Genomic DNA, 138366 nt, shown 5'->3' on the forward strand with positions numbered 1-138366 from the left:
ATATTATAACAGTAAAATCAGATTATACATGTACTCTCAATGTATACTCATAATAGAAATACAATTCTCAAGAGCTTTTTTTTTTCTTTTTACCTTTTTATGCTTCTCTTGAGTTCTACATTTGGAGGTCAAATTTTTTATTTAGCTCTGATTTTTTTCATTAGGAATAAGTGGAATTCACCTGTTTCATTGAATATTCATCTTCTTCCCTGAAAGAAAGTGCTCAGTTTAGCAGGGCAATTTATTTTTTGTTGCATTCTAAGTTCCTTTGCCTTTCAGAATATCAGATTCCAGGCCCTTTGATCCTTTAAAGTGGAAGCTGCTAGGTCCTGAGTAATCCTTATTGTGGCTCCTTGGTATGTTAACTGTTTTTTCTGGCTGCTTATAATATTTTTTTCCTTGGTCCAGTGGTTCTCAAATTTAGCCACAATATTCCTTGGGGTTTTAATTTTGGGGTCTCTTTTAGGGGGCATTTGATAAATTCTTTCCATGGTCATTTTGTCTTCTAATTCTATGATATCCAGGCAGTACTCTTTGATGATTTCCTGAAAGATTGTGTCTAGGCTCTTTTTTTCATCATATATTTCAGGAAGTCCAAATAATCCTTAGATTGTCTCTCCTAGATCTATTTTCCAGGTTGGTTGTTTTCCCAATAGGCATTTTACAGTCTTTCTATTTTTTCATTTTTTTGGTTTTGCTTGACTGATTCTTGTTGTCTCATTGAATCATTTATTTCCATTTATTCAATTCTGAATTTTAGTGAATTATTTTCTTCATTTACTTTTTTTTTACTTCTTTTTGTATTTGTCCAATTGAATTTTTAAATGAGTTGTTTTGTTCTATGGAATTTTTTTTCCATTTCACAAATTCTGTTTTTTAAGGAGTTATTTTCTTTTTTTGTTTCACAAATTGTTTTTCTGGGAGTTGCTTTCTTTTTCCATTTTATGAAATCTATTTTTAATGAGTTATATGCTTTTTCCATTTCACTAAGTCTATTTTGTAATGAATTTTCTTCAGATAGTTTCTGTGTTGCCTCTTCCAAACTCTCTTGCAAATTTTTAATTTCCTTTCCCCTTTTTTCTTCTAGCTGTCTTTTAAGATCCTTTTTAATTTCTTCTAGGAGAGTTTTGTGTGATGGGGATAAGGTTATTTTGCCCTTTGGGCCTTCAACTAGAGACAATCTGCCTTTACTCTCCTTCGGGTTTGAAATCTGTTCTTCTCTTTCCCATAGAAGCTTTCTATTGTCAGAGTTCTCTTTACTTTTTTACTCATAAAAAAAAAAGTTAAGGTCTGCCTTTAGGGCGAGGGAGGTTTGTGTTTTATAACTTCTTTGCTGCTCTAATGCCTTGCAACCAGGGCAGAGTGGCCAACACTGCTGTAGATTCCTGTATATCCCTCCCCCTAGATTCTCTGCCACATGGAGTCTGCACCACCATGGAGTCTGCACTGCCAGCGGAGTCTGCATTGCCCTGGGACTATCTGCGCTGGTGTTTGTATTTAGCTGTTTGTACTTCATGGCTTCCCTCCCTCCCATTTCCAATCAAAACAGACCTTTTCTGGTCTGTTTCCTCTTTGTAGAATCTCTGCCACATGGAGACTGCACTATTCCATGACTCTGCACTGTCTGCCCTGGCATTTGTACTCAGCTGCTTGTGCTGACTGCCTCCCTTCTGTTTCCAATTGAAACAGACTCGAAATTATCTTCTGCTGATAATTTGTTGCACTCCCAATATTTGTGCATTCTGTCAGTCCAGAGCTAATTCAGAGGCTGGATAATTAGTGTGAAGGTTGTAGAGGTCAGAGAGAAACATGTGTCATCTCCACTATCTTGACTCTACTCCCCCTAGCTCTTTTTTGTTATTTTTTATTACTTTTATTTTTATTTTCCCAGTAACATGTAAAAACATTTTATTATACATTTATGTTCATTTTTTTATATATTTCCATATGTATCATGTTGGGAGAGAAAAATCAGAACAAAAGGGAGAAATCACAAGGAAAAAAAAGTGAAAATAGTGTATGTTAATCTACATTTAGTCTCCATAGATTTCTCTCTGGATACATACAGTGTTTTCTGTTCAAAGTTTATCAGGATTGCCTTGGATCATTGAATTGCTGAGAAGAATCAAGTTTATCATAGTTAATCATCACACAATACTGCTGTTGCTGTGTACAATATTTTCCTAATTCTGCTTGCTTTACTCAGCATCAATTCATGTAAATCTTTCCAGGCCTTTCTAAAATCAATCTGTTCATTATTTTTATAGAACAATAATATTTCATTAATTTCATATACTATAACTTATTCTGCATGGCTATTATTTTTTACTTAGTTCTCTACATCTTTGATAAATGTAGCCTTCATCAGAGAAACTTTCTTCATTTTTTTATCACAATTACTATTGTTAACTATTTTCCCCCTCATTACTCCACTTCTCCTTTCACCCTATCCTTCCTCTAAAATACTTTGCTTCTGACTACCTCCTCCTCCAATCTGTCCTTCCATTTACTACCACCACCCCTTATCACCTTTCTGTAGGGAAGGTAGACTGCTGTACTCGGTTGAGTTTTGTTATTACCTCTTTGAGTCAATTCTGATGAGTGAGGTTTGCTTATTCTTCCTTCCCTCTGCCCTTGCACTTTTCACTGTAAAATCTCTTTCTTGCTTCTATTATGTGTGATAATATACCTCATTTTCCCAGTACATTCCTCTCTCACTCCTTGATTTAATCTTTTTTAGATATTATCCTTTCATACTCAACTAATACTTGTGCCTGTCTATATTAGCTCCTTAAATGCTCTAATATAGGAGAAAGTTCATATGAGTTACAAATATCTTTTTCCTGTGTAGGAATGCAAATGCTTCAAGTTCATTAAGTGGCTTATGATTTCCCTTTCCTATTTACCTTGCTGTTCTTGTATTTGAAAGTCAAATTTTCTGTTTAGCTCTGCTCTTTTCATCAAGAATGCTAGAAAGTACTTTATTACACTGAATAAACATTTTCCCCCCTGATGGATTATATTCAGTTTATCTGCGTAGATGATTCTTGGTTGTAATCTTAACTCCTTTGCCCTCTGGAATATCATATTCCAAGTCCTTTGGTCTTTTAATTTAAAAGTTGCTAAATTTTGTGTTATTCTGACTGTGGCTCCACAAAACTTAAATTGTTTCTTTCTGGTTGCTTGCAGTATTTTCTCCTTGACCTAGGAGTTCTGGAATTTGGTTGCAATATTCCTGGGAGTTTTCATTTGGGGATCTCTTTCAGGAGATTCTTTCAATTTCTATTTTTACTCTCTGATACTAGAGTATCAGGTCAGTTTTCCATGACAATTTCTTGAAAGATGATATCTATTTTATGTGTATACTCAACACACACAATACATACATATATATATATATATATATATATATATATATATAAAACTCTCAAAAAAAGTAATATATATATATATATATATATATATATATGTATTCACACTCACACACACACATATATAATTTTCCAGTTAAATGTGAAATAATTTTTTTACATTTGTTTTTAAAACTTTGAGTTCCAAGTTCTCTCCCTTCATCCCTCCCCACAATCTCCACATTGAGAAGGCACAGGTAAAATTATGCAAAATATCTACATAAAAATCATGCTGCAAAAGAAAGTATAGATCTTCTCCCAAAAATGCCTTAAGAAAAATAAAATGTTAAGCAGCATTTACCTAAAAACATCAACAAGCATTATTTGTAATGGACAGAAGATGGACACATTCCCAATAAGATCAGGGGTGAAACAAGGATGCCCATTATCACCACTATTATTCAGTACTGTACTAGAAATGTTGACTTTAACAATAAGAAAAGAAAAGGAAATTAGAATAGACAATGAGATAAAATTATCATTCTTGATAGATGATATGATGATATACTTTTAGAGTCCTAGAAAATCATCCAAAAACCACCGAGAAACAATTAACAGCTTTAGCAAAGTTGCATGATATATAATAAACCCATACAAATCATCAGCATTTCTATATATTACTGACAAAGCTCATCAGCACGAGATAGAAAGAGAAATTTCTTAAATAACTGTAGACAAAATAAAATATTTGGGGATCTACCTGCCAAGATAAACCCAAGAACTATATGAACATTATAATAAAACACTGCTCACACAAATAAAGTCAAATTTAAACAACTGGAAAAATATCAATTGCTCATGGTTAGGCAGAGCTAATATAATAAAAATGACAATTCTACCTAAATTGGCCTACTTGTTTAGTTCCATACCAACCAAACTGCCAAAAATCATTTTATAGAACTAGAAAAAATAATAACAAAATTCATCTGGAAGATCAAAAGATCAAGAATATTAAGGTAATTAGTGAAAAAAAAATAAAGGATGGTGACCTAGCAGTACTAGACCTAAAATTATATTATAATGTAGTAGTCTTCAAAACCATCTAGTACTGGCTAAGAAATAGGGTGGTGGATCAGTGGAATAGATATACCTAACAGAATAATCAAGGCCTATAATAATCTAGTATTTGATAAACACCCAAACTCCACATTCAGGGATAAAAACTCACTATTTGGCAAAATTTTCTGGGGAAACTGGAAAATAATGTCAGAAATTTGGCATACTCCTACATCTTACATCTCATATCAAAATGAGGTCAAAACGGATATATACTTTAGACATAAAGGGTAATACCATAAGTAAATTAGGAGAACAAGGGATAATTTACCTATCAGATCTTTGGAGAAGGGAGGAATTTATGGCCAAAGAAGAATAAGAGAACATTATGAAATACAAAATGGACAACTTTGATTACATTAAATTAAAAAGGATTTGCACAAACAAAACCAATAGAAAGAAGATTGAAATGGAAGTACAAAGCTGGGAAAAATCTTTACAGCCAGTATTTCTGATAAAGGTCTCATTTCTAAAATATAAAAAGAACTTTGTCAAATTTGTAAGAATGTAATTCATTCCTCAATTGATAAATGGTCAAAGGATATGAACAGACAATTTTCAGATGATGAAATTAAAGCCATCTATAGTCATAGGAAAAAAATGTTCTAAATCACTATTGATTAGAGAAATGCAAATTAAAACAATTGAGATAGCACCTCACACCTCTCAGATTGGCTAAAATGACAGGAAAAAATGATAAATGCTGGAGAGGTTGTGGGAAAACTGAAACACTAATGCATTGTTAGTGGAGTTGTGAATTGATCCAACCATTTTGGAGCTATGTCCAAAGGGCTATAAAACTGTGGATACCCTTTGACCCAGACCCTTTACCATTACTGGGTCTGTATCCCAAGGAAATCATAAAAGAGGGGAAAGCACTCACATGTGCAAAAAATATTTGTAGCAGCTCTTTTTGTGATAGCAAAGAATTGGAGAATGAGTAGATGACCATCAGTTGAGGAATAGCTTAATAACTTGTGGCATATGATTGTAATGGAATATTCTTGTTCTATAAAAAATGATGAGCAAGCTTAATTTAGAAAGTCCTGGAAAGATTTGCATGAACTGATGCTGAGCAAAACAAGCTCACATTAACAGCAAGATTGTGCTATGATCATCTGTGAAACACTTGGTTCTTCTCAGTGGTTCAGTGATCCTAGGCAATTGCAATAAACTTTGGATAGAAAACACTATCTGCATCCAGAAAGATAACTGGTGATTGACTGTAAATTAACACGTGCTATATTTGCTTCTTTTTTCTGTTTTTTCCTGTTGCCTGTGGTTTTTCCTTTTATTTCTGATTTTCTGTCCCAACACAATTCATAAAAAATGTATTTTAAAAGTTAATATACATAAAAAAAGAAACAAAAAAATTAATAAAGAAAAAAAGAAAAATAAAGTTTTTTAAAAGTATGCTTCAATCTGTATTCAGACACAAACAGTTTTTTCTCTGGGTATGGATAGCATTTTTCATCATAAGTCCTACAGAATAGCAAAGTCATTCATCGCTGATTATCTCACAACATTGTTAGTACATATAGTACATATAGTACATATCATTTTGCATGAGCTCATGGAGAACTTTCTAGGTTTTTTTCTGAAAGTATTCTGCTCATCATTTCTTATAGAATTATAGTATTCCATCATAATCACATACAACAATTTATTCAACCATTCCTCAATTGATGGGAATCCCCTCAATTTCCAATTATTTGTCCTGAGAAAAGAGTGGCTATAATTTTACACACACACACACACACACATCCTTTTCCTTTTTTAAATCTCTTTTTGAATTCATGCCAAGTAGCAATATTATTAGGTGGAAGGGTATGCATAATGCATAATTTTCTAGTCTTTTGGACATAGATCATAACTTCTGATCATTTGTCATTTGGGGAATGGCTCTATTTTTTTTTATAAATTTGACTCAGTTCCTTATTCATTTGAGAAAAGAGGCCTTCATCAGAGAAACTTGCTTCAAAATTCTTTCTACAATTACTAATGCTAACTGAATTCCCCCTTCCCTATTTATTAGAAATATTCTCTCTCTTCTTTCACCTGTCCCTTCTCAAAAGTGTTTTGCTTTTGACCACTTCTTGTCCAAATTTGGCCTTCCTCCTATTACCCTATCCCCTTCCCATATCCCATTCCCTTTCTACTTTTTTTTAGGGTAAAATAGATTTCTATACTCATATTGAATGTGTATATTATTTTCTTTTTGAACCCGTTCTGATGAGAGTAAAATTCACTCACTCACCTCCTCTCCTCTTCTTCCCTTCCATTGTAAAAGTTTTCTCTTGTCTCTTTTATGCAAATAATTTACACCAATCCACCCCTCCTTTTTCTGTTTTCCAAGTACATTCCTCCCTTACCCCTTAATTTTACTTTTAAGATATTATCCCTTCATATTCAACTCACAACTGGGCCCTTCTAATTGCCATAATAATGAGAAATTTCTTATGAGTTACAAGTTTTCCATGTAGGAATGTAAACAGATAAACCTTATTAAATGCCTTATGATTTCCCTTTTCTGGTTACTTCCTTATGCTTCTCCTCAATCCTGTATTTGCAAGTCAGATTTTCTTTTCACTTCTGGTCTTTTTATCAGAAATCATTGAAATTCCTCTATTTAATGAATGTACACCTTTTCCCCTGAAGGATTATACTCCATTTTGCTGAATAAGTGATTCTTGGTTGCAATCCTAGTTCCATCGCTCTTCTGACTATCATATTCTAAGCTCTCCAGTCTTTTAAAGTAGAAATTGCTAAATCTTGTATTATCCTGATTGTGGCTCCACTGTACTTGATTTGTTTCTTTCTGGATGCTTGCAATGTTTTTTCCTTGACCTAGGAGTTTCGGAAGTTGGTAATAATATTCCTGGAAGTTGGCATTTTCAGACAGATTCTGTCTATTTCTATTTTACCCTCTGTTTCTAGAATGTCAGGAAAATTTTCCTTAATAATTTCTTGAAAGATGATGTCTAAGGCTCTTTTTTTGATTATGGCTTTCAGGTAGTCCAATAATTATAAAAGTATTTCTCCTGGATTTATTTTCCAGATCAATTGTTTTTCCTATGAGATATTTCACATTGTTTTCTATTTTTCCATTCTCTAGGTTTTACATTATTTTCTCTTGATTTCTCATAAAGACATTAGCTTTCGGTCAGGTATACTTATTGTATATCTAATTTATATTTTAATATATTTAACATCTACTGGTCATCCTGCCATCTAGGGGAGGGGGTGGGGGGGTAAGAGGTGAAAAATTGGAACAAGAGGTTTGGCAATTGTTAATGCTGTAAAGTTACCCATGTATATATCCTGTAAATAAAAGGCTATTAAAAAAAAAAAGACATTAGCTTTCATTTGCTTGATTCTGATTTTTAAGGAATAATTTTTTTCAGTGAGCCTTTGCATCTTCTTTTCCTTTTCTCTAATTCTACTTTTGTGTTGTTGTTGAGGCAAGTGAGATTAAGTGACTTGCCCAGGGTCACATGGTTAGGAAGTGTTAAGTGTTTGAGGCCAGATTTGAACTCAGGTACTCCTGACTTCAGGGCTGGTGCTCTATCCACTGTGCCACCTAGCTGCCCCTCTAATTCTACTTTTATTTATTTATTTTATTCATGACCAAACCGTTATTTTGCTATACAAATAGAATCAGACTCTGAAATATTGTACAATTAGCTTGTGAAGGAAATCAAAATTGCAGGTGGGCAAAAATTTAGGGATTGGGAATTCAATGTAATGGTTTTTAGTCATCTCCCAGAGTTCTTTCCCTGGGTGTAGCTGGTTCAGTTCATTCCTGCTCCATTGGAAAGGATTTGGTTGATCTCATTGCTGAGGATGGCCTGGTCCATCAGAACTGGTCATCATATAGTATTGTTGTTGAAGTATATAATGATCTCCTGGTCCTGCTCATTTCACTCAGCATCAGTTCGTGTAAGTCTCTCCAGGCCCCTTTGAAATCATCCTGCTGGTCATTTCCAACAGAACAACAATATTCATATACCACAGTTTATTCAGCCATTCTCCAACTGATGGGCATCCACTCAGTTTCCAGTCTCTAGCCACTACAAAAAGGGCTGCCACAAACATTCGTGCACATACAGGTCCCCTTCCCTTCTTTATGATCTCTTTGGGATATAAGCCCAGCAGTAACACCGCTGGATCAAAGGGCATGCACAGTTTGATAACTTTTTGAGCACAGTTCCAAATTGCTCTCCAGAATGGTTGGATGTATTCACAGTTCCACCAACAATGTATCAGTGTCCCTGTTTTCCCACATCCCCTCCAGCATTCTGCATCATCTTTCCCTGTCATTCTAGCCAATCTGACAGGTGTGCAGTGGCATCTCAGAGCTGTCTTAATCTAATTCTACTTTTAAAGGAGATTTTCCCCCCATAATTTCTTCTTTTTAAGGTATTCTTTCTCATTCTCATTTTGTACTTGTTTTTACCATTTGGCCTAGTCTGTTTTTAAGGTCTTATTTTCTACAGGGTTTTGTGTGTGTGTGTGTGTGTGTGTGTGTGTGTGTCTTCTTTACCAAGCTGTTGAGTTATTTTTCATGATTTTCTTTTATCACTTTCATTTCTGTTCCCGATTTTTCCTCAACTTCTCTTACTTGATTTTCAAAATCTTTTTTGAGCTCTTTCATGTTCTGAGACCATTTCATATTTTTCTTGGATCCTTTAGATGTAGGGGCTTTGACTTTGTCATCTTCTTCTGAATGTGTGTTTTGATCTTCCTTTTCACCATAGTAAGTTTTTAAGGTCAGAATCTTTTTCTGTTGTCTTCTCATTTTCACAGACTATTACTTGGTTTTTACCTCTTTGGTAAAGTAGAATCTCCAAGTCCCTACTTCTGAGGTGGAGGACGTATTGTCCCAAACTTCATGAGTTTTGTGCACCTGTTTTCAGAGATGCTTCTAGGGATCCTATAAATTTTCAATTCTTCCAAAGTGGTATGATCTAAGGACCAGTGTGTTTATAATTTTCCTGGTCTGTTTTCTGCTCTGTGACCAATCACAAGCACCTTTTTTTCTATCCTGGATCTGTAAGAAAGGTCTTTGTTCTATTGCATCTTCAAGCTCTAGTGTGCAAGTACTCTTCATCCTTGGCAATCCAGATTCGAACATGAGAAAAGCAACAGAGTCCAGCCTCAGAGCTAGCAAAAGATCCTTATGATCTCCTTTTGGCCAATTGTTTTATCATTTGTGGGCTGAGAGACTGCTCAAGGCCTGCTCCTGATTTGCTGGGACTGGAGCTATGCTGGTGTTACTTTTGTTGGATTGTACTCTATCTCATCTTATGTGACAGATCTTTCCTCCTGACTTTCTAAATTGTCTTGGGCTGGAAAATTATTTTACTCTGTCTTTTTGTGAGTTCTGCTACTCTAGAAGAGTCATTATTTGAAGGTATTTGGAGGAGTTTGGAGGACAGCTCAGTTGAGTTTCTGCCCATATTTCCTCCATTTTGGCCTTACCACCACCACCACCATATACCCACCATTCTTTATTTCTTTAAGGACAAGTTTGTAATTGAATAAATAGAGTAATGTTGTGATCTTTGACTGACTGATTCCCATATGTTGTAGGCATAATGGTTGAGGGGTGTTAGCTTTAAGCCATGTCTTTTTTAGTTCTTCTAGCTCCTATTTATATTATCTCTTCTCCTCATTAGAAAGCAAACTCATTTAAGTTAGGAACTCTCTTGCTTTTTGTAGCAATTTATAAATGTGATGTGTGTATGCCTTTGTCTTTCTCTATTTCCTCCGTCTTTTTGTCTATCTCTGTCTCTGTCTATCTGTCTATTTCTCTCCTCACATGGACTCTTTTATCCAGTAAAACTGCCTTCCTTGATGCCCTTGTACTAGATGCTCCATCTCCCAAATCTAGTCATTTTCATTTGCTATCCCTTATGCCTGGAACTTTGTCCCTCCTCATCTCTACTTCCTAGCTTTCCTGGCTTCCTTCAAGTCCCAATCAAAATCCCATCTTCTACAAGGAAGTATTCCTGTTTCATCTACCCTTTTCTATTGCCCTTTACCCTCTGAATTATCTCTGTTATATCTTGTTTGTGTATACTTTCTTTTTTTGTTAATTCTCTCTGAAATTAGATTGTAAGGTATTTGAGAGCAGGTAGCTTTCTTTGCATCTCAACCACTTAATCTGTGCTTAGCAAATAGTTGGTGGGTAATGAATGCTTGTTGATTGTCTTTCTGTCTAATGTTCCTCATTCTCTCTCAGCCTCAATGTGTCATGTAATTGGTTGTCCAGTGTTCTTTTCACTCTGGACTACCATGCTTCCTTCAGCTCTTCATGCTGAACTCCTATCTTGGAAGTATCCTCCTCTTTCATTCTGCTTTTCAAAGCAATTCTGCTTTGAATGGATTCTCCCAGAACCTACATTGAAGGAGGGATTCAGACTAGCCATGGACCATTCTTCTGCAGACTTCCTCTCCTATAACAACCTATTCCTGCCTCTCTCTCTTACCTCTATAACTTTTCAACTACATTTTATGTGCTGTCATCTCCCTTAGAAGGGACGGGTTTTTTTTTCTACTTGCATTTATAATCCCATGATTAGCACACTTCTAACAGAATAGGAAGTTCTTAATAAGGGCTTATCAACTGACAGACTCATAAAACCTCATTTTTTTCACCTGGGCAATTGCAATAGACTTCCAGCTAGTCTTCCTGCCTAAGGGAGGGATCTGTAATCCACGCACTACCCTCAGCTCTACAAAGCATTTTCATGTCTGCTCATATCAATCTCAAGTCAATAAATTCCAGCCCACTTGCCCCTTGCCCTCCCCTTTGAACTTTTGGAATCAAATACAAACTCCTCTTTTTTGTTATTGAATGCCATTCATAGTCTGGCTATAAATCTACCTTTCTAGTTGTATCATGTATGATTTACCTTCAGGGAGTCTATGGCCTAAAACATATCTTCTTGTTGATACTTTATTTTTCATTTTGATGTCTTTCCAAAGATTGTTCCCTATGCATGGAACAAATCACCTCCTCAGTTCTTTAGCTTAGAACCCTTATTTTTCTTCAAAGCTTAATAATCATATCACCTCTTCTTATACTTGAGCCCTTTCCACCTTCCTTCCTGATTGTTGGAAATACTTCTTCAATACCTTGTTTTTTGTTGATATTCAAAAGTAAATTGTCTTTGAGGAAAATGACATCATCTTTCATTAATATCTAGTGTCCATTATGGATAATGCAGGTTACTGAAAATTTTGATACCTTCTTTTGGTCCATTCAGTGATTACTGTTTTATTTGACCTCTGTGTCCAAATGCTTTTATTTCATTCTGACCTTCCCAAACACTGTTTGTATTGTGCTTTAGCACACATGAGAACTCACCTAAAGGAAATCTTCCATTTATAAAGTGAAGCAATTAATGAATCCAATAGCATAAATAGGAATTCAGACTAAACCATCACTATTGAAATTGTCTCTTACACTCTTAATACTAACAGTGGAGATATGATACAGGCTAAAACTTCAGATCAGTGGAGAGAGCACAAGAGTGTACCTATCTCTGGATGAAGTAATAATGTCTGTTCATGAAAACAAAACTTGGAGGAAAAAATATGAAAAAAATTTTGATATCAACTTGGAAGACACTTTGTATAATAAACATCATAATATAAGTGAAATAGTGGCATACTAAAGCTTTTCACATAAAATGTCCCAGGCTTCCAAGACCTAATTACTAAGTTTTCAGGAATTTCTGAGTTCTGGTTACTCAGCATAGCCAGTGTACAATTCAATCAGTTCTTCCATAGATGTTATTTGTTGTTGTGAAAGAACTGGAATCAATTGCAGCTCTTTCTGCCAATACAGACCTTCAGCAGAAGGTCTTTTTAATTTTGTCTCTGTATCCCCAACACCAGATCAATTCCTGATCCTAGGTGCATAAGAAAAGTTTATTGAAGAATTGTCTTTGAGGAAACGAATATGGCCTTTATTGACATCTGGTGTTCAAAGAAGATATTGCAGATTATTGAACATTTAAACTTAATTTTGTCTTCTTGTGGCCAACATAGATTTCAGCATATGGGATGACTTATTCATTGATAATTAAGGGAGACAGAAGAAAGTAATGAATTGCTTCAATATAAACAGAAATTTAGGCTAAAGCATCATGAAAAGTTTCTTACACTCAATCTAGGAGATTATGATTATATACTAGTGGAGACAGCAAAGATCAAGCTTCACCTTACAGTGTGCCTAGTTCTAGGTAAAGTATTAATATTGCTCATTTCACAAAAGCAAAACAATATGAGGGAGATAAATGCAAGGAAACAGCTGATCTCAACTTTAAAGGATATCTTTGAAATAAATTCAAACTCTGAGGAAGTAATGAACAGGCTTTAACCTTCTCATACAGGCTTATTTGGACTTTCAAGAGCAAGTAATGAATTTTTTTAATTAAAAAAACAAAATAAGAAAACAGAAAAACAGAAAAGAAATACAAAACAAACAAAAAAAAAGAACATTGTCATGTGCCCAGCAGAACATCAGGGAGGATTCAAAATCTATAATAACAAATTACTACTTCAAGAAAGTATATATATATATATATATATATATGTATATATATATATACTATATATATTATTAGAAGAAATTATATTCATGAGTGTCCATCTTTTCTTTACTTCCTTATAAATTGTTCTTTTGTTCTCTGCTATGCAGTTTCTTTTACTTTATTTTTTCCCCTTTTCATCTCCTGCCACCCCTAAGTAGGCTACAGTTAAGAAAAGGTATATTTATGTATACATATGTAGATATATACATACATATAGATACACCCACATACCCCCCCCCACCTATACACACACATGTCTTTCCTATCCCTGCTAACTCTTTGCTTTAATTTTACTCCTTAACTTTCTTTGCTAGGTAATGAAGTTTTCAGGAATTTTGTAAACTGGTTGTGAAGTCAGTCAGTTAATCTGTATATATTAATTGCCTACTATGTGCCAGGCACTATGCTAAACACCGTGAAAGCAAAGAAAATCAAAAGAAAGTCGCTTCCCTTGAGGAACTTCACAATCTAATGTTTAGCATAGTCAGTGTCCAGTTCAATTAATTCTTCCACCTTACCTTCTTCCATTATATGTTTCTTTACAAGAACTGGTTCTAATCATAGAAGATTACTTTTTCTGTACATTGTTAATTGACTTTGAGTGATTGTGGCTTTATTAATGAATATCTGAAGGGGAACTTTATTGCATTTCATTCTGATGGTGCTGGTCCCTCATGCTGGGAAGAATGTCTGGAATAGTCACAAAGTTGTAAGAAGATATTCCTAAAATCACTAACTGGCAATTTTAAAATTATTTACTGCAATTATTACTTGATTTGCTATCTCAAATAAAATAAGTTAATTTTAAAATATTTCTGAATTTTTTCCATTGGTATTCCATTTATCATCAATCTAACAAAAATTCAACTGAGTTAGAAACTGTTGCTAAAGAACTAGAAATGTAAATTATCTTACTTGGTCTGATCCAGGGATAGAGCAGGGCAACATGCCATTTAGGAGCTGCAACTGATATATAGCATATTTATTGTGGATTGCATTTTGTCAATTCTCCCAATGCTGCTTTGACAAAGTGATTACATAACATTAATTTCTTGAAAGATCTTGCTTTAATGATTGGCATTCTTAAAGAATTCTCATTAGTTTCTATTTCCTAGTAGTCAATATCAACTAATAATTAGAAAGCACAAAAATTAATCAAATGACTCTTAAGTGTTTTGGAAAATGTAAGGATCAGTACTGGAAAGCATGAATTGAGATTCATTAATAATAAATTAATGATTGGCTCAAATCAGATAAATTTAAAGATAATCCATTTAATTAAAATAATAAACATAATGTTCTTTCAGAGAATATATTAGCAGAAAATATAATGGAACACATGAATTTATGATGTTTATTGATCAGAAGCAATAATGAAAGCATTTTTATTTATTCTGATTTATAAGAACTGTGTATTTTGCATTATGAAGAATTAAATTCATCCTAGATAAATGGTGGGAAAATATTGTGTCATTCAAATTAAATGTTCAAATATGAAATTAATTGAAATGCTTTTCTGGAATTTATAGATAATAATATAAAATTACACACTATTCCAATCCTTTGCAATTCCTAGAAAAGAGAAAAAAGAGAGTAATTTTGTCAAGCTGAAGGAAAAAAGTTTTCTGTTTAAGGAATAAAATTTGTTAGACTGGGATACAGGTAAGAAGGGGAGAGGCTTTATAAGGAAAGATAATGAGTTTAATTTTGCACTTAAGTTTAAAAATGCCAGCTGAATTTTAAAAGCTCTATGGGGTAGAGAAAGGATATTTATTAAATAGCTACTGTGTTTCAAGCACTTGGGGAAGTATCATACTAAGGATCAAATCATTTGATCTTCATAATGCCTCTGTTTTAGGTTTGGCAGAGCTAGGCCACCTTTATTGGCAATTTCTTTTGGTTGATTCCCTTGAAGTTCTTGACTTTTTGTTCTTCCAGATAAACTTTGTACCCATTACAGAAGCAGAAGAAGCATTTGATAAAATCTAACGCCCATTTCTATTAAAAACCTTAGAGGGCATAGGAATAAATGGACTTTTCCTTAAAATGATCAGTAGCATTTATCTAAAACCATCAGCAAGTTCTTATGTAATGGGGACAAACTGGAACCATTTCCAAAAAGAGCAGGGGTGAAACAAGTTTGCCCACTATCCCTTTACTATATTGTATTAGAAATGCAAAATAAAGTCAGATCAAATCAATTGGAAAAATAACAAAGTTCATTTGGAAGAACAAAAGGTCAAGAACTTCAAAAGAATCAACAACAAAAAAAATGCCAATGAAGGTGGCTTAGCTGTGCCAGACCTAAAACTATATTATAAGGCAATAGTCATGGCTAAGAAAGAGAATAGTCAATCAGTGGAATAGGTTAGGTTCACAGGACAAAATAGTCAATGACTATAGTAATCTAGTGTTTGACAAACGCAAAGACCCCAGTTTGGGGGATAAGAACTCACTATTTGATGACAACTACTGGGAAAATTGGAAACTAGTATGGCAGAAACAAAACATGGATCCATACCTAACACCATATACCAAGATAATGTCAAAATGGGTTAACCAACTAGGAAGAGAGGTACAGAGTCTTAAAGATGAAAATAATTCTTTGAAAATTAGAATTGGACAAGGGAAAGCCAGTAAAGCTGTGAGGCAAAGAAATAATAGAATATAGAGAAAATAGAACAAAATGTGACATATCTTATAAGAAAAATGACAGATCTGGAGAATAAATCAAGAAGAGAAAATACAAAAATAATTGAACTGCCAGAAAGTTGTAACCCAAAAGATAACCTTGACTCAGTAATATTAGCAGGAAATAATCCAAGAAAATTGCCTTGGAGTGATAGAACATGAAGGATAAATGCAAATAGAAAAAAAAAAAAAAAAAAAACCACTGATCACTATGTCAAAGAGATCCTTTGTGGAAAACACAGGGATACTACTGCCAAATTTTGAAACCCCCAGATTAAAGATAAATGTTTTCAAGGAACAAGAAAAAAAAACAAATTAAATATGCTGGAGCTCCAATTAGAATTGTTCAAGACTTATCAGCAGCCACAATAAAAGACCGCAGGTCCTGGAATCACATCTATCGACAATCAAAAGAACTAGGGAATATCATATCCAACAAAGTCATCTATAATTTTGAATGAGAAAAAAATGGACATTCAACAAACTTGTAGATTTTCAGGACTTTCTATCAACCAAACCTGAAATTAACAGAAAATTTATAATATGAGGTAATATCAAAGAGCAATTTTAAGGAACTCAACATGGACAAACTGTTTAAACACTGACAAATTCTCAGTTTTTTTTTTACATGGGAAATATACTAGATTGCTATAGTCATTGCCTATTTTGTTCTGTGAACCTAACCTATTCCACTGATCAACTAATCTATTTCTTAGCCTGTACCAAATAGTTTTGATGACTACTGCTTTGTAATATAGTTTTAGATAGTTTAGATAGGGGTATAGTTAGGCCCCCTTCCATTTGCATTCTTTTTCATTAATTCCCTTGAAATTCTTGACCTTTTGTTCTTCACAGATGAATTTTGTTGTTATTTTTTTTCTAGGTCACTAAGATAGTTTCTTGGAAGTCTGATTGGCATAGCACTAAATAAATAGATTAGTTTAGGTATATTGTCATCTTTATCATATTCACTTGATTTATCCAAGAGCACTTGGTATTTTTCCAGTTGTTTATATCTGACTTTATTTATGTGGAAAGTGTTTTGTAGTTTTGCTCATATAGTTCCTGACTTTCTTTTGGCAGACAGATTCCCAAATATTTTAAACTATCAGCAGTTATTTTAAATGGAATTTCTCTTTGTATCTCTTGCTGTTGGATTTTGTTAGTGATATATAAAAATACTGATGATTTATGTGGACTTATTTTGTATCCTATAACTTTGTTAAAGTTGTAGATTATTTCTAATAGTTTTTAGTTGATTGTCTAGGGTTCACTAAGTATACCATCATATCATCTGCAAAGAGTGATAATTTGGTTTCCTCATTACCCACTCTAATTCCTTTAATTTCTTTCTCAGCTCTTATTGCCAAAGCTAGCATTTCTAATACAATATTGAATAGTAATGGTGATAGTGGGCAACCTTGTTTCACCTCTGATCTTATTGGGAATGTTCCAGTTTATCCCCATTACATATGATGCTTGTTGATGGTTTGAAATAGATGCTACTATTTTAAGGAAAAATCCATTTATTCCTATACTCTCTAGTGTTTTTAATAGTATCAAATGCTTTTTCTGCATCTATTGAAATGATCATGTGCTTTTTGTTATTTTGGTTATTGATATAGTCAATTATGCTAATAGTTTTCCTAATATTGAACCAGCCCTGCATTCCTGGTATAAATCCTACTTGGTCATGGTGTAGTATCCATGGTGTATTGTCTGTTCAAATTTTTTAATCATCTATCAATTGGGGACTGACTTTTTAAAAAATGTGTATTATTAAAGCTTTTTATTTACAAAGCATATGCATGGGTAATTTTTCCAACATTGACCCTTGCATAATCTTTTGGTCCATATTTTTCCTTCCTTCCCCCCACCATCTCCCCTAGCTGGCAGGTAGTCCAATACATGTTAAATATGTTGAAATATGTGTTAGATCCAATATATGTATATATGTTTATAGAGTTATCTTGTTGCACAAGGAAAATCAGATCAAGAAGGAAGAAAAAGAAAAACTAAGAAAGAAAACAAAATGCAAGTAAATAACAGAGAGAATGAGAATGCTATATTATGTTCCACACTCTGTCCCATTATTTTCTCTTTGGGTGTAGATGACTGTCTTCATCACTGCAACAAGTAGAACTAGTTGGAATCATCTCAATGTTGAAGAAAGCCACGTCCATCAGAATTGATCGTTTTGTTGTTGCCGTGTATAATGATCTGGTTCGGCTCATTTCACTTAACATCAGTTCATGTAGGTCACTCCAAGTCTCTCTGAAATCATCCTGCTCATAGTTTCTTATAGAACAATAATATTCCATAACATTCATATACCATAATTTACTCAGTCATTCTCCAACTGTGTTAGAATCTTTACAGACTGTTAAGCCATTAGAGTTGATAGAAACAATAATTTTCTAATTTAGCATGGTTCAATATGATTGATTTGCTCTTAGAAGGAGATATTTTGGGCCAGAACTTGAAACAAGGTACTAAGTACAACTGATGGAAACAATGCTTGTGTTCACACCTTTAGAGAGCTCATAGAAACAAGAAATATTTAAGTACTCATTTGAGTTCACATGTTTGGGAGTTTTCAGGGCTTAGAAAGAAATATCTGAATTCACACCTCCCATTGAAGCTTTTAGGGCCAGAGAGCATGCTGGGAGATATCCCACAATCTCACTCTCGGAGAAGTAGCATAAATACAGCTCCAGTGAGCCACTTGAGAGAGTTACTTGGGAACATTCCCTGGGGTTGGAGAGGAGCACTCTGGGAGGAAGCCCACAAGCCCTATCTTTGAGGCAAGAGAGATTCTTTGCATCTTCCAACTTGGTGCTGGCTGGAGGCTGAAGAAAGCAGAGGCAGAAACCAAGGACCAAGCTGCAAGATCTCTTGGAACCAAGCAGAGAGATAGGCCTCTGAGCTAACCGGGCTATATTGAAGGACACAATAAAAGATCTGAACTTTTAGCACTTGGCTGTGTTTTGGAAAAGAAACACCAACACAACTGATTGGCATCCACTCAGTTTCCAGTTTCTTACAAAGAGGGCTGCCGCAAACATTTTTTCACATGTGGGTCCCTTTCCTTCCTTTAAGATCTCTTTGTGATATAAGTGCAGTAGAAATACTGCTGGATTAAAGAGTATATACAGTTTGAAAACTTTTTGAGCATAGTTCCAAACTGTTCTCCAGAATGGTTGGATCCATTCACATTTCCACCAACAATACATTAGTGTCCCACTCTTCCTACAACCCCTTCAACATTCGTCATTATCTTTTCCTGTCATCTTAGCCAATCTGAGAGGTGTGTAGTGGTACCTCAGAGTTGTCTTAATTTGCATTTCTCTGATCAATAGTGATTTGGCGCACCTTTTCATGTGGCTACAAATAGTTTCACTTTCTTCATCTGAAAATTGTCTGTTCATATCCTTTGATCATTTATCAATTGGAGAATGGTTTGAACTATTATAAATTTGAATCAATTCTCTCTATATATTAGAAATGAGGCCTTCATCAGATCCTTTAGATGTAAAATTGTTTTCCCAGTTTATTGCTTCCCTTCTAATCTTCTCTACATTAGTTTTGTTTGTACAAAGGCTTTTGAACTTAATATAATCAAAATTATCTACTTTACGATCAGTAATGGTCTCTGGTTCTTCTTTGATCACAAATTCCTTCCTCCTCCACAGATCTGAGAGGTAAACTCTCCTATGTTCTTCTAATTTGTTTATAATATCATTCTTTATGTCTATATCATGAACCCATTTCGACCTTATATTGGCATATGGTGTTAGGTGTGGGTCTGTGCCTACTTTAAGCCATCCTAGTTTCCAATTTTCCCAGAAGTTTTTGTCAAATAGTGAATTCTTATCCCAAAAGTTGGGGCCTTCAGGTTTGTCAAATACTAGATTGTTACAGTCATTGGTTATTTAGTTTTGTGAACCTAACCTATTCCACTGATCACCTGCTCTGTTTCTTAGCCAGTACCAAATGGTTTTGATGACCGATGCTTTATAATACAGTTTTGGATCTGGTACAGCTAGGCCACCTTCATTTCCCTCTCTCTTCTTTAATTCATTTTAAATTGTTGCCCTATTGTTCTTCCAGATGAATTTTGTTGTTATTTTTTTCCTAGTTCAGAAAAGAAATAGTTTCTTGGGAGTTTGATTGGTATAGCAGTAAATAAAAAGATTAGTTTAAGGGAATATTGTCATCTTTATTATATTCACTTAAGCACTTGATATTTTTCCAATTGCTTAGATCTGACTTTATTTATGGGGAAAGTGTTTTGTAGTTTTGTTCATATCATTCCTGACTTTCCCTTGGCAGATAGTTTCCCAAATATTTTATACTATTGGCAGTTACTTTAAATGGAATTTCTCTTTGTATCTCTTGCTGTTGGATTTTGTTAGAGATGTATAAAAATGCTGATGATTTATGTGGATTTATTTTGTATCCTGCAACTTTGCTAAATTTGTGGATTATTTCTATTAGCTTTTTAGTTGATTCTCTGGAGTTCTCTAAGTATACCATCATATCATCTGCAAAGAGTGATAATTTGGTTTCCTCATGACCTACTCTAATTCCTTTAATCTCTTTTTCTTCTTTTATTGCCAAAGCTAGCATTTCTAATATGATATTGAATAGTAATGGATATAGTGGGCAACCTTGTTTCACTCCTGATCTTATTGGGAATGATTCCAGTTTATCCCCATTACATATGATGCTTGCTGATGGTTTGAAATAGATGCTACTGACTATTTTAAGGAAAAATTCATTTATTCCTATACTCTCTAGTGTTTTTAATAGGAATGGATGTTGGATTTTATAAAATGCTTTTTCTGCCTCTATTGAGATAATCAGATTTTTTTTTAAATTTGGTTATTTATATAATCAATTATGCTAATAATTTTCCTAATATTGAACCAGCCCTGAATTCCTGGTATAAATCTTACTTGGTCATGGTGTATAATCCTGGGGATGAATTTGTGCAATCTCTTTGCTAATATTTTATTTAAGATTTTTGCATCAATATTCATTGGGGAGATTGGTCTATAATTATCTTTCTCTGTTTTTTTCCTACCTGGTTTGGTATCAGTACTATATCTGTGTCTTAAAAGGAATTTGACAGGAGTCCTTCATTCCCTATTTTTTCAAATAGTTTATATAGTATTGGAGTTAATTGTTCTTTAAATGTTTGGAAGAATTCACATGTAAATCCATCTGGACCTGGGGATTTTTTCTTAGGGAGTTGATTAATAGCTTGTTCTATTTCTTTTTCTAAAATGGGACTATTTAAGTAATTTATGTCCTCTTCTGTTAATCTGGGCAATCTATATTTTTGTATTTCACTTAGGTGAATTTTTGGGAATTTGAGGGTTTTATTGGGATAAAGTTGGGCAAAGTAGCTACTAATTATTGGTATAATTTCATCTTCATTGGTGGAAAGTTCTCCCTTTTCATTTTTGAGACTAACAATTAGATTTTCCTCTTTCCTTTTCTAATCAAATTTACTAAAGGTTTAACTATTTTGTTCGTTTTTTCATAAAACCAGCTCTTAGTTTTATTTATTAATTCAATAGTTTTTATTTTACTTTTGATTCTATTAATCTCTCCTTTTATTTTTAGAATTTCAAGTTTGGCATTTGATTGGGGGGTTTTAATTTGCTTTTTTTCTAGCTTTTTTTAGTTTCAAGCCAAATTAATTGATATTCTCTTTCTCTATTTTATGCAAGTAACCATCTAGAGATATAAAATTTCTTTTTATTACTGCTTTTGTTGTATCACACAAATTTGGCATATTGTCTCATTATTGTCATTCTCTTGGATGTAATTATTAATCGTGTGTATTAGCTGTTTTACCCATTCATTCCTTAGGATATGATTATATAGTTTCCAATTTCTTTTTGTCTATTTTCCCCTGGCTTTTCACTGAATGTAATTGTTATTGCATTGTAGTTTGAAAAAATCTATTTACTATTTCTACCTTTCTGCATTTGATTTTGAGGTCTTTATGTCCTAATATATGGTCAATTTTTGTATAAGTTCCATGAACTGCTGAAAAGAAAGTGTAGTCCTTTCTATCTTCATTCAAATTTCTCCAAAGAGATAGCATACCTAAATTTTCTGGTATTTTTTATCTCTTTAATTTCTTTCTTATTTATTTTGTGGTTTGATTTATCTAGTTCTGAGAGAGCAAGGTGGAGATCTTCTACTATTATAGTTTTACTGTGTATTTCTTCTTGCAGCTCTCAACTTCTGCTTTAGGAATTTAGATGCTACACAACTTGGTGCATATATGTTTAGTATTGATATCACTTCATTATCTATGTTACCCTTTAGCAAGATATAGTTTCCTTCCTTATGTCTTTTAATTAGATCAATTTTTGCTTTTGCCTAAGATCAGGATGGCTACCCCTGCTTTTTTTTTAACTGCACCTGAAGGATAATAGATTCTGCTCCAGCCTTTTAACTTTATTCTGTATGTATCACTCTGCTTTAAATGTATTTCTTGTAAGCAACATACTATAGGATTCTGGCTTTTAATCCTGTTTGCTGTACATTTCTGCTTTATGTGAGAGTCCACCCCTTTTACATTTATGGTTAAAACTACTAACCATTCTGTGTTTCCTGCCATCCTATTAACCCCAAATTATACTTTCTCTTTCCTTTTCCCCTTTTCCTCCTCCCCCATATTATACTTATGAGCACTACTTGCCTCAAGCAACTCTCAGTCTTTAGAGTCCCTTCCCCTTTTTTATACCATTTCCCTATTATTTCTGTTTTTCCTTCTATTTAGCCTACCCCTTCCCTTTTCACATTTTCCATCCCACTTTTTTATAAGGTGAGAGAAGTTTCTCTGTGAAATCAAATATGTCTGTTATTCTCTCTTTGAGCCAAATCTGATGAGAGTAAGAGTCACCCAATGTTCATCCCCCTTTCTTCTTTCCCTCAATTATAATAGGTTTCCTTTGCCTCTTCCTGAGATGTAATTTCTCTCATTTTACCTCCACTTTCCCCTTTTTCCAGTACAATCCTCTTTCCAATTCTAGTTTCTTTTTTATATTATGACAGTAAAATCAAATTATATGTGCTCTCTCTATGTATACCCATAACAGAAATACAATTCTCAAGATCTCTTTTCTTTTTACCTTTTTACACTTTTCTTGGGTCCTATATTTGGAGGTCAGATTTTTTTGTTTAGCTCTGGTCTTTTCATTAGAAATGAATGGAATTCACCTATTTCACTGAATCTCCATCTTCTTCCCTGTAAAAAAAATGCTCAGTTTAGGGAGGTAGTTTATTCTTGCCTGCATGCCAAGTTCCTTTGCCTTTTAAAATATCAGATTCCAGGCCCTTGATCCTTTTAGGTGGAAGTTTCTAGATCCTGGGTAATCCTTATTGTGGCTCCTAAGTATCTGAATTGATTTTTTTTCAAGCTGTTTGTAATATGTTTTCCGTGGTGCCATAGTCCTGAAATTTAGACATGATATTCCTTGGAGTTTTAATTTTGGGGTCTCTTTCAGTAGGCGTTCAGTGAATTCTTTCAATGCCTATTTCCTCTTATGATTTTTATGACATCTGGGCAGTTCTCTTTGATGATTTCCTGGAATATAGTGTCTAGACTCTTTTTTTTTCATCCTGGTTTTCCAGCAGTCCAATAATCCTTAGATTGTCTCTCCTATATCTATTTTCCAGGTCAGTTCTAATTGAGTCTATCATAATTGAGGGAAAGAAAGGAGGGTGATAACATTGTGAGAATCTTACTCTCATCAGATTTGGCTCAAAAAGAGAATATTCAACATATCTGGTTTCACGGAGAAACTTGTCTCACCTTATAGGGAAGTGGCAGAGGAAAGGGGAGAGGAAAAGGGGAGGGTAATAGAAGGTAAAACAGAAGTAGCTATGGAAAGATATAAGAAAGGGAGAGGGGCTGTAAAGAGGGAAGGCTGTATGAGGGATGTTGTAGTCAAAAGCAAAATACTGGGAGGAGTGAAAGTGGGAAAGGAAAGAGTAAAGCATAGCTTGGGGTAAATGAGATGGCAGAAAATACAGAATTAGTCATTTTAACTGTGATTGTACATGGGATGAACTCTCCCATGTAACTAAAGCCAGAACTATGCAATATGATGTTTACAAGGAACACATTTAAAGCAGAGTGATACATACATAGTGAACGTAAAAGGCTGGAGCAGAATCTATTATGTTCAGGTGAAGTAAAAAAAGCAGTGGTAGTGATCCTGATCTCAGATAAAAGAAAAGCAAAAATAGATTTGATTAAAAGAAGATAAGAAAGAAAACAACATTTTGCTAAAGGGTACCAAAGAAAATGAAGTAATAATATGCACCAACTGGTAGAACATTCAAAATCTTAGAGCAGAAGTTAAGAGAGGTATAAGAAGAAATAAACAGCAAATTATTCTGGTGGGGGATCTCAAACTTGCTCTCTCATAACTAGATAAATCACAACAAAATAAATAAGAGAGAAGTTAAAGAGGTAAATAGAATAGTAGAAAAGTTAGGTATGATAGATCTTTGGAGAAAATTGAATGGAGACAGAAAGGTGTACACTTTTTTCTTGAAGCTTCATGAAACCTATACAAAAATTGACCATATATTACGGCATAAGGACCTCAAAATCAAATGCAGAATGGCAGAAATAGTAAATACATTTTTTTCAGATCATGATGCAATAAAAATTACTTACAATAAAAGGCCAGGGGAAACTAAACCAAAAAAAAATTGGAAACTGAATAATCTTATTCTAAAGAATGAATGGGTGAAACAACAAACCATAGACATAATCTATAATTTCATCCAAAAGAATGACAATAATAAGACAACAACCAAATTTTGTGGGATATAGCCAAAGTAGTTATTAGGGGAAATTTTATAGCTCTACATGCTTACTTGCATAAAATAGAGGGGAAAAAGATCAAAGAACTGGGTTTGCAACTAAAAAAGATAGAAAAAGAAAAAAATTAAAAACACCTAATTAAATGCCAAATTTGAAATTCTGAAAACAAAAGATAAGATTAATAAAACTGAAAGTAAGAAAACTATTGACTTAATAAATAAAACTAGGAGTTGGTTTTATGAAAAAAACAACAAAATAGATAAACCTTTGGTAATTTAAAAAGAAAAGAAGAAAATCAAATTGTTAGTCTCAAAAATGAAAAGGAAGATCTTTCAACCAATGAAGAGGAAATTAGAACAATAATATAGGAGTTATTTTGCCCAAATATATGTCAACAAATTTGATACGTTAAGTGGAATGGAGGAATACAAAGTATAGATTGCCCTGATTAAAAGAAGAGGGAATAAATTATTTCAATAGTCTCATTTTAGAAAAAAAAATAGAACAAGCTATTAATCAACTCCCTAAGATAATATCTTCAGGACCAGATGGATTTGCATGTGAATTCTACCAAACATTTAAAGAACAATTAATTCCAATAGTATACAAACTATTTGAAAAAATAGGGAAAAAAGATCTTACCAAATTCCTTTTATGACATAGATATGTTGCTGATACCTAAACCAGGTAGAGTGAAAACAGAGAAAGAAAATCATAGACCAATTTCCCTAATGACCATTGATGCAAAAATCTTAAATAAAATATTAGCAAAGAAATGACAGAAAGTTATCCCCAGGATAAAACATTATGATCAAGTAGGCTTTATACCATGGAGGCAGGCACTGGTTTAATATTAGGAAAACCATTAGCATAATTGAGTACATTAATAAACAAACTAATAAGAATCATATGATTATCTCAATAGATGCAGAAAAAGCATTTGATAAAATCCAACACCCATTTCTATTGGAAACCCTAGAGAGCATAGGAATAAATGAACTTTTCCTTAAAATGATCAGTAACATTTATCTAAAGCATCAGCAAGCATCATATGCAATGGGGACAAACTAGAACCATTCCTAAAAACAGCAGAGGTGAAACAAAGTTGCCCTCTATCATCTTTACTATTCAATATTGTATTAGAAATATTAGCATTGGCAATAAGAGAAGAAAAAGAGATTAAAGGAATTAATGTAGCTAATGAGGAAACCAAAGTATCCTTTTTTTACAGATGATCTGATGGTATACTTAGAGAATCCACTAAAAAAACTACCAGAAACAATCCACAACTTTAGCAAAGTTTCAGGATGCAATATAAATGCACAGAAATCATCAGCATTTTTATATATTACCAACAAAGTCCAGCAGCAAGAAATACAAAGAGAAATTCCATTTAAAATAACTGTAGATAGTATAAAAATTTGGAAGTCTATCTGCCAAGGGAAAGTCAGGAACTATATGAACACAACTACAAAACACTTTCCATACAAATAAAGATCTAATCAACTGGAAAATTAAATGCTCATGTGTAAGCTGAGTAAATATAATAAAAATGACAATTAAAATACCTAAACTAATCTACTTATTCAGTGCCATACCAATCAAACTCCCAACAAATTATTTTACAGATCTAGGAAAAATAATAACAAAATTCATCTGGAAGAATGAAAGGTCAAGAATTTCAAGGGAATTAATGAAACAAAATGCCAATAAAGGTGACTTAGCTCTGCCAAACCTAAAACTATATTATAAAGCAGCAGTCATCAAAACCATTTGGTACTGGCTAAGAAACAGAGTAGTTGTTCAGTGGAATAGGTTAGTATCACAGGGCAAAATAGCAATCTAGTGTTTGACAAACCCAAAGACCCCAAATTTGGGGATAAGAATTCATTATTTGACAAAAACTGCTGGGAAAAATGGAAATGAATATGAGTGAAACTATGCATTGACCCACACCTGACACCATATACGTAGATAAGGTCAAAATAAGTTCGTGATTTAGACATAAAGAGTGAAATTATAAGCAAATCAGAAGAATATACAATAGTTTACCTTTCAGTTCTGTAGAGAGGGAAGGATTTATTGTTGAATACCAAATAAATAATTTTGATTATATCAAGTTAAAATTTTTTGCACAAACAAAACTAATGCAGACAAGATTAGAAGGGAAGCAGTAAATTGGGGAAACAGTTTTACATGCAAGGGTTCTGATAAAGGCCTCCTTTGTAAAATATGTAGAGAATTGACTCAAATTTATAAGAATTCAAGCCATTCTCCAGTTGATAAGTGGTCTAGGGTTTTGAACAGATAATTTTCAGATGAAGAAATTGAAACTACCTCTAGTCATATGAAAAGGTGCTCTGAATCACTAATGATTAGAGAAATGCAAATTAAGAGTACTCTGAGATACCACTACACACCTCTCAGATTGACTAAGATGACAAGAAAAGATAATGAGGAATGATGGAGGGGATGTGGGAAAACTGGGACACTAATACATTGTTGGTGGAATTGTGAATGCATCCAACCATTCTGGAGAGCAGTTTGGAACTATGCTCAAAAAGTTATCAAACTGTGCATACCCTTTAATCCAGCAGTGTTTCTACTGCGCTTATATCCCAAAGAGATCTTAAAGGAAGAAAAGGGACCCACATGTGCAAAAATGTTTGTGGCAGCCCTTTTTGTAATGGCAAGAAACTGGAAACTGAGTGGGTGCCCATCAGTTGGAGAATGGCTGACTAAGTTCTGGTATATGAATGTAATGGAATATTATTTTTCTATAATAAACGATCAGTAGGATGATTTCAGAGAAGCCTGGACTTACAGAAACTGAAGCTAATTGAAATGAGCAGAACCAGGAGATCATTGTACAAGGCAACAGCAAGATTTTACAGTGATCAATTCTGATGGACGTGGCTCTTCTCAACAATGAGATTATTCAGGCCAATTCCAATGATCTTGTGATGATGAGAGCCATCTACACCCAGAGAAAGAACTGTGGAAACTGAGTGTGGATTACAATAGCATTTTTACTTCTTTTCTTGTTGTTTGCTTGAATTTTATTTTCTTTCTCATTTTTCCTCCTTTTTGATCAGGTTTTTCTTGTGCAACAAGATAATTGTATAAATATGTATGCCTATATTCAATTTACATATATTTTACCATATTTAACATATATTGGATTACTTACTATCTAGGGGAGCGGAGGGGAGGAAGGGGGAGAAAAATTGGAATACAAGGTTTCACAAGACTCAGTGTTAAAAAATTATCCTTGCATATGTTTTGAAAATAAAAAGCTTCAATAAAAAATATAAAAAAAACATTGGGGGAGGATTCTACAAAGAGTAGGTTGCTAAATTTTAAGCTCTCCCGATTCCCCCCCCCCAAAAAAAATAGAACAAATTTGCCCCTCAGGGCAAACACGGACTGGTGAAAAATCAAGAAGACTTGGGGCAGAACAGGCATCCTCCTGATGTAACCTAAGAAGCTTTGAAGAACCCCAGGCTAGGGATTTACCTTTCTGAATTTCCAATACCTCAATAATAGCTCTACAGAAACTTCAAATGGGGATCCCTAAACTAGATGTATGTGGCTGGAGCCTCAGCAGAAGTCACAGATGCTTTCATCTCCAGGACTGTTTGTGGAATCAGGGTCTAAGTCCAGGAGTACTGAATGAACCTTGGCTGACTGAGAACATCAGACTGACTGCACTGTTGAGACATGGACCTGGGCAAGAAGGAACAAGCACTGGGTGAGTGCAGAAGCAGCAAGGTAAAAATGCTACTGGCTTCAAGCACTTGCAGGAGGATGGAGCTCTTGGTTTGTGCCTACTGGTCAGAATAGAGAGCTGAAAGGGAAGCTTGAGGCACTATCCAGCCACTCCATGATTGCAGGTACTTACACTAATGCCTCTTATTTTTAAAAATGAATTGAAAAAGAAGATTCCCATTATTGAAACATATTAGGAGAACAGGGAAGACTGGGGTTCATCTTCAGAGGAGGATACTCTACCCCAAAGAGTAACTTGAAATGGTTCCCTGACCAAAGAAAACTTATAAAATGCAAAAAAGAATTTAGAAATCAAATGAGAGACATTGAGGGAAAACTAAATAAAAACCATCCAAGAAAAATAAGATTATGAAGAAAAAAATTTAACCCACTAGAAAGAGAGGTACAGAGTTTCAAAAGATGAAAATAATTCTTTGAAAATTAGAATCAGACAAGGGAAAGTCCATGAAGTTGTGAAAGATCAAAAAATAATAAAACATAGAAGAATAGAAAAAATAGAACAAAATGTGAAACATCTTTTAAGAAAAATGACAGATCTAGAAATCTATTGATCAAGAAGAGAAAATATAAGAATGACTAAACCTTCATGACCTAGGCATAAAGAATGAAATTATTAATAAATTAGAGGAACACAGGATAGTTTACCTCTCAGACCTGTGGAAGGGGAAGGTCTTTATGACCAAAGCAGAACTAGAGATCATTACTGATCACAAAATAGAAAATTTCGATTATACCAAACTGAAAAGTTTTTGTACAAACAAAACTAATGCAGACAAGATTAGAAGGGAAGCAATAAACTGGGAAAATATTTTTACAGTCAAAGGTTCTGATAAAGGCCTCATTTCCAAAATATATACATAATTTATAAAAAATCAAGCCATTCTCCAATTGAAAAATGGTCAAAGGATATGAACAGACAATTCTCAGATGAAGAAATTGAAACTATTTCTAGTCATATGAAAAAGATGCTCCAAGTCATTATTAATCAGAGAAATGCAAATTAAGACAACTCTAAGATACCACTACACACCTGTCAGATTGGCTAAGATGACAGGAAAAAATAATGATGATTGTTGGAGGGGATGTGGGAAAACTGGGACATTGATGCATTGTTGGTGGAGTTGTGAACGAATCCAACCATTTTGGAGAGTAGTTTGGAACTATGCTCAAAAAGTTATCAAACTGTGCATACCCTTTGATCCAGCAGTGTTACTACTGGGATTATATCCCAAAGAGATTATAAAGAAGGGAAAGGGACCTGTATGTGCACGAATGTTTGTGGCAGCCCTTTTTGTAGTGGCTAGAAACTGGAAACTGAATGGATGTCCATCAGTTGGAGAATGGCTGAATAAATTGTGGTATATGAATATTATGGAATATTACTGTTCTGTAAAATGACCAACAGGATGATTTCAGAAAGGCCTGGAGAGACTTACATGAACTGATGCTGAGTGAAATGAGCAGGACCAGGAGATCATTATATACTTCAACAACAATACTAGATGATGACCAGTTCTGATGGACCAGGCCATCCTCAGCAACGAGATCAACCAAATCATTTCCAATGGAGCAGTAATGAACTGAACCAGCTATGCCCAGAAAAAGAACTCTGGGAGATGACTAAAAACCATTACATTGAATTCCCAATCCCTATATTTATGCATACCTGCATTTTTTATTTCCTTCACAAGCTAATGTACAATATTTCAGAGTCTGATTCTTTTTGTACAGCAAAATAACGTTTTGGTCATGCATACTTATTGTGTATCTAATTTATATTTTAATATATTTAACATCTACTGGTCATCCTGCCATCTAGGGGAGGGGGTGGGGGGGTAAGAGGTGAAAAATTGGAACAAGAGGTTTGGCAATTGTTAATGCTGTAAAGTTACCCATGCATATATCCTGTAAATAAAAGGCTATTAAAAAAAAAAAGAATGACTAAACCTCCAGAAAGTTGTGACCCAAAAGATACCCTTGACTGAGTAATATTGGCAACAAATAATCCAAAAAAAAATTGTCCTGGAGTGATAATACATGAGGGGGAAATACAAATAGAAAAAATTCACTGATTGCTACCTCAAAGAGATCCTTTGTGGAAAACACACAGGAATATTATGGCCAAATTTTGAAAACCCCAGATCAAAGAGAAAATTTTTTAAGGAACAAGAAAAAAAATCAAATATGCTGGAGCTACAATTAGAATTGTACAAGACTTATCAGCAGTCACAATAAAAGACCACAGGTCCTGGAATCACAGCTACCGACAATCAAAATAACTAGGCAATATCATATCCAGCAAAATCATCTATAATTTTAAATGAGAAAAAAATGGACACTCAATGAACTTGTAGATTTTCAGGACTTTCTATCAACCAAACCTGAAATGAATAGAAAATTTATAATATAAGAGGTAACATCAAAGAGCAATTTTAAGGAACTCAACATGGACAAACTGTTTAAACACAGACAAATTCTCAGTTTGTTTTTTTACATGGGAAATATATATTATATATTGAAGGTTCACATCAACAATAGGGTAGCTCAAAAGAAAGAGGTAAAATTAGTAATCATGTTATAAAAATAAAGTGCAGAGGTAAAAATAGACACAGAGGAGTTAGAGGGGGAGGAGGGCTCATGGGTCAGAAAACCTACTCACATCAAGAATGGGTTTAATAGGCAACATTACATACATACCATGAAAGGTATAGCACCCTCCAAAATCTATAAAGAAGTAAGGGGGTGGGGGAGATGGATACATGGGGAAGCAAAGGGTGAAGGAAGAAGACAAGGGAGGGATCTTTGGGTGGGGGGAAGCTAAGTAATAGCCCGGCAGAATTTAATAAAAGAGACAGCAAAAATAGGAAAAATATATATGTGTATGTGGGGAGTATGTGTGCATATGAGTGTGTAAGTATGTATATATCTACATATATATATATAATTGTATTTTTTCTTAACTGCAGCTTGCTTGGGGGGGGGGTTGGTGGGTTGAAAGGGTTAAAAAAGAATAAAGAAGAGAACCAAAGAACAATTTACAAGGAAGTAAAGAAAAAATGGACATTTATGAATAGGATTTCTTCTACATATGTATATATGTATATATTTTTTCTTGATCTGTAATTTGTAGTTATACATTTTAAATCCTCCTTGATATTTTCTGTTGGGCACATGACAATGTTCTCTTTTGTTTTGCATTCCTTTTCTATTTTTCTTTTTTTTCTTACTTTAAAAAAAATAAATTAGAAAAATGCTCTAAATCATTATTGATTAAATAAATGCAAATTAAAACAACACTTCTCAGATTGGCTAAGATGACAGGAAAAATAATGATAAATGTGGGAGGAGATGTGGGGAAACTGGGACACTAATACATTGTTGGTGGAGTTGTGCACTATGCCCAAAAGGCTATCAAACTGTACATACTCTTTGATTCAGCAATGTTACTACTAGGTCTGTATCCCAAAGACATAGCACTTAGCAATACTGTGATTTAAAGCACAGAAATATGTTCTTTCCAATCTTGTCATATGAAGCATTTTGTAATAAAATAAAGACTCTGGATTCCCTGCTCAGTAAAGAGTTAACAATTCTGTATTTAACCTGATTTCAAGTCACTGTGTAGAAGTATTTACAGTTCCCAGTGTTTTGCCCCAGGCAGATTGATAGATGTTCCAGGCCTTTCACCTTTTCTCTGAGGTTTCCTCTTTCCTTTCCTGAGATTTAATTAACATCATTAACTCCATCTTAACAATTTTTTTCCTGAAATAGTCTCCTTTCATACTCTAATTATATATGATTATTATTTTTAAAATGATACTATCTCTGCTTGTAAAATGGAATAATTAATAGAAAAATAAATCCACATTCAGGAAGAGACTAATTTGTGACCCTGAGACATTCCCTGGAGCTTTATTAACTTCACTGTCCTCTCCTCTATAATGAGTGGTGATATTGGCAACTAGCTGACTATTTTCTGATGAGGATAACACAAGCTACTATTGGCAAGAACTTTTCCATCCTCTTCTGTGATGTTAGAGGTTACTTTTACTTTCCTTCTTGTAAGGGCTCTTAACTCTCTGATAACCCTCCATTAAGGTGTCTTCCCAGCTCTGATATTCTCTTCTCTTTGGCAACTCCTAGCCTAGACATTCTTTGTGTGTTCTCTGTTCTCTACCAGCCTTGAAGCTCTATGTTCTAAGGCTTCATCCTCTTGCGACTTGTAAGGTTTTAGTGTCTTCTGAGTAGATCTATTTTCTTGAAAAATACATGCTTATCAAAATAATTTCTGGTAGACTACCCTCTTCATGATGCTCCCAGGGTTTGGTATTTATTCTGCAATTTATCATGTGGAACATCAGAATCCTTTAACATGAACCCCCAGACCCTCCATAAGATTCAGAGAAATAGATTTCCTCATTGTCATGGTTCTTCAAAACTGGCAGATCCTTGATGCCCTCACTCTCACGTGCCTATATCAGTGAGGAATGTTGTTTCTCTATAAATCAGTCTGGCACAATTCATGATGAGAGCTATTTCCTCTAGGAGGTCAACTTCTTTGATTCCTTGGGACAATGATATGGTGACATCTTTAATTGACTCTGAAGGACTAGGCTCTTTCCTCCATTCTCTCTCCTCTATTCTTTTTGGTCTCTTTGCTGTCCTCATTATTATAAAATTAGCCAATGCTTATAGCCAAGTGCCTCTTTGTGCTTGCTTTGAACTATTAACAAAATCATATTTCAGCAAATTTTGACCCCTTGGTATTTGGGTGGTCTTTGGACCACCTTGACAAAAGGAGGGAATGTAGAAATAGAATAAATTATTAGTTTCTTAATCACCTTGATTTACTTGAGTTCCCTTATTAGCTTAGAAAAGCTGAAATAAACTGTGAATCAGACTCAGCTAATGAGAAGATGAAATAAGTTTTGCCTGGATTAGATATACCATTGATCCTTTGTTATGTCTACTGGGTGAACTCCAGGTGAACCACAGTGCTGAATCAAACTGATTCATACTAGCCCCAAATGGACTGAGCTTGCACAAATATCCTCTCTGACCTCTCAATCTTTAGAACAGAAATTTAGGTTCTGCTCTTTTCCACACAATTATACTATACTCACCAATAAATGTTACTGGGTTTTGCACTTGAAGTGCATCCCCATTGCCTATGTTCAGGTCAATGCCATACCCTAATTAACTAAATTACCAATTAATCATAAGAGAGTCAGGCCTTGGATTTAAAAATTAGGTCCCTCTTTCTTTATTAATGAATAGTGAGCACTAATTTAGCTTAAACTTTAAAGTTATTTCCCCTAGAAAACAATATTTAAGGGAGCATGTAAGATTTAATTCTTATTACAGTACCCCCTTCTCTCTAAAGAGATAAAAAATGCAAAATTCTGGCCTCAATATACTGCTTCCTCTCCTGGCAAGAACAAAAGTTTCCTTTGATGAAGGTTAGGAGGGGCAGGTACTAGAGCAGTGTATGTTTTGCTTCCCTGCAAGACATAGTGAGAAAGTTGCTGAAAAAGTCCAAATTAATATTACCCTCAGTTTCTTCTGTATTGATTCTACAATGTAATTGATTTTCTGCTAAATTAATTTTGTACTTGAATCTGAATCTGCCTAAGTCATTTTCCTATGTCCTTGAGTGGAGCTCAGGAATTTGGCTTTCCTTCTGATTTTGCTTAAAGGTTTAACATAAAGAAGAGTCGTTATTTCTCAAAATGGAAGCCTCTGGGATACATGGTTCCATTCCTAAAAGATACAACATCTGTCTTCTGCCCTTGTACAATTAGAGACGTTATCTCTTTTGAGATGACATTAAATCTGGTGGTTTTGATCCCATAGCAAAGATTACAAGAAGCAGGTGGGTCCCCTGAAACAATTAACATGACTTATCAGAGAAGGATGTGATTATTCTCACTTGAATTAGCCAATTACAGCATTCCACAACTACCAAGACACCCTTCTTGCATGTCAATAAAGAAGGTCTCCTCTTCTCATTGGCATTACTGAGGTGGCCAGTTATATGTTTTGCTGTTAATAAAACTGATTTTGGTTGGAATATGTTTAAAAAAAAGAATAATACATGCTTATATGTCTTTGCAAGTGCAGTGGTTTACAAAGCAAAATGTTGGCCCTTTCAAATCCTCTCCAATTAATTTTTACTGTTTTAAATAAATAACAGGGATAGGGTCTCTGCTCTGGGGGTACCTGAGGTTGAAGTTGCTGTTGGAATTGGGGAGGGGGTGCTTGAAGCTGCAGAGAAGACTTACCAGGAGTCTGGGTCTCTTGGGGAGCCTATAGCTGCTGTTGTGTTTGTTGTTTGCATAAGCAGCAGAGGAGGTGGTGAAGAATGGCTCATTTGGAGAAGTCATGGTTGTGGATGTGGCTATTGAGGCAACTGTGTATCTGTGTTTGGGGATGCCAAGGAGGCTATACCTTGAGTGTGCATGTGGCTGCTGGGCTCAGCCAACAAGTCGCTTAGGGTAAGTTCAGACCCCTGGGATGGAAGCAGAGCAAGTCTAGGGAAGGTGCATGGGGTTAACCACAATACAATTTAGGTAGAGCTGTGCTGTTCTCACTCCCTCTTGGTTAACCTACCTTGAGTTTTTTGTTCATCCTTATCGCCTGAACACAGGGATTCTTTCGTGTCTTGGGTCCATGGAAGGTCAAAATGGGTCCCCCTCCTTGGGCAAGGGCAGCTTGGTGACCAGCTTAGGGAGGTGTTTGGCCAAACTGTTGGTCAGCGAGCACCAGTTATGGCACCTCCTTCACTGGGAGGATGTTCTCCCAAGGCTCTCCCCAGCAGTGTTGCCAGGTTTGGTGGAATGCCTGGTAGAGACATGCCTTTTATGAAATAATGAAACAAAGAGCTCCGCCCAACAGCCCAGGGCCCCCAAGCAGCCTGGGAGAAAGGGCAGAGAAGATTTGGCCCCAATTCATGACATGAACTTGGACATACTTCCAGAGGTGGTAGAAGAGATGTGGCTTTTATGTAGGTTGTATGTAGGTAAGGAACAGAGTGAAGCTAACCCTTAAAATCTTTGTGTTTTTTATACTATAAAGTGTAAACTTTATATTGCACTATAAAGTGCAATCACTTCATAATTTCTAAAAAAGGCAATTTTATATGTACATATAAAATACACATACATATACATTTTTCTCCATACAGGTAACATAATTGAGTAGAGTTAAATATTTTCCAGTTATCAAAATTAAGTAAAATGATAAAATGTATTATATAATAACATATAGTACTGCTCAATAATTTCTAATGCTTTGTTTTGGGATCCATTATGTTGAAATTGTAACCTGAGATTGCATCTCAGGTCACATGGTATCTTTGGGGTTAATTTATTTTTGATGAATATTTTGTTTATCAGATCCTTTCCATCTGTATATCTTGCTTTTGCTCAAAAGGCATTAGAAAGCTGCTGAGTTCTATCTGCCAAATAGGGTCTTTTTGGCATAAGGCAACTGAGTGACAGAAGGTATAATGTTATATACCTAGGACACTTATTTTGAATGGCTACTACACTATAAAAAAATTTGCTTTTTTCCTTGTTTTAATGTAAAGAAACTACGTTAAAAAATTTTTCTTCCAGTTATGTAACTGAAACTCAATTTCAATGTCTGTTTACAAAAGTCTGGAGAACGTTTTGGGGAAACATCAGTATTTTGGATTAAAATCTTTTTTTGTAAAAGCAACAAGTTATTCAAACAAGTTTAACAAAGGAGTACAAAGAAGAGAAGGAAGAGGAGGAGGAAAAAAATAGCAGCGTTGCCCAACTGGACCTAGCCAGTTGTGTCCACTGAGGGGTAGCTTCTATTACTCACAGATTCAGAGAGAGTTGTTTGTCCTATATTCTCAAGGAAACCAATGACATCAGAAGGGGGATATTTTGCCAAGCAAGTGAATTTAATTTAAGTGAGGCACAACTACACAAAATCATTTTCCTCATTCTCTCTTCCAGAGTCTTGGGAGTCCACTGGCAAGACATAAATAAGGACCACTAGGGAAGGCCTCCAGAAAGGCTATAGTATACTTATCCTTAGCCCATTTTCCAATTCTAATTCAGACAGTGGAGAAATGAAGTGACTTTGGAGATGTCAACTGTCTCTTTGCGGGGGGGAGCCTATGAAACAAGCTTAATCTTCATATTTTTATTAACATATCCACAATACTTCCTTAAGTCTGGTCAATGAACAGAACAATAAAGGTAACTGAAAATTTTTGCATTTCCTCTGAATACTTAGTTGGCAGAGAACTATGTAAGGATCTCAGGGGAAAGGTCCTCAACTTTGGCTGCTATCTTCCCAGAAAAGCCGTCAATGTGATGGCTAAATGATCTGCCTGCAGAGGAGGAGCAGCATGGCTGTACGGGGCTGGCTAAATGTGGTGGATTAGGTGAATGAATTTGTGCTTACTCACCCAGGAGGCTGGGCAGGGAGAAGGGTTCTAACAGGGTAAGGATGAAGTCTTTGAAGGTATTTTCTGTGGTGTTTAGGGGAGTGAGTGCTGAGATGGGGGAAGTGAAGCATTTGTTAGCTGGGTGACTTAACCCCACCCCAAAGGCCATCCCCATAGCAACTCCCTTTCCAGGCAGGTCATTTCCCTTCTCTGGGCCTCTTTTTCTCCATCTCACAAAGAGCATCACAAGACTTGCACTCTCCATTGTGGAATTCGAGTGAGAGCTCTTACAGGAGTCTTGTGAAGATCAAAAGGGGCATGGGAAAGGTTCTTTGTAACTCTTGAAGCCCATGTGATCTACAGAGTATTCCTTAATATTCAGAGATTCTCTTGGGAAATTCAAGATTTCAGGCATATATTTGGTCTCGGGACAGACTTCTGGGCACCTGGCTAGGAGGTGATCCTTGAGCCCTAGAAGGAAATAATGGATTCCATGTTTGTTCCTTCTCCTCCCTCAGTTCTGGTAGCCACACCTAGTCTGCATAGCCTCTTCTATTAGCCCTCCCCTCTCTGTAAAACACACATGCGCATGTGTGTGTGTGTGTGTGTGTGTGTGCGTGCACACAAGTGCATATATAGATATATATGTATATGTATGTACGTATGCAATCTAAGACTTAAGATCTATTTGTTAGTTCCTATTAGGCTGTAGTACCCAGGGATTTAGGGCTGTGCCCTGTTGGCTTTCAGAGTAAAGTGGGAAAGAAAGCCCCCTTCTCTTGGCTGAGGGATCATGATAATACCAGCCTAATAAGGAGCTATTATCAGAGCCCACAACTCAGGATATCAGATTTCCTTGGTAACAGACAAGTCGCTATGGCAACCAGAGATGGGGCCCAGCTGATGCAGCTTTCAACAACACAATTGTTCCTCAGCAGGGCCTCCCAGCCCGAAGGGAGGGGCTGCAGCCCAGAGCCCATTTTGGGTTTCTAACCTCCTCCAAAGACTTTGCTAGCATTCCTCGGTCCCCCCCATTCCCACATGACAAAGAAAAAAAATTAGGACGTGGTAAAATCAGAATGAATTGACACAGGAAGAGCGCATTAATCTTTAAATCACTCAGGCTAAAAGATTGCTTCACCCCAAATTTTTTCTAGCTCTGCCACACTAAGACCTGTCTTGGGGTGCCATTTTATGGTTGCCTGGAGTTACAGCTATTAACTGCTTATTGTGCCATCTTGATTCTGATATAGAGTTTTGGAAATTTCCATCCCTAAAATCCATTACAGCAATGGATACCATTGATCTAAGCCAGGAAGCTAAAATGGCAAACTGAAGATGGCTCAGTGCAGCCCATCCCTAATTTCAGGCAGAGTCCAGGGCTTCCTCTTGAACTGCAAGATTCCTATATTCATGTCCACATATTGGTAGCAAAATTTTGAGAAACCAAATAAATGCCTTGATCCTGGAGGGGTCCTGATTTAGGAAACAGTGAAGCTGGTCCACAAGGTTGACTGTTGATATTGGCACAATAGGTATCTGCCAGGGAAGTGTGACTTAAAGGGAACCGAAATTTTACTAACCCCCATTACAACCTGAAAATTCCATTTGTTTACTAGGAAAGAGTTCTGCTTTTGGATTTTAATCAGGCTTTAAACATCTATTAAGCACTACTATGCTTCAGACATTGTCCTAAGCATTGAAATTGGGAGGTAATAAACATAGCCTCCTCCTCAATTCTTCCCTTAGTCTTGCTTTCCTTCTGTCTTGCCTGAATCTCCTATAGTTTATGTTTATTGTAAACTCAGACAAGTGAGAAGCTAGGGTGTAACCTAAGTGTTCTGCGCAATTCTAGGTATCCTTAACCTAGGGCTGGTTCCACACAGAAGATAGCATTTTTTCAATGCTTCATTTCTTCCTTCTGAAGTGATTGCGCAGAAGTTATGTCTACTGTTAATTAAAGGGAGATGTGACAAAGTCTCTCCAGCAACAGGAAAACCAACATAGGTCTCGGTCAGGAAGCCACAGGTCAGATGGTACATCCCTCCCTCCTGGGAATGTGGAGGTTGGCAGGACAAGATTACTGAGGGAGTGCTTTTCTTCCCCTATATCAATTCATTCCAATTTGATCATATATGAATTTGCTTTTTTTTTTTTATCAAAATGGGAGAGAGGGGATGCTGGCAACATTTTTATGAAAGATTTTAAGTCCCTGCTGAGGAAATATTAAGTGTCCATGAAAGTAACATTAGCTGGAGCTCATCACTGGTTGCCATGGTGACTGGTCTGTTACCAAGGAAATCTGTTATCTTGAGTTGCTGGCCCTCATGCTAGCTTTTCATTAGGCCTATGTTATGATGATCTCTCAAAAAAGGTGAGAAAGGGGCTTCCTTACCACTTTGCTCTGAGTAGCCAAGTGGTCAGAGACTAAAACCCCTTAAGTTTTACTACAAAGTAAGAGGAGATAATGAACATATCCAAAAACTTAAACATATATACAGAGAGACAGACAAAAGAGAGACAGAGAGAAAGAAAAACAGACTGAGAGCAAAGAGACAGAGATATTGAGAGAGAGAAACTAGTTGAGCCAGACAGTCATATAGAGGCTAGCTGTAGAACAATATGTATAAGAAGATATATAAACAAGGTGTGGCTATAAGAATTGAGTCAGGAGGAAGAAGAATGCCATCCATCTTTCTATTCTAGGACTCAGTGATCACCTCCTAACCCAGGTACTCATAAGTCCTCAAATTTTGTCTTAAATCTTGGATTTTCCAAGAGAATATCTAAATGTTAAGGAATGTTCTGCCATCAAAAGTGCTTTCGGGATTACAATTCACCTGACACATCAATCTTCACAAGTCTGGGAGGATTCTCACCCTAATTCCCAGGGAGATAGTGCAAGTATTATGATGTTCTCAGGTGAAGGAATAGAGGCTCAGAGAAGGAAAATGTCCTGCCTGGAAAGTATGTTGGTTTCAGGGTGGTCATGTTTTAAGATAAGGTCATATAACTAGTACATCAGGTCAAGGGAAAAGTCCTACAAGTGCCTAGACAGAAATAATTCAATTATCAGAAAGTCACTATCAGAATTACACAGGACTTGGAAAATACAACATAAAGGATTTGAGCTCATGGGATGATATTTCAGAAGGCAAAGGAACTACAACCAAAGATCACCTATTCCACAAAATTAAGCATAATACATCAGGATAAAAACAGTCATTCAATGAAATAGAAGGATTTCATGCTTTTATAAGGAGACGACCAGAACTAAACCAAAAATGTCAGACCCAAAAGAAGCATCAATAGGTTTAAAAAGAAAAGAAAAAAATAAAACAAAGGGATTCAATAATTAAACTGTTTATATCTCTACATGGGAAGATGGTATTTGTAATTCTTAAAAATTGCATCACTAATAACATAGCTAGAAATAATATACATAGATAGAGAGTATGGACATAAGAGTAATTTGAGAGCATAACAAAAAAAATTAAGGGATGAGAAAGAGGAGTACACTGGATCCAAAAGGAAGGAAGCGGTAGAATGGTATAAATTATTTCACATGAAGACATGCAAAAGACAGATCTAAGTGGTAAAGAAAATGAAAGAGTAGGTACTATGAGCATTACATGAACCTTACTTTCATCAGTATTGGCTCAAATAGGGAATAATATAGAAAATCAGTTGAATATAGACATCTTTCTTACCTAAAAAGGAAGTAGGAAGAGAGGAGATTAAGTAAAGAGGGGACATTCACAGAAGGAGGGATAGCTCAGGAGAGTTGGTAGACAGAAGAAAAACACTAGCGATGAGTGAAAGAGGAGAAAGGAGAAACAGGAGAGAATATAGTATGGAGGGGAAAACAGGTAATAATCATAACCAAGAATGTGAATGGGATGAACTTTCCCATAGAATGGAAGTAGAAACACAAAATGGCTCAAGTGCATCAAGTGCTATAGTATCCAAATTCTTATAGGATAAATTAAGTGAGTTACAGGAAGAAATAGATAAGAAAATGATACTAATGGGGGGGCTTCAACTGTCTCCTTTCAAAACTTGATAAATCCAATCAAAAAACAAAAAATAAATTCTAAGGTGGTAAGTAGAATATTAGAAAAGTTAGATATGACAGACCTTTGAAGAAAGCTGAATGGGAACAAAAACAAATAGACCTTTTTCTCATAGCACCTGCATGAAAATAGATCATGTCATAGAACATAAAAACGTGAAAATCATATGTAAAAAGACAAAAATATTAAATGCATTTTTCAGATTATAGTGCAATGAAAATTGTATTCAACAAAGAGCAGTGGAAAGATGGATTAAAATGAATTGGACTGTAAATAATCTAATTTTAAAGAAGTGGGTCAAAGAACAAATCATAGGGCCAATAAATAATTTCATTAAAAAAGAAGACAACAGTGTGACAACATATCAAAATTTAAGGGATGCAATAAAAGCAAAAGTTAGGGAAAAACTTATTTTTTTAAAAATTCTTACAGCAACAAAATGGAAAGAGAAAATGAATTGGGCATGCAACTAAAAAAAAAACTTGAAAAAAAATAAATTAAAAACCCTCAATTGAGCAACAAGTTGGAAATCCTGAAAATCAAAGGTGAAATTAATAAAATGGAAAGCAAAAGGCAGAAACAAAACAAAAAAAAACTATTGAGCCAAAAAAAGTAAATTTAGGAGTTGGTTTTATTGGGAGGGGAAGGGAAACAGGATAATGTTTTAAGCCATTGGTTAATTTAATTGTGAAAAAAAGAAAGAGCATCCAGTATCAAATATCCAGTATCAAAAATGAAAAGGATGAAATCACCACTAATGAAGAAGAAATTAAATTAATCATTAGGAAATATTTATATGACAATAATGAAATTGATGAATTTATTATTATTATTATAGTATTTTATTAACAAAGCATATGCATGGGTAATTTTTCAACTTGTGACCCTTGCAAATACTTCTGTTCCAACTTCCCTTCCTTGCCTCCACCCCCACCCATAGATGGCAGGCAGTCCCATACATGTTAAACATGTTAAAGTATGTGTGAAGTACAATATATGTATATATATTTATACAGTTATCTTGTTGCACAAGAAAAATCAGATTTAGAAAGAAGGTAAAAATAACCTGGGAAGAAAAATAAAAATGCAAAGAACAACAGAAAGAGTGCAAATGCTATGTTGTGGTCCACACTCATTTCCCACTTTTGCTGGGTGTAGCTGATTCTGTTCATCACTGATCAGAAATTGATGAATTTTTACAAAAACATAAATTATCTAGCTCAAGGGATCAGAAAATAGGAACCCTAAATGACTCCATCTTAGAAAAGAAATTGAACAAGCCATTAATGAACTCCCTAGGGAAAAAAATCCACAGGGCTAGATGAATTCACAAGTGAATTCTACCAGACATTTAAGAACAATTAATTTCAGTACTATATAATCTATTTGGAAAAAGTGGTGAAGAGGGAGCCATATCAAACTCTATTTAAAACTCACATATGATGCTGATATCTAAATCAGAAAGAGCTAAAACAAAGAAAGAAAAATGTAGACCAATTTCCCTAATGAATATCGATCCAAAAATTTTGAACAAAATACTAGCAAGGTAATTACAGCAATATATCACAAGGATTATACACTATGACCAGGCAGGGTTTATACTAGGAATGCAGGATTGGTTCAATATTAGCAAAACTGTCAACATAATTGACCATATCAATAATAAAACTAACAGAAATCATAGATTATCTCAATAGATGCTGAAAAATCTTTTGACAAAATACAGCACCCATTCCTATTAAAAGCACAAAAGAGGAGGATTCTGGGAAGAGGGAGCAGGTCAGTAAATGTCAAGCTCTCCAGATTTCCCCGACAAATAGAACAAATTTTTGCCTCAGGGTGAACACAAACTGGTAAAACACAAAGAAGACTTGGGGCAGAATGGGGGTACTCCTAGTGTAACACAAGAAGGTCTGAAGAAAGACCCAGGATAGGGATTAACTAGTATAAAGTGCAAATACCTCCAGGCTAGAAACAGCAAGTGGGGACTCCTTGGGTTAGTTGGGTTTCGCTGGAGCCTCAATAGGAACCACATAAGCTTTCACATCCCAGACAGCATGGGAAGGGAGGGATCTGAGTGGGAAAGACTGAGGTAATCTCGGCTGATTAGGAATGCCAAATCCAGCTGTGCTTCAGAGATGTGGCCCTGGCCAAGAAGGAACCAGCATGCCTGGTGAGTGCTGAAGCACTGAGGCAGGGATGCTACTGGCTTCAGGCACTTGCAGGAGGGTAGAGCTTTTGGTTTGGGGTCCCAGGTAGAGGGGAGATCTGAAATAAAATAGAGGCTTCCCAATGCCACAAATAGAAGTGCTTATACTAATAGTTCTCATTTTTTAAAAATGAACCAGCAAAGAAAAAAGAACCCAACCATAAAAGTTTACTGTGGGAATAGGGAAGACCAGGGTTCATTTTTAGAGGACAGTGACATAAATAAAGCTTCTGCTACCCCAAAGAGTAATGTTAAATGGCTACCTGCACAAAAAAGAATTTATATAAGAACTCAAAAAAAGACTTTTAAAAATGAAATGAGAGATTGAAGAATTCAAAAAAATCCAAGAAAAACAAGAAGATTATGAAAAAATATTAAACAATTAGAAAAGGAGATACAGAGTCTTAAAGACCAAAATAACTGAAAATTAGAATTAGGCAAGGGGAAGTCAGTAAAGCTACAAGAGACCAAGGAATAACAAAACAGTTTTAATATAAAGAATGAAAAATAGAACAGAATGTGAAACATTTTGTAAGAAGAATAGCAGATTTGGAGAATAGATTAAGAAGAGAAATAAAAGAATAATTGGAGTAAGTACCTCAAAATAAAATTGTGACCAAAAAAAGAATCTTGACACAGTAATACAAGAAATAATAAAAGAAAATTGTGTGATAGAATGTGTGATAGAGTGATAGAACATGAAGGGAAAGTAGCAATAGAAAAAAATCCACCGATCACCACCTCAAAGAGAGCCTTTGTGTAAAACACATAGGAATAATTATTGCCAGATTTCAAAAACCCCAGGTTAAAAAGAAAATTTTTCAAAAAGCAAGAAAAAAATTCAAATATGCAGAAGGTACAATTAGAATTGTACAGAACTTATCAGCAGCCACAATAAAAGACTACAGGTTCTGGAAATCAGCCATCAGAAGAACTAGACCTGTAGCTAAAAATATAATATGCAGGAAAATTATCCATAATACTGAATGGAAAAAAATGGACATTCAACAAACTTGCAGATTTTCTGAACTTTCTCTCAGCCAAATCCAAATTTAATAGGAAATGTCACATATGAGAGCCAATATCCAAGATTAATTTCAAGGAATTTAACATGGACAAATTGTTTATTTTTTACATGCTAATATATTCCATATGTTTAAGATTTACATTAGTAATTGGACAGCTTAAAAGAATGATCGGGACAGAGTTCAGTATGATCTGACTCTAAAAAAGCAAAACTATCTAAAAAAATAAAAAGAGTAATTATGTTAGACACTGAGGTGAAAAGGAAGAATAGGCATTAGAGCAGAGGAGGAGGACTTGTAGTTCTGAAAACCTATTCACATTGGGAATGGATTAAATAGACAATATTACATATATACCATGAAGAGTATAACACCCTCCAAAATGTATAAAGAAATGGGGGGGGGGGGATGAAGAAAGGGAGAAGTAAAGGGTGGAAGAAGAAAATGAAGGGATCTATGGGTGGGGGAAGGTTAAGTAATTGCAAGGCAAATCAGGGAACAGAATTAAAGCAGAAGAGTTAGCAGGAATAGGAAAGAAGAGATATGCACAAACACTAAAGCAATGATCAGGAATAGAATTTTTTAGAAAAAAAAGTAGCGCTAATAATCATTGATCTTACTTAAAGTTAAACTTAAAGATTCATTCAAGAGAGAAATCTACATTAGTAAGTCATACTAATATTGTTTTAGGTGAATGTTTACATATGGGTAAATATGTGTGTGTGTGTGTTTATCTGAGTATATGTAGGTATGTATGCATGTAACTATGTATTGTGTATATAAATATAAGGATGTCTATGTCTATATGTGGGTCTGTGGATGGATGTGAATGTATATGTATGTGTGTATATATATATATATATATACACACACAAATATATCTGTGATTAACTGTAGTCTGCTTGAGATAGGTGAGGGTGATGAAAAAGGAAAAATAGAATAAAATTTTTAAACTGCACAGCAGAGAACAAAAGAACAACTTACAAGAAAGCAAAGAAAAAATGAACACTCATAAATATAATTTTTCTATTGTTATATATGCTTTCGTGAAATACAAATTTATTGTTATATATTTTGAATCCTCCCTGATATTCTGCTAGGCATATAACAACATTCTGTTTTGCTTTGTTTTGTTTTGTTTATTTTTCTTTTCTGTCATTTTTTTCTATTGTGTTTTTCCTTATTTTGTATTTAGTGCAATAAATAATTTTTTTAAATTAAAAAAATACTTGAGAGCATAAGAATAAATGCAGCATTCATTAAAATGATTAGCATTATCTATCTAAAGCCATCAACAAGCATGATCTGTAGTGGGGATAAGCTGGAAGCCTTCTGAATAATATAAGGAATAAAACAAGGATGCCCATTATCACCAATAATTTTTTTAATAATTATAACTTTTTATTGACAGAACATATGCATGGGTAATTTTTTATATTATCCCTTCCACTCACTTCTCTTCTGATTTTTCCCTTTCTTCCCTCCACCCTCTCTCCTAGATGGCAGGCAGTCTTATACATGTTAAATATGTTATAGTATATCCTAGGTACGATATATGTGTGCAGAACTGAACAGTTCTCTTGTTGCACAGGGAGAATTGGATTCAGAAGATAAAAATAACCTGGGAAGGAAAACAAAAATGCAAACAGTTTACATTTATTTCCCAGTGTTCCTTCTCTGGGTGTAGCTGATTCTTTCCATCATTGATCAATTGGAACTGAATTAGATCTTCTCTTTATTGAAGAAATCCACTTCCATCAGAATACATCCTCATACAGTATCGTTGTTGAGGTATATAATGATCTCCTGGTTCTGCTCATTTCACATAGCATCAGTTCATGTAAGTCTCTCCAAGCCTCTCTGTATTCATCCTGCTGGTCATTTCTTACAGAACAATAATATTCCATAACATACATATACCACAATTTACCCAACCATTCTCCAATTGATGGGCATCCATTCATTTTCCAGTTTCTAGCCACTTCAAAAAGGGCCGCCACAAACACTTTGGCACATACAGGTCCCTTTCCCTTTTTTTAGTATTTCTTGGGGATATAAGACCAGTAGTATCACTACTGGATCAAAGGGTATGCACAATTTGATAACTTTTTGGGCATAATTCCAGATTGCTCTTCAGAATTGTTGGATTCGTTCACAACTCCACCAACAATGCATCAATATCCCAATTTTCCCGCATCTCCTCCAACATTCATCATTGTTTTTCCCTGTCATTTTGACAGGTGTGTAGTGGTACCTCAGGGTTGTGTTAATTTGCATTTCTCTGCTCAATAGTGATTTGGAGCACTTTCATATGAGTGGAAATAGTTTCAATTTCATCATCTGAAAATTATCTGTTCATATCCTTTGACCATTTATCAATTGGAGAATGGCTTGATTTCTTATAAATTTCAGTCAATTCTCTCTATATTTTGGAAATGAGACCTTTATCAGAACCTTTAACTGTAAAAATGTTTTCCCAGTTTGTTGCTTCCCTTCTAATCTTGTTTGCATTAATTTTGTTTGTACAAAGGCTTTTTTAATTTGATGTAATCAAAATTTTCTATTTTGTGATCAATAATGATCTCTAGTTCTTCTTTGGTCACAAATTCCTTCCTCCTCCACAAGTCTGAGAGGTAAACTATCCTATGTTACTCTATTTTATTTATGATTTCGTTCTTTATGACAAAATCATGGACCCATTTTGATCTTATCTTGGTATATGATGTTAAATGTATCACCAATATTTTAATATAGTGCTAGAAATGCTAGCTATAGTAATGAGAAGAAAAAGAAATTTAAAAAATTAAAATAGGGAATGAGGGAACAAATCTATCACTCTTTACAGATGATATGACATATACTAGAACCATAGAGCATCAATTTTAAAATTACTTGAAATAAAAGCAAAGTAATAGGGTATAAAATAAATCCATACAAATCATCAGCACTTTTTAATATGACCAACAAAAACCAGCAGCAAGAGATTGAAAGAGAAATTCCATTTAAAATAATGGTAAATAACATAAAATAGTTGGGAGTCTACCTGCCAAGATAAACCCAGAAACTATATGAATACAATTACAAAACACTTTATTTCTTTTCTTTTCTATTTTAGTTGACTCTAGAGTTCCCTAAAATATTACATCAACTGAATCAATTGTAAAAAGTGATAATTTAGTTTCTCCTTTACCTATGGTCATTCCTACTTTTTTTTAAACATCTTGTCTAATTGATATACCTAGCATTTTTGTTACTCTATTAAATAAGTGTTACCAATAAATATCCTTACTTTATCTTTTAGTCTTATTGGAAAGGTCTCTTTTCCTTCTTCATGATAGATAAAGCTTTTGATAAAATACAAAATTCTTTTCCGTAAAAAAATTAGGAATAAAGGAAAAATCCCCTCTATTAATAATCAACAGTAATTATCTAGAGATAGAGCCAAGATGGTGAAGAAAAAGCAGGAAGGCATCTGAACTATTCCCAGATTTTCTTGAGAGAAATTTAAATCAAGGTTCAAAATGAATTGTGAAGTGATATAACCCACAAAAGGATGGACTGAAAGAATTTTCCACCTGAAAATAACTTAAAAGGACTGCACAAAAAGTCAGTCTAACTTGGATAAAAGGGGAGTAGAGCCCAGTTCAGGAAATGTCCAAGCAAGCTAGTGGAAAGACTAGCCCTGGCACAGATCAGCAATCTAAGCTTCTTGGTATGCTTCAGCAGACCAGAGCATAATGCACCAGCTATGAAGTCTCCATTTCCAGTGCAGGAAGAAACATACCAGCCCCAAAAGGAAAGCCACCAGCCCTGGATTCTCTCCCCTGCCCCAACCCCAACTTGTTGCCAGTCACAGGTGAGTTGCTAGCCTCAAAGGCCTCTGCAAAACTAAGATTGCCAAGTATCTGGACCCTAGCCCCTGGTGCAAGAATATAGGGATGATACCTTCTATACTCAGTGAGCAGAGCTTAATTTTAAAAGGTACAAAATGTACTAGAAAATGAGATTTAAAAAAAAAAACAGCCTTGACCACAGAAAGTTACTATGGTGACAGAAAAGATCAAAACACAAACTCAAAAGAGGAAAACAATGTCAAAACACCTACATTAGAAACCTTGGAGAAATATAAATTGATCTCCAGCTCAAAAAGGCCTCCTGGAAGAGCTGAAAAAAATATTTTAAAAATAGAATAAGAAAGATAGAAGAAAAAAAGGTCCTCCTGACTCCAGGACTGGGTCTATCCACTGCACCCTCTAATTGCCCCCCAAAAGAAAAAAAAACAAAAGAAATGAGAGTTATGCAAGAGAATCATGAAAAACAGAATGCCTTGGTAAAGAAAGCACAAAAAATCCTCACTGAATAAAACAACTTAAAAAATTTTTTCCTTTCTTTTTTTATTTACAAAACATATGCATGGATAATTTTTCAACATTGATTCTTGCAAAGCCTTGTGTTCCAGATTTTCCCCACTTTCCCATGCCCCCTCCCCTAGATGGCAAGCAATCCAATATATGTTAAACATGTTAAAATATATATATATTAAATTCAATATATGTATACATATTTATACAATTATTTTGCTGCACAAGAAAAATCAGATCAAAAAGGGGAAAATGAGAAAGAAAACAAAATGCAAGCAAACAACAACAAAAAGAGTGAAAATGCTATGTTGTGACCCACACTCAGTTCCCACAGTCCTCTCTCTGAGTGTAGATAGCTGTCTTTATCACAAGATCATTGGAACTGGCCTCAATCACTTCATTGTAAAACAACTTCCTAAAAAGTAAAACTGACTAAATGGAAAAAAAAGAGGTGCAAAAGCTAACTGAAGAAAATAAGTACTTAAAAATTAAAATTGGGCAATTGGGAAGTTAATGACTTTATGAGATCAAAAATCAATGAAACAAAATCAAAAGAATGAAAAACAAATAGTACAGAATAGAAAATACCTCACTGGGGGAGGGGGGGAAAGCTGGCCTTGAAAATAGATCTAAAAGAGGTAATTTACAATTATTGGGTTACCTGAACACTATGATTAAAAAAAAAAAGCTGGGATAGCACTTTCAAGGGCTTATCAAGGAAAATTACTATTATTACTATTACACTAGAACCAGAAGGTAAAATAGAAATTGAAAGAATCCTCTGATCACCTCCTGAAAGAGATTCCAAAATCAAAACTCCTAAGCATATTATAGGCAAATTCCAGAACATTCAGGTCAAGGAGAAAATATTGCAAGCAGCCAGAATGATACAATTCAAATACCAAGGAGTCACAGTCAAGATATCACAGGATTTAGCAGTTTCTATATTAAGAGTTGGAGGGCTTGGAATATGATATTCTAGAAGGCAAGGATTACATCCAAGAATCAAATACCCAGCAAAACTGAGCATAATTTTTTAGAGAGGGAAATAAACATTCAGTGAAATAAGAGACTTTCAGACATTCCTGATGAAAACATCCGAGTTGAACAGAAAATTTGATTTTCTGATTCAAGACTTGAGAGAAACAGAAAAAGGTAAACAGGAAAGTAAAAAAAAAATCATGTTATTCAATAATGTTAAACTGTTTATATCCCTACATTGGAAAATGATACTTGTAACTCTTAAGAACTGTATCTCTAATATGGCAGTTAGAAGGAGTATACATAGACTGAAAGTGTAATTATAAGTGGACTTTGATGGGATGGTAGGGAAAAAAAAACCTAAGGGGTGAGAAAGGGGATTGCAGTGGGAGAAGAGTAAAGGGAGAGGCAAAATGGGGTAAATTACATCATATGAAGTGGCACAGAAGACATACTACAGTGTGGGGAGTGAAAGGGAGAAGGGTAAGCATCGTTGGAACCTTACAGAATTGGCTCAAAGAGGGAATAATATTCAAAATCAGTTGGATATAGAAATCTATCTTACTGCATAAGGAAGGGGGAGAAGAGGGGAACAAAAAAATTTGTGTGGAAGAGATGATAGAAGTGGGGAAGACTGATGGAGTCTATGGTCAGAAGGGTAAGAAGGGATGGGGGAAAGGACAAAGAAAAATATAATTGGGGAGAAATAGAATGAAGGGAAATACATAGTTAGTATTCATAACTATGAATGTGAATGAGATGAACTCTCATAAAAGAGAAACAGATTAGAGGATGTATTAAAAAACAAATTCTTAAATATGTTGTTTACAAGAAACACATTTGAAGCTGAAAGATACACAGCGAGTAAAGGTAAAAGGCTGTGACAGAATATATTATGCTTCAGCTGAAGTTTTGAAAAAAAGTAGGGATAGCAATCATAATCTCAGAGAAAAGGAAAAACTAAAATAGAACTAATTAAAAGAGAAAAAAAGGGAACTACATCTTGCTAAAAAGTACCATCGACAATAAAGTAATACTAAACATTTATGCACCAAAGTGGTTTAGCATTCAAATTCTTAAAGAAGTTAAGTCAATTATAGGAAGAAATAGACAGCAAAGCTGTACTAGTAGGAAACCTTCACTTTTCCTCTCTCAGAACTAGATAAATCTAATCAGAAAATAAACATGATAAAAGTTAAGAAGATGAATAGAATTTTAGAAAAGTTAAATATGATAGACCTCTAGAGAAAATTGACTCAGTAGTACATGGTACCCCCACAAAAATTGATCATTAATCAAAATTCAAAAAGGCAGGCATATTAAATGCACCCTTTTCAAATAATGATGCAATAAAAATTTCATTCAATAAAAGATCATGGAAAGATAAGTTAAAATTAATTGGAGATTAAGTAATCTAATTTTAAAGAATGAGTGGATCAAAGAACAAATGAGAGAAACAATAATTTCATCAAAGAGAATGATAATAACAAGACAACATACCAAAACTTATAGCTCTATTTATATCTCTAAATGTTTACAATAATAAAAAAAGAGAAAGAGCAGATCAGTAAATTGGGTGCACAATTAAAAAGTCTACAAAAAGAACATATTAGAATTCCCCAATTAAACACTGAATTGGCAATTCTGAAAATCAAAGGAGAGATTTATAAAATTAAAAGTCATAAAACCATTGAAATAATAAAACTAAGAGTTGATTTCATGGGGAAAAAACAGAAAAATAAATAAACCTTTAGTTAATCCAGTTTTTAAAAATAAAAAAGAGAACCAAATTACCAGTATCAAAAATGAAAAGGGCAAATTCACCACCAATGAAGAAGAAATTAAAGCAATAATTAAAAGTTATTTTACCAAACTGTATGCCAATAAATTTAACAAGCTAGATGAAATGGACAAATATTTACAAGAATATAAATTTTCCAAATTAACAGAAGAGGACATAAAATACTTTTAAGTATGAAGAACAAGCTATCAATGAACTCTCTAAGGAAAAAATCTTCAGAGTCAGATGGATTCACAAGTGAATTCTAACAAATTTTTAAAGAACAATTAATTCCAATACTATATTAGCTATTTGGTAAAAATAGGCAAAGGAGTCCTACCAAATTCCTTTTATGACACTACTATGATGCTAATACATACTCAAACTAGGATGATCCAAAACAGAGAAATAAAAATTAAAGACAAGTTTTTCTAATGAAAATGCAAAAAATTTAAATAAGATACTAGCAAGCAGACTAAAGCAAAATCTCATCAGGATCATAACCTAGGACCAGGTTGGATTTATATAAGGAATGCAGAACTTGATTAGTATTAAGAAAACTATCCCCAATAGTTGAACATATCAATAACAAAATCCACAGGAAAAAAATATTATCTTGGTAGATGCAGAAAAAGCTTTTGACAAAATACAGCCCCCATTCCTATTAAAAACACTAGGGAGCATAGAAATAAATGGAGCATTCTTTAATATGATAAGCAGTATTTATCTAAAACCATCATAGGCATTATTTGTAAGGGGGATAAGCTAGAAGTCTTCCCAATAAGACCAGGGGTGAAGCAAGGATGATCATCACTACCATTATTCAGTATTATACCTAGAAATATTAGCTATAGAAATAAGAGAAGAAAAAGAAATTGAAGGAATTTGAATTAGAATAGGCAGATTTCAGGAAAACCTGGAAAGACTTAACATGAACTGAAGCAAAGTGAAGTGAGCAGAACCAGGAGAATATTGTACAATATAACAATAATACTGTGCAATGTTCGACTGTGATTCAACAGTGATTCAAAACAATTCCAAAATTGATGGAAAGTTCTATCCACCTTCAGAGAAAGAATTGAATGAATCTGAATGAAGATTGAAGCATATTGTTTTATAACTTAATTTTTTTCTTGGTGTTTTTTCTTTTGGTCTTTCTTTCTTTTCAACATGACTAATATGGAAATATATTTTACATGATTGCATGTATATAATGTATATAAAATATAGTTTACTGTCTTAGGGAGGGAGGAGCTGAGAAGGTTGGAGATGAAGGGAGGGGCAAAATTTAGAACTTATAATTTTATAAAAACAGTGACTGGTAAAATTGTCTTTACATGTGATTTTAAAAATAAAATACTATTAAAAACAATCTTTATCTAAAATCAAGATATTATCTATTGCATTATAATTCTGTATTTTTCTTGTTTTGTTATTATAACACGTAATTTTTCTTGATATTGAACCAGACCAACACTCAGTATAAGAGTTTTGTCACAGCAAAATCTTTGTAATATGTTCTGGTAGCTTCTTTGCTAATAATATATCCAATATTTTTGTATTGATATTCATCAGAGAAAATATTCTTTCTTTGACTTTTTTGTCCTAGTATGGAAAATCATATTTTCCTCACAGAAGTTCCCCTATTTTAGGAGTCAATTTATTTAAAAATGAAGTTAGTTTTTCTCTAAAGATTTGCTATTATTCATTTGCAAAGCCTTTGCTTTTTGGGTTCCTTCTCTCCCTCCCCAACCTTTGCAAGTTCTTTTATGGTTTGTTCTATTTGTTTTAATTCCGCTAATCTTACTCAGTACACTATAATTTTGTAAATATTCATCCATTTATCAATTTTGTTCGCATAAAGTTGGGCAAAAGAGATCCTACTGATACTTTTCTTTATTTCATCTGCCTTGGATCTCTCCCCACTCCAATCTATTTTCCAGTTAAGCCACCAAAGAAAGTTATTATCCTAAAGCACAAGTCTGACTAGCCCAGCCCTTCCTCTCCCCCATCCCTTACCTCCCAAATACACACACTCATAAACTCCACTGTTTCCCTATTGCCTTCAGGATCAAAAATAAAATCTTCTGTTTGACATTCAAAATCCTACCTGACCTAGCCCCCTCCTACCTTCCTAGTCTTCATACACCTAGCTGCCTTCCAGATACTTTTCAATCCAGTGACGCTGACTTCCAAGGCCGTTTCTCTTCATCTCTGCTCCTAAGCTTCCCTAGCTATCTTTAAATCCCAACTAAAAAATGTCATCTTTTACAGGAACCTTTTCCCAACCCTTCTGAATTCTAAAGCCTTCCCTCAGTTCTTTATTCCTTTTTATCTCTTAGGCTGCTCATTTGCACATTTTTTATTTGCTAATTGCTTAGATACTGAACTCCTTGAGGGAAGGGACTGTCCTTTGCCTCTCTTTCTATCTAGTGTTTAGCAAAGTACTTGGCACTTAGTAGGTATAGATTAAATATTAATTGGTTGGCTGATCTTCACCCCTTTTCCCATTAAAACAATTCTGGCAATCAGGTTGCTTTTTTTTTTTCTTAAAGAAGCAATCAATTAGTGATTTGTGTTGCCCAAATGTTATCCTTTTTTTGTTTGTTTGTTTGTTTGTTTTCAAAATTTTTCTTTATGTGCAGTTTTTTTTTTCTATTTGTTTCTTTTCCAGAGGGTTTTTTTTTTTGGACCTTTTAGTTTTGTTTTTCCTTTAATTCATGGATGTATTTCGATTGATAAATTGTACAGAAGCATTGCTTTCCCTAAATCCTGAAAGTCTAGATCCGTTGGGTCTATCGTATTTTGATGGCTTTTTATTTTAGAGATGATTTCTTTGTTTGTTTCTGATTTTTCCTGTGTCTTTTTAAATTTTCCAGTACTTGCCCAGTACCTGACGCGTAGTAGGAGCTCACCAAATATTGATTGTCTGACTGATGTGGTCTGCGGGGGCTGCACTCCAGCCCCTGTCCTGAGCTGCATTCGATTGGCCGAATCAAGCCCCGTCTCCCAAGATGACGTCACACTTCTCCTCCTTTCTGCGGTTTTCACCTAGGCTGGGGTGTCTTGCATTCTTTTAAAGGGGCTGCCAGAAGCTCAGGCTCCATCAGCTGCCCTCCCTCCGATCCCCGGCCTCCTGGTTCCACCTTGGAAGTCGCCTGTGTGTGGAAGGTAAGTAAGGTCCCGCGGAGGGGGGGATATCTTTCACTCCCTCCCTTCCCTCCCCAGAACCCCTAGAGGTGTGTTAGTGCGCGCGCCTTCCACCTCACTCGTGCATCCCGATCTCTGTCCAAGGCCTCTTGGATCTCATCCATGGATGCATCCGCAGCTGGATGTGCAGAGGTGTCTGTCTGTCCTGAAGGATCAAGTTCCTCCGGCAACGCCTCCCGTGATCAGTCCCCACCACCTCCCCTCCTTCTGCCCCACTCCCCATCGCCACTCTAACGTGCCCACCCTCCCAACTCCTTCTCCCTCCCGACCCCTCCCCCCCACTCTCCCAGCTACTCCGTGGACCGCGATCCGATCGGGAAGGTGGGACTGCTGGGTGGTGGTGGGCAAAGAGAAACCGATTTCTGAAACGTCTCTCGTTCTTATACCTTATCATTTTCTTCATTTATTCATTCTAACCTTTCTTATTATTAGAGACTCCCCAAACAAACATTTCCACGTACATCATATACCAGGAAAAAGGGCTTGTCTGTTCACCTGTTGATCTGCCATCTATAGCTTAGTTTTGTTTTTTCTTTTTTCGTAATAGAGAATAACTTAAGTCTGTGTTTTTTCAAAGCTGTCAATATTTCTTTCTAGCCTTCTGTTCTTGTCGGTGCGTGGTTTTTTTTTTTTTTTTAAGATGCCTTAGTGACCATCCTTTTTCTCCCTTTCCCCCATCTCTGTCTTCTCTACCTCCCACACCCCACCTCATTTAAAAAAAAAAAAAAAAGGAAAGGCTAGCCTTTGTATTAAATATGCATAGTCAAGCAAAACACAAACCTCTACTTTGTCTGTGTCTGAAAATGTGTCTTATTGAACATCCATTGTGCATCCTTCACATGTCAAGATATGGGCCCCATGCTTCTTCACCATTCTTTTAGGATCTTAATTGCCTATTGCCTTGTGAAAGGCAAAACCCACTTCTTTCAGACTCCATGAACTGGTTGCAGAGCTATATTAGCTTTATGAGAACAGCCAGCTATGTACAACTCCCCATCTTAAATACTTTTAAAAAGGACACATTAAAAGCTAGAGAGAAAGGGGGGAAAATCCCTTTTCACATACAGATAATGGAAGAAGTTGTGAACAAAAAAACTATACAGATGATCACAGAAAATAAAATGAACAATTTGGATTGCTTAAAAGTGAAAAGGATTTTCTACAAACAAATCTAATGTAATTAAAATGAAAAGGGAAAGAGGTTAATGGGGGAAATTGTATTTAAAGTAGCTAACCGATTTAATTGGATTGGGAAGAGTAATTCTTTTATTTGTTTAAATTTAATTTTACCAATGTTTATTGTCACTTCTTTCTTGTAGCACCCCTCCCACCCCCAGAACAACAGGGCCTGACAAAACCTTCACCATAAAAAATATTCTAGCAAAACCAATTGCCATCTTGACGATGTCCAAATAGACAAGTGTCATTCTGTAATTTCATTTCATTATCTCTGACAGGAGGTGGGTAGCATGATTCATCTACAGTCCTTTGGACTCCGTCAATCAGGGTTCTAAAAGCATTTAAACTTTTTTTCTCTCTCTCTATGATGTTGTTGTCATTGTGTAAGTTGCTCTAGTTATGCTCACTTCAGTCTATCTGTATCAAATCTTCCTAATTTCCTCTGAAACTGTTCCCTTCTTATGGCACAGTAAAATATTATCCTGCTATTAGATTCATAGACCACAGTTTATTTAGTTATTTCACCATAGGTGGACACTCCCTTACTTTCCAGTTTGGGGCTACTTCAAAAAGCACTCACAAATACTTTTTGTATGTATGGTTCCTTTTCCTTTTTTTCCCCTTTGCTCCTTAAGAGCTATAAGCCCATCAGTGGTACACTTGGGCCACTTTTTAGTAACTTTTGGGGACAATTATAAATTGCTTCCCAATATGTCCGGACCAATTTATCTATCGTATCGAAAGCAATACTTTCTGTGTGCCTATTCTGCAGCTTCTACAACATTTCTCATTTTGTTCTTTAATAGTCAATAGAAATTTATTAAGCACCTACTATGTGCCATCCACTGAGCTAAGCCCTGAGGATATAACGACCAAAAAGAAAGACTGTTTCTATATGTCTCAAGGAATTTATAATCTAATAGAAGAAGAGAATACAAAAGAAAGCTGGAAAGTGTGTGTGTGTGTGTGTGTGTGTGTGTGACAGAGAGAGAAGAGAGACAGAGACATGGAGAGAAAGTGGGGGGGAAGGGATTTTTCTTTTTTCATTATTGCTACCCAGGCTGATGGTTGGGAAGTAAAATTTCAAAGTTGCTTTAATTTGCATTTTTTAAAATTTGAGAGCATTTCATCATCTGATTGTTGATAACTTGGATTTCTTCCTTTGAACCCTATTTCTTCATAGATTTTGACCATTTATATATTGGTGAATGGCTCTTAGTCTTATAAAATTGAATCAATTCCATATATGTATCTATACATACATACATATGTATTATGTATATATATATATTTAAAATAATATATATTATTTTAAACTTTTAATAGAGAAATTTGCTATAAATTTTCCCCATTAATCTCTTTCCATTTTAATTTTAATTGCATTAGATTTGTTTGTGGGAAAGCCTTTTCACTTTTATACGATCAAAATTATTCATTTTATTTTCTGTGATTATCTGTATAGTTTGTTCACAACTTCTTCTGTTATCTGTATATGTGAAAAGTGATTTTTTTCCTTGCTCCATAACCTATAAAGTGTTCTCTTGGTCACCCTGGATTCTGTTTTTAAAATGATACACAGTGTGAGCATGTTGCCACATGGACAGGGCTTTATTTTGATGGGACAAGATGCACATCTTCATTGATCACCAATAAAAAGAAGGTACTCCCCTGTTGGAATCCTTACAAAGTCTTAAGTCATTAGAATTGATAGAGACAATAATTATCTAATTTAGCCTGGTTCAGTATGATTGATGTGATCTTACGAGGAGATGTTATGGGCCAGAAGAAACAAGGTACTAAGTACAACTGATAGAAACAATGCTGATAGAAACAAGGGCTTTTATGAATCTCCCATACTTGTGAACTCCAATGAGTACTTAAATACTTCTTGCTTATATGAGCTCTCTAAAGGTGTGAACACAAGCATTGTTTCTATCAGTTGCACTTAGTACCTTGTTTCTTCTGTCCCATAACATCTCCTCGTAAGATCTCATCAATCATACTGAACCAGGCTAAATTAGATAATTATTGTCTCTATCAATTCTAATGACTTAACACTTTGTAAGGATTCCAACACCTCCCCAACCAGTTCCAGGATTAAAACCTCAGAATTTCTGTAATGACAGAAGAGAACACTCACCTTGACCTCGGTGTCTCTAGGGGGCTCCATAACATAAATTTATCCCATCATTAGTATCAGATTTATCCTTAGGGTATAAGGTGAATCTAGCACCCTGGTAGAAATTAGATGAGGTTAATTTCTCTGTTGTATCTTGTGTCTCTTTTGGTTTTAAGAATGATGTGGTCCCCCAAAGTGCCCTCAGCCTCTTGCATAGAACAGTTAAAAAAGAATGGTAAAAGATCGTTGTTATCTTGTTTCCCATTCTGATTCCTTCTATTTCTTTTTCTTCTCTCATTCCTATTTCTAGGATTTCCCATTGGAAACATTGAATAATACTGGTGACAGTGGACACCCTTGTTTCACACAATTAAATTGATTAATTATCCAAAATCCCTTGTCCATTTTTAAGTATTTAAGATTGGGAGTTTATCTCCATTAGCTAACCAAATAATATTGGCTGATGTTTTTAGATAAATGCTTTTTATTAGTTTAAGGAAAAAAATCAATTGATGTCAATGCTTTTAAGTGTTTTTCAATAAAAATGAGTGTTGAACTTTATCAAAAGCTTTTTCTGCTTCTATTGATATAAATATATTATTTTTAAAATATTTATTATTGATGTAATCAATTTTGTTCATATTTTTCCTTATGTGAAAGCATACCTGAATTCATCATATAAATCTCACTTGATCATAATATATAATCTTTACAATTTATTGTTGTAATTTTTGAGCTAGCATTTTATTCGGGATGTTTGCATCAGTATTTAGTAATAAAATGGTCTATATTTTTCTTTTTCTCTGTTTTGTTTTAGGAATCATTATCATATTTGTGTTATAAAAGGAATTTGATAGGCTCTCTACCTATTATTCCAAATAATTTATTTAACATTGGAATTAGGTGATCTTTAAGTATTTGATAGAATTTTGTAAATCCATCTGGTTCTGGTACTTTTCTCTCAGGAAGCTCATTTTTTATGGTCTGTTCATTTTCTCTTTCTAAAATAGGTACATTTAGATATTCTATTTCATCTACTCCTAATCTAAGCAATTTATATTTTTGTAAATATTCTTCTAGTTTTTATTGACAGTTTATCAAATAAACATCTCATATCTAAAAGAACTTTGTCAAATCGATATGCATACAAGTCATTCCCCAAATGATAAATGATTAAAAGATAGGAACAGACAGTTTTCCAAAAAAGAAATCAAAATAATGTATAATAATATGGGAAAATGTTCTAAATCATTATTGATTATAGAAATTTAAATTAAGACAACTTTTACATACCATTTTATACCTACCAGATTGTCTAACATAATTGAAGGGGAAAGTGACAAATGTTGGAGGGGGTGTTGAAAAATTGAAACAGTAATTCAATGTTGGTGCAATTGTGAACTGATCCAACCATTTTGGAGAGCAATCTGGAATTTATACCCAAGAATTATTATTAAATTACCCATACTCTTTGGCCAACCAGTAATAGTACTTGGTCTGTTTCTGAAGAAAATTAGGGGAAAAGGAAAAGAACCTGAATGTTCTAAATTGTTTATAGCAGCTCTGCAGCAAAGAACTGGAGATTGCAGGTAATCAATTAGGGAATGGCAGAATATTTTGTGGTATATGATTGTGTTTGAATACTACTGTGCTATAAAAAATGATGAGCTTTAGTGATTTTGGAAAAACATGGAAAGATTTACATGAAGTGATGAGGAGAGAAATGAGCATATCCAAGAGAAGGCTATATACAATAACAGCAATATTGGTTAAATACTTAATAAAAGTACAACTTAAATACACAATATCAAAAGGAAAAAAAACAAACATTGCCATGTGCACAGCAGAAAGTAAGAAGGATTTAAAAATACACAGCAATAAATTTCCATTTCAAGAAAGCCTAATAATAAATATTACACCTTGTGTACAGAGCTGTCCATCTTTGTATCCTTGTAGGTTTACTTTTGCTCTCTGCTATGCACTTTTTATTTTGTTCTTTTTTCACCCTTCCTCCACCTTCCCAAGAAAGTTACAGTTAAATTGGGACATACACATACACATATATACAAACATATATACGTATACATGCATATCTATAATCACATATCTACACACACATCCATTCATATGCATCTATATAAGGCTGTACTATGTTTATGTGTCTTCTGTTTCTCTGAAAGTGGATAATACCTTCTTCGTAAGTCCAAGTCTTTCCATATTTTTACAAATCTACCAACTCATCATTTCCTACATGACAGCACTATTCCATCTTTATGCTGTCTAATTATTTTAAATAGTCTAAAACAATGTTGATTAATATTGCTGACTATACACTATAGTGTAGTTTTCCTAATTTTCTCTTTTGATTAAATATATTTTAGCTTTAACTTTGAGAAAAGTGATTACAACCCATGATTTTATTTTTCTAAAAAATTCTACTCCTGATCATTATTTTTATGTATCTCTTATTCCCCATCCTTGTGACTCCTCTGCTTTATTTTAACCTCCTACCTTGTCTTCCTATTAATCTACTCTCCCAAGGATTTCTCCCTTATCTTCTCCCCCTACCTTCTCCCTTTGCCCTCTTGTTTCCATCTAAATTTAGAAGACTTTTATAACCTCCCAAATATATATGTTGTTTCTTCTTTATCCCATTCCTATTAATCTACAAATCCTTCTATACTCTCCCATCCTATTCCCCCACCCTCTTCATAAACTTAGAAGACTTTTAACCCCTTCTAAATGTATATGTTCTCTCTTTAAACTAGATTTGATTTGAGTAGGGTTCCCGCTGAAAATCCCTCCCTTATCTTCTCCCCACTCCATATACCCTTATCAACTTATTTGTCTCTGAATTTAGAAGAGTTTCATAATCTTCTAGATATATATGTATCATTCTTTCTTTTAACCTATTCTTGATGGAAATAGGGTTCCAGAACTAGGAGCCATCTTCCCCCATCTAATTCCTTTGTATCATTTCTTCCTGTTATACCTCATTTGTATAATTGCTGTTTTTACTTTTTCCTACATGGTTTTACTTTTTAGAATTACATCATACTCGGCTCTATTCCAATCTTTCTTTTGAACCACCCAATTATTAATGACAGTCTTAAACACACTTTACATTTCCACATATGAAAAAATACATAGTTTTTCCTTATTGAGTCCCTCATAATTAGTCTTCAATGTTTACTTTATATTTCTCTTGGCTTTTTATGTCAGATTTTCTATTAAATTCAAGCCTTTTTGAAAAAAAAACCTGAAAGTCTTGTCAATTCATTGAATATGCATTTTTTTTCATTCAGAATTATGCTTAACTTTGTTGGGTATGATATTTTCAGCCGTAATTTGATTTGTTTTTTCTTGTTGCTTATAATATTTTCCCTTTAACCTGGGGCTTTTGGAATTTGGCTATGATATTCTTGTAGGTTTTCCTAATGGAATCTCTTTGAGGTGGTGATCAGGGGATTTTTTTGATTTCTACTTTCCCCTCAATTCAGAAAATTTTCTTAATTATTTCTTGTATTATTGTATCAAGATTCTTTTTTAGGTCATAGCTTTCAGGTAGTCTGATTATTCTTATTTTTTTCTTATTCATCTGTTCTCCAGATCAGTGGTTTTTCTTCTGAGATGTTTTGCATTTTCTTCTATTTGTTCATTCTTTATATTTTATTATTTCTTGGTCTCATAACTTTGCTGACTTCTCTGTGCCCAGTTCTGTTTTCAAGGAGTCATTTTCTTTCTTAAGATTCTGAATCTCCCTTTTCAGTTGAATGATTTTCTTTTCATAGTCATTTTTTCTTGGATTATTCTTTAAAAAAAAAAACCCTCAATCTCTATCATTTGATTTTTAAAGTCTTTTTTGAGTTCTTCTGTGAATTATTTAGGGGCAGGTGACCATTTGACATTATTCTTTGGGGTAAAAGTGGCTTTTATGGCTTCAGTACCCTTCACTAAAGGATACTGAAATCACACTAAAATGAATCTTGTTTGTCTCTGTTCTAGTCGTAACTTTCTATAGTTGAGTTCTTTCTCCTTTGCCTGCTCATTTTGTAACAGATTGTTGGTGTAATCACCTCTAGTCCGAAGGTAAGGGAGGGGGTACTTCTGGCCTCAAAATCTCCTTTAGTTTTCCCTCCCACCCTAGAATTCAAAACCAAGAACTCCACCCTCTTATAAGTGTGGCAGCCAGCAACATTTTTGCCCCACTGCTTCTGTACTCACCAGGCATGTGCTAGTTCTTTCTTGTCCAGGGCCTCATTTCAGGAACACAGTTGGACCTGGTATCCCTTATCAGCAGAGGTCTCCTCAAACTTCCCAGACTCAAGACATCCAACTCCCTATACTGTCTGGGAGGTGAAAATCCCTGTGATTGGGACCTAGGGTTCACCTATTGCAGTTTCAGTGGACCTAGTTTACACTTCACTTAGCTTAAATCTCTGTGCTTGTCTTTTTCTTTGGGCCTTTTCCAGAGCAACAGTTCTAGGAGGACTACTGTTCTCTTATTGATGCTGCCTACCACTCTATGTTCACTCTGAGACACTGTTTTGCCTTCTTTGTGGGGAAATCTGAAGAGCTTGGAATTTTCTGACTTATTCCACCATTCACAGAATCTTCTCCCCAGCAATATTGTTTTCAGAATGACTTTGAACGAATAAGTTATTTCAACTATCAAATACACCCAAATTAACTATAAAGAACATATGAAGAAAGATCCAGAGAAAAAACTGATAAATCAATTTATGCACAGAATAATTTCACACATACATCTATTTGTATCTAATGGTGGCCATCTCTGTTGGGGGAGAGGGATGGAGAAGAAATTTATATGATAATTTTATTGTATATTTGGAAAGATTTGAAAATTGTGTGTGGTAGATTTACAATTTCATATGCAATCAGGCATGTGAACAAAAGAACAATGCTTGTTCTATTCCATAAATTAAAAAAAATAAAATATAGTTGTCACTCCCTCAAAGAGCCAACCCACTTTACAGATTATTGGTAATATATAGAAATGCTAAATATTTGCCTGGGTTTATTTTATATTGTCCTGCATTGCTAAAATTGCTCATTGTTTTGATTAGATTTTTAAAGTTTATTTCTTAAAGAAACCATCATATCATCCACATAAAGTGATAGTTTGTTTTTCTCTTTGTCAGTGTTTATTTTTTCAAAATATTTTTATTGTCTTATTTCTATGCTTTGAATTTATAGTAAAATAGCGAATAGCAGTGGTAATACTGTTTCTTTGTTTCACCCCTGATCATATTGGAGAAGTATTTTAGCTAATCCTTATCAGAGATATTGCTTATTCTTGATTTTAGATATGCTTCTTATCATTTTAAGGAAATCTCAACTTATTCCTATGCATCTCAGGTTTTTTTTTTTTTAACAGCAAGTGGTATTGTGTTTTATCAGAACCTTTTTCTATATCTATTGAAATAATCATGATTTTGTGCATTTTGTTATTAATATGGTCAATTATGTTTATAATTTCCTTATATTGAACTAGACCAACATTTCTGGCATAAATGCAGCAAATATAGCATATTTGCTAATATTTTATTGAAAGTTTTCTTATCATTTACCTTATCAAAATTGTTTTTTAACTTTTTCTCTTTTTGACTCACTGTATTTGGTTACCATGACCATACTTGTGTCATAGAAGGGATTTAGTAGGATCCCATCTCTACCTCTTTTTTTCCAAACACTTTATACAGTATTGGAATTAATTTTTGTTTAAATATTTGGGAGAATCAGAACTTTTTGTTGAGTTTTTTAAAAATTAACATCCTTTTTAAAATTTTGAGTTCCAAATGCTCTCTCTCTCCATTCCCTCCCGTACTCAGTGAAAAGGCAAGTGATATTAAACATTACATATTTCCATATTAGCTATGTTGCAAAATAAAATGCAAGAAAAAAATTGTAAATAAAAAAAATGCTTCAATTTGCACTCAGAGTTGACCCGTTCTCTCCCTGAAAATAATCCAGTGATTTAGAATATATTTTTTTCATTTGTCTAATGTTAACTTTGATTTCTTCTTCTGAATACTATTTGTTCATATGAATGGGGAATGGTTTGTATTTTTATTGGCTCAATTTCCTTACTCATGGATTTGACAGGTAAATTTTTACATACTCTTCTAATCTGTCTAAATCATTTGCCTATTTTGATCTTATCTTGGTATATAGATGGATGTTAGTGTCTGCCTGGTTTCTGCCAAACTACAGGTTTCCCAGGAAATTTTTTGTCAGATATTGTGTTTTTACCCCCAAAGCTTAGCTATTTGGGTTCTCAAACACTATATTACTATAGTGATTTAATACTATGTATTGTGTACTTAATCAATTTCACTGATATATCACTCTTTTTCTTAGTCATTACTAGATAATTTTGATGATTTGTAATGCAGTTTGAAATCTGGCATTGCTAGAAAATCTTCCTTCACATTTTTTTCGTCGTTTTCCTTGATAGTTTTGATTTCTTGTTCTTCCAGATGAATTTTGTTAATGTTTTTTCTAACTCTTTAAAATAATTCTTTAATACTTTAATTGGTACAATCATGAATAAGTAAATTAATTTAGGTAGAATTGTCATTTTTATTATATTGGATTAGTCTTTCCAAGATCAATTAATATTTCTCCCATTGTTTAGATCTGTTTTTATTTATGTGAAAAAGGTTTTGTAGTTAAATTCATGGTTTGGTAGACAGACTCTCAAGTATTTTATATTAATCAGTTATTTTAACTGAAAGTTTTCTTTCTAGCCCCTTTTGCTGATTATTTTGGAGGGCAAAATATAGAAATGCTAATGATTTATTGGAGATTTATTTTGTATTCTAAAATCTTTGAAAAGTTTTTCTTTGTTTCAACTAGTTTTTGAGGTTCTCTAGGGTTCTCTAAGTATATGATCATATTTTTCACAAAAACTGATAGTTTTGTTTTTCTCATTACCTACGCCTATTCAATTTCCTTTGTTTTTTTTTTTTTCTTTCTTTTTTGGTCTTATTGCTATTCTAGGGCAACACTAAATAATAGTGGCAATAATGGATGTCCTTCCTCCATGTCTGATCTTGCTGTACTTTTTCCCTATTAGAGATAATGTTTGTTCTAAGTTTTAGATAAATAATTCATTTGAAGAAAGACTGCAAAAGATACGGACAGCTTTTCTTTTCCTTTTTATGGACTTTTAAATTAAAAAATTTTTTTTTTGATAATAGCTTTTTATCTTCAAAATACATGCAAAGATATTTTTCAACATTCACCCTTGCAAACCTTGTGTTCCAGTTTTTCTCCCTCCCATCCCCACCCCATCCTCTAGACAAGTAATCAAATATAGGTTAAGAATTTGCATTTCTTCTATATATACTTCCACATTTATCATGCTACACAAAAAATATTAGATCAAAGGGAAAAAATGAGAAAAAACATGAAAACAACAACAAAAAGGTGAAAATTATATATACTAGTTTGCCTACTCAAACAACAACAACAACAAAGTGAAAATACTATGTTGTGATCCACACTATGTTATGTCTCCATAGTCATCTTTCTGGATGCAGATGGTTCTCTCCATCACAAGTCTATTGGAATTGGCCTGAATCAGCTCGTTGTTGAAAAGAGTCACGTCCATCACAGTCAATCATCACATAATCTCGTTGTTGCTGTGTGCAAAGTTCTCTTGATTCTACTCATTTCACTTAGCATCAGTTCATGCAAGTCTTTACAAACCTTTCTGAAATCATCCTGCTGATCATTTCTTATAGATATTCTAATATTATATTCATATACAATAACTTATTCAGCCATTCCCCAACTGATGGGCATCCACTCAGTTTCTAGTTCCTTGCCATTACAAAAGGGCTGCTACAAACATTTTTGCACATGTGGGTCCTTTCCCCTTTTTTATAATCTCTTTGAGATAGAAACCCAGTAGAAACACTGCTAGATCAAAAAGTATGCCCAGTTTGTTAGCCCTTTGTACATAGTTCCAAATTACAGGCAGGTTTTCAATGAAGAAATAAAAACAATTTATAGTCCTATAAAAATGCTCTGAATCATTACTGATTAGACAAATTCTGATTAAAGCAACCTTGAAATATCATTTTCTACCTACCAGATTGGCTAAAATGGTAGAAGGGTAAAGTGACAAATGTTGGAGAGGTTGTGGAAAGATTGTGTTGCTAATTAATTATTAATGGAATTTTTTGGCAACCATTTTGGAGAGCAATTTGGAATTATTTCCAAAGAGTTATTAAACCATCTTTACCCTTTGACCCAGCAATACCACTAATTGGTCTATTTCCAAAGATGATTAAGAAAAAAAGGAAAAGAAACTATGTTCTAGAATCTTTATAGCAGCTCTTTTTGTGGTGTCAAACAACAGGAAACTATAGGAATGCTCATCCATTAGGGAATGGCTGAACAAGTTGTGATGGAATACTACTGTGCTATAAGAAATGATGAACTCAGCACTTTTAGAAAAACATAGAAAGACTTGCAAGAAATAATGAAGGGTGAAATGAATAGAACCAATTACTGTATACTTTAATAACAATATTGTTTTAAAAACAACTTTGAGTGAATTGGGTATTTTGTCTATTCTAAATATGCAAATTAACTATTAAGAGCATAAGAAGAAAAATGCTCTCTGCATCCAGAGAGAACTGATTTAAAGCATTTTAATGCTTTAACTGATAAAAAGCATTTGTAGAATAATTTACATGTATTATATTACTATCTTAAATGCATCAAATGGGAGCCATCTCTAGGGGTGGGAGGTAGTATGGAAAAGGGAAGAAAAAAAGAGAAATTTACATGATAATTTTGTTTTATTCTTTCCATATGGAACTATAGTTCCATAGTTTTAGATGGAATAGCAAATTTTGCGTAGTAGATTTTCAGTTTCATGTACAATAATCTTTTTTATTGTACTATGTTATCCATAAATTAAAAAAAGAAAAGCTGCACTTATTTCTATACTTTCAAGTGTTTTTAATAAAAATTGATGTTGTATTTTGTCAAAAGTTTTTTCTGTATTTATTGAGGCAATCATAGAATCCTCGTTGCTTTTGTTATTGATATGGTCAGTTGTGCTTATAATTTTCACAATATTGAATTCACCCTACAATCTTGGTATAAATAACCCCTGGTGTAAGTGTATGATCTTTGTGATATATTGCTGTAATTTCTTTGCTAATATTTTATTTTAAATCTTTTTCATCAACAGTCATTATGGAAATTAGTCTGTTTTTTTTCTCTGACTTTACCCTCCCCTTTTTGGATTATAATACTAATTTTGTGTCACAGAAGGAATTTCATAGAACTTTATCTATTTTACAAATAGATAAATGTTTGGTAGAATTCACTTGTAAATTCATGTGGTCCTTGAGATCTTTGTTATAGAACTAATTTCTTGCTCATTCTATTTCTTTTTCCTAAGATAGGGTTATTCAATTATTCTATTGACTCTTCTGTTAATCTGGGAAACTTCCATTTTTTATCATTTTTTATCAATTTCATTTGCATTGTCTGTTTTATTAGACAAAATAGTTACTAATAATTTCTTCAATTTCATCTTCATTGGTGGTATTTTTCATTTTTGGTACTGACAATTAGGTTTCTTCTTTTATTTTTAATCAAATTAACCAATGATTTATCTTATGGGGTTTTTCCCCATAAAACCAGGTTCTAGCTTTATTAGTTCAATTTTTACTGTCAATTTCATTAATCACCTGTGATTTTTAGGATTTTTATTTTTGTGTTCAACTGGAGACTGTTCATATTTTTGTTTTTGTTTTGTTTTGTTTAAAGTTGCATGCCTAGTTCATTGATCTGTTATTTTTCTTATTTATTGATGTGTTTAGAGAGATAAAATTTTCCCTAAGCACTGCTTTGCCTACATCTTACAAATTTTGGTGTGTTGCCTTTTTGCTGTCATTATCTTCTTTTCTCCCCTCTCTCCCCCATTTGCAATTTATTTATTGGGCCAGAGAAAGCATTTTGTAATCTGCAAAACTTTATCCTTTATACAATTTATCTACCAATCTCTTATCTCTTTCTTCAAACTGATTCGTTTGATGTAAAATAAAGGGAAAGAAAAAGAAGAAAATAATGAGCACAAAAGGAAGAAAATAATGAGCACAACAATGCTTTGAAACCTTGAAAAAAGTTTGAAAATGTGTCCAATATGCAACACCTCTGGTTCTCCCACCTCTGCTAAAGGTTGGATTATGAGCATGCTCTAATACTTCTTCCTTCAACATATTTCTTCTTTGTAATACATACATATGTGTATTGTGTAATTTTTTCATATCTGATTGCCCTTTCTATTTACATTGTTGAAATCTTTATGTATATTGCTTTCTTGGCTCTCATTAATTGACTCTGCATCTGTTCAAATAGATTTTCCCACAAATCTCTGTATTTATGCCCATCATTTCTTATAGTACAGAAATATTCCATTACATTAACGCACCACAATTTGTTTAGCTATTACCCAACTTGTGGAAATGTAGATTTGTTTCTATTTTTTATTTTTTTGTATTTTTGAATATATTTCAATAATATATTTCAATATATTGAATTCAATATTGAATAATTGAATATTGAAATATATTTCAATAATATAAAAATACTTATATTCAATAAGTACTATTATTTATTTTTTGGTGCTATAAATACTTTTTTCCTATATGGTCTTTTTTTTCTTACCAATGATAATTCCTTGAGGAATAAGCCCAGAAATGGACTTTCTGGGTCAAAGGTTATGATCATTTTAGTCACTATTTTTGCATAATTCCATTTTTGAAACAAAATGATTGTACCATTTCATAGCTCTACTAGCAATTCATCAGATCTCCCCACAATCCCTCTAGCACCGATTATTTACATTCTTTGCCATTTTGCCAGTTTCCAGGGTATGAGATGTAACTCCAGGATTGTTTTGATTTGCATCTCTCTTAGTAGTAATTTGGAGCATTTTTATGTGGGTGTAAATGCTTTCCAATTGTTCATTTAAGAATTGTTCATATTTTACAACTTATTTAAGAATGAATTTCTATTTTACTTTTATGTTTCTGTTAATTGTTTATATCACTAATACCTTGTAAGAGCAATATGATACAATTTTTTTTTTTCCATTTGACCACTTCCTTGCTTAACTGAGGTCCATTCATTTTGTCTATGCAAAAATTTTTCTGTTTTATGTAATTTAAGGTGTTTATTTTCTCTTTTGCAATTTCCTCTTTTCTTTGTTTGGTAAAGAAAACATTTCTTAACCAAAACTGTGAAAGTGTATTATCTGCTTCTCTTCTAATATTTTTATTGTATGGTATTTGATATAAGGCCATGTATCCATTTACAATGAATTCTGGAATATTGTGAAATTTTAGTCCACTTTCTACAAGACTGCTTTTTAGTTTGCCAGTAGTTTTTTAAATCAAATTAGGAGTTCTTTCCTAAAAGTAACATGTTTGAACAATGCTCCATCCGTCTCCCTTCCTTCCTTCCTTCCTTCCTTCCTTCCTTCCTTCCTTCCTTCCTTCCTTCCTTCCTTCCTTCCTTCCTCCCTCTCTCTCTCCCTCCCTCTTCTCCTTCTGTATACATGGAGAATCATACTCTTACATGTGGGTGTTCTGCTCAAAGGAATATAAATTTTGATCATTTAAACCTCTTGAGGTTTGAGGGCTGTGAGAAATAATTATTGGACTCCATATGTTTGTAACCTTTAAGTTACAGTTTCATTTCTCTAACTGTATGGAAACTAAATCCTCATCCAATTCACACAGGGGCTAGATTTTTTTTCTCTTCTCTACCTATTTATTTTTTTCACTAAAAAAACTAGGACAATAAACTATTTTGTCCCATCTTGTGGAAGAAAGTGCAGTGGGGTCTTCACTAGCCCAAATAGTGGAGAAAGAAGGTAAATCAGGTATGTTACTGATGGGTCTCTCTCTCTCCGTGTCTCTGTCTCTTTTCCTTCCTCCTTCCCTCCCTTTTCTTCTTCTTCTTCTTCTTCTTCTTCTTCTTCTTCTTCTTCTCCTCCCCCTCCTTCTTTCTTCCTTCTTTTTCTTCTTTCTCTCTCTCCTCTTTCTCTTTCTGTCTGTCTGTCCCTATGTCTCTCTGTCTCTGTCTCTCTCTCTCCTAGTATCTCATTCCAAATAACTAGAAAAGGCTTAAAATATTTCTGGATCACTCTACAAATACACATAAAACACAGAGATTCAATTATAAAGTGTCCTTTCAGGAAATAAAGCATAATTTAAGGCTAGATAAGAAATGAGAATAGGTATATACTAGTTTGCCTGCTCAAAAAAAAAAAAAAAAAAACTGGGTTTTTTGTCAGAACAGAGTTTCTATGTACATTCACTGGAAGCCATGAAAACTCATACAATGATCAAGTGATTCAGCCAGAACCTATTTTTGTCCCTTGTTTTTAAAACCACCTTTTTTTAAACTTTAAGATTCATAATATAGATACTATCTGAATGACTTTGGGCAAATTTTCATTTTAATTTTAAAGTATAGTTCATAATTTTTAGAAATTATCCGATATACAATTTAGGAAGTGTTGGAGTCCAGTTCCAATGAATACCGAGACTGTGAATGAATATCCAAGGTTAGGCAGAAGATATGCTTTGCGATGTCCATTTATTAATCTGAGTGCCAGCATTTATTTTTTAGGCTAGTGTTATTACTCTAGGTGACATCATATACCTTTCAGGGTTAATGTACAATCCATACTTTGACATTTCTGTATCCTTCTTAACTACCAATACCAAGGTACTTGTCAACACAGAATTGTAAATAGCATAGTTGTGATTTTATCAATACCAAAGTACTTATTGAAACAGAGTAGTAAATAGCAGAAATTATCATACTAATATATTTACCTCAAGTATGTTTTTAATTCATTGTTAAGGGGTAAATGGTATAGTTAAAACACCTTGTTCCTGTCACATGCATTCTCCATCAAGATTATCCTAAATTTGTCAACTCATTGTTAGGGAGATGGTGAGTCAATAGTTTGAATGCCTTGCCCTAACAGGGAGTGGGTCTCAAGTATTACCTGGACTGAACTTGTGCTGTTCATAGACTTATTCAATACTGGCCCTCTACAAAAAAGCAACATATTTCATCTAATTAGGAGATACAAACAGGTGACCTCTTTAGGTAAGTTACCAGAAAACGTTGTTTTCATAATCATTTTTAAATTTAAAATGAAATCAGATACAGATTTACTAGTAGCAATGCTGATGTAAATTGTTTCCCCTTTAACCTTTTTGGGGGGGCCCTGATATAAACTGTGTCCCTTTGTGGGGGAAGGGTGTTCCTGAATCTCAAACCTGGGAGGGGCACACCTTTCCCAGACTACTCCCAGATAATCTCATTCAATTGGAAATCTCAACCTGGGATATAGTCTACATCCTCTATTGAGTGGCTCAAACTGCTCCCCAGATCCAGGCCAAGACTGACCCGGACATAATCAAGGGTTTGTTAACCCATCTTTGCTAAATCTTAATCAGGAAGGCTTGCCCTTCTGGACTTAGCCCACTGATGGAGATATTTTCTTCTCGGTGTAAACCCATCTTTGCAATAGGGCTAACAGGACCTTGCCCACTAAGAAAGCTGTCTTCTTAGCCTACTGTTTTCTTAGTGTAAATAAACCCATTCTTTGCCACAAACCTCGTGCCTGTATTTATTGGGGTTTGTGAATTTTTTCAAAAACCTGCACAACAGGCCAAGGGGATCCCATTGCTGTTAGGGGATCTCTTAACCTCAATTCTCACACCCAATCAATACTACAATATTAATGTACACATAATTCTAAAATCTTATTCCCAAATTCATCAATTGAAAGTAATTCTATCACATACTATTTAAATGTAAACACACAGTAATTTTAGGTCACATTTTTAGGAGAAAACTACTGTTCTCAAAAATTATACTCATATGTGAGAAAATCCTCGAAATAATAAAGAGGTGATTGAAAGAACAGAAGCATCCAGAGTCTATGCATCTAGATAGAGATACAAAGAGAAACTTCAAGAGAAATCTACAATGCTCTTTTTTATACAGAGAGAAGAATAGTAACTTCTATAGTTATTTAAAAATATCTCAGACATAGTTCATTTGTTTCTCACAAGTTTTTTCAATAAAGTTATTTTTCAGAATTTGTTTCAATACATATATTTTTTCAAAACTATCATCTATTTATTTCATTACTAGTTAATTTATTATGACTAGGGGCATTGATAACAAGCATAAAACTGCAGAACAATCCATTCCAATTTTGTTCCAGTATGTGCATCTGTTCTTGGCAAGAGGTAGGGAGGGATTATGGAAGAGTACTTCCTAAAACCTCTTTTTTAGGTTGTTGGTGGTGTTTTTTCACACCACCCCCCCACACACACTTGATGCTTATATTTGCAATTTATTGTTTCCATTATTATCTTTGCCGATTCCCTAGGATGTTCCAATTATACTCTCATAATCATCAACAAAAAAATAATTTGATGTCCTTTTTACTTATCTATACCTCCCCCCCATCTTATTGTTGTTTGTAGCATTTCCAGACATCTGTATCAAATAATATCTGAGAAAGTAAACATCCTTGGTTTGCTCCTATCATTACTGGAAAGCATTATGTAGGATATCTTTATTGTATATACCCAGCTTTTTAAACTGTGGTTCATATATGCCCAAAGGGCTATCAAACTGTGCATACCCTTTGACCCAGCAGTGTTTCTACTGGGCTTATATCCCAAAGAGATCTTAAAGAAGGGAAAAGGACCCACATGTGCAAAAATATTTGTGGCAGCCCTCTTTGGAGTGGCAAGGAACTAGAAACTGAGTGGATGCCCATCAGTTGGGGAATAAGTTATGGTATATGAATGTTATGGAAAATTATTGTACTATAAGAAATGATCAACAGGATGATTTCAAAAAGGCCTAGAAAGACTTGCATGAAGTAATATTGAGTGAAGTAAGTAGAATCAAGAGAACACTGTAATTTAATTATTTTAGATTTCTATTTGGTCTTCTGATAGGGGAGCATTAAATATTTTCGAAAGTATTCCTCTATGTCTTTTTTCCTTCTGTTTTGTTAGCATGTAACTGTGCACAATAGACTTTGAATAGGGTTTTTTTCTGATTTTTTTTGGTGATTTTCCCTGATTCTTTCCTAATTTTTTGATTTGATTTTATGCCTACTTAATTGATAAATTTAAAGTTTTATTAATTTTTTATTAAATTTGTTTAATTTTATTAATTTTTTCAGATACCCAGTTTTAAAATTTCATTTATCATTTCTAAAGTTCTTTTTGGTTTCCAGTTTATTTCTCCTTTTATTTTTAATATCTCTTCATTTTTGTTTCTTTTAGGTTTATTTGTTGACTTAAAATTTTTTAAATACATATTCAATTTATTATTCTTTTTTTCTATTTTCTGCAGGGATACTTTTTTCCTACCAAGACAGCTTTAGATGCATACTGGAAATATTCATGTAATTTTAACCATTATCATTTTTCTTTCACAGATTTGTTTCTGTGTTTTATCAACCCACTCATATTTTAAGATTTCATGATTAAGTTCCCATTTGGCTGTGTGCTTTTGTTTTTGCTTCTTCAAGCAATGATTTTTTTTTTTTGCATATGGTCTGTAAAGGATATATTAACTATTTCTGCATTTTTTCACTTGTTTGCAAGATCTCTGTTCCCTAACACCTAATCAGTTTTTATAAAAATTTCATATGGCCCTGAGAAATTTTCATTTCTTTTGGAGTCCCACTTAGAACATGCTTATAAGTCTTTCAGCTCTGGTGTCTCTAACAATTTATTCAGTTCCTTATTTTATCTTTTTTCTATGGAAAACTGGAATACTCAAGAATTATGTCACTATTGTGTCACTTTTTTGGTGGCTCATAGCACTTTCCCTTATGAATTTGGATGCTAAAGCATCTAAGCATATAACTTTAGCATTTATTTTAGTTTGTTGCTGATGGTTCCTAGCAACTTAGAATTACTCCAGACTCCCAGCGAAGAAAGAATAGGTAGGTCCCAGCCTTGAGCCTCACTTGATCATTGTTTGGTTTTTGATGACTCAAAATTAATGTAAATAGCAGTTATTTCTCTTCTGGATAGAAATCTTGAGAGTCTTCTTCCTTCCCAGTTTTTTTTTTTCTTTTTGAGTAGGTCATCTTTAGCTTCATTTCCTATTTAGCATTAAATCACTAAATGGGGTTTACTTCAGACAAACTGAGACCTGGGAAAGAACTTAGCTTAAAAAGGCCAAGATCCCCCATTACATCAATCTCCAGTCTTACTGATCTATATCTTGCCACTTGACTCAGATAACTGGGAGGAACTGAGGAGAGAGTGAAGCTGATGACCTGGTAGAGCTCTTCCTCACTTAAATCCAATTCACTTGCAAGTCAAGATATGACCATCCTGATGCCATTAGTCCTTTTCAAGAACAAAGGACAAAAAATTTTCGGAAAATAGATACAGGTATTATTAGATGTTTATGGTATTTTGCAACTTATTATACTGTTTGGCATTCAGACAAATGGGGAAAATGCATGGATCTGAAATTTTGCTAACTGAGTGACCTCACAACTTACCTCACATCTGTTTACCTCAGTTTACTAATCTGAAACAATAGCATCCACCACCCAGAATAGTTGTGAGAATCACATGATTGTAAAGCATTTAACTTGATATCTGGCATGGGGCAGTACTATATGAATACTGTTATTTTTTTTTCATTTGATATAATTGCTTCATGAATTTAAACAGGTTTTATGTTTCATCATATAAACTCTAGTGATGATCAAAATTATTTCCTAGGTAAGGTGATACATTCACCTGAACTGAAGTTACTTATTGTTAATAAGTTTGTTTCAAATCTCAAATACACACTATTGTTTATGCCGTTGCTATGTTTCTAAATTTTCTTAAATTGGAAAATTGGTAAATTGTTGTATCAGTTATGCTGTTAGAAAAAGAACTTTTCATAATTTGTATATTATTAGAAGATGAACTGAGCATCTAACAGAAAGTAGAAAAATATTTGAAAACTTATTTTTATAGCCCTGCTTAACCCTGTGTTATAATGTTTTGTTACTACAATTTAAAAAACTGGAAATTTCCATCTTTTCCTATAGTTAAAAGTAAGGTACACCTAAAACCACTTGGCTATCGCTTATGAAAATTGTAAGATTGCCAAGTTATTTTGGGATATTTATTGTCATAATGTTAGCTCTATCAAGTATTTATATAGATATGTCAGAAGAGAAAATTGGTCATGATTATTGTGTGAGCAAAGGTACAAAGAAAATACTTTGTTGACTCCCCTTATTTTTGTGAACTTGCTTGATTTCTGGAAACCATATGGATAAGCCCTGGGAAAAGAGCTTGTTATGGGATGTGGCATTCCTAAATGATGAAACTGACTTACTGAAAATTCATAAGTTTGTATATAATATAGAACTGATTGTTAATGATTGATCCTCACACCAAGATTAGTACAAGTTCAAAGAAAAGAAAAACAAGTGAATAATATTAAGTGAAATTTCTCTTATTTGTGTGAGTCGTGGGAATAAAAATAACTATATCTAGCCCTAAACTGTGATGAATGAAACTTGCCATTTGAGGTAAAAGCTCTTGGGACTGTAACTGAGATTATTTTAAGTTTTGAATTCAGGTATAATTGTCTGATGAATCATTAAGTCAACAATCTACCATTTGAGAGACATGTTACAAGCTACTCAGAGGGAATGGGATCCTGAACTCTTACAAATGGAGGTCTGTATCTGGGGAAAAGCCAAGAAGACAATTTTGGTCTAAGGTAGGATTATTCTGGCTCACTTTCCTGTTCAAAAGGAAGTAATATAATGGGAATGTTTCCCACTTGACTATTCCTGAATCTGGCTATGAGGTGGAATTGTTGCTGCTGGTTGTCGATTCTGACTCACCTGAAGTCAAATAGAGCCAAGGATGGTTTATCCTTTCAGCTATTTGTTCAGTCAGTAAGAACCAGTTTTGATGCTGTTAGAATCATGTCCCTGGTTTTTCCTTTTATAGCAAATTTCTATAATCAAAACCAAGTGACCAGTTGAAGATAGGAGCACATTCTTATGTTTTCAGTCTAAAGGTGTAGTTATTTCATGTCTCACACAACTAAGTACTTGGGCTTTTCATCTGTCCACTAATACTTACATTGTCTCCATAAGATTAACTTTCTGGAATAGTTCATTCTTTCCAAATGCTATGGGAGTAATTAGACAAAGGTAAAAAAAGAAGCTTGTGAAGCAAAGATATAAATACAATGTTAAATCATTATCCCATACACTAAGGCTGGGATACATGTGTTAGATATGAGCTATTTAGCCTAGAGTTATAATCCTTTCTATGTCCTTGACAACTTAGTAAATGAGTATTTGGCCTAATCATTTGCCTGTTACCACACACACACACACACACACACACACACACACACCTGTATAAAATAAAGTCCTTAAATTGATTTTTTAAAAAATAATGTTAATTTAATTAATAAAATAAATTTAATTATTTTAATTAACAAAATAAATTTTTGAAATGATGTAATTGGAGGTTGATATGGAACCAAGATGTTAGTCTATTATTAATGAAAACAAAATTAGAAATGTCTTCAATTGGTTTGAAGAAATAAATTTGAGTGTAATTAAATCTTTTAGAGGAGAGTATAATCTGTCACATCAATTGAAAAGTCAGTTTCATTTAAGATTCTTATTTAATGTGGAAATGCTGTGTCCTGTGGCACAGACATCTTTTATTATTTGAAATGCGCTGTTTTGAAATTGATAACTTTAGTGTATCTTCACATCCCATCCCAAGTCTTTTGCTACAATTAATGTTAACTTGGTTACATTTACATAAATTTATTTGTGTATCATAGATATCTTTGTAGAAGTTTTCTGTAATATATGTTTTTATGTGAGGATTAAATCCTTATCTGTATCTCTTCCTCCTAAGGAGGAGGAATTGAATAATTGAATTGAATTGGAATTAAATTAAGTGGTATTTAAAAATTGGAGTTATAAAATAATTGAGTTAAAATAAAAATTTTGAAGTAAAGTACTTGAGTAAAAATTTTGAGAAAAAACAAAGTCAAATAAATATATTTTTATCTTGGAAGATTTTTAAGAGTTCTCCCATTAATATTTAAAATATTTAGTTTGTATTTGAGTATCTTACAAATATTAATATAACTAACCTTTTCACTTGTTGTTAACAATGTTCAGGTCAGGTACAGAGGTTAAATAAACATATATTCTTATTAGATGAAACATTTTTATTTTATTTTATTAGATAAATATTGTTATTAGATTATTATTATGTATTTTATTAGATAAAAATAGAAATTTATAACCTAATTTTCTGAAGTTTTAGGCTTCTAATTTTGATGTTCTCCTTGGAGCTCTGTTATTGATTAGATTCAGAAGTAAGAGCGTTCAGAGTTCTACCACACATACTAATTGTTAGAGAAGTAAACTGGTAAACTTTTACCAGTTTTAAAATCTTGTACTGAGATCTGTATTGTAGAAGATTTTAACCGAAACATCTAAGCAGTCTTTACAAGTAACTTGAAAGCAGAAAGGAAATTCACTGAATTGGCGGCCCTAAGCCCACAATATTTTCAAGATTTCCCCAAGAAGAGATGTGCCAGAGAATGGATGACTACATGGGATGTCTGAAATTCAAGATTTGAAATGTGATGATTGTATGAACATTGGGAAAGATTACTAAATTGCAGGGTGACTTAATGTTTGTTAATATCAATGTCCATTATTGTACTTCTTTGGCTTTTACTTTCTGTATCTGAATACCAAGTTGTCTTGGTATTCTTGATGTCGCATAATCTCCTCTCTGGATTAATCCCTAATTTTGAACATTTTTACTATGACTTGTACTGAGATTTTTTTACGGTTCTGGTTCTGATCTTACTTTGTAATTAGAACTATCCCGTGTCAGCCTTCAGACATGATGTGTCCAAGGTCTTTTGTTAGCTTTCTGTTTGTTGACCTTTATCCTTGTGAAAGTTTCTTTCTCTTGTCTAAAGATATCCTTCCTGGTAATATCCACAAGAATGTTTTACTAAAGGTGTAGTTATTTCATGTCTCATACAACTAAGTACTAGGGCTTTTCATCTGTCTACTAATACTTACATATATACGGAGTGGTCATTGTGAAACCAGTGGTTACTTTTGACCAATGTGGGGAGAGACAGTTGTTAAGGGGTCTGCTGAACTTGTCTTTTTGAGTTGCCATATTTTGCAGAAACACTGGACCTGGAGTATGCAAGAAGCCCTGAATGTGTCAAGGATGAAGCCCCCTCCCCCAACCTTGCTGACAAAATTTGTTGTTTAAACCCCAAGCTGTACTCCCTGTGTGTCCTTGGGAGTCAAGACAGACACTAGTCCATCTCCACTGGACTGAGAAACTGTTTCTACAGATAGGACCTTTATAGATGATAATGGTCTAGAAATTTCCAAGGGGAAAAATGATGATTTTGTCATTTTACTTATCCGTGCTTTCTCCTCCCATTTGGGAAAGGATTGGTCCTTTCTCCATCTCCATGACTTCCCCTTTCCCCTGTAACTTAAATACCAAGGCTTTCTCTAAACTGCTAGCCTCCTTTGTGTGGGGAATTCCAGTATCTTGTAATTGTGAATTTATTTTTGGATAAGACTGTATAGAATATGCTGAATTTTTTTCTTCAGGTTCTGTTATTTCACTTTGCTCATTTGCTATTTTATTGATTTGATCTTCTTCCCTCTTTCTAATTAGATTAGATAAAGGTTTATCTATTTCACTGTTTCTTTGTAGTATTTTTGGTTTCAATTTATCTGTTTCTCCTGATATCTCTGTGCTCAGTTCACTATTCCTCTTATTTTCTATGTGTGTAATGTATGTTAATGTATGTTTGTAAGAATTTGTGTAGAGGTTTTTTTTTTTTTTTTTTTTTTTTCCCTCCTGAGATCTGCTTTGTCTCCATTGTGGAAATTGTTAGATGTTGTCTCTTCTACATCATCATCATTTCTTCAAATAATTCCTTGTTTTTTTAAATATTCTTTAAATTTGTCATTATTTAGCATTTCATTGTTAAGTTGTCATATGGTTCTCTGTCTTATGTTTGAGCTGTCTGAACCAATGACTATTTTTATTTAGTTATGGACTGGATGGAGAAATGGGGGTAGGTAACTGACAGCACCCTTTCATTTCTCCTCTCTGCTTCTTAGTTTCCCCTTCCAGAACCCAGCAAACAATCGTCACAGCCCCTGATCTTCGACTCACAAGTCCCTCTCCTGCTCTGATGGCCACTGGCAGCCTTGCCCACAGCCCGCTGTACCGGGTCCTGGTACGGGTGTCTGAGAGCTACTCTGGAATAGAAAGGAAGCTGCAAAAGTATTTCCAGAACCCATGGAGGTCTGGAGGAGGCAAGTGCAAGGTCAAACCCGGTCCCCGAGAAGGCACTTTCTGGGTAGAGTTTTATAAAAGACAAGCCAAGGAAGGTGTGATAGCAAAGAGAGATCACTCTGTGGCCATCAGTGCTACATCCAATGTGAGCATCTTTGTAGAAACAAATGAAAACGCAGGAGAAAGCAACTCTTTGGACATTAGCCAGCTTTCCTTTCAGACTCCCTCTCTCCCAAAGGAATCCCCAGATGAGAAGCACCCAGAAGAAGGAGGTGCGACTAGTTCAAAAAAGCTTCAAAAGATATTTCTTCATCTGGAGGCCCAGATGAACTTCAAGCTTTCCAAAGAGCAAAAGGAGAAAATTATTAACCTGTGCCCAAATCTCAGAATAGAGGGAAGCCACGATGGAACTGAGACACTGATTGGCAACTACCAAGATATTGAAAAAATTAATCGATTCTTAAATGAGAAGATGCTGGGAAGTGACCAGAAAGAAGAGTTTCCCCACTCGGCCTCAGCAAGAGAAGTTGAGCATAAAATGCCAAGTGATTATGACAATCCTATTCCTCACTCCAATCCAAAACGCAGAGCAGCAGAAGAGTCAGACCTTATCTCAATTCCTTCACATTTGTATGAATATTTTAAATATTTCTTTGCCGAAACTCTGGACAGAATCGAAAGGGAGCATCAAGTACATATCAAAAATACCGTGGCATATCCTACAGGCAATGTGTGTTTAGACTTCAAGACAAGCAAGTCAGGAGACAGAAAAGCAGCAAAAGAAGCTTTTACTAGAGCATTTCAGAGGGAAATACAGAATGTGACCCATCAGGTGGTTCATTTCACAAATGAGAAGCTGGCACCCGAAGCTCAAAAAACACTGACTGACATGTTTAAAAAGATCTATAGTAAAGTTGAAGGAAAAACCATAATCCTCTTGGGACACCGGAAAGATGTTTTAGAAGCTCAGCATTTCACTGAAGCAAACTTCTCCTGCAAACAACCTCCAAAAATAATGGTCGCCCAAAACAAGATGAAGAATGGAATTGAGATCGAGACCGTTCACTTTCGTCTTCTGCATCAAGAAATCAGAGAAATAGAGAAAAAATATGACACCGTAATGGATTTGATAAACAAACCCAAAACTCGGAAAACTCTCATTGTATTTAAACCAAAACACAAAAACTTAGACCTCTGTTCACATGCTTATGAAGAATTTACCGATGTCTTTCAGATGCTCGTATCTCAGATTGTCAAAGAAGTAATTGTCCTGAAATCATTAATCCAAGACAAAAAGGGTTGGAAAGAAAAAACATTCCTTAAAGATGTTGAAAGAAACCACCCCCAAGTCAACTTGGACTGGAATGGACAAGAACTGGCACTGACTGGTTTGCCCAAGTATCTTGCAGAAGCAATGAAATATATTAAGAGATATTTTAGTGTTGAAGGTCCTTCTCAGCAGAGACAAGGGCCAGCTCTTTCTCTTAGAGGGACTCGGAACAGAGACCCCAGAACCCCCTTGGACAAATATGGTGATGATCTCAAGATGGCTTTACCTCCCTTCAAGGGATTGCCTCGCTGTGGGGACTTAGGAAAAGAGGAGAAGAAGGAAGAGCAGGAAGAGTGTGTCATCTGTCTGGAAATCATTCGCCACAAAGAAGTCCTCCCAAAGTGCAAGCATGCCTTCTGTGGCCCTTGTATCAAAGAGGCCATGAAACATAAGCCGGTGTGCCCTGTCTGCCAGACTTTCTACGGGATCATGAAAGGGAATCAGCCAGATGGAACCATGACAACGTCTTACAGAACATCTTCGCTTCCGGGTTACAATTCGTGTGGCACTATCGTGATTCATTATGACATGCGGGGAGGCATCCAGACAGAAGAACATCCCAATCCAGGAAAACACTATGAAGGAACAAGACGAGTGGCGTACTTGCCCAATAATGAAGAAGGACGGCAGGTTTTGAATCTTCTCAGAAGAGCTTTTGACCAAAGGCTGATTTTCACCATAGGACAGTCTGAGGCATTAGGTGTTAAGGACGTGATCACCTGGAATGATATTCACCACAAAACTCTACAATTCGGTGGGCCGGAAAACTTTGGTTACCCTGATCCGACCTATCTGCAACGAGTCAAGCTGGAACTGAAGGCAAAAGGAATCGAGTAAGAGAGCCGACTTCGAGAATGCCCAGAAAGCTGGGCTTGCTGTGAAAAGGAATTAAAACAATTGTGAAAAATGTGTGTGTGCGTGTGTGTGTGTGTGTGTGTGTGTGTGTGTGTGTGTGTGATTGTGGGTGTGTGTGTGTGTAGGGACCATCTAGAGAAAAAAAAATAAAGGAACCTGAGAAGAAATTAATTTGTTTATGGATGAGTTGGATAAACTGCTAACCTGTCTAATTTCTTGGAGTTTGTTTTTTTTTGTTTGTTTTTTTTGTTTTTTACTTCTTATTATACAAATTGAGAGCCTGGTAGGAATGTAATAGTTGTTGTAGTGAGAACCCAAAGTGTATCTTTGTGCTTTACTTTGCTGCCTCTCTCCATTTTCCTGTCACCAGGGAAGCTATAATTAAGAAATCTTCTGTTGTACCCCTTGCACAAGGTGATGACTGACCCTCAGATCTATTCACATTATTTGTGCTAAGCTGTTGGTGATCTCGGAACTCTCCAGAGCTGGCTCCCTTAAAACTGGAATAGTAGTCAGGAACGTTAAAAAGACTAGAACACATCTGGAAGAAAAATAGAGTCTCCAAATACCTACCCGAGTCTTTTGCTTCAGAAAGAAATTATCCATCTTTGGGACGCTGGCAAATTTAATGTAAATTGAAGAGTGGGCAAAGATATTTCTGTCTTCAATAAAGTTCAGTGACTGGAAGTCATTTTGAAGACTTTGAAGAATAAATAGAAAAGCCGCTCTTTGGCACTGAAGCTCTCAGAGCCTTGCCTCTCTCTTTACTCCCCCACTGTGTATTTTGTGATCCAGTGATATGGGCCTCTTGATGTTCCGTGCACATGAAACTCTCAGGATTGTGCATTTTCAGTAGATATCCCCCATGCCTGGAATTCTTTCATTGTTCATTTCTACCTGCTGGCTTCTGTGACTTATTTGAAATCCTACCTAAAATTTTACCTTCTTCATGAAGCCTTTCCAAGCCCCCTTAAAAACTAGTGTTTTCTTATGTGGATTATCTCTAATTTGTCTTGCATGTAGCTTGTTTGTACATAGTTGTTTGCACATTGTCGTCCCCATTAGACTACAAGCTACTCAAAAGCAGAGACTGTCTTTTGCCTTCTTTTGTATCCCCAGTACTTAGCATAGTGCCTAGAATATGGGAGGCACTTAAATACTTGTTGACTAACTGGCACACTATGAGCGGGCACTTTGATCTGGGAGTCAGAGTTTCCAGAATAACAGGCAATTGGTGTTGGCTTATTTGCTGTCCTGATTCTCTGCATTCCTAGCTCAAATCTTAGGGTGCACCTTGTGGCAATTGCTCTGTTTGTCCAGTCTTAGTAAAACCACGTTCATACACAAATATTTTCTGACTTTTAATCTCCACAAAATTGTCTGCTTTAATTTGCCATTATTGTAGGTGCCCCCTCAAAAATGTATTTGTAGGCACCAGATGAACAAAACCCAAGCAGAAATAGTCATTAGGAGCTTCAGTGCTGTGTCCTGTGGCGTTGCTTATAAAATGAAGGGGAACCTGTGATGCAGAGAGGTAACTTTCAGTTGCAAACAGCTTATTGGTGATAATGCAACATCCTATTGCCTCAATGCAGAAGGTTAAGTACTGAAGCTCAAATGATACCTAGTTGGTTCTTCTCTAAATAATTGAATCATCTGGATCTGGCTCTCTGCATATGTTAGGGGAGATATGATTTAATGGCTTTGTCAAATGCTTCTACTAAATTCAAAACTATGTCATGATCTGAAGAAAAAACTTTATGATCTGTAAAGAATTTATGAACTGTTTCTGTGTTTTTACAATTGTTTAGAAAATCTCTGTGTCCTAAATTGACATGGTCAATTTTTGTAAAAGTTCCATGTGCTACTGTAAAATGTGTATATTCTTTTCCAGTGTGATTTAGATGATGCTAGAAGTCTTTCTGATCTACTTTCTCCAGTAATTTGTTTACTTCCTTATCTTTGTGTTTGTTTATATTTCTATTAAAATCATTCTAAGCAGTATGAGAGAGTGATGATTTACTATGTGAACAAATTCATCTATATTCTTATCTTTTTATGAGCTACAAACCAGCATTTTCATGATGTGCAGGAGCCACAATTGTTGGGGACCCAAGCGTGGGCTAAAGGTTGGGAAAGCACAATGAATTAAAGTGGACCCTTTGGTGGAATAAATACTTTTAAACTTCCTGCAGATGTCTAGAAGTGAGAGTAGATGAGTTATAGGAATGCTTAAATTTAGAGAAACCTGATACATAGATAACTTTATCTAATTTTCTTTCTTTTCTTACTAGTAAAATCAGTTACTGCAAGCACACTACTTTTATTATAAGTCCTTATTTCTCCAAATCTTCCATTACTCAATGCATTCCTCTAATCTGAACTTTAAAGAAAGAGAATTACTTAATGCATGGCCATTGTTCAACCTTGGAACAACTGATTATCAAGCCAGAATCATTCCTCAACTGAGCCCACAATCCAGACTGAGTTTCCTTCATTTCAGCTTGCTTTTCCATCATGGGGTGAAACTGCACTTTCCCTTGTCCCTTTCCTGAACCCGAAGCCACATAGTACCTAAATCACCCTTTTCCTATTGGAGTTACAAAAGCACCCCCTCTGGGATATAGAATATGCAAAATACATGTCAAAATTTACACAAATGTTCTCTTCCCACCAGATCAACAGGCAAATCAAGTGGTAGCAAAAAAAAAAAAAAAAAAGTATGATTTTTCAATTAAAGGCCCTATTTGAACAGAGGTTTTGAAGAGAGAGAGCTTTTAACTGTATTACCTTTTCAATTTCCTTCCATTTTTTCTTCTTTCTGACTATCCAAATCATTCTTAAAATGGTTGGAGGAATAATAACCATTTCAAACATATCAGCAATTCATTTGCTTGGGATACAAAGTTTCTCAAAATCCCTCTGAATATACTAACTAACCTACTTCAAATGAACCTTCCTGTAGCCTCTGACTTTTCACAAATGGGAACATTGTATACCTGATTAACTTCTTGAGATAGAGACCTGCCAGCTATGTACAGATTTCCCCCTATTTCTGTGCCATTTTAGCCAGTGGACATCCAGGCAGGATCTTTTCAGAGCATGGACTCCCCATTTTTTAATTTATAATACATAGTCTCCAGTTTCTTCACAGCACTTTACTTCCCAAGGCATTCATTTCCTGGAATGGACACTTATTAAAAGGTCAGGTTCACTTAGCTGCTAGAAAGCAGTCATGAACAGGAAGTTCACTCACCACTTGTTCACTGCCAAAACACCCTGCCGAGTCAGCCAAATTTTCAGGATGAAATGAACTTTTGAAGAGACAAATCTTGAAATGAAATCAAATGTTAGGAAAGGAGAAAATAATATCATTCAGAATATCTACATATAAAGAGTCTGCTATCAGTCAATAAATATCCTGTACCTACTATATGCCAAGCATATTTTTTACACTGGACATACAATAACAAGCAAAAGACAATTATACTCAAGAAGCTTACATTTTAATGGGATAGGCAACATGCAAAACCAATATAAAAATCATATGTAGAAGAACTACTAAATAACTGAGGCACAAAAATTAAGATGGGCTGGGAAAGTCTGCCTTTATAAGATGGGATTTTAGTTGAGAACTAAAGGAAGTCAGGTAAGACAGTAGGGGGAGAGGAGGAAATCCTAGCATGATGGGCAGCTAAAGAAAATGCCCACAGATAGTGTGTTCTATCTGTGGAACATTTAGGAGCACATTGTCACTAGATCAATAAGTACATGGTGGGGAATAAAGTGTGAGAAGACTGGAAAGGTAGAAGATGGCTAGGATATGAAGGGCCTTAAATGTCACACAGCATTTTGTACTTGCTCTTGGAGGCAATAGGGAGTGCGGTGGAGTTGGGGCTTGGGCAATAACATGATAGGACCTGCTGTAGGAAAATTACTTTGGTGGATGAATGGAAGATGGATTGGAGTTGGGAGCATTAAAAAATTAGGTGCCCTCTCCCCTTAATGGAATGTTAGACATGGGTGCCAACAGACCTTCAAAATTTAGATTACTAAGCTAACAGCATTCAACTAATAATCTGAATATTGATAACATGGAATAGTGATAAATGTCATCATTTCAGGTTAAGTAAATATATCTAAAGTTTAAGTAAATATTAGCTAACACACAACATACTTATGCAGGTCACAGAGACATAGAAATAATGAATAATAAAATACAGAAAAAAGAATTTAAACATTCCTGGAAGCTCTTCACCTTATCTCTCCATTCCATACAAAAGGCTACAGAGAGGTCAAGGAGAATAAGGATCGAGAAAAGCCCATTGAATTTGGCAACTAAAAAATCACTGGTAATTTTGGAGACGGCAGTTTCAGTGGAATGATAACGTTAGGAGCCAGAAGGTAAATTGTTACAAAGACAGTTGAAAAGAGAGAAAACAGAGGGACTTTTTGAGGATTTTTAGGTACAAAATCCAGAAGAAATATAGACAATAGTTAATAGAGGTTAATACAGGTCACGTGAGAGTTTATTGAGGATAAGGGAGACATGGTCCTATTAGTAGGCAGGAAACAGGGAGAGATTGAAAATAAGTGAAAATAGGAGTGACAAGGCAGTCTATTGGAGGACATGGGAAGAAATAGCATTGCTAGAACAGATAAAAGATTTACTCCTTGGTATGGAGTAAAGCCCCCTAATTACAGGGGAAGAGTGAAGGAGGAGATAATGGTAGAAAGAATCTAAGTGGTCACAGATGAGGAAGAAGAATTTCAGCTGAGAGGGGGGGGTGGAAGGGGGTGCCACAAGAGGTTTGAAGAGAGAAGAAAAGGATGGGAAGACCTGCTGTGGAGGGTAGGATCGTGAATTGATAAGAGATATAATATGATTGCCTACAGATAAAACTGTCACTCTTTTGGTACAGAGAGTCCTAGAGAATCATCCACAAACCTCCTTGAAACAACAGCTTTAGCAAAGTTGCAGGACATAAAAGAAACCCACACAAATCATCAGCATTTCTATGTATTGCTAACACAGCCTAGCAGTAAAAGATAGAAAGAGCAATTCCATTTAAAAAAACCCTGTAGACAAAATATTTGTGTGTCTACCTGCCAAGACAAACCCCAGGAACTATATGAACACAATTACAAAACACTTTCACACAAATAAAATCAAATCCAAATCATAATAAGATCGTCTAGCAGCAGAGAAGGCCCAGCTGAGGTTGTGTAACTTCTGGACCAAATCAGAATGCTTCTATGATTTTCTCCACCTTCACTCAACAGCACATGTGGAGGAGGTAAGACAATCTTTTGTGGGATTATTTGTGGGAGTATTCCAAGGCTGAGACTTGGATAGGACCCAGTCAGCAATATAGAGGTCTAGATATTCAAGAATGGAAGACCATATACAGTTTAATTGTATCAACAATTTACAAGGGATTAAGATGGTGGGAGGAGTGGCTAGTTAAGGGATGAAGGCACAGAAGATAATTGAAGGGTCAAGGGATTGGAGATAATGGTGTGGACAAAGAGTAGGATTCTGTAAGCAAAGGCAGAGGAAGAGGTGAAAAGTCAATAGGTTGTGGTTGGAGAAGGGGATTTTAGAATTTTTCATCATGGAATTGGTATAGCTGTGAGTGATGGCAAGGTCAAAGATATAACCATATTTGTATGTAGCTGAAGTGAGGTGGAGTCAAAAGTGAGTAGATTGAGGATCTGGGTGATTAGAGTGATAGAGTCCTGAGGGCAGCAGTTGAAGAGGAAAGAATAATTGTGAACCATGTGCCAACCTGACTGAGGAGAGAAAAGTAGCTACCTGATAATCTATATACAACAAGCTGGCAGAATTTTGGTTGGGTGTTAGATAAGAATAGCATAAACCTCAAGGGGAGAGAGGTGACAAGAAGTAGGGGGAGAATCTGGAAATGGCAATGGGAAATGAGGAATATTTTAACTCTACCTTGAACAGCGAACTGAGCATGAGAGAAGGTGCAGCCAGGAAAGGTGACTTGAGAGGGTGTCATCTAGGATAGCCAGGTTTCAGTAACACCTACAGTAGAAATGGGCGAAGAAATAATTTAGAATGAAAGGAAATTTGTTGCCTTTGGAATAGGTATTCCACAAGTCATAGGTTGGATGACATGAGAGTTACTTAGGGGTGAGAGGGTGGAGGAGGATGGGAATAATTAATTGTGGTATGGGTGTGGAATGTAGTTTGGATGATAATCTTCAGGGGTTCAGAATCACTGATTAAAAGAGCATGATCAGGTGTGTAAATATTCATTACTGGAGGACACCAATCCTCATCCCCATGGAAGTTGGAGATAAGGCTGGAAGAAGTATAATATGAGATGGGAGTGCAACATTCAAATGGTAGATGGGAATCCCAATTTTATTAGTCCTCTTTCCTCTGAGGAATCAAGAGGTAAAAAGTCAAATCTGTGCAATAAATAAGTCAGAGGTCCCATTCCCGACCAGCTTTTCTCTTCCTTCAAGAGGAAATGGCCCCAAACAGGAACACCTTGAAGCAAAAAGGTAGGTTGCTCCTTTTTGCATCAGAGATTCTTCACATCTTAGTTGAGAGATTGGACTGGTTGTAGGGGGTAGATGTTGTCTTGTGTTTGTACAGGAGCCCCGGAGAAGGGGTTAAACCTACCTCATATTGGAGAAGCACCAGAAATGCTGGGGAGTTCTGTCAAAGATGTTGGGATACCAGAGTGTAAGCAGCTCAGATTCTGAAAGAATTCAAGGTTGAAATTATTGAGGTAGAGTATTTGACTTGGTCAGGAAGGAAGAGAAGTTAATACATGCCACTTTTTTCAAGTTAGTAGTCTGGAAAGAAAGCTTAACTTTTAAGAAAATTTGGGTTGCAAAGAAAACTAAAATGCAGAGAGAAGAAGAGACAGTCAAGAGGTAAAATGGAGACACACAGGGAGAAAATGCAGTTGTTTTTCCTAATGTCATATCAGTTTCCCTTTGTAATCTTGGGGAGCATAAGTATCTCTAAAATAAAAAAATGGCCCCATTCTCGACCATGCCTGCTCCCCCAGCATCCCAGAGAAAAATGAGATGTGAGTATTACACTCAACATCCTCAGAGAAGGACATTACCTTTGTCAGGACATTCCCTATCTTGGGCCCAATCAAAAAGCTACTCAGTGCGGGCAGCTAGATGGCACAGTGGATAGAGCACCAGCCCTGAAGTCAGGACAACCTGGGTTCAAATCTGGTCTCAAGACACTTAACACTTCCTAGCTGTGTGGCCCTAGGCAAGTCACTTAACCCCAATTGCCTCAGCAAAAAAAAAATAAAATAAAAATAATTTAAAAAAGAAAAGCTACCCAGTGCACTTAAATGATCCATGAGTGTCCCCCTAAATATCTAGGCTTCTGGGGATGTCTGCTGCTGCAAGTGAAACCCCAAGAATATTGGTTTTTGGTTTGTTATTATATTTTGTTTTTATATAACTTATATCTGATCTGTTTCATTGACGAACTTTTCCATTGCTTACCCATTTCCAAGTCATTTGAAATCTGGTAGAGAGACTTGACAGTTTCTTTTCATTATTACTATTGCAATTCTTGACCTTTCATTCGACCATATTGTTGAGTTCAAAAGGAGACCCCAAAAGATTGGGGTTGCACACTGGTGTCACAAAGTATCTCAAAAGAATTCGCAGGCTTGAGCCCATCTCCAAGTCAAGGGGCAAAGTTTATTGTAATTATAATGCCAATTGAAACAGACTAAGTTCCACAAGGGTTTAGCAAAGAACCAGGAACAGGGAGACAAACTGATCTAGTTCTTCATGTCATTGATATGCTAATTTTATGGCCCAGAGGTAGAAGTAGGAGGGGTCTCAGGAACATGGTTCTCACTGACCAACAGATCATGTATCTGACAGTCAACAATGTTTGTAGAACTAGGTACTGCCAAGGCCCAGTGACCTCAGGGGTACTGCCACATTTTCCCTAGAAGCTGTATCCCATCTTTCCCACCTCAAGTAGTCCAGACCCAAATTCATTTGGGACAAGGGATGGAGATCTCATCTTTTGGAGCTGCTTCAGGCTGATAAGGAACATAGAGCTGGCCTGCCCAGTGGGGTCTAGACTGAGGAGGGGAGACAAATGACTTGAGAGTGGTGGCAGCAGCATCCAGGGAGTTCTGAGTATCAGAATCATGTAGCAGACTACATTCAGGGGTGACAAGTAATTGTAAATTCATGGCTTGGAGTCTAGAAGAAACAAATCTCACAGCAGTTTAAAAATTCAAGGGTCAAAAATGAGCAAAAAAAAAAAATAAACAAAAGTAAAATTAATATGGGATTACTAGGGGTAGTAACCAGGAACCCCACCTAGAGGAAGATTTAGAGGGTTAGATGAGGCTATCATTGATGTCTCACAGACAATTTTTCCTAGGATAAATACCAAAGAGCATTTCCCCCAAATTCCTGCTTGGTCTCCTCAAAGGAGTAGGAGCAATGGGTGAAACAGTGGCGTTATAGGCAGTGAAAGGAGTGCTCAAGTGGCTTAGGCTGCAAGCACCATAATGTTTAAAAGGCATTAAGCATTGGGGAGGGAGGATAATATGCAGAGTGAAGATAATTAATCTTAAATGGATTTGATCTTTTAGCAAAAACCTCTGAGCCTTTTCAGTCTTATAATTTTTTTACCCAATTTACCCAGTTAGTAAAGGTGTCAACAAAAACCAAAAGCAGTTTGAAGCCCCTGCTAGGGGACATATGTGGAAAATCCATCTGCCAGTCCTCCCTAAGTATGTTCCCATCCTCTGGATAGGCTTCAAGATGAGGGGGTTTAAGAGCCTTTTCAGGCTTTACCTGGGCACAAACTGGGCAGGCATGACAGACTTGTTTAATTGTTTCTCCTAGCTTGTGACCAGTGAAAATAGGTTTCACAAGGTATTGGAAAACATTTTTTCTCCAAGGGAGTAGCTTAGTGTTGGCCAAAGAGAATTTTCCACTGGCTGGCCTCTGGGATTAGAAGTTGGCCAGAAAGTGTTTGAAAGCACTCAGAAGGGGAAAGGATGTACCCCCTTTCTTTAGCAAGGGCTTGTTCCTGGGGAGTATAAGAGTCAGGGAGTTGGCGAATTAAAGGTGCCATGGTCAGGGGCAAAATAGACAGCAGCACGAGCAGCTGAATCTGCAAGCCTGTTTCCCTTGGCCCGAAGTGAATCCCCCTTCTGTTGTCTTTTAAAATATAACAGACAACTCTCTAAGTCCATGGACAGCTTGTAGTAATTGTTTTCCTGCATACTTAATGGAGAAATGTTTGGCTGTCTAAAATTCCCTTTCTTTCCATATAGCCCCATGAGATGCAAAATATGAAAGGCATATTTGGAGTCAGTATAAATGTTCACTCTCACTCCTTTCCCCAATTCTAAAGCTCTGGGGAGGGCAAAAATGATCTGAATTTGGTGGGGAGTTAGAAACTCCAATGGTTGGCCTAGGGTGAGCTTAGAGACTTCTTCAATTAGAAGGGCTATGGCAGCCTCTGCTCTAAGGCAGGGGAGGGTCTCCTCAAAGAAACCATTCTTTGAAAAGCCTACAAAATCCAGTCATGCCCAGGAAAGTACACAGCTGTTCTTCTAAGGTAGATTCTGGAAATGATAAGATTGTCCGATTCCTTTCCACTGTAAGAGGATGGGAAATGGGAGTTAATTCATGGCCCAAATGCTCAAAAGACTGAAAGGTAAAGTGGGCCTTTAGACAAAGAAACTTCATAGCCCTGGGGGGCCAGGAAGTTAAGGGGTTTTGTGGCATCAGCCAGAGAACCCTTTCAGGTTGGGCAATATATCAAGATATCATCTACATACTGGATAGCCAGTGCCTGTCCAAGTATATAGGAGTTCTCACAGAAGCCCTTAGCTACCTCCATATTATGAACATGAATGTCCATGTTAATTCTTGTTCCACACAGTAATTACCAATTTTAGGTTTAACATGATGTAGCTCCAAATAACTTATTTAACGATTTTAGAATTTTCCAAAATAATAGCCAAATAATTTTAGCTGTAATTTCCTCCTAATTTTCTAGCCGAGATGAAAATGCCTAATTCTCTAAATTACATATGCAAAATATTATAAAACAGGATTAGCGAGGATAAATACACTTTCCACTTTTTAGTTGTTCAGTTTATTCTGTCCCCAAGCTGTTGCAGCTTTGGAAGTACTCAGGGAGGGTTTCTATTCCCCAGAATTGAGAAATGGTCTTGAAGTGGACAAAAGATTAGCCTCCCCTCCCTTACTTGAGTCTTAAGTCAAGGGGTCTCAGGCTTGCAGAGAAATGTTTGCTCAACTAGATTAAAGGAAATGTTTTGTTCTACGAAGTGCTTGCTCAACCATGCTCTGAGAAGTGTTTATTCTATAGGATGCTTGCCTAACAATGTTCGATAACCCTGACCTATTCCAATAATCTATGTCAAACATCTGCCATTGTATTCCAATAATCTATGTCAAACATCTGCCATTGTATTCCAATAATCTATGTCAAACATCTGCCATTGTATTCCAATAATCTATGTCAAACACCTGCCATTGTATTCCAATAATCTATGTCAAACATCTGCCATTGTATATTCTCCTTACATTCTGTAAGCCCCCTGTTTTTCCCCCTATAAGCAGAAAGTAGAGTCACTATTTAACATCAAATGTAACTGCAAGGCTGAACAAGAATGCTTATGAACCTGTCTCTATTTCTTTTTGGGATGGAACTCTACTAAGAGGTCTGTCCCAGCCGGTAATAAATGCTTTTCAAAATTACGAACACCTTAGCAGTCCTGAATTTTATTGCCTGGGCTGTTTCATTTGGAGGTCCCACCGAGATAGCCTTTGACCCGGTCTGACAGCCAGTCCCTCTCCCTGGAGGGCAAAAGAGGTTACGGATCCTAGGGGGTGGTCACCGAGAGACGTTCCTTGGCCCCAGTTTCCAGTAATCTCTTTCTGCGGTCCAAGAGAGTGAGACCCAAATTTTTGAATTCGGTTCAAAACTGGCATAGAGCGTTCAGATTTTGAGGGGCCCCTGCAGCTGCCTGATAATTTTTGCAGCCACCTGTCTGGTCTGGTGAGTACTTCTGTATCTGTAGCAAGTGGCTAAGCTGGATACAGTGTCAAATGCCCTTGCTGACTTCCAGCACACGGGATGCCGTGTAATGGTTCTGAGGGTCTAAGACACGTCTGGTCTGATCTGGTTCTGAGCACCTTTTTGGGGGCATTTTTTCTTGGAATATGTGTTTTGTGTTCTGTCTGTGTGTGATTAGTCTGTCTGTTCTGTTGGTTGTGGTCCTTGTCCTGTGTGTCCAGTGTGATTGTTTGTCTGTTGGTTGAAGAGCTCTGTTAAAGTTTTAAGATAAAATCGCCTGTTTTAACCTGTTGCACTAATTCATAAGCAAAAGCCACAAGACAAAGTGGTCAAAAGACTTTTCCCTTAGAAATCAGGGGATTGTCAAAGTTCTCAAACCCTGCTAGTAGAATTAAACAAAAAGGGTAACAAGAACCTACCTGATTTAGATTCAGCAGATGAGACTTCATTTGGGCAGACACCCTTACTAACAACCTCCACAGGACGCTGGGAGAAGGTCCTGATTGTTTCTTTACGGTGGTACATTGCCGCCCTTATCTTATGTTTGTGCTTTGTTGGTCTGTGTTTCATCCTTGTCCTTTTCTGCTCTAATGGGTCAAGGAGCTTCTTAGACCCCGACTCCCCTCCAGGAGGTTCTTGCAAATTTTAAACAATTTCATGCCATAGCACGGGGTATGGTTTGAAGGTCAGTTCTGGTCAACAACAAGACACTCTGCCATCTGGAATGGCCCACCTTTGCAGTGGTATGGGCCCCTGAAAGAACATTTGACTTGTTCAGTCAGAAGGCCCGTAAAACAGAATATCTTTGGGGAACTGGGTCCTCTGATCAGATCCCATATATATTGGCTTGGTTGGAGTTCAAACCCCCTTCTAGCAGAGTCCAGATAAAAGTTCTGGACCATCCTAGTACTGGGGTCTCTGAGACAAAGAAAACCGCTACAAAATCTGAGAACCCAGGTGGTATGGACACTCTAGCTCCCCCAAACCCTCTGTATTCTGCTTTACCTTCCTCTTCAGAGACCCTAGACCCAGTGGATTCTCTTTCTCTGTCCCCTCTTGATTCCTCTCCTTCAGCTGCTGTTTATGTGCCCCCCGCCCCATGCTCCTCTTCTGCTTTTGTGTTATCCCCTCCCCGTACTAGGGGAGGCTCCACCTACTGAGTGTTGGAAGCCACAGATTCTACCTCTGAACACCCTTCCATTCATTCCACTCCTACTACCCTTGTGGGTTTGTCCCACACAGCACTTTTCCCCTTGTGACAGATTCCTCCCAGTGGGAAACAGGCTGGCCCCTTTATGGTATATGTTCCCTTCTCCACCAGCGATCTGTATAATTGGAAGCAACAAAACCCTCCCTTCTCTGAGAAACCACAATCCCTCATTTCCTTATTGGAAACTGTCTTTTATACCCATCAGCCCACTTGGGAAGATTGCCAGCAACTCCTCCGTGTTCTCTTCACAACCGAAGAGAGGGAAAGAATTCGGGGGGAGGCTCGAAAACGGGTCCTCAACCCGGACGACCACCCCACAACAGATTTAGCGCATCACCTGTGCCTCCTGCCCGAATCCCGTCCTGATTGGGACCCCAATACCGACCAAGGTAAGGAGGCTCTTGACAGGTATCGCCAGCTTCTGTTAGAAGGGTTGCGGGTGGCAGCTAGGAAATCAACATGTCTAAACTTAGTGAAATTAGACAGGGCAAAGATGAATCCCCTGCAGGGTATTTAGAATGCCTCATGGAAGCCTACTGAACCTACACCTCTATAGATGTAGAAGATCCCAACAATCGGCGGGTGATTGTTATACATTTCATGTCCAATTTGGCTCCTGATATCCATAAGAAAATCCAGAAGTTGGATGGGTTTGAGGGAAAGACGGTGACAGAACTCTTAGAAGTGGCCAAGAGAGTTTTTAACAATAGGGAAGACAGCTCTGATAAACAAATCAAGACTGTCGCCAAGGCAGTGGTTGCCATGTTGACTGAAACTCAAGCCCAGACCCCTGGTCCCAGAGGACCCCGAGGAAACGGGAGTTCCAGATTCACCCGGAAGCAGGGGTGGGGATGGGGTATGACTAGGTCACACCTGAGCTGGGACCAATGTGCATATTGCAAACAATCTGGTCATTGGAAGAATGAACACCCGAACCGTCAGCCCGGTGAACCACTACTCCCCCTTGATCCCCAATAGGGAGGCCCTGGCTCCATAATGATAATGCCTTTAAACGCCCAAGAGCCGAGGTTACTGCTAGATGTTGGGGGTCATCCTGTTTCCTTTCTGGTTGATTCAGGGACAGCTGCCCAAGTTCAGGAAGCCACAGGAAAGTCCCAGTGCCACTCACTACTTCCCGAACCATAAACCATAGACCCTTCTGCAGGAGGTCTCTCCCAAGTAGGGGATAGGGACAGTCCGGCATGATGAGGAAGGAATGCGACTCTGTCCCCTTCCCAAGGTTTATGCACCCGTTCATGTACACAGCTATGTTTATTAACAAAGGGGTTTGTTGACTTTGGTGGGAAAAGAAGTGAGGAATAAAGATCAGATCCAAGCCTTGCTTGATGCGCAATGGCTCCCAAAAGAAGTCTCAGTAATACATGTTCCGGCCCACACCAGACAGCAGGACCCGGTTTCTAAAGGGAACAAAGCTGCTGATGCAGCACCCAGGGTGGATGCAACCAGAGATGTAATCCCTACCATCTCCATAGCTACAATCCAGAGACCCAAGGGAATTCTATCCCCACAACCAGTATATCAAGACAACTGTGCAGATGGGATGATTGGACTAGATGGGTGGAGAAGAACACCCCAAGGCCAAGTAATACTTCCAAGAACAATGCTCTGGCCCTTCATAATGAGTATGCATGACCTTACAAACCTGGGGGGCACTCCACTCTATGAACTCTTACCCCGCCACTTTTACAGTGCTAGGATGAAGCAGGTGGCAGAATCAGTGGCAAAGAAATGACTGGAGTGTACCAAAATTAACCCAGCCCCACAATAGCCAGTCCTTGCAAACAGACCCAGGGGTACCCTTCCCAGTGAACATTGGGAAGTGGATTTCACTGAAATGGAGACAGGAGTTGGGGGATACCGATACCTCCTGGTGTTCATAGACACCTTCACTGGATGGCCAGAGGAGTCCCCTACAAAATCCAAAACTGCAACAGTGGTAGCTAAGAAGTTTTTCTTTGAGATAGTTCCTAGCTTCAGACTACCTAACTCCATCGGATCAGACAACAGACTGGCTTTTGTTTCTCAGATAATCCAAGCTTTATCCAGACTTTTGGGAATTAGGTGGAAACCTCACTGTGCTTACAGCCCTCAGAGTTCAGGGCAGGTAGAAAGGATGAACAGGACTATTTTTTAATAGCTTTTTATTTACAAGATATATGCATGGGTAATTTTACAGCATTGACAATCGCCAAACCTTTTCTTCCAATTTTTCCCCTTCTTCCCCCCCACCCCCTCCCCTAGACAGCAAGTTGTCTAATCCATGTTAAATATGTTAAAGTATAAATTAAATACAATATATGTATATGTGTCCATACAGTTATTTTGCTGTAGGAAAAGAGTCGGACTTTGAAATAGTATACAATTAGCCTGTGAAGGAAATCAAAAATGCAGGTGGACAAAAACAGAGGGATTGGGAATTCTATGTAGTGGTTTGTAGTCATCTCCCAGAGTTCTTTCCCTCTGTGTAGCTGGTTCAGTTCATTACTGCTCTATTGGAGCTGATTTGGTTCATCTCATTGTTGGAGATGGCCATGTCCATCAGAATTGATCATCATATAGTATTGTTATTGACGTATATAATGATCTCCTGGTCCTGCTCATTTCACTCAACATCAGTTCATGTAAGTCTCTCCAGGCCTTTCTGAAATCCTCCTGCTGGTCATTTCTTAACAAACAATAATATTCCATAATATTCATATACCACAATTTATTCAGTCATTCTCCAACTGATGGGCATCCACTCAGTTTCCAGTTTCGGGCTAAAGCAAACTGGGCTGCCACAAACATTCTTGCACATACAGGTCGCTTTCCCTTCTTTAAAATCTCTTTGGGATCTAGGCCCAGTAGTAACACTGCTGGAACAAAGAGTATGCACAGTTTGATAACTTTTTGAGCATAGTTCCAAATTGCTCTCCAGAATGGCTGGATGTATTCACAATTCCACCAACAATGTATTAGTGTCCCTGTTTTCCCACATCCCCTCCAACATTCCGGATTATCTTTCCCTGTCATTCTAGCCAATCTGACAGGTGTGTAGTGGTATCTCAGAGTTGGATGAACAGGACTTTCAAGGAATACATTATTAAACTTAAGCTTGAAACTGGGGAGTCCTGGGTGAGTCTCCTTCCCTTTGCCCTCCAGGCCCGGTGTATTCCCAATCCATCTTGTCTCTGTCTCTCTCTCTCTCTCTCTCTCTCTCTCTCTCTCTCTCTGTCTCTCTCTCTGTGTGTGTGTGTGTGTGTGTGTGTGTGTGTGTGTCTCTCTCTCCTTTTGAAATTCTGTTTGGGGCACCTCATCCTATTGTTCCCCATGTAGGGGAACAACCCCCCCTCAATTTCACTAATAAATCTTGGCTTAAGTCCTTACAGACTCTATCGGAAGTCCAGAGTGCTCTAAAGAACTTGTACCGTGCTGCAGCCAAACCTGCATCTCCTGAGTCTCTGACAAATCTGGACATCGAACCGGGAGACTGGGTCCTCACCAGGAAACTGCCCCGAGGATCTTCCCTGGAAGCCAGGTGGATGGGACCTTACCAAGTGATACTTAGTAACCCTTCAGCTGTGAAAGTAGCAGGACGAAAAGCCTGGATTCACCGGTCACATATCAAGAAAACAGAGGCCCCGGACATCTGGACATCCATTCCCACTGGAGACCTGAAATTGCGCCTAGTTAAGCAATAATGTTTTTCCTGATTTCTGTCTTGTTACCCCTAGCTTTAGGGAATAACCCTTACCTCCCTACTCGATATAACTGGACATTGACTCGAACCAATGATGGGACAGTAGTAGCCTTCAGTGCCACATATGGCCAGCCAATCCTATATTTTGATTTATGCTCCCTGCTAGGCCCTGATTGGAATATAGCAAATGATTGGGGGAGCAAGAATACAATGACTTGGTCTGATGATGAAGGGAAATGGAATGCAGATCCAGGGTGTGGGAAAGGGGTGCCAGCACCTGATGAGCATGAGCGGGCCCTCCGGGATCATGGTTTCTATGTATGTCCCTCAGATGGGCCTTCAAAATGTCAGGGAAAAGATCAATTCCATTGTGGAACCTGGGGTTGTGAGACCATTGCCAGTTGGCTGGGCAGGGAGGGCAAGGACCCAAATATCAATCTGTTACGAGTGAGCCCTAAAAATCCAAACTGTAAAGTAGGTTCTTGTAATCCAATGACCCTTCATATCAAAACTTGGACCGCCGACTATTGGCAGACTGGAAAGTCATGGGGATTCCGAGTCTATTCAAAAGGATATGATAATGGGGGCTATTTCACCTTACAGAAGACCACCCTACTGACTCCCTCCCTTTCCATCGGGCCTAACCCTGTGCTTAATGATCATATTCTTGAAGGAAAATCGGCCTTGCCCTCACCACCACCTGTATCCCATAGCCCTAATGAGGTATCTAGTAACAAAGGGTCTGGGAAGAAAGGCGCTAATGAGGTGTCCAGTTACAATATGTCTGGGAAGAAAGACAATCCACAAGCCCTACACCCTGGCAGCCTAGACCTTTCCCCCATGCTGGGCATCATGGATGCTGTCTTTGCTTTCTTAAATCAGACTAGCCCTAACTTAACCTCCTCTTGCTGGCTGTGCCTTAACCCAGCACCACCATTCTTTGTAGGGTTAGGGACCACAGCGGTCTTGGGCGACAATGACAGCTCCATCCGAAAGCAAAGTCTGTCGGATACATATATCGGCCCCGATCCGCGTTGTAGAGGAAACCGACATCCACCTGTCCTGACCCTACGAGATGTAGAAGGCAGTGCTACTTGTTTAGCATCCCCGAATTTTCAGTGGTCCCGATCCCCTTACAAGGAACTGTGTCAGTTTAGGTTGCAGGTTTCTCCTGCTGACCATTCTTCCAATTGGCTTTTTGCCCCCGTTGCCACATGGTTTGCCTGTACCGCAGGATTAACCCCTTGCATCTCGGAGCTCAGGTTCCATCAGAGTACTGAACTTTGCATCCTGGTACATGTTTTGCCCCAAGTGTTCCTTTATTCTGAAGAGGGAGCTGAGGAACATTTTGGATTGATTCGTTCAAAACGAGCGGTACCCGTATTGGTTCCGCCGCTAGTAGGGATAGGTGTAGCAGGCTCAGTGGAAGTAGGAACAGCAGCTCTGGTTAAGGGGAACACAGATTTCAACCTCTTGAGCTCTAAGGTAGATACAGACATCAGAACACTGAAAAGTCTCGTTACTCATTTAGAAAAATCAGTGGATTCCCTAGCGGAGGTTGTGTTACAGACCAGCCAAGAGTTAGATTTGCTGTTCATGAAGCAAGGGGGACTGTGTATGGCGCTGGGAGAATCTTGTTGCTTCTATGCAAATCGGTCAGGTGTCATTAGGGAATCGCTCACCTCCTTTCATAAGCGGTTGGATGACCAGGAGGCCAGTCATAAGGATTCAATGTATCGGTCACTCTATAAGTGGTCCCCCTGGCTGACTACCCTCCTTTCAGGACTTGCAGGTCCAGTCCTCTTGTTTGTCCTCTTCCTCCTCATAACTCCCTGCATAATTAAGTGCCTCACCTCTTACATTCAGGATCGCATACAGACCCTGAAACTTTTCCTCCTCCAGATGACTTATTTCCCATTGGCCTCAGATGAGTCACAACTATGAACGTAAAAAGGGGGGAGTGAAATGGACAAAAGATTGGCCTCCCCTCCCCGAGTCTTAGATCAAGGGGCCTGGGGCTCACAGAGAAATGTTTGCTCAACTAGTTTAAGAGAAATGCTTTGCTCTATGAAGTGCTTGTTCAACCATGCTCTGAGAAGTGTTTATTCTATAGGATGCTTGCCTAACAATGTTTGATAACCCTGACCTGTTCTAATAATCTATGTCAAACATCTGCCATTGTAGTCCAATAATCTATGTCAAACATCTGCCATTTGTATTCTCTTTACATCCTGTAAGACCCCTTTTTTTCTCCCTGTAAGTGGAAAGTCGAGTCGCTATTTAACGTCAAATGTAACCACAAGGCTGAACAAGAATGCTTATAAACCTATCTCTACTTCTGTTTGGGATGGAACTCTATTGAGAGGTCTGTCCCAGCCGGTAATAAACGCTTTTCAAAATTACGAACACCTTAGCAGTCCTGAATTTTATTCCCTGGGCTATTTCAGTCTCAGGAATTTGGTTATCACTGAGCAGCAGATTATGCATCCGATGATCAGCAATGTTTATGGAACTAGACACTATCAAGGCCCAGTGGCCTCAGGGCTACTGCCACATTTCCCCTAGAAGCTGTATCCCATCACTATGAAATTAGTTATTTTCCCAGCTTTGTAAAATATAACTTTGACAGTTTAATAATACAATATAAATTAAATAATCTAAATCATATTGTCATTTTTTGGTACTGGTTAAATATACACATGAGCAACTAATGTTTATCTCATCATTCAATTTATCTTTTTTTTAATCAGTGTTTTATGTTTAGATTATATATAGCATTCCTGATTACATCTTACATCATGTGAGTGTGTGTGTGTTATTTATATACCTTCAGTAAGTTGGGGTCCCAGACCAATGTTTCAAGGTGTCTCAAAAGAATTTGTAGGCTTGAACCCATTTCCCGCCAAAGGGCAAAGTTTATTGTAATTGTGATACCATTACAAGCTTTCTAAATTCCAAGAGAATTCATCAAAGAAACAAAAACAGAGACATTATCTAGTTCTTCATGTTATAGATATGGTCATTTTATGGCCTAAAGGTAGGACCAAGGAGTCTCTGGAATTTGGTTATCACTGACCAACAGACAGTAATGTTTATTGACAGATTGTTAGCACATTTGTATTCTTACGTTGGGTGAGGGAGTTCTCTGAAATAGACTTCAAAGCCAAAAGATTTAGAACCACTGATTTGTTATTAGAACAGAAGCCCCCGAAGGTCATGGAACCTCAAAATCATTGCTGTCTCCTCTAGAAGCTATATTACATAATTTCCTCTCTCAAGCAGTCACACCCCAAATTTATTTGGGACAAAGGGGCAAAGGTCACATATTTGGGAGCTGCTTCATGCTCATAAGGGGTGTAGAGCTGTCCCTGCCTAGTGGGGCCCAGACTGAAGAGGGGGAAGCACACATCTTGAAGATGGCAGTAGGAGTATTCAGAGGGATGCTGGGTGTCAGAATCAGTCAGCTGATGTTATTTAAGGTGAACAAATAGTTGAACGTTCATAGTTTGGAGTCTGGAGGAAACTAATAATTCTCGGGAGTTTATAAAGAAGTGTCAAGGAAGGTGGTGTAGAAGCATTATGAATTAGTTTGCCAGAAAAATTTTGGAATGGATATTCTATAATTATTATGTGGGTAAGAGATTCTTTCTGGCAAGAAAACAGGAGGTAGTCACTTTAAAGTTATTCCCCTGGTCGGGGATAGCTACTACAAATGGAGTGGCATCCAGGGTGGGGACATTTGGGAATGGGGCCTTTGCAAATAATGCATCAGGTCACTTATGTGGGCTTCCTTGCGGATGCTGATGGTACATCCACCAATCCTGAATGCCCACCGAGTTCCCCAGCCTTACTAAGGACTAAGAAGTTATCTTCCCACTGGTGGGGGCCCACAGAGTGACACCAAGAGATCTGGAGAGAAAATACTAGGAACAAAGCTCTAATCCTTGGAGTGTTGTTAAACGTACACCTGGAAAAAATGGAAAATAACAAGAAAGAAAGCAAGCTAGAGTGAGGGAAAGAAGGACACAGGCAATGACACCCTTCTCTATCCAGGATGTTTCCAGGAGTCCTGCAGAAGAGTAGTTCCGGGTCCTCTATGGGTTCACAGGAATATTCATGAATGTTTGAGGGAGAAGAAGTAATCATCTCCAGGATAATACACCATGACCAAGGAGGATTTATATCAGGAATGCTGGTTCAATATTAGGAAAATTATTAGCATAATTGACTATCAATAACCAAATTAACAACAACCACATGGTTATCTCAATAGATGCAGAAAAAGCATTTGATAAAATCCCAAACCCATTCCTAATAAAAACACTAGAGAATATAGGAATAAATGGACTTTTCCATAAAATAGTCAGTAGCATCTATCTAAAACCATCAGCAAGCATCATATGTAATAGAGATAAACTAGAACCATTCCCGATAAGATGAAGACTGAAACAAGATTGCCCGCTATCACCATTACTATTGACTATTGTATTAGAAATGCTAGCTTTGGCAATAAGAGAAGAAAAGGAGATTAAAGGAATTAGAGTAGGTAATAAGGAAACCAAATTATTACTCTTTGCAGATGATACGATGGTATACTTAGAGAACCCTAGACAATCAACTAAAAACCTACTAGAAACAATTCACAACTTTAGCAAAGTTGCAGGATACAAAATAAATTCACACAAATTATCAGCATTCTTATACATTACTAACAAAATCCAACAGCAAGAGATACAAAGAGAAATTCCATTTAAAATAACTGTCAATAGTATAAAATATTTGGGAATCTATCTGCCAAAGGAAAGTCAGGAACTATATGAGCAAAACTACAAAACACTTTCCACTCAAATAAAGTCAGATCTAAACAACTTGAAAAATATCAAGTGCTCTTGGATAGATCAAGCAAATGTAATGATGATGACAATACCTCATAAAATAATCTATTTCTTTAGTATTATACCAATCAAACTCCCAAGAAACTATTTTACCAACCTAGAAAATAACAACAAAATGCATCTGAAGAGCAAAAGTTCAAGAATTTCAAAGGAACAATGAAGAGAAAAGCAATGAAGGTAGTCTAGCTGTACCAGATCTAAAACTATATTGAAAGCAGTGGTCATCAAAATCATTTGGACTCAAGAAATAGAGAAGTTGATCTTGAAACAGGTTAAGTTCACAGAACAAAATAGTCAATGACTATAGCAATATAATATTTGAAAACCTAAAGGCCCCAGCTTTGGGATAAGAATTCACCATTTGACAAAACTGGGGAAAATTGAAACTAGTTGGCAGAAACAGGACAGACCACACCTAACCTATATACCAAGATAAGGTCAAAATGGGTTCATGATCTAGACATAAAGAATGATATTATAAACAAATTAGAAGAACATAGGATAGTTTCCCTCAGATTTGTGGAAAGGAAAATTTGTGTCAAAGAAGAACTAGGCATTACTGATCACAAAATAGATAATTTTGATTATACTAAGTTGAAAAGTTTTGTACAAAACAAAACTAATGCAGACAAGATTAGAAGGGAAGCAATAAACTGGGAAAACACTTTTACACCCATAGTTCAAGCCATTGATAAATTGGTCAAAGGAAATGAACAGACAATTTTAGATGTACATGAAAGGATTTCCAAATCATTATGGATCAGAGAAATCAAATTAAGACAACTCTTGAGATACCACTACATACCTGTCAGATTGGCTAAAGTGACAAGAAAAAAGATAACAACAAATGGAGGGTGTGAAGATCGTGATTTAAAAAATCAGCCGGGTCAAATTCAGGTTAGGGGAAAATCGTCAGTCTTACTCCAGTGAAGAAGGATCGGAGGTGGAAGAGAATCGGTGATAGCAATGTTAGCTGAGTCAAAGAGCTAAGCAGCCACACAACCAACCTGGGTCTCGAACCCGCCCAACTCTCTCAGCTTCTTCCTGTCTCTCTTGCCTCCACCCCCATCGTCTTTTCTAACAAACATCAGGACTTGCACGGAGGTGGGAGGACCATTCTTTGTCCAATCATGTATTTAATAAGTATAGCCCAATTACTATTCAGCCTCACTCTTGGGACCTCAGTGAATCAACTCAAACCTCAGCCCATTACATCTCCCCTTTTATTTTAGAACACAGGTGGTCCCTCCCTGACTCCTCAGGAGGGTCAACCCCAAGGGAGGTGATCACAGCCTTCTAACTTCTAGAAGGAGGTGAAAGAACCAAAAGGAGGTGATCACAACCTCCTGACCTCAGAAAAGGCGGTGAAAGATTAAAAAAGGAGATGATCACGCCCATTGACATCTCAGGAAGGGAGATGAAAAGCCCAAAGGAAATGGGGTTGCTAAGGGTTTCTGGACTGAAGGGTCTTATTATCACAAACCCATCAGCATGGGAGGTTTACAAAGCACATACTAACCAGAGGCCATTAGGGATGACCCTCCCCTCATCAGTGCAGGCTCGATGTGGTGTAACAAACATGAATTTTACACCAATTGGGAATAAACAAACAATATAAATCAACATGGTGTTGGAAAAGATCCCAAATCCTAGAAAAGGGTAAAAACAATACACAATACACCTTCTTCAGCAAAAGATAGTCCAAAAAAATCTATTGTCCATTCTTCACATGTCAGGGAATCCAATGATCCCCTGAGTTTTGAAGTCCTGCAAAAGTCTTTTATGTGTTAGGGAATCCAATGATTCCAGCAGATTTTAAGTCCTGTAACAGTCTTATCATTTCTCAGAGAATCAATGATTCCTGAAATTTTCAGTCCTATTCTCAGAAATCAAAAGATTCCTGAGGTTTTCAAATCCTAGCTCAAAAATTGATTCCTGGGAGGGTTTGAAATCCAACAATCTTTGATGTCCATAGTCAAACGCCATAACCCCGCCTTTCAATTGACACAATCAGCAACAGAACCACCCGATATTTCGGGTCTTCTTTTTGTTTCAAGGGTCTGCTCCGTCTCTTGCGATGGACAAGGCGAATGGCTCGTTGGCACCATCTGATTCCCTTCTCCACCTGTAGGGTAAAGTAAACCCTCCCCCCGCAGTTAGCCTATCTGGTCCCTTTTCCATTCACCACTTTCTGGGTCTCCCCACCCTGGTGATTATCTAAAGATATAGCTGCTCCACTGGACACTGACCTTCCAGTGGGTTATAAAACCTGTCTGAAGCCATGCATCTTTGTCAAAATCAAAAGTTAATAGTATAAAGGCTGTTTAGAAGTTCTTGGGTTACCTTGGCTCCCCCTTTCTTTTTGTTTTTTTGGAGGGCGCTTAATATCTCTTTTCTCCTCTCCACATTGCCTGTCCTTAAGATTAAAAGGTATGCCCATGGTTGTAAAATCTTAACTGTGCAAAAAGTGTCAAAATGTTTGAAGTATAAGCAGGACCATTGTCTTTTTATTTTTGACCCCCATAATGGCAAATCTTGTTGAAATTGGACCCTGGGTTGCCTTTTGCTGGCATTCAAAAAGTGAATCCCGAAAATTCTACCAAACATGGATGAAAGACAGACGACCAAAGATGGGTCACATCCATTTCCGATTTCATTGGGTCTCAAACCACGAGGTTCTTCCCTGGAGGCGTGGGAGCGTGGAAAGGAAGGCAAGCCAACAGGCTTTTCATCTCTAGCTTCCTCTTTATTAAATTTAAACGTAAAGCTCGAGCAGCCTGATGATATTTAGAATGAGATGCCTGGGCTTTTGGAATAAGGGTATTGACCAACATAGTTAAAAGTATCTGCCTTTGTTGCCATCAAATATGGGACCTGGAAGTCCACTATGAGAATGGAATTAATATAGATCTTACCTGGATGTTTTCACTTGCTCTTAATTTCTTAAAAACTGATATATTTAGAGGCTGCAAATTTTATTTGGCTGGCAATTCTTTGTACCACACCTACTGAATAGGCCGAATCAGATATTATTTTTATGTCTCCTGGATAATAAGTAAGAGTGAATGATCATTACAATTCATTCTGCTAGTGGACTGAAAAGGAGTTTTATCTCTCTTTATAGTTAGATCATGAATACAAACAAATATTTTTTGGTGCATTTGGAAGATAGTTGGTCCTTGAAGAGGAACTTTGAAACTTTTTCTTCAAGAGTCCATCGCCAATTATTAATATCTAGTTATCTTTAATGGAACCCATGTAAAAATTTGGGCCATGGCTAATAAAATTTGCCCTTGGGATGGTCTCAAACACATTAATTTGTGTATTGGTATAAAATTATATTTTCAGGTCTTTCCCAGATAAGTGTACTCCTCCTTAGTTTAATAAAATTCTAACAAGCACTGGGTAGGGTGAAGGTTTTTTGGTTTTGCCGGGAGGTTCCCCCCTATCACACTGTGTCCTTGATGAAGGACTGTTGGGTCCTCTTATGGGCAAAAAACTGATTCTCAAGGGTTTTGAGTGACTCTTTCCAACCAATTGGATAAAATTCAACCTTTCTCAAAGCCTCTTGAGCTTCTTTTGTAAGCTGGCTGGTGAATTTAAAGCCTGTCTCCCCTTAAAATGTCATATAACTTGTAACTGATTTTAAAGTAACTGTTGTAACTGATAGGTAGTCAAACCTAACACTGGTTGCATCCATTGGATTATCTCCATCAATTTCTGAAATTCATTCAATTGTTTAGCTTTTCTGTTCTTAAGGAAATTTTGAACTTAAGCACCTTAGGGTATACTTCATATCCTAAATATTGAAAAGGAGCATGTCTTTGAATTTTTCTGGTGCTATTATAATTTGTAATTCCTTATGTTTCTATGGTCTTTTTAGCATGCCTCTAACACTCAGGGTTTTCCCAAAATGTCATCCATGTACTGTAATACAAACTTTGGGAATGCTTTTCTTACTGGACAAGAGCAGCAGCAACATACATTTGACACATAGTAGGGCTGTTTTTCATTCCTGTGGCAAAACTGTCCCTTCATATCTTTTAATCAGCTAAGTTAACGCTGGGCACTGAAAAGAAATCTTTTCATATCCTTCTTATCCAGAGGGGATGAATAGAAGATCCAATATCTTACCCAAAGAGGCCATTCTCTAGGCAACTAGTGGAGATGAAGTCCAGGCTGAAAGTTCCCATGTTTCTATCTGTTCATTCCTTTCTTAAATCCGTTCATCCTCCATTTTCCAGATTTCTTTTTCACAACAAAATGGGGAATTCCAAGGACTTAAGAAGGTTTTAAGTGCCTTGGTCAAGTGCTCCGTACTATATCTAATAAGGCCTGAATTTTATCTTTACTTAACCCACTGCTCTATCCCACACTGGTGTATCAGTTTTCCATTGGATGGAACAGGTGAGAGTGTTGGAGGCCCAACAGCAGCCCTGAAAAACTGAAGTACTATTTTAACCCTAATTGCTGTAAAACGTCTCTTCCCCACAGATTAGGGGATTTTTTCAACTATAAAGGAGTAAAAACCCTGTTTTGCCTTCAAAAGTCCATCTCATAGGGCAGCACTAACTTCAGCTTATTATCCTCCTACACCAGACATTGGTGTCTGCTTTAACTTGGCCAGTGATGGGCCAGCGCACTAAGACCGTCCGATCGCCAGTGTTACCAATCCTTCCAATGGAAGGCCATTTTATAGATTGGAGCATGGGCGGTCATTTTTACAACTTGTCCAGTAAATTGCGGATTTTGTGATCTGGAATCAGAATCGGGGACTATCACCAGGCTGCATTAGGATTCTTAGGGTAAACCTGATGCTACTATTTCTCCTGGGGATAAGTCACACATTGCCTGCCTGTAGGTCGGGGTATTATTCCATTCCCCAGTTTCCCACATCAGTATTGGATGGACACTGTTTTTGTACGTACCTCAGGAGGAAAATGGTCAACCTACTGGCCTGGAGGCAAAGGGATCCATAGGCTGGAAGGAACAATTTCCCCTCTCCAGGGGTATCTCAGTTGTCTCAGCTGCATACAACTCTATTCTCCCTAATTGTAATCCCTTTCTCCCATCAGGTTGCTTCCTGGCTGATTGATTGTGTAATCCCTTTCTGCCATCTTGGCTTCCTGGCTATTGGTCATATTGGGGTGTGGGCTGGCACCCTGGGTGCCCATTGGCTGCCATCATGCCCCAGTTTTTTTGCCTGGGGCCCTGGGGGGCCCCTCATCTTTCCCTGAACCTGCACATTCCTGAGGCCCAATGGAAGCCTCTGTTGCATTTTAGACATGGGATACTGGGCTGCTCCCACCCTGTTTTCTCCTCTGCCTCTATACCAACATTGAGCTTTCGATGCCCTACTTTACCACTTAAAAGCATTGACTTCTCTCTAAATCCCTTGCCGGAAGGACCCCTGTCTACCATGGGGATCTTGGGAAGTCTGCATCATAGTCTGGCTATAAAGGCATTTTACCCCTTGGCACAGCGTCTTTATGAACTCCTCTAAAGGAGCATCCTTGGGCAGTCCTAGTATAATCCCTTTGCCACCTCATTGCTTTTTTCCTTAGAAGTTGCCTTATTAAAACATCTTGATGGATTTTCCCATTAGTTCTTGTATGAGTCTAAACATCCCAAAAGTCAGCAACGGGCTCATCTGGCCCTTGCATTATTTTTAAACCTCACCTTTTCATTTTATTGTGAATCAAGCCCATCTTTTATAGCATTAGCAACAATTTGCTCATATTGCTACTGAATAATTAACGTGCGACGTCTGCATATGGACCTTTTTGTAGGTCTGGTGATCCAAGCATAACACATTTTGACTATTTTGTTGGGCTTGTATCCACAACTCATATATTCAGAAAGCCACGTAATTTTGTCCAGGTTCTCGCATCCCCTTGCTATAGATTTCATTCAAGTCAAGTTTAAAAGCCCAAACGCAATCCAAAGCTATGTCCCCATAAAACAAACCTTTTAAATCTTTAATACAGTTAAAAGGGGTATCTTCGACTTTGTTGACTAGGCATTAGACTGGAAAATTACAGAAACATAATGGCTAAACTCCTGGATGTACGCCCTTTTTTTCCTTCATTAAACCCTCTTGCAGCCTACCAAAATTGGATACTGGGATGCTGGGGAGGTGCTGGTGCTGTCCTGCCCCCCCACGCCCCCTCCTCCTCCCCCGGAGGGTGGGTTGGTGGAGGAAAACCTTGCTCCTGGGGTGGGTGGAAGCTGCCTCCCGAGGGGAAGGTCCCACACCCTTGCTCATTAAGTCTCCATGCCCTGTGGGGATATGGTCAAACCTTCATTGTCTTCCTCCAATATCATGGCTAATTTGAGGAGTGAAGGGCCACTGTTTTTTTCTTCTGGGATAGGGTTTCTTAGTGCTAACTGGGAAATATATTTTAAATAAAATGCCTCGATGGAAATTGAATGGGGACCCATTCTCTGAAATGCATGGCATCTCTTGCCAACCGGGACCAGTTATCTGGGAGATCTGCTCCTCCTCTACAACAAGGGAGATGCAGTTTAATCACCCACAAATCTCCCTATCTGTTCCCAATTATAAGTAACCCATTATTTCTATCAGCTTAAGCATCTTTCTTAGCACCACTCTTGGGTGGGGTTGGGGCGGATAAGTCTTTAGCTAGCATTTGTCCCATTTAGCCAAAAAAGATTACTGATTTAGTTTTAAGAAAATAAGTTCCTTTTGTCTATTAACAATACTCAAAGTTCCTGGTCACCGGAGACCTTCAGTCCTTGTTTCCCCCCGGGGCCAAATGTGAAGATGGTATTTAAAATCACTGGAGTCAGGAATTCAGGTTAGGGGAAAATCATCAGTCTTTTTCTCGTGAAAAAGGATCGGAGGGTGGAAGAGAATCGGCGATAGCAATGTGTGCAGCTGATCAAAAGCTGCTCGACCAGCACCACACAACCCAGCTCGGTCTCGAACCCAGCCCCAATCTCTTCACTTCTCTTCCTGTCTCTCTCTCTGCCTTCACCACCCAAAATCGTCTTTTCCTATACAACACATCAGGACCACGGAGGGGCGGGACCATTTTTATCCCAATCATGTATAAAAAGATAGCCCAATTACTATCAGCCTCATGTCTTGGGACCTCAATGCATCAACTCAAACCTCAGCCCATTACAGGAGGGATGTGGGAAAACTGAGACCCTAATACATTGTTGGTAGAACTGTGAAAGGAGCCGACCATTTTGGAGAGTAGTTTGGAACTATGCTCAAAAAGTTATTAAACTGTGCATCCCCTTTGATCCAGCAGTGTTACTACTGGGCTTGTATCCCAAAGAGATATTAAAGAAGGGAAAGGGATCCACATGTGCAAAAATGTTTGTGGCAGCCCTCTTTGCAGTGGCAAGAAACTGGAAACTGAGTGGATGCCTATCAGTTGGAGAAAAGCTAAACAAGTTATGGAATATGAATGTTATAGAATATTATTGTTCTATAAGAAATGATCAGCAGGATGATTTCAGAAAGGTCTGGAGACACTTACATAAACTGATGCTAAGTAAAATGAGCACACCCTGGAGACCATGATATACAGCAACAGTAAGATTATACGATGATAAATTCTGATAGACGTGGCTCACTTCAACAATGAGGTGATTCAGAACAGTTCCAACGGTCTTTTGATGGAGAAAGTCATTTGCACCCAGCAAGAAGACAGTGGGAACCGAGTGTGGACCACAGCAGAGTATTTTCACTCTTTTTGTTATTTGCTTGCATTTTGTTTTCTTTCTCACTTTTTTCCTTTTTGATCTGATTTTTCTTGTGGGGCATATTTGTGGAAATATGCATAGAAGAATTGCACATGTTTAACATATATTGGATCATTTGCCAATGGGGAAGGGGGTAGGGAAGGGAGGGAAAAAAATAGAACACAAGGTTTTGTAGGGGTGAATGTCAAAAATTATCCATGTGTATATTTTGGAAATAAAAAGCTATAATTTTTTTAAAATGATGATTTTAGATTTTATAAAGATCTGGACAGATTTATAAAAATTGATGCTGAGAGAAACAAACAGAATCAAGAATATATTGTATGCAATAAGGGCAATAATGTGTGATGATCAGTTATGAAAGATTTGGTTCTTCTCAGTGGTTCAGTGATCTAAAGCAAACCCAATAGGCTTTGGACAGAAAATGCTATCTGCATCCAGAAAAAGAAGTAAGGAGACTGAATGTAAATCAATCTGGCTATGTTCACTTCTTTTTTCTCTTGTTTTTTTTAATCTCTCTTTGACTCTGTTTGTATGTGGGGAGGTGGGGGGATGTGTGAGTGTGGGTGTGTTCTTTCTTCCTCTGACCAATTCAAATGTGAGGTGCAAGTGTCATCTGCTTCCCTCCCAAATTCCTATTCTTATTATGTAGACTTCTTGCACATCTCTATTTTGTGAGAGAATTTCCCCCAATCTCCTTTTCCCTCCCTTCTTCTGGTATATTCCTCTTTCTCTCCCTCTCCATTTTTCTTATAAAATCATCAAAACATAACAGTCACTTTCTGGACCTCTACATGGATTCCTTCTATCGTTTCTAATGATAGCATTCTGATATCCTTCTACCTATTAAAATGTAAGCAGCTTATTCTTGTTTAATCATTTTTAACTACTGGTTCATGTTTACTTTTTTATCATTCTTTTGACTCCTATGTTTGTATTTCATATTCTTTTCATTAGGAATGCTTGGATATCTGCTAGGTCATTAAATGCCCATTTTTTTCCAAAGAAAGATTATACTCAGTTGTGCTGTATAAATTGTTCTTGTCTTATGGACAATCTTTTGTCTTATGGAATATCGTATTCCAAGTTCTCTACTCCTTTTATAGTGTCAGTACTAAATTGAGTGTGATTCTAAGGCTCATTAGTATTTTAAATCTTTTTTTTTTTTTCTAGTTGCTGGATAGTATCTATTTCTTTGACCTAAAAGTTCTGAATTTTTGGAATAGTATTCCTGAAAGTTTGAAATTGTTAGTTTTTTTTCTCCCAAGAAGCAACCAGTGTATTCCTATATTTCAACTTTGTTCTTTATTTCTAAGAGCTATGGACAGTTTTAAGATTTTTAAAAAAAATATTAGACTCTCTATTTGGTCATGACATTTTTAAAATTTAAAAGTGTTTAATATAGGTTTATCATCATATTGGTAGACCGATGATTTGTAAATTATCTGTCCTAAATTATTTTTCAAATTAGTTGTTTTTTAAAATACTTTACGTTTTCATCAATATTTTTCATTCTTTTAACTTTTTTTTTATTATGTCTTCATGTTTCATGAAGTCATTTAGTCAAATTTCATTTCAAGGGAGTTTCCCCTCCCATGGAAAAAGTTTTTTCTCTCTTGTTCTGAGCTGTTAATTCTCTTTCCATATCTTTTTTCCATAGTTCTTATTTTTTGTCTCATTTTTTTTCCTCTAGTACTATCATTTCTTTTTTTTTTTTAATCATTTTTCTCTCCTTTAAAAATAGTTTGTCATGGGGCAGCTAGATGGTGTAGTGTAATACATTCAGTATTAGATGGTGTACTGGTCTTAGAGTCAGGAGAACCTGAGTTCAAGTCTGGCCTCAGAAACTAACACTTCCTAGCTGTGTGACCCTGGCCAAGTCACTTTGTCCTAATTGCCTGGCCAAAAAAAAATTTTTTTTCATCTCTTTAAGGATTTCTGATTGTATTTTGACCAAGGGGGTCCAAAGCCTATAGATGTTTTGGGGTGATTCTCTGGCTTTGTGTCTTGAGATTTTCTCTCATTATAATTGCTTTTTTTTAATGGCAGAATTTTTTTCCCGTTTGCTCATTGTTACAACCCACTTTCTGTCTTTGCAATTTTTTTTTTGGAACAAATTCGGCTTATTTCTGAGAATAATGTCTACACTGACTTTTTTACCTCCTGCTTATTTCTTGGGATACTGAGTGTTATTTCAGTCCAGGATCTCAATGCCATCTCAGGCCGATGACCTGCAAGCTTTCAGTGCTTCAAAAATGTGGCCCAATGCAAAATCTGCTTATTTCATTCCTGATCTCTGCTCTCCAAGTTCCTGACTCAGGTTTGCATCTGAGCAATAAACCTGTGAATTTGTCCCTGTTTGAGAGTACCAATAGACTGCAGCTGTACTCGGCAACTCTCAGTCATTTGGGAAACTGCAGGTTCACCGTTATCTAACTTCAGACTTTCCTTTAGTTTGGAATCCTTGCTGTGGAAGCTAGAAGCTTCAGTATGGGCTGGAGGCTGCAAATGAGTTTCTGCTTTGCTCCTGGGGTAAGAGCTACATAGTTTACTTTGAACCTCAATCCTGGCTCATTATGAAGCAAGGTCCATAGCTGCTCTGATCTGCCACCCTAGATGCAGGGCTTCTCCAGTCTACACTGGGTCTATGACCCAGAATAGTAGTGAGTAACAAAGCTAACAGATGGCAACTGTTCCTACAGCATGCACTAATTAGAGGAGACCTTCCAGGAATCCTCCTCCTTCCCTGGTTCTTCCTGCCTCACTGGATAAACTAGGTTTTCTTTCTGTCCCCGGACTCTGGAGTACTCTGGAACAAACTCTTTAAAAGATCCTATTTCCAGTGACTGCAGAAGAGACCAGAAAAAAACCAGACTCAATCACTTTTTTTCTTGGATTTCCCAATGAGGAATCAGTCTGCTATAGATAGATAGATAAATAGATAGATAGAGAGAGAGATATGTCATTAAAAGATGCCTCTGCTTTTCAGCATTTGTTTGTAAGGTTTTTATGCCCTAATACAAGACCAATTGTTTTAAAAGGTGATCTCTACAGCTGGGCTTTTTAATCCTGTTCATTTATCTCTAGAAAGCTATCATATCTAATTTTTCTAAACTTTTATTTAGGTCCTTAACTTTTATTTATTTATTTTTTTGGCTGCGGCAACTGGGATTAAGTGACTTGCCCAGGGTCACACAGCTAGGAAGTGTTAAGTGTCTGAGACCAGACTTGAACTCAGGTCCTCCTGACTTCAGGGCTAGTGCTCTATCCACAGGTCCTTAACTTTTAAAAAATTGTTAGATTTATCTAGGTATGAAAAAAAGTATGTTGAACTTCTCCCACTGTAATTATTTCTCCCTATAACCCATTTAACTTTGATGCATGTTTAGGATGACATTAATCCTATGAGACCTTTCATCAAAATTTAATTTCCATATTCATTTCCTTTAAAGCAGTTTATTTTTTGATTTTACTTTGAGATCAAGATTGCTTACACTGCCCCCTTTTTTTTTTCAACTGAAGAATCCTAATCACCACAAAAGCTCAGTCTTCAAACCTATTTTCTGACTTCGCATTAGTGCTAACTCTGAAGATTTTTTTAAATAGCTTTTTATTTACAAGATATATGCATGGGTAATTTTTCAGCACTGACAATTGCAAAACCTTTTGTTCCAATTTTTCCCCTCCTAGAGGTCTAGTAGGTTTAACCTACTATCAGCCAATTGGGAAGGTCTTTAGCATCAGTGTAAGAAAATTCCAAGTTCCCCTCTAGTTCTAACTTTCTTGGCCTAGTTATTTCATGACTGCCCCTACATTAAGGGCAGGCCCTCTGTGTGAATCTGGGACTTCTCACAGTAGTGCACAGCTTTGTACAGACCCTTTTTCAGTCCTCATGACAAAGATCCATTGTAGCATGTGCAGGACTAGATCCTTTGCCCAGGATCCAGACTTCTCTGTTTGACCTGACCTATACTAAACTAGTCTGAAAAATGATTTGTGTGAGGTTTGGGTTTTTTTTTTGGGGGGGGGGGTAATATTTCTATTCTGGATTCAATCTGTTATACTTTATCCATCTTTGAAAAGTAGTTGTTGGGGAGAGCATGGCTGTGCATCTTCCTGCTATTATACCATCTTAGCTGATCTTTCCTGTTAAATATTTTTATAAAGCAATCATGTAGAGAATGGAGACAGTGCTACTGAAGTCAATCTTAGTCATCTGAAAGCAGTCTCTCTGCAAGATTGGTTTTGACACATATTAAGTAAGTACTGCGGGCAATTTGTAAGGGTTATTTTATCCTCCTAGACTCATCAATCGTGTCTTTTCAATAGAGTTGCTCCCCAATTTGGCTAGTAGATGAATATGATACTCTCACAGATGAGCTTGTCTGCCTCATGAATTATGGCTTGCATAGTCAAGTCATAGTAGCAGGAAAAAGTCACTGAAGCCCAATAGATACAAATCTTTGAGGGCAAGTGATGGAAGTGACTAGAGTTAGGACAGCAGGAGCCTAGGACAAGTAGGAAGATGGCTTGAGTTCATGTATGTCTACATGAAATGCTATATATTGCAATTTTGTATACATACATTTAGCATTCTTTTATCCATTCAGATGCAAGGAAAATATGGTAGCCCATTTATTTCATTTTGTAAGTTTTCTTACCACCCTGATTATGCAAAATAGTAAGTTCCTCATTCTTCATCCCTTTTTCTTCCCTGAACTATTCTTTTCCTTAAAATAATTGATTCCAAGCCTTCTGTTTATTTTTTATTTAATATTTTTATTTTCTCAGTTACATATAAACCAATTTTACATGTTTTTTAAAACTTTGACTTCTAGATTCTCTCCTTCTTCCCCATCCTCACTCTTTTGAAAAAGGCACATGTGATGTTATGCAAAATATTTCCATAAAAGTCATGTTGTGAAAAAACATGGACTTCTCCTCTTACCCCACAAAACCCTCAAGAGAAAATAAAGCAAAAAAAAGTATTCAGTCACAATCAGTTCTTTCTCTGGGTGTGGATAGCATTTTTCATTATAAAATCCTTCAGAATATTTGTGGATCATGCTGTTGCTAAGAATAGTAAAGTCATTCACAGCTCATTATCCCACAACATTGATGTTAGTTTGTACACAGTACATTTCACTTTGCTGGAGTTCATGAAGGACTTTCCAGGTTTTTCTAAGAGCATCCTGCTCATATTTCCCATAGAATAATAATGTTTCCTCATAATCAGATACTGCGATTTATTCAGCCATTCCCCAACTGATGGGCATTCTTTCAGTTTACATTTCTTTGCCGAGTAGAGAACTGTTTTAAATATTTTTGTGTATATAGGTCTTTTTTCCTTTATTAAGGACTCTTTTGGAATTCATACCTAGTAGTAATATTGTTAGGTCAAAGGTTATTCATGATTTTATAGTCCTTTAGTTAATTCATATCTTTTGATCATTTATCAATTGGGGAGTGGCTCTTGTTTTTTTTTTTTAATAAATTTGACTCAGTTCTCTATATATTTGAGAAATGAGACCTTTATCAGAGAGAAACTTGCTTAAAATTCTTTTTCTAATTACTATTACTAAATATATCTCCCCCCTGTTTATTGTATTCTCTCTCTGCTTTCAGCCTGAGCAAATGTATTATTCCCCGTTTATTCTATTCTCTCTGCTTTCACCCCAACCCTTCTCAAAAATGTTTTGCTACTGACCACCCCTTTCCCCAATATGCCCTCTTTTCTATCACCCTTCCCCCTTCTCGTTTTCCCTTCCCCTCTTACTTTCCTGAAGGGTAAGATAGATTTCTATACTCATATTGTATATATATGTTATTTCCTCTTTGAGCCAATTCTGATGAGAGTAAGGTTCCCTCACTCCCCTTTCTGTCTCCCACTTCACTGTAAAATTTTATCACAGATAATTTTCACCATTCCACCTCTCCCTTTCTCATTCTCCCAGTTTCACTCATCCCTCATTTTTTATTTTTTAGATAGTATCCCTTCATATTCAACTCAAAACATTTGCCCTCTATGTATAATATAACCTTCTAACTGCATAACAGTGAGAAAGGTCTAACAAGTTACATGTAACATCCTGCCATGTAGGAATGTAAACAGATTAACCTTATTGAGTCTCTTACTTCTTTCCTAATTACCTCCTTATGCTTCTCCTGAGTCCTGTATTTGAAAATCAAATTTTCTACTCAGCTCTGGTCTTTTCATCACAAATGTTTGTAGGTCTTATATTTCATTTAATTTAAACCTTTTCCCCTAAAGGACTATACTCAGTTTTGCTACGTAGATGATTCAAGAATCTTAGCTCCACTGCTCTCTGGAATATTATATTTCAAGCCCTCCTGTATTTTAATGTAGAAGCTGCTAAATCTTGTGCTACCCTAACTCCACTACACTTGAATTGTTTCTTTCTGGATGCTTAAAATATTTTATCCTTGACCTGGGAGTTTCAGAATTTGGCTATAATATTCCTCGAGTTTACATTTTGGGATCTCTTTCAGGAGGTGTTTGACAGATTTTTTCCAATTTCTATTTTTACCTTCTGGTTCTAGGATATCAGGACAATTTTCCTGAGAATTCCTTTAAAGATAATGTTTAGCCTTTTTATCATGCTTTTCAGGTAGACCAATAATTTTTGAATTGCTTCTGAATCTATTTTTCCAGATCAGATGTTTTTCCAATGAGATATTTCACATTGTTTTTCTTTGTTTTGTTTTGTTTATTATTTCTTAATTTCTCAAAGTCACTAGCTTCTATTTGCTCAAGTCTAATTTTAAGGAATTATTTTCCTCAGTGAGCATTTGTACCTCCTTTCCCATTTAATCAGTTTTGCTTTTTAAAGCATTCTTCTCCTCATTAGCTTTTTGTATTTCCTTTTACACCATTCTCAATTCTCTTTTAAATTTTTCCTCTTACTTGATTTTCAAAATCCTTTTTGAGCTTTTCCATGGCTTAAGACCAATTCTTATTTTTCTTGCAGGCTTTGGATATAGGAGCTTTGACTTTGTTTTTTTTTTTCTTCTGAGTGTAGGTTTTGATTTTCCTTGTCACCACAGTAACTTTCTATGACCAAAATATTTTTTCTGTTGTGTACTCATTTCCCCAGACCATTACTCAGATTTTAACTCTTTGTTAAATTAGGGTTCCATTTCCAGGGTGGAGGGTGTACTGTCCCAAGTTGTTTTCAGAGACCTTTCTAGGAAACTGACCACAAGCACTCTTTCTGCCCTGCAACTGTGAAAAATGTCCCCACTCCATTGTGGCTATAAGTTCTAGTGTCTAAAGCAACAGAGACTTCATGTGAGCTGAGGCTTCCAGAAGCTGTCCCCACTGCCAACACCCACACCCACTCTTAGTCTGCTGGTTTCCCAAGGTCTTCTCTCACTAATGACATCTTTCCTTCTGACCTTCCAAATCCTTTTTGGTGTCTCCGGGCTGAGAGGTCTAGAAACTGCCAGTACTGCCACTGATTCAGAAACCCAAAGTTCATTCCTACTTTGCTGGAGCTGAGGCCAGGGCTGGGGCTACACTGTTGTGGCCTGCACTGGGACTGCATGCTGCTCTCACATCTAGTACCATAGACCTTTCCTGCTGACCTTCTAAGTTGTCTTCAGCTGGAAAAATTTCCATTCTGTCTTTTTGTGTGTGCTCTATAATTTGTTTAGAGTCATTATTTAAAGGAATTTGGAGAAGTTTGGGGGAGAGCTTGGTGACTCCCTGCCTTACTCAGCCATCTTTGTTCTGTCTTGCCCTCCATTTATTCTTTCTAGCTTTTTCTCTCCCATTAGAATATGAACATTTCACCATATAGTCCTTCCTATATGTTCAAATGTATATAATTCTGTTTCTCTTCCCTCCAATATTTATAATGAAAAGTATCTATTCAACTCTGGTCTATTCATAATGAATAATTAGACATCTCCTATTCTGCTCTATAACAGCACCTACTTCACAGAGTTATTGTGAGGATCATATGAGATAATATTTGTAAAGTGCTTAGCATTATGCCTGGAACATGGTTAGTACTTAATAAATGCCTACTTCATTCCACTCATTAAAGTTCCATTTCCCTCCTGTGATATTATATGATTTTGCTAGGTCAGTTAATATGGGGTGTATTATTTTAGCTACTACCTTCTGAAATATCTTATTCCAATCTCTCCTCTCCTTTGCATTTGTCACTGTCAGTTCATGAGTGATCCTGAATGTGGCTCCATGCTACAGTTTATCTCTTCCACATTTCAGATTTCCCCATCATGATAAGAAATTAAATGGGGAACTTGGCAGAGTTTTGCAGAAGCTGGAGATGATATGCAAAGATTAGCAGACAAGACAGAAAAAGTTTAGAAATTCAGGAATGCAAATATATATATGAATGTAAAATGTCCACCCAAATTTTACAGTAAGATGAAGATCCCATAAAAGAAAAAGAACAAATTCAGACTTTTTCTCTGGTATGAAAGGAACATCAAAAAATGTTATAAGTATCTCCTAGATTACAGGGATGCTGGGCCCCTAAATCCCATAGTGTAGAAGAGACAATTGTATATGTATTTTATCTTTCTTTCAGACTATATAAAGCATTTCTTCTTCAAAATGGAAGCTCTGAGATTTGATTATAAAATTCTTTGGAGTTTTCATTTTGGATTTTTTTAGGAGTTGACCAGTGTATTTTTCTATTTTTATTTCACACTTTGATTCTAATGGGTGTGATCAATTTCCATTTGTCATTTCTGGAAATATGGTAACTAGGCTGGTGGGGTTGTTTTTTTAGGGTCAAGGTTTTCAGGTGGTCATATGATTCTTAGATTATCTCTTCCTGACAAGTTTTGCAGGTTATTTTATAGCTAGGAAAAATCTTACATTTTAAAAAATATTTTATTATAGCTTTTTATTTCCAAAACATATGCATGGGTAATTTTTTTAACACCGACCCTTGCAAAACCTTCTGTTCCAAATTTTCCCTCCTTCCCTCCACCCCTTCTCTAGATGGCATGTAGTCTAATACATGTTAAATATGTTTTAAAAGTATTTAAATCCAATATATGTATACATATTTATACAGTTATCTTGCTGCACAAGAAAAATCAGATCAAGAAGGAAAAAATGGAGAAAGAAAACAAAATGCAAGCAAATAACAGCAGAGAGTGAAAATGTTATACTTGTGGTCCACACTCAGTTCCCATAGTCCTCTCTCTGGGTATAGATGGCTCCCTTCATTACTGAACAAATGGAACTGAAAAACCTTACATTTTATGATACATTTTACTCTTGATTTTGTTCTAATATTTTTGGGCTATGTCAGACTCATTGATCTGTTTGGTTCTATTCAATTTTCAACTGGATTCAAATTTTAATTTCAACATTTAACTCTGTGCCTGACACATAGTAGGTGCTTAATAATTGTTTATTGATTGCCTGTTACTTGAACAAGGTTTTGCATCTACTCCATTTACTCTACATCCATTTCTTTATTCTTGAAGAGTAACTTTTCATTCCTTCATTTTATGATGATTTTTAAAAATTCTTGCTTTGTTGGTGGAGTTGTGAAATGATCTAACCATTCTGGAGAGTATTCTGGAACTATGCTCAAAGTACTATAAAATATACCTTTTGCTCCAGCAGTGTTTCTACTAGGTCTGTGTCTCACAGAGATTATAAAAGTGGGTACATGTGCAAAAATGTTTGTAGCAGCCCATTTTGTAGTGGCTAGAAACTGGAAACTGAGTAGAAATCAATTTGGGGAATGGCTGAATAAGTTATGGTATATGAATGTAATGGAATATCATTGTTCTATAAGAAATGATGAACAGGATGATTTCAGAAAGGCCTGGAGACTTTTACATGAAAGGATGGTAAGTAAAGTGAGGAGACCCAAGAGAACATTGTATACAGTAACAACAAGATTATGTGATGATTAACTGTGATGGACTTGATGAACTTGATTCTTCTCAACAATGCAGTGATTCAAGGCAATTCAATAGACTTGGAATGGAAAATGCCATCTGCAACAAGAGAGAGAAAATGGAGACTGAATGTGGATCACAGCATGTTTTTTCACCTTTTGTTCTTTTTTGTGTGTTTTTCCTTTTGTTCTGATTTTTCTTGCACAATATGACATAAAAGGATTGCACATATATAACCTATACAGATTGCTTGCTGTCTTGGGGGGTAAGGAAGGAGGAGAAAAATTTGGAGCACAAAATCTTACAATAATTAATGTTGAAAATTATCTTTACATGTATTTTAAAAACAAAATACTACTGAAAAAAATCTAAAAATCAAATTCTTGCTTCATTTTTTTCAGAAATTCCAATGCAGCTTGTATATAATCTGTGATTTTCTTTGAGGTTTCCTTTAAGAATACTTAAACTTCTTATTTTGGAAAAAAACATTTTTGTCTGGGGAGTAGGCTCACAGCCAGATGTTAAAGGTTACTCAGGGTTTCTCAGAGTTCTGAGTCCTAGTCACACCAACTGGAATAAAGTACTCTTGAAAGCTATGTATAGGTTCTCTTGCCTTTGGACTTTGTATAGGGGAGGATTTGGGGTAAGTGATTCTTCTCTTCATCCCACCCGTCAGTGCCTCTAGGAATCATAATACTAGAGCAGAAAAAGAACTGAGAACATGCAATGTCAGAGCTGGAAGGAATCTTGAGACACTGAATGTCTGAGCTAGTAGTATGCTTAGATGAAAGAATGTTAGAGCAGGGAGGAACTTCATGTAAGATTATTTAACCAATTAAAAGTCATAACTTTTGTTAAGTAATAACACTTGGAATCAATTCATCAGAAGCAATTGTGAACAGGGCTTGTTCAACACTTATTTTTTAAATTCATTTTATTTTTTGATGCATTTTCCCTTTCTCCCTCTCCTCTCCTTCACCACCAAAAATTAAGAAAAACAAAATTCTTATATCAAGCCAAGTAAAACAAATTCCATGCAATATCTATGTTCAAGTATCAATCTACATTCCGAATCTATTACCCCTCTATGTAGAGATGGGCATCATATTTTATCATGAGATCTCTGGAACTATGGTTAGACATTATTTTGAACAGAGTTTCTATGGCTTTCAGAGTTGATTATCTTTACAATATTGTTGTTACTGTATAAAATGTTCTCTTGATTCTGCTCATTTCATTTTATTATTAATATTAGGTCTTTCTGGGTTTCTCTGAAATCATTCACTTCATCATTTCTTATACCACAATAGTATTTTTCCATTATATTCATATCCTTTTCCCATTCCCATTATATTCATCCCATTTCCCAACTGATCATCACTTTCTTATTCTTTTCCAACACAAAAAAAGGATTACATACATATAGCGTATATATGAGACCTTTTCCTCTTTCTTTGACTTCTTTGAGGGACAGACCTACTACCAGTATCACTGGGTCAAAGGATATTTGATCAATTTGACAGTTTTGAGGTATAGTTCTGAATACTTTCCAGATTAGCTGAACCAGTTTATAGCTCCATAAACAATGTATTAAAGTAAGAGTCTTCCCATAATCCCTCTAGGATTTATCATATTTGCCTTCATCCAACTTTATCAATCTATTAGATGCAAGGTATACTGCAGAGCTGTTTTAACTTGCATTACTCTAGTTATTAGTGATTTAAAGTATTTTGTTATATGACTTTGATAGCTTAGATTTCTTCCTCTGAAAGCTGCCTATTTATACCCTTTGTTTAGTTTCTGTACTCTTCTTTGAATCCTTCATAACTTTGTCATAATCCAGTGAACTTGAATAAAATGGAAGAGTTATTTCAATAGCAAATAGTGATTCCAATGGTTTGAAAGCAAAAAGGAAAGATCAGGGATCATACCAAGTCGATCCAATAATTGACAAGCCTGGATCAACCAGCAAAAGAAGATAGAGAAGGTTGAACTGAGTTTTGGTAGAGGAGGATTTATCAAGGACTGTCAGTGGTTCAATAAGCATCTCAGAAAAGAATAAGATCTGTGCGCCAGTATACCCAGCTACACAAGTTTCAGGAAAAGATCTATCCCCGTCTTCCCTTACAATTCCTATCTATCTATAAGCCCTCTAATATAATCTGCTGTTTTATGATGCAATAATTCAAAGGCTTTCAATAATCTGAATTTCTCAATTGCAAAGAATACAGGAGTTAACAAGAGATAGATATAAATTTTCTCAGAGAGTCTACCATATATACCAACTTTCCTAATTAGGGGCTAAAGGTGATTGTGAATGAGCTTAGAACTTTATCTAAAATAATTATACTAAAATCAGAGAGAAGCATTAGTGGACAGTATAATTCTCCATGATCTATGATTCTTCTAAGTTAGATAATAGCATACTATTTCCTGATCCCTTCCCACTAGCACCCAGGTATGACAGGAAATGGAGTGTGTGTGGTGAAAATTCAGTCTGTTTAATTCTGGAGTTAGTAGAAATTTAGTAGTAAATTCCTTAGAACTTTAGTAATAAATAAGTTTATTTCTTCCTGACTAGGTAGTACATATAAACTCACATAAGCCCAGTAGATAACCATCTGTCATTTTATAATTGACTGTTTTGGCTCAATTAGTCATTATAAAGGGCAAGTATCAGCTAGTCTCAGTCAACAGTTGTCATGGTAACTTGTTTAATCTCAAAAGTTTTGACCAATCCTGTGGTACTAGCCCTCAGGCTAATTGCTTTTCATCCTGTCTTATAAAGCACAGGACAAGAGGAGGGATGCTCTGGCAGAGGAGAAAAACATTAATCACCAAATTAGAAAATAATGAGATATATCCATGCATACCCAGAGATATGCATATATCATAAGAGAGAAATGGGCACCAACAAGGCCAAGAGAAAAAAGATGTTAACATTTGCCATCTGTCATTTTCTGCTCTGTTCCTCCCAAATAAACTGGCACTTGTAACAGGAAAAACGTAAACAAAATTGACCCATAATGTGGTGACATCCAAACATATATGCAATATTTCACACTTGTAGGCTCTCTTTTTGTTTTTTGTACAGAGAGGAAGATCTTTCTGCCCTCTTGAAGAAATGTTAATTATATAATTGAAGGATACATTGTAGATACTACCTCTAATTATTTAAAGTCATCAACATCTCATAAATGATTTTATGAGTTAATGTGAGTCAAAGAAATTCTTCCCTATGGGGCATCCTTCTGGCTGCTCTTAACTAGGCAGTCAGAGGATGTAAATGTAGAGCTGCAAAGCACTTCACAGACCATTCAGTCCAACTACTATATGCCATAGATAAGTAAATTGAGGCACATAAAATTAAGTGACTCTCCCAAGGTCATACAAATGCTAAATATCAAAAGGATTTGGAACACAGCCCTCAAGCTCCCATAATCCTCATATTCCTTTACTCACAGGATCATAGGGAGAAAAGTGTTTCGTAAACTTAAAATACCAGAGAAATGAAAACATTACTAGCTGTTATTCTCATTAGATCTTCATATTAGCAAAAAATCATTCTTGAAATGGTTCCTGAGAAAATCCAGACCCCAAAGTGAAAGTAACTTTTTAATTAAATATTATTTTGATAAACAAAAATATACCTCCTTTGTCTTTTATCCTCCATTAAGGATGAGAAAGAAAAATAAAAAACCCATTACCAACATATTTAACTGGGAAAAAGTTCCTCTCTTTCCAAGTCAAAAAGAAAAAACATAAATATATAGCAATATATATAATATTATGTATGTAAATAACATACATACATATATAAAATTTCATTGTAGTTTTGAATCCTTCGTTTTTTATAAAGAGTTCTCATAGTTCTCTAGAATCATGTTTGCCATTATGTTTTACAGAGTTCTAAATCCTTCAAAAGTTGTTTGTTTTATAATATTGTTGTTATGGTATAAACTGTTCTAGTAATTGTTTCATTTCATTCTATATGATATCTGGGTTCTTTTTTCTGGTCATGGCTTTCAATTTAATCTAGTAATTTAAAATTATCCCTCTGAAAGGGACCACATTTGCGAAAAATATTTGTAGAACTCTTTTTAGTATAAGAAACTGGAAACTAGTGGATGCCATCAGTTGGAGAATAGCTGAATTAGTTATGGCATGTGAATGTTATGGAACATGATTTTCATGAGAAATGATCACAGAATGATTTCGAGAGGTCTGGAGAGACTTACATGAACTGATGCTAGGTGAAGTGAGCAGAACCAGGAGATCATTGTACCCAGCAACAAGAAGATTATGCAATGACTGACTGTGATGGACATTTTTTTTCATTTCTCTTCTCAAAATGAGTTGATTGAGGCCAGTTCTATGATCTTGTGATAAAGGAGCCATCTACACCCAAAGAGAGACTGTGGGAACTGAGTATGAATCATAAGATAGCATTTTCACTTTTCTCTTGTTGTTTACTTGCATTTTGTTTTCTTTCTCATTTTTCTTTTGATCTGATTTTTCTTGCACAGCATGATAACTGTATAAATATGTATACATATATTAGATTGGATTACTTGTCATCTAGGAAAGGGGTGGAGGAAGGAGGAAAATTTGGAATACAAAGTTTTGCAAAAGGGTCACTGTTGGAAAAATTATCCATGGATATGTCTTGAAAATTAACAAAAGCTTTAATAAAACAATATATGCCTCTTAAACTCTATTTTCTAAGTCAATTGTTTTTGCTATGAGATGCCTCACATTTTTGAATTTTTGAAGTTTTATCTTTTATTAATACTTCCTATTATCTGATGTGGCAATTGGATTCATTTTGATCAATTCCAATTTTTAGGGGTTTGTTGCTTGGATAAGATTTCATACATCTTTTACCAAACTGTTGATTTCCTTTCTTCCATAGCTCTCATTTCTTTTACGATTTTTTCTTATGGCATTCTAATTTTATGAAAAAATTAAAAATTATGTCTTTATCCCTTCCAGGAATTCTATGCTCAAGTTGTTCTTTTAAAGGTTCTACTTGTAGCTTTCTATTATTATCTCTTATCTCCTCAGAGAGGATTTAGGTAGACTCCCACAAGGGACCTTGGGAGACTTCTGATGAGTGAGGCCATCTCCTGCATTCTTGTGACCAGAAGACTGCTCATCCTTAAAATAAGTGATTCTAGTGACCTCTCCCAGGCACTTTTCTAAACTCTGGGGATAGAATTACAATGAATAAAAAATCCCCAATCACAAAACCTAATACATAGTAATTAAGTGCCTTAAAGATTTGATATGTCTGACAACCATACTGGAAAAGACATTACAGAAATGTATGCCATTGGGTTGAAGTAGGAACCGAACCATGAAGATGGCTCAGTGAAGTCTAACCCCACAAGTTTCTACAAAGCAGAGTCCTCTTACACTGAAAGAATCCCATCTATTCTCTGGCCTGGTATGTTCATTCCACAGCCTATTTGGGAGCAGAGTCAATTGTTAAACTATCAGTTTCCTGAGAAACAAAACACTTTCACACTGAGGGATTCTGGTATGAGAAACTGTGAAGTTTTTCCACAAGATTTACAGTTGATGTGGATGTTAGTTATAAATGATAACTTGCAGAGCACAGAAAATGTCCATTCTCTCATCTCAAAATCTCTTTACTAATTCTCATCGATGCAGTGAGAAGGTTTCTGATTTGGAATTTGAAGCCAGTAAGTATGATTCCCTACCCCGTTCCCCCCTTGGCTCTCCTTTGCTTTTGTGTCTGGACTAAATCATCAACCATTTTTTGAAGTGAAAAGAAGAGTATGTGTGGAGGGTGAGGGAAGTTTAATCTGGACAGATACTTTGAGAATTTGGGAGTCCCTAAGCTAGGGCTGACTCCAGGAAGAAAACACCATATTTTCAGTACTTGGCTTCCCTTCCTTCCAAAATAACATCTGTTGTTTATTAAAGGGAGGTTGGGGAAAAATAAGAAAGCATGTTGGCAAAGTCTCTCCTTCAGGAAGAGAGCTCAATATGTGTTCCAGGAAAGAACTCACAGGTCAGTTTGTGAATTCCTACTGCCAATGTGGAAGATGCTAGATACATGCTTTCTTTATCAGGCTCATTATAATCCCTCAGAGGAGAGGTGGGCTCCTTCCTCTCTTTGCTATGAACATCCAGGTGGGCACAAACCTCAATCACTAGGAATTACATTTTATAGAGAGAGGGGTAAAATCAGAGATAGCTTAACAAATGAGCCAATTGCAACTAGTATGAATAAGAAGTTACATAAAGCAGCTGTGTTAACTGGCTCGAGGCAGGAACAGGAAGAAACATACCAAACATAATACAAGATGCTCTGCTGATCTCCTTGATTGCTTTCTAGTCACATATTAACAACTGTTCTTTGCCACAGTATATGACTATACTCTGAATTTCCCAAGAGTTTCTGAAGGTTGAGGAAGGCTATGGAGAACACTGAGAATGCTTTAAGAATTGCATCAGGAAGATATTTCAATATGTGTTCTGGGCAAGAACCCATAAGTCAATTTGTGAATCCCTACTGACAATATGGAGGATGATAGGGGAGGAATGATGAGGGTTAAAGATTCATTAAATATTACTGTGTTCCTTCAAATCATCCTGATTCTAGCTTGCCTAAATTCTTTCTTTCTACTTATCTCATTTGATCCTTACAAAACCTCTGTGAGATAGAACAAGGATTATCAGAAAAAGAACTGAGCCCCAGAGAAGGAAAATGACCAGCCTCGTATCAAAGGTGGCAGTGGAGGGCAAACAGTTGATAAGTGCTTTACTCCACAATTATTCTCCACACTTATTCTTTTGACCTTTAGAAACCCACATTGGCAATAGCACTCCCCACACACTGGTACTGTGTTGTTCTCCTTGGTAAATTAGCACAAGTTCATTTAGTGTACTAAAGCCCAGATCAGGCCATCTTTGCCCCTCCTATCCAGGCAACCTTGCCATCTGCCCTGGAAATATAGCAAAGTATAAGATCTCAGATCTGAGATGCTGACATTCTTCTCTTCCACTTAAATATTAGCTATATGAAATCATCTAGAAGAAATTGGGAGATTGGAACAAGTCATCTCATCTCTCCAAATCATGCTTCTAAGACTTTTGTGAGGATATTATTTCTGAGTTCTTAAAGTTCCATAATACAAGCTGATATAATCTAGTATGTTAATGCTTGACATAGTAAGGAAAGACAGAGTGAATGCTTTGACTGTAAAAATGTTTTCCCAGTTTATTGCTTCCCTTCTAATCTTGTCTGCATTAGTTTTGTTTGTACAAAAACTTTTAACTTAATATAATCAAAATTATCTATTTTGTGTTTAGTAATGATCTCCCATTTTCCCTCCAAATTTCTCCCTCCTCCACAGATCTGAAGAATAAACTATTCTTTGTTCTTCTCATTTGTTTATAATATCATTCTTTATGTCTAAGAGATCATGACTCCATTTTGACCTTATCTTGGTATACAGTATTAGGTGTGGTCAATGCCTACTTTCTTTCATACTAGTTTCCAATTTTCCCAGCAGTTTTGTCAAATAGTTTTTATCACAAACTCTGGGGTCTTTGGGTTTGTCAAACACTAGATTATTAAAGTTATTGACTATTTTGTCCTGTGAACCTACCCAATTCCACTGATCAACTATTCTATTTCTTAGCCAGTACCAAATGGTTTTGATGACTGCTGCTTTATAATATAGTTTTAGATCTGGTACAGCTAGGCCACCATCATTGGCCTTTTGATCTGTTGTTCTTCCAGATGAACTTTGTTACTATTTTTCTAGATCTTTAAAACAATTTCTTTGTAGTTTGATTGGTATGGCTCTAAAGAAGTAGATTGATTTAGGGAGTATTGTCGTTTTATTATATTCACTCAGCCTACCCATGAGCACTTAATTTTTTCCAATAGATTAGATCTGACTTTATCTGTGTGGAAGTGTTTTGTAGTTGTGTTCATATAGTTCCTGACTGCCTTGACAGCTAGATTCTCAAATATTTTATACTATCAACAGTTATTTTGAATGGAATTTCTTTTATCTTTTGCTGCTGGACTTTGTTAATAATATATAAAATTCTGATGATTTCTGTGGATTTATTTTGTATCCTGCAACTGTGCTAAAGTTGTGAATTATTTCTAGTAGTATTTTAATTGAATCTCAGGGTTGTCTAAATATACCATCATATCATCTGCAGAGTGATAATTTGGTTTCCTCATTACCTACTCTAATTCCTTTAATCTCTTTTTCTTTTCTTATTGGTGAAGGTAGCATTTCTAATACAATATTGAATAATAATGGTGATACTGGACAAATTTGTTTAATTTCTGATCTTATTGGGAATGGTTCTGGTTTGTTCCCATTCACATGATGCTTGCTAATGATTTTAAATAGATGCTGTTCAACATTTTAAGGAAAATGCATTTTCCTATATTCTCTAGTGTTTTTAATAGGAATGGGTATTGGATCTCATTAAATGCTTTTTATCCATCTAATGAAATAATCATATGATTTTTGTTAGTTGGGTTATTGAAATAGACAATTATGCTAATATTTTTCCTAATATTGAACCAGTCCTGCATTCCTGGTATAAATCCTAATTAGTTGTGATGTATTATCCTGTGGATGACTTTCTGTAATCTCTTTGCTAATATTTCATTTAAGAGTTTTACAGCAATATTCACTAGGGTAATTTGTCTATAATTTTCTTTTAGTTTTCACCCTATCTGGTTTAGGTATCAGCACCATATCTGTGTCATAAAAATAGTCTAGAAGGAGTCCTTCTTGGTATGTTAGATCTTTGGAGAAAGTTGAATGGAGATAGAAATAAGTTTACTTTTTTCTCAGCAGTTCATGGAACCTATACACAAATTTACCATATATTGGGCATAAAACCTCAAAATCAAATGCAGAAAGGCAGGAATAGTAAATGCATTTTTTCAGATCATGAGGCAATAAAAATCACATGAAAAAAAGGAGAAAATAGATAAAAAATTAATTGGAAATTAAATATTCTAATCCTAAAGAATAAATGGGTAAAACAACAAATCATTGACACAATTAATAACTTCATCCAAGTGAATGACAATAATGAGACAAAATACCAAAATTTGTGGGATACGGCCAAAGCGGTAATAAGGGAAAATTTTATATCTCTAAATGCTTACTTGCATAAAATATAGAAAGAGAAGATCAATGAATTGGGCTTATAACTAAAAAGCTGGAAAAAGAACAATTCAAAACTCTCAACTACTAAATTTGAAATTTGAAAATAAAAGGGAGATTAAATTGAAAGAAAGAAAAGTATTGAATTAATAAATAAAACTGAGTTTTTTATGAAAAACCAACAAAATTGAGAAATCTTTAGTTAATTTTATTAGAAAAAGGAAAGAAGAAAATCAATTTATTAGTCTCAAAATGAAAAGGAGAACTCTTCACCAGTAAAGAGAAAATTAGACCAATATAGGAGTTATTTTGACTAACTATATGTCAATAAATTTGATAATCTAAGTGGAATGGAGGAATACCTACAAAATATACATTGCCCAGATTAACAGAAGAGAAAATATATTCCTTAAATACCCCCATTTTAGAAAAAGAAATAGAACAAGTATTAATCAACTCCTAGGAAAAATCTCAGGGCCAGATCGATTTGCATGTGAATTTTATCAAACATTTAAATGGCAATTAATTCCAATACTATATAAACTATTTGAAAAAATACAGAAAGAAGGAGTCCTACAAAATTCCTTTTATGAAATAGATATGGTGCTGATCGCTAAACTATGTAGGGTAAAACAAAGAAAGAAAATTATAGACTAATTTCCCTAATGAATATTGATTCAAAAATCTTAAATAAAATATTAGCAATGAGATTACAGAAAGTCATCCCCAGAATAATACAATATGACCAGGTAGAATTTATACCAGGAATGCAGGGCTGGTACAATATTAGGAAAACTATTAGCATAATCAACTATATCAATAACCAAAGTAACAAAAAAAATCATTATCTCAATGAATGCGAAAAAGCATTTGATAAAATCCAACACCCATTCCTATTAAAAACACCAATGAGTATAGGAATGAAAACCTTTTCCATAAAATGATCAGTAGTATCTATTTAAAACCATCAGCAAGCATCATATGTAATGGGGACAAACTAGAACCATTCCAAATAAGATCAGAAGTGAAATAAGGTTGCCCACTATTACTATTACTATTCAATATTGTATTAGAAAATTTAGCTTTGACAATAAGAGAAGAAAAAGAGATTAAAGAAAGTAGAGTAGGTCATGAGGAAACCAAATTATCAACTCTTTGCAGATGATATGATGGTATACTTAGAGAACCCTAGAGAATCAAAACAAAAACTACTAGAAACAATTCACAACTTTAGCAAAGTTGCAGGATACAAAATAAATGCACATTTATCATCTGTACTTTTATATATAACCAACAAAGTCCAGCAGTAAGAAATACAAAATGAAATTCCATTAGAAATAATTGTCAAAATTTTCAGATGATGAAATTGAAAGTATTACCACTCATATGAAAGCGTGTTCCAAATCACTATTGATCAGAGAAATGCAAATTAAGACAACTCTGAGATATCACTACATACCTGTCAGATTGGCTAAATGACAGGGAAAGATAACGTGGAATGTTGGAGGGATGTGGGAAAACAGGGACACTGATACATTGTTGGTGGAATTGTGAACACATCCAGCCATTCTGGAAAGCAATTTGGAACTATGCTCAAAAAGTTATCAAACTGTGCATACCCTTTGATCCAGTAGTGTTTCTACTGGGCTTATACCCCAAAGAGATACTAAAGAAGGAAAAGGACCTGTATGTGCCAAAATGTTTGTAGCAGCCCTGTTTGTAGTGGCCAGAAGCTGGAAAATGAATGGATGCCCATCAATTGGAGAATGGTTGAGTAAACTGTGGTATATGACTGTTATGGAATATTATTGTTCTGTAAGAAACGACTGGCAGGATGAATACAGAGAGGATTGGTGAGATTTATGAACTGATGCTGAGTGTAATGAGCAGAATCAAAAGATCATTAGATACCTCAACAATGATACAGTATGAGGATGTATTCTGATGGAAGTGGATTTCTTTGACAAAGAGATCTAACTCAGTTTCAACTGATCAAGGATGGACAGAAGCAGCTACACCCAAAGAAACAACACTAGGAAATGAATGTAAACTGCTTGTATTTTTGTTTTCTTCCTGGTTATTTATACCTTCTAAATCCAATTCTCCCTGAGCAACAAGAGAACTATTTGGTTCTGCACACATATATTGTATCTAAGATCTATTGTAACCTATTTAACATGTATAGGACTGCTTGCCATCTGGGAGAGGGGGTTGAGAGAGGGAGGGAAAAATCGAACAGAAATGAGTGCAAGGGATAATGTTGTAAAAAAAATTACCCTGGCATGGGTTCTGTCAATAAAAAGTTATTTAAAAAGTAAATAAATAAATAGGATAGAAAAAAATTGTGTGTGAAAGTGCAATTTCAATTATTTACATTTTCTTTTATCATAATAAATCTAATATGAAACTATTAACATTTCTTAAAGCTTTCAAAAAAGAAGTAACTGTTGACAATATAAACTATTTGGGAATCTTTCTGTCAAGGCAAAGTCAGGAACTATATGAACACAATTATAAAATACTTTCCACACAAATAAAGTCAGATCTAATCAGTTGGGAAAATATCAAATGCTCAGCATAGGCTGAACAAAAATAATAAAAATGACAAAACTACCTAAATTAACTACTTATTAAGTGCTAAACCAATCAAATTCCCAAGAAATTGTTTTACAGACGTAGAAAAAATAATAACAAAATTCATCTAAAAGAACAAAAAGGTCAAGAATTTCAAGGAATTAATGAAAAAAAAACCAATGAAGTTGGCCTAGCTGGGCCAGAACTAAAACTATATTATAAAGCAGCGCTCATCAAAACCATTTGGTACTGGCTAAGAAAGAGAGTATTCGATCAGTGGAATCGGTGATGTTCACAGGACAAAACGGTCAATAACTATAGCAATCTAATGTTTGACAAACCCAAAGACACCAGAATTTGGGTATAAGAAGTCACTAGTTGAAAAAACTGCTGGGAAAATTGGAAACTAGTATGGAAGAAAGTAGGCATTGACCACATGCCAAGATAAGGGCAAAATGAGTTCATGATGTAGACATAAAGAGTGATAGTATAAGCAAATTAGAAGAACATAAAATAGTTTACCTCTCAGATCTGTGGAGAAAGAAGGAATTTTTATCCAAAGAAGAACTGGACCTTATAATTGAACACCAAATAGATAATTTTAATTATATTAAGTTTAAAAGTTTTGTACAAACAAAACTAATGCAGACAAGATAAAAGGGAAGCAATAAATTGAGGGAAACATTTTTACATTTAAGAGTTTTGATAATATTTCTAAAATATATAGAGAACTGACTCAAAATCATAAGAATTCAAGCCATTCTCCAACTGATAAATGATCAAAGGATATGAACAGACAATTTCCAGATGAGGAAATTAGAACCATTTCTAGTCATATGAAAAGGTGCTCTAAATCAGTATTGATCAGAGAAATGCACATTAAGACAACTCTGAGATACACTACACACCTGTCAGATTGGCTAAGATGACAGGAAAAGATAATGCGGAATGTTGGAGGGATGGGAAAACTGGGACACTGATGCATTGTTGGTGGAACTGTGAACAGATCCAACCATTCTGGAGAGTAATTTGGAACTATGCTCAAAACGTTATCAAACTGTGTATACCTACCCTTTGATCCAGCAGTGTTTCTATTGGGCCTATATCCGAAAGAGATCTTAAAGGAAGGAAAGGGACCCACATGTGCAAAAATGTTTGTGGAACCCCTTTTCGTAGTGGCAAGAAAGTAGAAACTGAGTGGATGCCCATCAGTTGGAGAATGGCTGAATAAGATATGGTATATGAATGTTATGGAATATTATTGTTTTATAAGAAATGATGAGGAGGAGGATTTTAGAGAAGCCTGAGAGACTTACAGGAACTGATGCTGAATGGAATGAGCAGAACCAGGAGATCATTGTACATGGCAACATCAATATTATAGGATGATCAATTCTGATGAACATGACTCTTTCCAACAATGGGATGATTGATGCCAGTTCCAATCATCTTGTGATAAGGAGAGCCATCCAAAGAAAGGACTGTAGGAAATGAATGTGGATCACAACATAACATTCACATTTTTTAATGTTGTTTGCTTGCATTCTGTTTTCTTACTCGTTTTCGTTCCTTTTGATCTGATTTTCTTGTACAAGAGAATTGTATAAATATATTTACACATTTGATTTAACATATATTTTAACATGTATAACATATATTGGATTGCTTGCCATCTAGGGAAGGGAAAGGGAAAGGAGGGGGAAATCTGAAACACAAGGCTATCAAGGGTCAATGTGGAAAAATTATCTGTGCATATGTTTTGAAAATAAAAAGCTTTTAAAAAAAGAAATAGGGTAGAAAACGAGCAAAAACAAAAATCGTGACCATAGAAAGCTACTATAGAAACAGGGAATATCAAAATACAAACTGAGAAGACAATGAAATCAAACAGCTACAAGCAAAAAGCTCAATGGAAAAAATATAATTTGGACATGAACCCCAAAAATTCTCAGAAGAGCTAAAACATTATTTTCAAATCAAATAAGACTAGTAGAGGAAATTTTAGGTTAAGAAATGAAAATAAAGGAAACAAAGTATGAACATTCAATTAATAGCTTCAGAAAAGAGGCACAAAAATATCAAAGAAAATAACATCTTGGAGAGTTTCATGGGTGAAACCAAGGTGGTGGAATGAATCCAGGAAGCTCCTGCAGCTTTCCAAGTTTCCCTGAAAACTACATGAAACCAAGTCTCTGAACAGAGTCTGGAACTATAGAGCCTACAAAGAGATGGAATGAAACAATTTTCCAGTTCAAGATGGGTCAGAAAGACTTCAAGAAAGTCCGTTTCACTGGGCTGAAAAATGTATTCAATTCAGCTAAGATGGTGCCTGAGAAAGCCAGTAGCAAGGACTTAATCACAGCAGAGCAGTATTGAGACCCACAGTCCTGACTCACTAGGGAAGCAGATCAGTGGGTGGACTCCAGTCCTCAGTTCAGAAGGCAAATTGTCAGCCTGTGGGAACCAAGCCATAACAGAAGGGACAGGTAGGGTCCTGCTGTAAGCAGGACACCAAACATAAGAAATCCTTGTGCTCAGAGCCAAGGCTTAAAGCTGCACAAGAAACTTGGAACAGTGGCCCCTGCACTCCAAAAAGCAGAACTCACTTTAAAAGTTACATATAGGGAGAAAAGAAAGAAAAAAATGAGCAAGAAACAGAAAAGAATCTTGATCATAAAAAGCTTCTATGGTGAGAGGAAAGACTGAAACATTAACTCAGAAAAGGATGAAATTCCCAAATGTGCAACCTCAAGGGGGATGTGAATTAGTTTCAAGTCCAAAGAGTCTTCTAGGAAGAGCTCATAAAGGATTTTAAAAGTAAAATAAGAGAGGTAGAAGAAAAAATGAGAAAAGAAATAAGAGGCATGTAAGAGAGAGTCAACAACTTGAAAAAGGACAAATGTGATTAAAGAAAACAATTCCTTAAAACACAAAAGCAAACAAACCAAATTTGCTGAAGAAAACAACATCTTTAAAAGTAGAGTTAGTCAAATGAAAAGGAAATACTAATTGAAGAAAATCATATATTAAAAACTGTAACCCAACAAATGGAATCTAATGACTCTATGAAACATCAAGAATCAGTCAAACAAACTAAAAAGAATGAAAAACTGGAAGAAAATGTAGAATACTTCATTGGAAAAAGAGTTAACCTGGAAAATAGATTCAGGGGAGACAGTTTAAAAATTGTTCTGTTAACTTAAGTTCACGAACAAATAAAAAGAGCCTGGATGGCATTCTTCAAGAGATCATCAAGAAAACAACTTTTCTAGGAGGAATTAAAGGCTTAAGAACTCTACCCCATCCCTCTAGTACCTGCCCAGAGTGGGACTGAGGATTGAAGGGAGAGTGAAAGAGCACAATAGTGAAGTCACACTTGGCAGATGTGCTTTGCTTGCTTCACCTGACTTTTAAATTACATCTAAGTGTGTCTTTAATTTTATTTTCTCCTTTTTTTCATTTGGAAGAGTGGGATATGAACAGAAGCAAAAGAAAAGTGAAACATTGAGCAAAAGGTTGGTGGGTGGCAGAAGATGTAGTTTGCTCAATGTTTCAATGATCCTCTTTTCTTACTCCTCCAAATGGAAAAAAAAGATAAGAGTTCTCTTTTAAACATGGAGACAACAAACATTTAATAACCACTTTTATATTTCTTGGTTTTACTCCTGGTTCTCTTCTTACATATACCTGCCTGTTCTTCCTCAAATTCCTTTGCTAGATCTTCATCCAAGTTATTCTCACTAACCTGGACATTTCACAGGGCTCTGTTTTGGACTATATTCTCCCTTTATATCTTTTCATCGAATGATCTCAGCTCCCAAGGATTCCATTATCATCTCTACTCAGAACCTATCATTTAAAGAAGGCTCCCAGGCCAGCCATCTCTTCATTTGGCCTTCTCCATTGTTGTAGAACCAGCTACCTTCCCTTTCAGTCTAATTATGTGTTGTCTTCCCCATTAGATTGTACGCTCCTAGAGAGCAAGGACCATCTTTCTTTTTCCTATTTATATTCTGCATTTAGCACAGTGCCTGGTACACAGTAGGTATTTAATAAAAATTTATTGACTGTCTATGCTTATGATTCTGATATCTACTTGTACAACCTTAATCTCTCTGGTTATCTCCATCTCAAATCTCCAACTACTGATTTAACATTTCCATGTTCAAAGAGAACTCATTATCTTTCCCCATAAACCCTTCCTCTCCCTTCCTAACTTCCTTACTATTTTCCAGGGCACCAATGGTTTCTCAGTTACCCAAATTCACAACTTGATGTTTTCTTCAATTCCTTACTCTATCTCACCCCTTCTCCTATATCCAATCTGTTACCAAGACCTGTCACTTTTATCTTTGTGACATCTTATATGCCAGTTTCTCTCTTTTGACAGGACCATCACCTTATCACCTCACACTTGAACTACTGAAATAACCTGCTGGTTACTCTCCCCGTCATAAGTCTCATATCACTCTATCCATCTACAAAGTTGTAAAAACAATCTTCCTACAATGCATGTCTGGGAGATCACCTTCCATTCCTACTCAGTAAACTCCCTTATTATCTTCAGGATCAAATGTAACATCCTCTTTGACTTTCAAGTTTTCATAGCCTAGCCCTTGGCTTCATTTCTAACCTTCTTATACCTTATACATACACTCTTTGCCATGTATTCTGAGATACAGGAATACAGAGTTCCTTGAATGAGCCACTCCATCTATACCAACTCTGAATATTTTCACTTGCTATCCCCACAACTGGGATACTCCTTCCTCACCATCTCTGCCTCCTAGCTCCCTTTCAAAACAAGTTAAAATCTGAATTTCTGCAGAAAGCCATTCAGGACGCCCTCCTTTAACTCTAGTGCCTTCTCTCTGTTGATTTTTTCCAAATGATCCACTATATAGCTTATTTGTAGACAGTTGTTCACATGTTGTTTTCTCATTAGACTGAACTCCTTGCAAACAGGATCTGTCTTTTTACCTTTCTTTGCATCCTCAGCAGTTAGTATAATATTTGGCACATAGTAGGCCTTAATAAATATTTATTGACTAATTTCCAGTCAATATTCTAAAACTAAAGAGGAAAAAAAAGCCAAAAGCACAATACCTGTCCTCAAGCAACTCACGTTCTAATGAGGAGAAGAAGGAAGGAGAACCGACAATATGCAAACTACTATGATTATATAAGATATGTATGTGTAAAGGGGGTAATTTCAGAGAGAATGCCTTAGTTTGAGGATAGAAGAGTGGCAAATGTAAGCAGTAAAAAAAAAAAGCTAAAAAGCAGGAAAAGGAACTAAAAGCAAAAACATAAAACTAGAGGAAAAGATACCAAACTACAATTGAAGTGGAGATAGTTGAGGGTGGGAAAAAAAGCCAGTGGGAATAAAATTGCCTTTAAAAACATTAAGCTAAAATAGCTAAAAGGAAAATATATGAGTATATTTTCATATACTTATATACTCAAATGGTATATGAATGGTAATAATCCTAATTTGGGAAACCATGTTAAAGTCAAACAGAGAAAATATAAACATAACTCTCATAACTTTGGATGTGAATGGACAAAAATTAAATAAAACAAAAAGTGACAGATAAAATAAAAAACATAAACCTACAATTTATTATTTAAAATAAACATTTTGCTTCATTTTTATTCTAATTATTTTTATTTTATTTTTAAAGCTTTTATTTAGCAAAACACTTACATAGATAGTTTTCAACATTCACTCTTGTAAAACTGTGTGTTCCAAATTTTTTTCTCCCTCCCTTTACCCTACCCCCTATCTTAGATGGCAACTAATGCAATATATGTTAAACATGTGCAGTTCTTCTATACATATTTCCAAAATTATCATGCTGTACAAGAAAAGTCAGATCTGAAAGGAAAGGGTGAGAAAGAAAACAAAAAGCAAACAAACAACAAAAAGTGAAAATAGAATGTTGTGATCCATATTCAGTTCCCACAATCCCCTCTCTGAGTAAAGATGGCTCTCTCCATCACAAGACCATTACGACTGGCCTGAATCATCTCATTATTGGCGAGAGCCACATCTGTGAAATTGATCATCATAGAATCTTGCTGTTGCTCTGTACAATGATCTCCTTGTTCTGTTCACTCCACTTAACATCAGTTTATGTAAGTCTCTCTCCAGGCCTCTATGAAATCATCCTGCTTATCATTTCTTATAGAACAATAATATTCCATAAGAGTCATATGCCATAACTTATTCAGCTATTCTCCAACTGATGGGCATCGACTCAGTTTCCAATTTCTTGCTACTACAAAAGGGTGCTACAAATATCTTTGCACATGTGGATCCTTTTCACTTCTTTATGATCTCTTTGGGACACAGGCCCAGGAGAGACATTGCTGGATCAAAGGTTATGCACAGTTTGATAGCCCTTTGGGCATAGGTCTAAATTGCTCTCCACAATGGTTGAATCAGTTCACAACTCCACCAACAATGTATTAGTGCCCCAATTCTCCTACATCCCTCCAACATTTATCATTATCTTTTCCTATCATGTTAGCCAATCTGAGAGGTGTGTAGTGGTACCTCAGAGTTGTCTTAATTTGCATTTCAATGATCAATCATGATTTAGAGCACCTTGTCATATGACTAGAAATAGTTTTAGTTTCTTCATCTA

General features: G+C 36.0%; 1 pseudogene; it reads left to right on the forward strand.

Annotated features, from left to right (window-relative positions):
* The first annotated feature begins 54164 nt into the window (after nucleotides 1-54164).
* Nucleotides 54165-99821, forward strand: LOC100913823 (annotated as a pseudogene).
* The last annotated feature ends 38545 nt before the right edge of the window (nucleotides 99822-138366 follow it).

The sequence above is a fragment of the Sarcophilus harrisii genome, chromosome X (assembly GCF_902635505.1).
Source record: "Sarcophilus harrisii chromosome X, mSarHar1.11, whole genome shotgun sequence".
Classification (NCBI taxonomy): Eukaryota; Metazoa; Chordata; class Mammalia; order Dasyuromorphia; family Dasyuridae; genus Sarcophilus; species Sarcophilus harrisii.